At 36.3% G+C, this 144,179-nt stretch overlaps 3 protein-coding genes across 5 annotated transcripts; 1 reads left to right on the top strand and 2 right to left on the bottom strand.

Moving 5' to 3' along the window:
* Positions 1 to 33,922: 33,922 nt before the first annotated feature.
* On the bottom strand, positions 33,923 to 71,352 carry SEC23IP (SEC23 interacting protein). Of its 3 annotated transcripts, none has more exons than XM_034440272.2 (19): positions 71,125 to 71,352; positions 68,298 to 68,836; positions 67,406 to 67,592; positions 64,753 to 64,946; positions 63,906 to 63,995; positions 61,935 to 62,055; positions 61,018 to 61,107; positions 60,241 to 60,382; positions 58,322 to 58,530; positions 57,929 to 58,041; positions 55,756 to 55,926; positions 53,383 to 53,478; positions 52,180 to 52,371; positions 51,621 to 51,776; positions 49,681 to 49,783; positions 48,354 to 48,539; positions 47,065 to 47,224; positions 41,721 to 41,829; positions 33,923 to 36,951 (listed from the first exon to the last, which is right to left on the bottom strand). In XM_034440272.2, the coding sequence occupies exons 1-18, from the start codon at positions 71,288 to 71,290 to the stop codon at positions 41,748 to 41,750; spliced, it is 2,997 nt and encodes a 998-aa protein (XP_034296163.1). In that variant the 5' UTR covers positions 71,291 to 71,352; the 3' UTR covers positions 33,923 to 36,951; positions 41,721 to 41,747. The 3 variants fall into 3 exon arrangements, with proteins under 3 accessions (XP_034296163.1, XP_034296165.1, XP_034296164.1); XM_034440274.2 differs by having other exon boundaries at positions 33,923 to 34,583; XM_034440273.2 differs by having other exon boundaries at positions 33,923 to 36,948; positions 71,125 to 71,351.
* MCMBP (minichromosome maintenance complex binding protein) lies at positions 71,346 to 96,057 on the top strand. The gene is made up of 16 exons (XM_034440275.3): positions 71,346 to 71,684; positions 74,990 to 75,075; positions 76,199 to 76,339; positions 77,068 to 77,109; positions 78,829 to 78,930; positions 80,590 to 80,719; positions 81,661 to 81,812; positions 82,566 to 82,666; positions 83,593 to 83,768; positions 86,057 to 86,180; positions 86,904 to 87,021; positions 88,502 to 88,667; positions 91,441 to 91,574; positions 92,049 to 92,213; positions 93,258 to 93,346; positions 95,686 to 96,057. The coding sequence occupies exons 1-16, from the start codon at positions 71,627 to 71,629 to the stop codon at positions 95,810 to 95,812; spliced, it is 1,911 nt and encodes a 636-aa protein (XP_034296166.1). The 5' UTR covers positions 71,346 to 71,626; the 3' UTR covers positions 95,813 to 96,057.
* A 1,255-nt stretch (positions 96,058 to 97,312) lies between these two features.
* INPP5F (inositol polyphosphate-5-phosphatase F) lies at positions 97,313 to 134,806 on the bottom strand. The gene is made up of 20 exons (XM_034440271.2): positions 134,444 to 134,806; positions 125,916 to 125,996; positions 119,629 to 119,765; positions 118,644 to 118,772; positions 115,223 to 115,390; positions 114,961 to 115,017; positions 112,547 to 112,745; positions 111,782 to 111,961; positions 109,185 to 109,252; positions 107,886 to 108,010; positions 107,241 to 107,318; positions 106,525 to 106,645; positions 105,758 to 105,886; positions 104,559 to 104,676; positions 103,812 to 104,010; positions 102,524 to 102,595; positions 102,341 to 102,414; positions 101,623 to 101,751; positions 100,908 to 100,995; positions 97,313 to 99,867 (listed from the first exon to the last, which is right to left on the bottom strand). The coding sequence occupies exons 1-20, from the start codon at positions 134,538 to 134,540 to the stop codon at positions 98,715 to 98,717; spliced, it is 3,402 nt and encodes a 1,133-aa protein (XP_034296162.2). The 5' UTR covers positions 134,541 to 134,806; the 3' UTR covers positions 97,313 to 98,714.
* Positions 134,807 to 144,179: the final 9,373 nt, after the last annotated feature.

The raw sequence follows: 144,179 nt of genomic DNA, 5'->3' as shown, positions 1-144,179 counted from the left end.
TCTCTCATCTGCACAAATGTCTGTTAACATTATTGGATGTTAGGAGATAAGTAAAGTTCACTCCGACTTCACTCAGTTATATGAATTTTCATATTTGCCAGTCTAATAGCAAATATTCAGTCTTGTTTTTCTTTGCGTTGTGAATACACATAAGCTTCCCAAATGTATTGACTTCTCTTTGCAACTTATCCTGGCACTGTTGGGAGATTTAAAAGTGATAACTAACAGTGGAGGATATTTGCTTTTCTATATCAATATTTGAAAATGTTCTCTATATTTAAAAACTATAACGTAAAACTTCTGATTTCAATGAAAGAATCAGAAATAACTCTGCATTCTGTATTGCTTTTAACATTTAGGGGGTTACTTGTTCATTGTATATGACTGCTAACAAACAAATAACTCTGTGCAGGCTAACAATACATAAAAACTTTATTATAAAATCAATATAAAACAAATCAAAAGTACAATAAGCTTTTAAAAATGATTATTTATGCATGTATTTATTTTACATAAGTTTACTTAGATGGATGCCTAATTCTAAAGTGACTCTAGATGTCTTGCTGTACTTAATTAAAAAGAGAAAAATAAATTAACATAAACCCAGACACAGCACGAATACAACACCTTTTATAAATCCTTGTAGCGTGGGAGCCAGGCAAATCTCTGGGGAGAATGCAGTTGCAGAGAAGAAGCACCACAAACATGAAGATGCACTTTGGGGATCCCACTAGTTGATGTTAATTAATTGGATGACTTCAGGGCATCCCCATTCTGCCCAATCTTACAGGGTTGACAAAATCTATTGGAAACAGACATTTTCTCCAATAACTAAGCTTATGCCATGAGGGAATTTATAAGTGACAACTGCATCTTGAATTATACTTGAAAGGCAACGGCAACCAATGCAGCATGATAGCAAGTTGGCATATCAAGATACAGTCACTAATCAAGAAACTGCCAAAAACACTCCCACCAATACTCCCACCAACACTGACAGGGCAAGCCTCTGATATATAAACAGAGAGCAAACTCCTTTCCCTTCTAGCACCGATGATGTTACCTATTTGGCTAATGAAATTTCTGCAAGAAAATAAAATAACCAAGCTCAGAGAGTACCTAGGAAGCTACTGCTCTTTCAATCACCTGTAGTTTTTTGGTGCACCAATTCAAGGGCACCACCATGTCAAATGTGTTACTGTAATCCGTTCATTAGCTAACTGGGGCATGAGTAGTCAGCTGAAGGGTCTTCATTTCCAGGAATGGGCATACCTGGCAATAACAGAAACCTGTGCAAAGGCGCTCCTTGTCATAGCTACCACCTGTTCTTCAAGCATAGCCATGAGTCCAGAACGCTGCTGATCAGTGTTGGAATTCAAACTTTTTTACTACCGGTTCTGTGGCTTGGTGGGCGTGGCAGGGGAAGGACACTGCAAAATCTCCATTCCCACTCCACTCCAGGGGAAGAATACTGCAAAATCCCCATTCCCTCCCCAGCCAGAGGTGGTATTTGCTGGTTCTCCAAATTACACAAAATTTCCGCTACCGATTATCCAGAATCTGTCAGAACCTGCTGAATAGCACCCCCACTGCTGACCTCTCGCTTGGTGAAAGAACTGATGTCAAATCAATATGTTGAATCATTAATCCTTAGCTGTACATGGTGTATATAGTCTTGATCAAAGCTTTTTAAAAACATCTTTACTCAGACATAATAAACAGTATATGGACCACCATCACCCCAAAAACAGAAACAAGAGAAATTACCGTAGGTCTACATATGACTCTATCTGTGAGTCTCTATCAAAAATGCATGTGTGTGCTGTCTCTCCAAATGTTTATAAAGGAATCAATGCATTTGTTAATCTTATTTTATGCATAAAAGTTGGTGATCATCACAAGTAGAATAAAATGGAAACAAACTATTCTTATATGTCCATAAAATGGTGAAGTAGATTGATTTTCCCCTAGAACCGTGATGGTGAACCTATGGCATGTGTGCCACAGGTGGCACACAGAGCCCTCTCTGCGGGTACGTGAGCTGTTGCTCAGCTCAGCTCCACCGCGTATGTGTACGCACCTCCTGCCGGCCAGCTGGTTTTCAGGTCTCTGGTGTGGGGGCGGGCACATGTGGGAGGCACACACGCATGCACCTGGGAGGTCATGCATGCATGGGTGGGGGCGGGGGAGCAGAGGGGTTGTGAGCTCATGTGCGGAGTGGCATTATATTATGGGTGTGGACACGCACACACGTGATCCCCACACATTCCCCACGCTTTTGGCACTCAACTGCAAAAAGATTAGCCAGCACTGCCCTAGAATATTGCACTTTAATTCTTTTTTTAAAAAAATAATAATCCTGGACTGTTTTTGGACAAGAATATCCAGACGAGGGTTCATCACAGAATTATAAAATTCCACCTCCCATTTATAATCATTCCATTATTGCTACTGGTCATTATCTCACTGCTGATATCCAAACCCACCTCTTAAAAAAGTTTTAAAAAGCCAAAACCACCAAAGATAATGTTTAGCATATCTGCTTGAATGGAGATTATGTTATTCTGTGTCAGTAAGAAGACAAGCTTAACGAGCTGTAGTATATCCTTTTTTTTTTCTTTCAAGAGGTAGGGCAGTGAGATAATGATCAGATTAAACTTTCTGCATTACTGAGACAGCAACCATTCATTATTAACTTTGTGACTGATATAATGCTAATCAGTCAATAATTTCTCCTTTAAGCTTAGCTCCTAATAACTTCAAAGACACATCTGTGTAGTTTCCTTGGCAATTACAATTTTCCACTGCCTTTTTCCAGGATATTTTTCAATTTCCCAATCTAGCCTTGAGCTGAGATTTCCTAGTGATTCGTATATTGGCTACTCAAAAACATTTAACAGGAACAAAGTGAGTTTTAATGATTCATCCAACTGAGTCCATCATTTGCAAGATCATCTTTTTCCCCAAGCTAGAACCTTAATCTACAACTCCACCACAATCAAGGCTCTGTTTTAGGGCCAGATTCAGTATGGACTCAGCACTCCTATATGGAAAATCTAATAAACTTCCAATTGCTAGTCAAACTTGCCCTTGTGGTCATCTATCCTTCACCTGCTGTTACTATTCTGAGTATGTTGCCTTTCTTCTATCAGATAAGAAAAATTCTGTCACTTATAACATATCCAAGTTTTGCAAAACATCAGATTAGACTCAGACTTCTGTTACCAATTATTCCTCCATTTCTTTGTTAGAAATTATATTTGGGATCTATAATTAGATATTTTGCTTACATTTTATAGGATCGTTTATATTTACATTATCAAATTATTTTAATTTTACAATAAAATCACATAATCACATTATTTTATTTTTACCCTTTTAAATTTAGCTAGAAATTGTCCAAGAACTTTAGTTCTAATATGTGCAATGCTGTAAGCCAGTCGGCCATTTGATGAATGAAAGCAAGATATAACTGCTGCTTGCTCTACTCTAGGTCTACTCTAGTTTTGTTTTTTTTTAATTTGATTTATATGCTGCCCTTCTCCGGAGATTCAGGGCGGCTTACAGTGCGTTAAGCAATAGCCTTCATACTTTTGTATATTTTATACAAAGTCAGCTTATTGCCCCCACAAACTGGGTCCTCAATTTACCTACCTTAGAAACGATGGAAGGCTGAGTCAACCTTGAGCCTGGCAAGATTCGAACTTACTCTAATTGCAGACAGCTGGTGTTAAATTACAGTGCTTTTGTCTGCAGAGCTATCCAGGCTCTGAGTATTGAGCCAAAATCTTATATAGTAAATTAGAACAATGTAGAAATAAGGTTATTTTTAAAACCATTATAGCATTTAAGATTCGGTGACTGTACATTGGAACTTGGAACCCCCATAAGCATCTGAGAACATCTGCTGGTGATTGGAAAATAGATTAGCACAAGGTTTTTCTCAAATTTCATTCATTACTTTTAAAAAAATTACTCAAGCATGAAAAAAGCCTTAACTAAGTCTAAGCAAGAGTTATTTCAATCAGCTTCTCAATTCAAATGAAAATCAAGAAAAGCCGTTAGCCTTTACAGAGTTAAGGCTAACTCTGGTTACCATTATAACTCTGCATCCTTAGTCCATGTTTTGTAATGTGTTTGCTTGATTTAATTTATGTGATTACCAATTTCAAATTCACAACTCTGCGTGGCTAATAGCAATATTCCTCTTGAGATCAGATGTCACCAGCCCTGTTGGAAGTTTAAGAAACTTTGGGGACTGGCATGATTGAATTCCTTCCCACTGTAACTTTATAGAGTGTTTGGCTTGTTCTTTGGCACAGTATGATGTAGGGAAATTGTTATTATGATGATAATTTATTAGGATATCTTTCTAGCTTTTTCACTATAAGAATGGGAATAAGTTACAATTCATAAGGGAGGAAATAAAATAAATACAGTTCCACAACATCCTATCAACGTTCAGAAATGGTATCCTCAAGTTGGGAACAATATGGAATTTCCACCTGAAGAAAATTGAAGCAACACCTTGAGAACAAAATTCAGGTAAGGACTCTCTGCTAATCTTATATTGGGCTTTAATGTATGAACAGTTTCCATCTGTACTAGGACTCTGTGTCCTGTTCCTCACTTACACATACCCCCCACAAAACACTGAGGGAAGGAAAATGGGTTGCTACATCCTGGTTGGCCATCAATAGTCTGGCCTGGCCCATTCCGTATTTCCAGTCCCATATCAAGCTACTTCCATCTGCCCAGTGATTTTCCTAAACTGCCTATTAAGCAACCTTTGTAGGGAGAATTACCAATCTGCCTGGGATTCTTTGACAAGGCATCCAAAGCAGTCACAACTGCTAGCAATTAGGCTCTCAACGCTCACAATTTCGTGATGTAAATATGAGTTAAGAGAAAGAAAGATAATCTTTCCGGATTCCATTCAAATTCTAATATGCTTCCTAGAGTGAAAAAAATGTAAAACAAATTATTACATGAAGGGCGCACTTTTTTTGTCTAGTCTATCCTTTAGAGTTATTTCTCAAGCAATTTATCTTTGGGATTTTAATTCGTAGTAAAGAAACAAACCATTCCAAAGACATACAAAGCAACGTTAAGCTTAAGGGAAAGCAAAACATCAGCCATGTTTATAAAAACTGCAAAATAGTTGTTGTCAGCAGCTACAATAAACAAGACTTCTGATTCATGTTGATGGGTTGTTGTTGTTTTTTCACATCCCGATCACATTAAATTGATGCTTTAATTTTCAAAGTCATGAAGTCTAAAAAATGTAATTAGTGAGGCTTCTAGCATTGAGCTGATAATAAAAGGTGGCTTTTATCCGACACAAGCTATCCTAATTGTAGTAAAAATAAAAAGTGATAGGATAGATCAATGCGAGGCAATCCATGGCCCAGGTGTCACCCATAGTCATAATATTCTTTTTTTTAATGGCCCTGAAATTCTCTAATCATGATTACTGAAAATTTAAAGCAGTTTCATGCATTTTTATAATAACACAGGAAAACTATAAATGTGAAAGTCCTAAAAATAAGGATTATCAGTTTATTTTTTAATTGACCAAACCTTTTCACCAATTTTAGTTTCACCAACATCAGAACTCCTCCAGACCTATGTGATGTATACTCACTTTGCAAGACAGAATGTTGGCTAATACAGGTACCATAATCCTCAATTTAACAACATTTCATTTAGTGACCATTCAAAGTTACAATGGCACTGAAAAAAGTGACTTGACCATTTTTCAAACTTATGACCGTTGCAGTATCCCCATGATCATGTGATCAAAATTCAGATGCTTGGAACTGACTCATATTTATGACGGTTGCAAGTCCTGGTGTCATGTGATCACTTTTTGCAAACGTTTGACAAGTGAAGTCAACAGGAAAGCCAGATTCACTTAACAACTGTTGCAAGAACAGTGACTGAGTGATTTTACAATGTTATCTGTTTTGGGGAGATGAGTCAATAAATTTGTAGCTTTGCTCTGATTTATTGTAAACCATAACAAAGCTAATATTTTCCTTTAAATGCCAATGGTTCTGCTTACATTTGGAACATTCTCTTCTTTTTCATCCTCACCTTCCTGAATGAAGTTCAATATTCTATGGCTGAATTGCCTCTTTCCTTAATTTCTTGAATTGCCTTTGTCCTGTTGACAATTTAGCTAGTTATGGGCCATGGGGAAAATATAGAACTTTATTGAACCTATTTTTTATTCCAAACACAGAGAAATTGTCTCCCCTAGAGGACTGACAAGAATTTATTAAGACAATTAAAATATTCGCCTCAAAATATGACATAGTACTATGTTATATTCTCTCTCTCTCTCTCCCTCCCTCCTTCCCTCCCTCTCCTCCCCTCTCTCCACATATTTTAACTGATTGTGACTGCACAAAATATCCCATGGTAAGAGATGGAAACATCCTTTCTATTGGCAAACTCTGAAATATTTATGTCTCTTTCTTTTACAGTTTCATGCTTAGAAACAAATTCTGTTCTGCCATTATTGTTTACATGCCTAAGAGAATATAACATTGTGTCTCTAATGGTTATTCAAATTGCCAAGGCAAGTTTATATTACTGTTGCAGATATTTTGCATTTTCCAGGGTTTTACTCTGGGGTGAAATGCTACCGGTTCACACCGGTTCGGGTAAACCAATAGTAATAAAAGCTACTAGTTTGTCCGAACCAATATTTCCGATGATCAGCTGTGCCGCGCGATTTATATTCGCTAGAAAGCAGGAAATCCTGCTTTCTAGCGAATCTATATAGCGCGGCACAGCTATTCCTCCCCTCACTGTTCTACTTATCTTCTTAAGCCTCCTTTTTCCATGCGTTTGGCACGTTTGGCGCGCACTGCACATGTGTGCATGCGCATGTGTTTCGTGTGCGCTGTGCATGTGCACGCAGCGTGCACTTGGCGCGCACGGCGCATGCAAGTGGAGCGAACTGGTGGCAAACTTCAGAAGATTTCACCACTGGTTTTACTGTTATCTTTTCTCACAATTTAGAGATGGTTGTCTGTTTGCACTCCCCTGTATTTTTGCCGGTCAGCTGATCTTACAGTTGTTTCTGATCAGGTTTTTGTTTTGTTTGGTTTTTGCTCCTGACTAATTTCCTTTGTTGGTCCACAACTTGTTCCACACTTTACCTTAATGAGGTATTTGTCTCTGTAGGCCTTAGATGTTGACATTCCAGAGTGTTAGACTTAGAAAACTTTATTGTCATTTTGAATGTACACCAATCGGCATATTTTAAAATGAAATTTTGTGGCATACAGCTCTCAAAGGGTCACCACCTCTAATATACACTACATAAACATGACTAAATACATACATACATACATACATACATACATACATAATTATGCATATACCCACATATTTTATATGACACAGAGAAATAACGCAGTCTAGTTCGGATGTATACATGTACATGGTGAGAACTCACAGAATCTGGTAGTCCTGCTAGAAATACTTCGAAACCTCCTCCTAGAGGGGAGCAACAGAATCAGACTGTGAAGCAGGTAACTGGGATCTCTAACAATGCTTCAGGCTTTAAGCACATAGATCTTATAAGCAGTATCCTTAATAACTGCTTAATAACAGGAAGTGAGCATCCTGTAAACTTCTTGACTGTCTTTACCACTCTCTGTATGGACTTTCTATCTGAGGCACTGCTGCAACCAAACCAAACAGTGATGCAATTTTTTAAAACGTTCTCAATTGTGCCTCTGTAGAAATTGTGTCTCTGTTACTTTCTCAGACCTCCATACCTATCCTTGACGCAGATGGTTGGAGCCAATAGGATGCAAAATTGAAAGTCTCAGCCTTCTCACCCTGGACTCACCTTCTTGCCCTAGGTAAGTGACTTGGTAGTCACTGTTACCCCCCACCCTGAACATGCACGCACACACCTATTGTCTATTGGAATGCCATTATCTCGTGTCTCCTCTTTTAATCTCTGTATGTCTGTGAAAAAGGATCCCATAGCCTTAAAATTCAAACATTTTAAAGTTCCAAGATTTCCCTAATGAATTTTTCAATAAATGTGTACAGGATTTGACAAAATAAATGTAACTGTTGCTCCAATTTGTCAATATTGAGATATAATGGTCCTAAATTTCAGCACTTTGTTTAAAGCACCTGAGGGGTTTCTTTGACTCCTGAAAACCACCTGGACAAGTCCTTGTAGTTTTCTTGGCAAGATTTCCAAAGTGGTTGCCATGATCTGCTTCCTAGACCTGAAAGAAAGTGAGTGGCCCAAGGTCACCTAGCTGGCTTTGTGCCTAATGTGGATCTAGAATTTACAATCTCCCAGTTTCTAGCCCTGGTGTCTTTAAACACTACTGTCCACCAAATTGCCTCTCTGGAGGGATATATAATATGGTAAATGACTGATAAAATTCCAGTTCTCCATAATGATTTATAAGGGTCTAATGTTATTGTTACAGGAGTCGCTTCTTTTCCTTTTTAATCTGCTAATGACTCTGCTGCCTGTATCCAGAGAATACATAATGAAACTTACAACTGGAACCAATTATATCCTAGTACGCTGAACAATTTGATTCTTCAAGTAGGAACTGAAGTAGAACTGTCTGCATTTTGGCTCTCAAGTGCCACTGAGCTCAATCATCTGTTCAAAGCTGGCATAAATAGTACAGGATCTTATTAATTACAGCTGAAAGATAAAAACTGAAGAGCAAAATGCATCTGATATTCTAACCTGTTGTTCTTGGTAATGTAACAATGAGTTCTTGCTCCTAACAAATATTTGCAGTGAAAATCTTCATTTATTGTGTTCAAGGGGACTATTAGATCTCCCTGCAGATAGTAATGTTTAATCTCTCCTTGATGTGATGCCTTTGTCTGAGATTGTATTAGAATTAAAACACTGAATATAGCAATGCACTGATCTGATGCAAACTAATGCAAAGAGGGAGTCAGGAGAGTAGATAAAATAACCTGTTCTCCAGCAGCGCGCCGAGAAAGGACGTTCAGGTAAGACAACGTCTGCTTTCCTTTATTGAGCATGCTGCTGCTATTCCAATATGGATATGTCATGAATCTAAAAAGTGAAACACTAAAGAAGGATCTTTTTTGTTACCAGATTACTTAACTGTGTTTTCAAGAGTGATTCCAAGACTTTTCTTGCATGTAGCTCATTTTTAAATAATCAAAAACTTTTGAGCACCACCCATAAACCAAAGGATGATAATCCAGTGCGCTATGTTTACATGTCTCTCAAAAACAACATCTGCAGGGTTACAAAATGAATTGTAAATTAAGAAAATATGTAAAATAACTGATAAGATCTCCCAATGCCCTGAGATCAGGGGTGAAATCCAGCAGGTTCCGACAGGTTCTGGAGAACCGGTAGCAGAAATTTTGAGCAATTCAGAGAACCAGTAAGAGAAATTTTGAGTAGTTCGGAGAACCAGCAAATACCCCCTCTGGCTAGCCCCAGAATGGGGTGGGAATGGAGATTTTGCAATATCCTTCCCCTGGAGTGGAGTGGGAATGGAGATTTTGCAGTATCCTTCCCCTGCCATGTCCACCAAGCCACACCATGCCTACCAAGCCACGCCCACAGAACCGGTAGTAAAAAAAATTGGATTTCATCACTGCTTGAGATGTTGGTGTTTCTACCTAAAAATATGGAGGAAGAGTACCCACTTCTTTTGAGAGTTTGACCAATTAAAAAAATATTTGTGCAAAAACATGGAATGACCTGCCCAATAGATAATCAGTGGTCTCCAGATCATAAATTGGGAATTATTGGTGCATATGCTGTCATTGACAGTTATGCTTATCCCTTCTCTCCTATATAGATGTGAACCCTAGACATTCTACTGATGACACATCAAACAACTGGAGGAATTTCCTATGTTGTTTCTGCCCCACTCTTGGCATTCATTGGCAAGATCATTTCTACAACCAGGAGATCTTGGATCCTACGGAGTTCACCAGCACTGATACTCTGATTATCACAGCCCAGATGCATGAAATCATTAGAATGGATGACCACTGTCTGCCATTTGTTTTATGTGAAATGATGACCCAAAAGAGATCTCAAGGCCATCCATACAAATGCTGTGAAGGAAAGCCTATGACACTTCGACTTAGAGAACTTGAAGCTACAACTATTGACAGAGAACTAGAAGCTAGAGCTATTGACAGAACCTGCTGGCAAGCCTTGTGCTATGAAGTCTACACCATAGCAGGTGCCACCGAAAACTGATGGGAAGTCATGAATGGCATCATAGAATAACACCCACAGTTATTATAACAATGGACTTCCAGTTCCCCCATTGTGCTAGACTTTGAACTTAGTTGTTCCAGAGCCACCCCTGTGTCAAACAATGAACTGCACAATGGTGTGTCTTCTTTGACCCAAAGGACCATGAAGTTATCATTCATTTTTCTATACCAACAGAGAGATAGATCAAGGATGAGACCAGCGGTGAAATCCACTTACCTTCGCTACCGGTTCGGGAATGGGAGCATGTGCGTGCTACGTGCACATGCACTTCTGTGCATGCGCAAAGCATTCTGTGCATGCGCAGAGTGTCAAAAATGGGACGTAATGATGTCTCGGTGGGTGGACAGAGCCTCCTGCCGTCGGCGCTACTGGTTCGCGCAAGCCAGATATATCCGGCCAGATTTCACTGGGGGATAAAACTTTAAAAATTTGTGATCAGATCTCTTAGTCCTTGTTTAGGTGAAAGAGAATTGCTTTGTCTATTTCCCTGACATCCTTCTGTAACACATGAAGCAGGAAATTAGTGCATGATTTTAGCTGAATCCATAACTGGTATAAAAGCTATATTCCGATATGGACTTTGAATAAAAGGACAGAGATAGAGTTAGAGATAGTCAGAGACAGAGATAGATTTGTGTATATAACAAAACATGGAAAGAAAAACAATATCTCCAGTATTATAAGGCATCAACCGATAACTGTATTCATTCACCAGAAACTCTGACATGCTCTTTAGCATCTGTTCTTTCATTTCATTTGACAGGAGGTTACTGTGAGGAAAGGATATGTTGCTATTGTTTGTGAAGTGAAAGCCTGTGCTCTTTAAGCAACATGCCATGATTGATTCTCCTCTAACAAAAATTCCATGTTAAATGCATGTTGTTTATGATAATGACAGTATCAATATGAATATTTTGCATTGCTTAACAAAAAACTTGGACAGTTTAAACAGGTTGTTCTGATGATTTATGTCTACCATAATTCTACTGAAGTGGACAGCTATTGTGTGTGAGAGAGAGGGGGGGGAGAGCAGGGGTGAAATGCTCTCGGTTCAGACCGAATTGCCCGATCCGATAGCAATGGTGGTGGGTGGTTTGGAGAACCGGTAGCAAAAATCCCTGCCCCCCACCATGCCCAGCTAAGCCATGCGATCATCAGAGGCTTTTTTTTTAACTTTTAAAAGCATTTTTTCTAAAACCTCTTCGGCCAAAGAGGTTGTAGAAAAAATGCTTTTAAAAGATTAAAAAAAGCCTCTGATGATCGTGTGGCTCAGCTGGGATCGTCAGAGCCTTTTAAAAGCATTTTTTCTACAACCCCTTTGGCTGAAGAGATTGTAAAAAAAATGCTTTTAAAAGGCTCTGACGATCCCAGCTGAGTTGCCTGATCGTCAGAGGCATTTTTTTCCTTTTAAAAGCAAAAAAAATGCTTTTAAAAGAAAACAAAAGCCTCTGACGATCAGGCAACTGAGCTGGGATCGTCAGAGCCTTTTAAAAGCATTTTTTTTACAATCTCTTCAGCTGAAAAAATGCTTTTAAAAGTAAAAAAAAAAAAAGTTGGCCACTCAGTCACATTACCCCCACCACCAAGCCACGCCCACAGAACCGGTAGTAACAAATTTTACATTTCACCACTGGGGGAGAGGGAGAGAAGTATAGTCTACAAGAACTCATCAGTCCTCTCAGTTTCATGCCAAAATATAAATCCCTTTAACCTCTATATCAATATTTAAAAACAGATATTTTGAGTGCTTGTTAGGGCAGCAGATTGACCTTATCCCAGTAGTGGGTTGCCCCCGGTTCGGACCGGTTCACAAGAACCGGTAGTAAAACTGGCGGGAGGTCTGCCCACTGACCTGGACGTCATCAGGAAGCTTCTGCGCGTGCACTGTGAACCGGTAGTAAAGGTAAATAGAACCCACCCCTGCCCCATCCTGTATTCTTTGCTTAAATGGAAGTTTTCCATTTGATAGAAATCTCATTACTATAGCTAGAAGAAGCTATACCACATAATACAGTATTATACATTATCTATATATTACTATACCTAGAAGATGATGGGAAAAGTGTGATGATAAATGCCCACTGACTGCATCAAGTGAATCAATTGGTGTGAATCTTTATTTGCTGCAATAATATTGGAACTGCACATCCATCTAGAAGACCATTTCTCTGGCTTATTCAGTTCAGTTCTTACAAGCATCTTTGAAACTATCTTAGTTGTCTGTTATATATTCGCTTTATGAATTCTCAACAGAGCAAAGTACCTTGTACAAACACAGGGAACATTTATTCAGTACAATTTGTTACCGTCATGGTGATAAAGCAAGTTATGAACTGCCCCAAGAAATTACCTTTTTTAGTGTAGCGGTTAAGGCACCAGGTTAGAAAGCAAGTGAAAGTGAGTTCAAGTCCTGCCTTAGCCATGAAAACCAGCTGGGTGACTTTGGACCAGTCAGTCCCTCAGTCCAACCCACCTCATAGGAGTGTTTTTGTGGGGAAAATAGGAGGGGGAAGTTGTGTTAGATATGTTCGATGCTGTTGTAAAACTAATAAAGGTTCAAATAAATAAATAAATAAATAAATAAACAAACAAACAAACAAACAAACAAACAAACTACTTTCCCAAAATGCCCTACAGAGTCTATCATTGTTAATTTAGAATGAATACATATAATTTAAATTAAAATATACTTGATCATATTGGAAGAAACTATGGTCATATACAGAATGTATGTTCTATTCAATAAATACACTTCTTTTCACCGGAATGGCAATCTCTGTCTCCTGCGCCCACAAAATCCTCATACTTCTCAGCCTATTTGGAATGAGAACAGAGAATTATTCTAGTGCTATCAAAAAGCACATCAGGCAAGAACCATGTTGAAATTCAATGCAATCCTCCTGTTATCGTTATCGTTTAAGTATCAGGAAGAGATATGAATCCCACCTAATCTCTGGAATGAAAAAGGTGATGAACCAAAAATAGATTAATCATGAACAAGAGCATACAATCCTTGAACAAACAACAAATGCAATGGTGACCTTGCCAGCAGATTTTGAACTGTTAAGCATTTTTACAGTTTTGAACTATAAAATATTCTTGTTTGTTGTTTTTTATGATTTACTTTTTAAAGCCTCTAATGGGGCTCTAATAAATACCAGGAAATCCTGCTTTTAAATGATGAGTAGAAAAAGCTAAAAAATAAAAATTTATCACTTTACTTCACCTATGGAGCACAATCTGTACGCTGATGATACTCAGCTGTACATCTCCACCCCAGACCACCCCAATGATGCCCTTGCAGTGATGTCCCAGTGCCTCGAAGCCGTGCGGATCTGGATGGGGAAAAACAAGCTCCAACTCAACCCTTCCAAGACTGAGTGGCTGTGGATGCCGGCATCCCGATATAGCCAGCTGATACCATCGCTGACTATTGGGGGCAAGTCATTGGCCCCCACGGAGAGGGCTCGCAACTTGGGTGTCCTCCTGGACACGCAGCTGTCTTTAGAAGAACATATGACAGCCGTGGCCAGGGGAGCTTTCTATCAGGTTCACCTAATTCGCCAGTTGCAACCCTTTCTAGATCAGGACTCCTTACGCACAATCACTCATGCCCTCATCACTTCCCATCTGGACTACTGTAATGCTCTCTACATGGGGCTCCCCTTGAAGAGCACTCGGAGGCTCCAACTGGTCCAGAATGTGGCCGCGCGGGTGATATTGGGAGAGACATGGCGCTCACATATAACACCCCTCCTACGCAAGCTGCACTGGCTCCCGGTGGTCTTCCGGGTGCGCTTCAAGGTGTTGGTTCTTATCTTTAAAGTGCTCCATGGCTTAGGACCTGGATACCTACGAGACCACCTTCTGCAACCAATAACCTCCCACCAACCAGCACGCTCCCACAGGGTGGGCCTCCTCAGGGTGCCATCATTAAAACAATGTCGACTGGTGGTTCCCAGAGAAAGAGCCTTTTCTGTGGGAGCACCTACCCTTTGGAACAGGTTACCCCCAGGATACGAATGATCCCAGATCTTCGTACTTTCCGTCGCGCACTTAAGACCTTTCTCTTTCACCAAGCTGGGCTGGCATAAATCTCTTATTGTTCTAAATCTTTATGCTGAAAATTCTTAACCAATGAGCCAAATTGGCTTAATCATCTTATATTCATATTTTATATGTATGTTATGTTAACTGTTCACCGCCCTGAGTCCCTCAGGAGAAGGGCAGTATAAAAGATAGATAAATAAATAAATAAATAAATAAATAAATAAATAAATAAATAAATAAATAAATAAATAAATTGAGAGTGAGAGTTAAAATAATTCTATTCAGAAAAAAAAAAGGTTCTGAATGCCAAATTAATTTAACTTTCAGATTCCTTGCTTACCTGTTAAAAAATACAATGTGCCAAAGACATTATGAAACCAGCTCAGCATTACGCTCTTTAAAGTATTCTGTTGAGATAATCAAATTAGTAAATAGTTATTTGGAAATGGTTAAAATAAGCAAAACGTGATTTGTTTAACTTTTTAAGAACAGGCAGAAAAATATGCACATCATATCAAACATGTTCTAAAAAACTCCGGTTGAGTCTGGGCATCACAAACTATGCCTTATTTTGTCTTAGTGCTTTTCCTCATTAGTGATTTACAACATCACTGGAATATCTTAGCAAGTCCAATTTTACCTCATGTCCCCACAACACAGACTTTATTTATCCCCGAGCTATGATTGACACTGTATCCCATTGTTTAATGTACCAGAAAATACCTGACAGCAGCAAAAAAAAACCACAAAGGAAAGGGAAGAGAGCAGAAATAATGCATCATTATGTCAGCAGCGCTTCCTAACACCACAGCAAGGGACAGCTTTTACTAAGGATCACCAGTGATGAAAGATCTTCAGAAAGCTTTCAGCCTGAACACTTTCTACAGTCCTTTCTCCTTTATTGTCATGACTACCAAGACATTGCATGTTTTTTTTCATCTTTTGTTTCCTGTTAATCTAGTATAATATGAAACCCTAAGACTTAGTTCATGGTAAATGTTATTTGGTGAAAGAGTCAGCTTCAGACTCCAAGATTTGAAGTGGATGAGTTGCAAATAAAACATCATCAGTATTAACCACACTCTGATGGATGTGGATGATGTGTCCAGCTCGCTGAGATTAATGAGAAACAGTTCTACTTTGGGAAGAGCACACCATCTGAAGTTCACAATGGTTTATGCCCATTTTGATTACTTTTTCTGTACTGCAACACTTTAAAATCTGACTCCTATGGAGACATAATTGAGACATAATTGACATAAAAGACACAACAGAGCCTCAGTTTGAAGAATGAAGACAAATGCAATTAAAGGCAACTTATGAGTGGGGCAGTAGATTTCTTTCAGTTTCACCAATGATTCCTCCTTCCCTGGTGTTGTCCTTCCTCTTGTCCATGTCAGTACAAACTGTCTATATTAGATTTATTACCCAATCCTATAAATAATTGTGCTCTTCATCTGCTGAGGGCAAGGAAAATGCACTCACAAAATCGTCTCCAAGTAAAAGAAAGATTGTCTAATGCCTTCTCTTGTTCATACGACATAATGTGGTGGTGGTTGAAGTGAACCTGACCCAATTATTTTGAAAGAAAAGAAAAGGAAAGAAGCATGCCTACAAACCAAGAAGCTTGGTCAATTCAGCTAGCTGCTATGTATTTCCTGCAGTTGAATTCCAAAGCCACACTCTGCCTGCTGCCAGTTGCCCCAGCAACACTCCTAGGTCTGACATGTGCTATACAGCAGCGGTCCCCAACCAGGGACTGCTTTCATGGAAGACAATTTTCCCATGTACCAGAGGGGCGATGGTGGTTTCAGTTTTGCTCGGTTGCCCGCCACTCACCTTCAGCTGCCCAACCCAGTTCCTAACAGACTGCAGACCAATACCAGTCCCTGGCCTGGGGGGTTGTAAGACCCCAGTTCTAGTGCCAACTCTAGTGCTTCACTTGGGGACCTTCTCAGAGGGAAGCATCAGGTTGCCATGTTATGTACCCTGAAATTTTCAGATTATTTAAAAGACTGTTCAGATCAAGCTATCAGAAAGAGCAGCAGCTGTGCTAGTAGCTCATCCACCACAAAGGAAGGCACTGGGATTGTCAACAGTTCTTTGATGTAGCTCCTAGCCTATATATGGTTAAAGAAAAGGGTAGGAGTAAGTTATTGTGAAAATGCAAAGGCATGGCTAAATACAGTACTCAAATGGTATGGAGAATATGGGTTAGACCTGCTTTTTCTGAGATGCTCCCTTGGTAAAGTAGAAGCATGAGTGGACAGGAAAAAATACAAGATCTGGTCATCATTATAAGTCTTACTCAAAGTAGTTGCTTTGAAATCTCATTTCATAGTTCCAACAGATAGTGAAAATTCTATCTTAATACATTTAGTCTTATCCATCTGTCATTCTTTCTTTATTTTTCTGTTCACTATTCTTATTTATTACAAAATATTGTATAAGAGTTTCATTTATAATTGACATAAAACAAGAAGAATGTAACATTGCTGTTACTTTAAATGTTTTAAACTCAGTTTTTGCAACATATGTAAAAATATAACTATCGATCCAAGCATCAGCTGAAAAACTATCTGGAGATCTAGTTAGTTTTAAAATGTCAGATATTTGTGAGACATTTAGAAAAAATTTTTTGTGATGTTTGGTCAATGTTACTTTTAACTGGTTAAAACAAAATATTTGCGATTCTAAATTGAAATCCCATACTTATTGCCTACAAGCATTCTTTACATACTGTGCTATATAAATATAATAAATAAATCAATATTTGTGTCTCTGTGTTCAATGCAATGTGCTTTGTATTTAGGGTGACAGGCTAGACACGCAGTTTAGAATGAACTCAGAAAGATGATCAAGGTTATTTTGCCAGAAAATGCCACCAGAAAATTCCAATGATTTGTAGGCTAGACTGGAAAGTAGGGAAAACATGCAACTTTATAAGTATCAAGAATCAACAGGAGTTGAGCTTGATTTCTTTCTCCACCATTATTTTATATTATAATATTTTGCTCCATATGATGGTAATCTGCTATTTTTAAAAGCCCATTAATGCTTTTTAAACTAACAAATGATATTAAAAATTGCAATTACTTTCAAACCAAGCATGCTAAGGGTACATGAGTATTTATGCATGTACACAAATGAAGCAGCTGAGTGGTTTTTAGTTATTTCAAAACTACCAACTATGTCATCTTATTACTTTATTAATTTATCAAACAAATTATAAGATTTATTTTAAAATTTATTAATATAAAATACAAAGTAAAATAAAGACCATAGGAAAAATAGGTAAAGGAAAAAGGGGAAGGGAAAAGATTTGAGGGAAAGAGAAAGGAAAAGAAGGTAGTGACTTCCAACTATTTTTCACTGCAATAAATTTCATAGCGAAATAATAATATCAACTTTTTACATATATAAGAATACTAGTCATTTCTGTAACAACAACAACCTATTTAATCATCCCAAAATAAACTCACTCAAAATTTAATTTTTATCTCTTTGGAGCAAAAAACCAGAACTGGTTTCCAGGTGCTCATTATGTTCTTTTCCTTAATTAAAAAAGTTAACTTTGCCATCTCTTCCAAATCCATCACTTTTTCAATCCACTCTTCTATTGTGGAAGTTGATGCTCCTTTTCATCTTTGCACATATAAATTCTCACTGTAGTCAACATATATATAATAACAAAGTTCTGAAAGTTTTGTCCACTTTTTTATCCAAGAATCTTAAAAGAAAACTTCCTGATTTCTATTGTATATTTATTTTGAGAATCTTCTGAATTAAAGAATCCGGCAATGCTTTTCATGAAATTAATCATAGTGAGAAGGGAAATTACTTGTCAGATACAAAACCCTGCCTTTTATTTATAAATTCACTTTAAGAAGGTGAATTTTAGATAAATGGATTTAGGATGGTAGGCGAACAACTGGAAGTGCTTGCTTTAATGTCTAGGAAAAGTGCAGCACAGAGGTGTATTTTTCATGGGCTTAAAGATGCATTTATTCTTTCAATTCTCTATCAAGGGCCAGTTTCCCAGAAACAGCGTGTTTAGCCATCGCAAAAATAAATGTCATTCCTGTTCATTTTAATTTAATTGTAATTATGTAATCATTGTGATTGAATAACTACATAATGGTTGTAGATTTAATCATTTTCCTCTTAGCATCAACAAAAATTATGATTTGAATGAAAAATTGGGGTAGTTCTGGGATCATAATCAAGGGTTAGAAAAAGTCTAGATAGCTTTGGAACCTCAAATTTTATAATTTTGGTCCATGTGATTATTAAAAACCTTTTTTTCCTGAAGGGTACCTTCACCATAAATGTTAATAGTTACTAAACTCTTTTCTTTCAAAAGATACATTTCTTCTTTAAATTTCTTCTCAAAAGACTCTAAAGTACCTATCGATTTTATATCATTGACTCAGTTTGCTATTCTTGAGCTATGTTACATCAGCCTTGTATTACAGCAAAGTGATTTTAATTTTTATCTAGTTCTATTGGCAGAAAAGTGGAAAAAAGTCAATGGGCAAACAGTCTCAGCAGCAATATAAGATTATGTCAATTTGTGCAATTGCCATTTGGCAACCAAATCAACAGATATGTAGGCATAGCTGTACTTTACATGATAAACCATTACCATGGAAAGACTGGTCTTATGTAAGTCATACTAGTCTTATGTAAGATGCTCTAGTAAGTTGATTTTCTTCCCTAAGGGGGAAAACACTATTCTGTGACAAAACTAATATTTTATTTGTTTTGATTTCTCTCAACTTCGAAAACTAGCCTACTACTTCTAAAGACCAACTCCCATTGGGAATAAAATGATAATAATTTTATATATTCTCTAAGTATGAGAGTAGTCTTACTGATATAACCATTTGTTACATGGTATAGTAACATAGATTTCTTTCAGTATAATTTTCCTTATCAGCTGAATGCTGAGCAGATGGAGAGAAGCTGAGGTCAAGTCTTTTATGAATGTATAAGCTGAAATGTTCAAATAATAACTAGATCGCCTCAGTTTTTTTCATATGAAGTCCATCTGTCTCAATAGTTTTTCTTAACACAGCAACTTGTTTGATATTCACATTAGAAGCAATCTAATACTATATGTCATGAAATTTTATGGTCTTGTTTACTTCACCTCAGAAATCAGCAGCTGAACCAGTATGGGATGGGGGGGATATTTTTTAAAAAATTAAAAAGCTACACAGAATAATTCTAATGCTTGAATGACAAAGAAAATAGGCGATAGGAAGTTGTAGAAGAAAATCCTACAGCTGGGTCCTTACACTGATGGCAATGTTTACAATAATTTAAGAAAAAGAGTTCTGCAAATATTCCCCACATTTATAGAAATTTGGAACCCATCAATAATCATGGAGGACCTGTTAATATTCAAAATTATCGATATTTTGTATGCTGCACTGTGGTCACTTATAGCAAAATAATATATTAAGAAAATGATAAAAATGCACATTTTTTATACTTCTACGTATATATTTCTATACATTTGGAAATTTTAAAAAATGCTTTAAAAAGGAGGTTTCACACTTATTTAAATTTAACTAAAAATGAAGGCACACATCTGGAAGCTTCTGTCTACCTGTGGCTCTTAGAAATCTTTGGTTTTGTATCACAGACAAAAGACCTCCCTCAATATGTACCGTAAATTAAAAAGGAAATACAGGTGATCCTTTTTTAATGATCAGTTGTTCAGTGACCATTCAAACTCATGATGGTACTGATTAAGTGGTACAATCCTCATACTTACAAAAGTTGCATTATCCTGCAGTCACAGGATTGCCATTTGTGACCTTCTGTGCTGGCTTCCTACAAGGAAAGTTAATGGAGAAGCCAGCAGGAAGTTGCAAATGATGATCAGGTGATGTAACGTTTATCTATGTTGTAGGATTTGCTTAACAATGGCATTTGGAAGTGCCAGAATTTGCATTGTTAAGTGAAACAGTCATGTTTCAGTCAGCCTTGAAGTGGCGGTGGTGAGGCCTCTCCTCAAGAAGCCGTCCCTGGATCCGGCAATATTGGCCAACTACAATCCTGTCTCCAACCTTCGCTTTATGGCGAAGGTTGTTGAGAGTGTGGTCGCGCGACAGTTTCCACAATTCCTGGAGGAAACATCTTTTTTTTTTTTTTTTAATTTGATTTATATGCCGCCCTTCTCCGGAGACTCAGGGCGGCTTACAGTGCATTCAGCAATAGCCTTCATACTTTTGTATATTTATACAAAGTCAGCTTATTGCCCCCACAAACTGGGTCCTCATTTAACCTACCTTAGAAAGGATGGAAGGCTGAGTCAACCTTGAGCCTTGGAGAGATTCGAACCAGCAGTAAATTGCAGGCAGCTGTGTTAATAACAGGGTGCTTTAAACCACTGTAGTACCAAGGATCTTATCTAGATCCGTTCCAGTCGGGTTTCAGGTCTGGGCACAGCATGGAAACGGCATTGGTCGCGTTGGTTGATGATCTCTGGAGGGCTCGGGACAGGGGTTGCTCCTCTGTTCTGGTCCTGTTAGACCTCTCAGCGGCTTTTGATACCATCGACCATGGTATCATGCTGCACCGGCTGGAAGAGTTGGGGGTGGGAGGCACCGTGTTACAGTGGTTCTCCTCCTTTCTCTCCGACCGGTCGCAGTTTGTGTTGGCAGGGGGGCAGAGGTCGACCTCAAGGCCTCTCATTTGTGGAGTGCTGCAGGGATCGGTCCTCTCGCCCCTTCTGTTCAACATTTATGTGAAGCCGCTGGGTGAGATAATCCGTGGCTTTGGGATGAGATACCACCAGTACGCTGATGACACCCAGTTGTACATCTCCACCCCAGGCCACCCCAACGATGCCCCTGAAGTGATGTCCCAGTGCCTGGAGGCTGTGCGGATCTGGATGGGGAGGAACAGGCTCAAGCTCAACCCTTCCAAGACTGAGTGGCTGTGGCTCCCAGCATCCCAATATAGTCAGTTGACTCCATCACTGACTATTGGGGGCAAGTCATTGGCCCCCACAGAGAGGGCTCGCAATCTGGGAGTCCTCCTGGATATGCAGCTGTCTTTGGAGGAACATCTGACGGCTGTAACCAGGGGGACCTTTTGTCAGGTTCGCCTGATTCGCCAGTTGCGGCCCTTTCTTGATCAGGATTCCCTGTGCACAGTCACTCATGCCCTCATCACCTCTCGCCTTGACTACTGCAATGCTCTCTACATGGGGCTCCCCTTGAGGAGCACCCGGAGGCTCCAGCTGGTCCAGAACACAGCAGCGCGGCTAGTGACGGGAGCAGCATGGCGCTCCCATGTAACACCGCTCCTGCGCGAGCTGCACTGGCTCCCGGTGGTCTTCCGGGTGCGCTTCAAGGTGCTGGTTATCACCTTTAAAGCGCTCCATGGCATAGGGCCTAGCTATCTTCGAGACCGCCTGCTGCTACCGACGACCTCCCATCGACCCGTGCGCTCCCACAGAGAGGGCCTCCTCGGGGTGCCATCAGCCAAACAGTGCAGGCTGGTGACCCCCAGGGGGAGGGCCTTCTCTGTGGGGGCACCTACCCTCTGGAATCAGCTGCCCCCAGAGATAAGGAGAATCCAAGACCTCAGTGCCTTCCATCGTGCCCTTAAAACCCATTTTTTTCAAGCAAGCCGGGCTGGCTTAAGAAGAAATTTTTAAATGTTTTAAATGTTTTAATTGGTAGTGAGTTTTAATTGGGCCAAATTTATATATCTTTTAATTGTTTTTTAATATTTGTACTGCATGTTTTTTAATTCTGGCTGTACACCGCCCTGAGTCCTCAGGGAGAAGGGCGGTATAGAAATTCAATAATAAATAAATAAATAAATAAATAAATAAATAAATAAATAAATAAATAAATAAATGTCACGTCAAATTTTATGACTGCATTACTTCAGCAATAATAATTCCAGGCCCAACTACCACTGTTTAAGTAAGGACTACACTGTGGGGAATAATATAAAATATATCAAATTACATACACTAAGGCAAATTAAAGCAAACTTTCTTTTTTGTGCAGGCAATTACTTTGGAATTTTTTCTCTCTAGCATTTTATTGTGAATTTTGCCCTGACACTTAAGCCAAACTGCAATTCTCACTCTGAAGAAAAAGTTGACATTTTAATTATATTCAGCTATAATGGTCAGTAATTATTTTCCATAGTCACAGTGATGAAGACCAGTAATAGTGTAATTGCAAGATTTTATTTCAGAAGAAGGAATCACATCCTGATGGTACAATTCTGTACAATAGTGAATTAATATATCAGTGAAAGTGTGAGTTTTCTAACTAGGGAGGTTTTTAAGAAGGGGTTGAACAGCTAATCTTTCTGGGTGTTGTAATTTGTTTTCTTACATATTACAGGCAGTGGGAGTAGATGATCCTTATGGACCCTTCCAATATTACAACTCCATGATTCTATTATGCCTAAAATGCAAAAGAATCCAACCCTCCCACCACCCAAAACAAAGCATAAGAACGTCACAAGGGAAAAACAATGTATAATATAAAGTTTAGACAGTAAAAGTCTTTGCTTGATGCAAAATGACATCAATGTACGTGCTAAGCAAACATCCCTAGGGGGGGATAATTATATCATCAGCCTCATTATATCACTGAAATATAATCCTGTATGATTAGATTATCAAAAAAGATTTGTTATTTCTGCTATTCATGGCATAGAGGAAGTAGCTTTTATAGTGTCCCCTCCCTCATCTTCTTCACCCTCAAGCTATATAGGCAGGTAAGAAATTAAATATTATGAACAGATTTGATATTTGGTAGCCAGCAGAAGTAGTTTCATATGAAATACCTATCTTTATCACATTGGCATAAAATGAACAACTCAGGGATGAGAGGAGAAAATACAATAAGATTAACTTTGTCACCAGCAAATTAAGGTCTGGTTCTGAATTCTGAATTTGTTTATTGCATTCTGCAGTACTTTCGAGGGTATGTTTTCTTCTGCCCCCCCAAAATATTCTATAAAATAAACAGTCTTTACATTTTTATATTGCACTTTTAAAAATTATACTTTTTTGAGAAAATCAATTGTCTAAATAAGCTTTAATTGGATTCTTTAATTATATATACTTTACATATATAAGAACTGTGGTAGAGCAGTGGTTAAAATACAGTATTTCAGGCTGACTTTGCCCATAGCCAGGAGTTCAATTCTCACCCGCTCAAGGTTGACTCAGCCTTCCATCTTTCTGAGGTCGGTAAAATGAGGACCCAGATTTTTGGGGGCCATATGATGACATTGACCCATGCCACACCCATTTGCACTATTCAGGTGGCCCTATTCAGGTGAACTGAATAAGCTTCTTGGATGAGAAGCAAAACCTGTTAAAGGAAAAACAAAGAAAGACTAGCTGCCTCTTGAAAAATACAGTAGAATTAGTTCATCTAGTTGTTTTCTGTCTAGTTCACTTGGGAAAGATGACACCACCCTTACTATCACAAGGTAGTCCTTAATAGTGTCTATAAATCTGTGTTCAGTTGAGTTCATCCCTGGTTGAGTGCCGGCAACACTTTAGATATCTCATCTCCCACTTTATCTCTGTCAGTTCCTCCATAAATTACGGGGAGGATCCCCAAGAGGGAAAAAGTTGCATTTTATCCAACACCTCAGCTGCCCCCTTATTTCCAGTGACAACCAAAGCTTCAGATGAACAGTGCAGCAGACTAGTAGGAACAACTCCCAGCTTCTTCTGAAACCCATCCAAGTCTATCAGTCACCAGTCTAATTTAATAGGTCAACATTCCCTATAGTGCATAATGACACTAGAGAATCTCATAGAAATCAAGGCATGATCTGACCATGACAAGAGAGACACCAAAAGTTCCCCCAAGTTCATACCACATAGCCACTGCTCCAACATGAATACTGGATTCAGAGCGTGACCATCACCCTAAGCCAGGTTCTGGATAATGTGGGATGGCTATCATGGTGGCCATGAACTCCCTAGGAATGGGTTACCTCCAATCTCATTCCTAGGAAAGACAGATTGAAGTCTCCCAGAACCATAAGTCTGGGGAACTCCACTGCCAACCCAGATGTGGATTCAAGGTGCTGAGGGAAGTTGCTCCCCTTTTAAGCCCAGCCAGGTCTCGCTAATACATGGCACATCAGCCCTCTCATCAACAATGAAATCATAAATGAGGGAGACTTTATTGCACACCAGCCATGGATTGCAATAGATTTATCTTTCACAATAAGGGAGTTTGTTTTCAGTCACTGAGTGAGTTTGAAACCAGAGCTCCAAACTAGTAAAACATACAATAAATGAGCATGCAAATATACAGTCAGGTCCAGAAATATTGGGACATCGACACAATTCTAACATCTTTGGCTCTATACACCACCACAATGGAGTTGGAATGAAACAAACACAATGTGCTTTAACTGCAGACTGTCAGCTTTAATTTAAGGGTATGTACATCCAACTCAGGTGAACGGTGTAGGACTTACAGCAGTTTGCATATGTGCCTCCCACTTGTTAAGGGACCAAAAGTAATGGGACAGAATAATAATCATAAATCAAACTTTCCTTTCTTAATACTTGGTTGCAAATCCTTTGCAGTCAATCACAGCCTGATGTCTGGAACGCATAGACATCACCAGATGCTGGGTTTCATCCCTGGTGATGCTCTGCCAAGCCTCTACTGCAACTGTCTTCAGTTCCTGCTTGTTCTTGGGGCATTTTCCCTTCAGTTTTGTCTTCAGCAAGTGAAATGCATGCTCAATGGGATTCAGGTCAGGTAATAGACTTGGCCATTGCATAACATTCCACTTCTGTCCCTTCAAAAACTCTTTGGTTGCTTTTGCAGTATGCTTTGGGTCATTGTCCATCTGCACTGTGAAGCACTGTCCAATGAGTTCTGCAGCATTTGGCTGAATGTGAGCAGATAATATTGCCCAAAACACTTCAGATTTCTTCCTGCTGCTTTTGTCAGCAGTCACATCATCAATAAATACAAGAGAACCAGTTCCATTGGCAGCCATAAATGCCCACGCCATGACACTGCCACCACCATGCTTCACTGATGAGGTGGTATGCTTAGGATCATGAGCAGTTCCTTTCCTTCTCCATACTCTTCTCTTCCCATCACTCTGGTACAAGTTGATCTTGGTCTCATCTGTCCATAGGATCTTGTTCCAGAACTGTGAAGGCTTTGTTAGATGTTGTTTGGCAAACTCTAATCTGGCCTTCCTGTTTTTGAGGCTCACCAATGGTTTACATCTTGTGGTGAACCCTCTGTATTCACTCTGGTGAAGTCTTCTCTTGATTGTTGACTTTGACACACATACACCTACATCCTGGAGAGTGTTCTTGATCTGGCCAACTGTTGTGAAGGGTGTTTTCTTCACCAAGGAAAGAATTCTTCAGTCATCCACCACACTTGTTTTCCGTGGTCTCCCGGGTCTTTTGGTGTTGCTGACCTCACCGGTGCATTCCTTCTTTTTGAGAATGTTTCAAACAGTTGTTTTGGCCACGCCTAATGTTCTTGCTATCTCTCTGATGGGTTTGTTTTGTGTCTTCAGCCTAATGATGGCTTGCTTCACTGATAGTGACAGCTCTTTGGATCTTATCTTGAGAGTTGACAGCAACAGATTCCAAATGCAAATAGCACACTTGAAATGAACTCTGGGCCTTTTATCTGCACATTGTAATTGGGGTAATGAGGGAATATCACACACCTGGCCATGGAACAGCTGAGAAGCCAATTGTCCCATTACTTTTGGTCCCTTAACAAGTGGGAGGCACATATACAAACTGCTGTAAGTCCTACACCATTCACCTGAGTTGGATGTACATACCCTCAAATTAAAGCTGACAGTCTGCAGTTAACGCACATTGTGTTTGTTTCATTCCAACTCCATTGTGGTGGTGTATAGAGCCAAAGATGTTAGAATTGTGTCGATGTCCCAATATTTCTGCACCTGACTGTAAATGACTGTCTACCCAACATTTTTTGCACAGTGGAAAATGCTTGATTTCTTTGGGAAAATAGCAAGCATTAGGCAATTAGCTGATCTTGTTAGATGAACTAAATATTATATTTTCCATTCCTTTCCATTTCTTCCAAGGTTGATTTGGCTATCAATCCTATCTCATGTTTGAAAAAGACAAAGAAGGACATAAAAAATTGTTGAAAAGAACATTGTTTTATTATGTATAATCAAAACACATTTCTAGGGTTGCCCAATTCTAGAGCCATTTTGGGTAGCTTTCAAATTAAAAAGAAGAAACATTATCAAAGAACAATACTTGCCCAGTTTCTACTGGGGAGGGAGTGTGCAGAAGAACAGGCATTGGGACAGAGAAGGGTCCTGCTAGAAGACATGTCTTCGGAGATGGAATCTGGAATGTACCAACTCTGTCTGATCATATAGGACAGGGGTGTAAAACTCAAGGCCCTGAGCTGGATCCGGCCCATGGGTGGTTAGATCTGGCCCGCGGGGCCACCCTGGAAACAATGAAGGACTAGCCCACGGTGCCTCTGCCAGTGAAAATGAAGGTTGGGAGGGCCTCCCGCAGCCCTCCCAAGCTCCATTTTCACTGGCAGAGGATTGCAGAAGGCCGTTGCAGCCAAAAATGGAGCTCAGGAACCCATTTTCACTGGTAGAGTGCTTGGGCTACCACAGGTGCCCCTGACATGAGTGACATTGAGCTGGCCATGCTCACCTTGGCCACGGCCCTCTCCGGCCCCTCCAAAGTCAAACACAACCCTGATGCGGCCCTCAATGAAATCGAGTTTGACACCCCTGATATAGGATGTGCAGAAATCATGGATCTAGAAGTGTATTGGTAATAAGCAGATATCACACAGCGGAAATGTTATAGGAGCATTATGAGATTTATCTATAGCTATTAACAGTCTGCATAATGTGTTCTGCATTAATTGTAGCTTCTGAGTGATCTACAAGGACAATACCATATATAGCTCATTGAATAGTCCAGACACAAGGTGACCAGTGATTGTAATTCCAGGAATGGGTACCATTAGCACACAAGATGGATCTGGCCAAAAGCCTTTCTGGCGATCTGCCACTTGTTCCTTGGGCAGGAGGTGAAGTTCAGGAAGGCCTCCCAGATTGCTTAACAGTGCCAAATTGGGAAGTGTAGCACATTCAAACCCAAAGGTAGGAAGTCACTCAAACTGGTGGTCCAGGAACTCACAGTCACTATTATTGAATATATATCCTGCCTTTCTCTAAATTATGCTCAGAGTGACTAAACAAATGGAACAGGGGCCAATAAATAATCAAGGTTTTATCTGATGATACTTTTCTCTTTAAAACAGTGCCTTTTTCATTTAAATGCTGTTTCCTCATAAATAATCAAGAGAAAAATCTTCTCTGCACAGAATTGCATGAAAGTATTTGCTTGTTTAAAAAACAATATTCTTATAACTCTTATTGGTAACAGTGGGAAAATATCATCTCATTTGGTTTTGCTCTGTTTGGTACTGTATGCAGTCAAGATTCAATTACTGTATTAATATAACTTTCTTATCAATTTATGAGCACAAAAATTATCTGATGCCACGTAACCTGAAAAGATTTAAATTATTGAGTAGCAAAGGTTCTTTTAGGCTAAATTCAATAAGTTATTCCATTTATTTTAAGAGACAATGTTGATGACTGTAGATCTTGTCAATAGTTTTGCATAGTTAAAAATGTTATCTAGAAAGAAATCATGAAAATCTTCACTTTCTCTTTATTTACATTGAAAAGCAGCAGAGCTTGGATTGTGATGTCACACCCAACATCTTACATATTTTGACATATGCACACCCTTATGTTCTTGCACTCCTTTATGTTTACTAGTATCTGAAAGATAAACAGATACTCTTGCATCCCTGTATGTTTACTAATATCAGTTAAGACAGACAAACATGTTGAGACTTAACCCTGAGCATATCACACACAAGATATATTCCTAGTCTCCTCTCCATCACTTTTACTTAGGATATAGGTATTCCTTTGGGTTCAAAGAAGACATACTGTTGTGAAGTTCATCTGTGGAGCCAGAAGTATCTCTGCAGTCCCAATGTAGAAGTACAGAATCTAGCATAATGGAGGTAGTGGAACACCATAGTTGAAATAACTGTGGGCATCATTCTGATGCCACTCATGGTTTTCTATCAATTTTTGGCAGCACCGGTTTTCAGAACTGGTGTAATCTTTGTAGCACAGGTCTTATCAGAGGGTTCTGTCTACAGCTGAAACTTCTAGTTCCCTTGGTGGATGTCATAGTGGCATAAGGTATCGCCATTGTAAAGGATCTATCCTAAAATTCAATTATTTAACAGTAGAATCAATTTCATGAATTTCTTTGGGCATCCATAATGTCTCAGGATGGTCCAGAGTCTCCCTGTTCTCCCCCTTCCCCCTACTTATGTTATCCCACTTTTTCATTTCATTAAAATACACATTTTTAGAAACTTCACAACGGAATGGGAGAAAGACAGGCAGATTTATTTTTTGTTTGTTTGTCTATACAACTTTATCATGAACAATGGCTTCTTGTTATATGATGCTCTCAGAAATTTGGTCATATTTTGTTTTATATACTCCAGAAATAAATTATCAAAACCATCTAGGAAGGCCTAAGAAAAATAAGTTTTGTGCCAATTAAGTGTCCACTGCTGCTATTTTCAGTTGGCTTCTTTTTGTCTCTTGGATATTCTATTGATTCCCTTGTAAAATTTACTGCAGAGGTTAGTACATTTAAAACCATAACTTTCAAATTGTCTTAATAAATTGTCAGAATTACAACAGTTCTTTAAAACATAAACAAGAAATGGATATCAGATAAGCTGCTGTTTTTACAGGGCCAGTTATGTTTGTTCTATTCAAAAATTTGTTCCCATTCACTTTAAGCAAGCCTAAAAACTCAGTATAAGGCTTGATGTAGAGCCTGGATGTTTTAAAAACATAGTCCTTTTGAAGTGCAGTTGACCCAGAGAGAATGGGGCCAAAAATACATCCTGTTTTATTTTTGTTTTTCGAAGTAGTTTGGAGTGAAATGGATGTGTAAAGCTTTTCTGAAACTAAAGTCTAAAACTCAAAAAGTGAGGTCCAGACTTCATCATCTTTTAGCATGCAGCCTTCAGCATGCTTCCAAAACTAATGTAATTCTCATTGAGGTTTGCTTTGCTGGTGTAGAACCTCAGTTCATACTTTATGTTCTCTGGACGTTTTTCCCTGCAACTCAACTAAGTTGCTGCATTCAGAGGCCACTGGATGTATAATCTAAAATATATGATAGTACAGGTTGCCTAACATTCCTACAGAACTACCAAATTGTCCATTGGATACGAAAAACATGCTTTGAAATTAGAAACACTTTGTCTCTACTTGGTGCTAAGGTATAAATAGTATCCAGATCTTTGGTCCAATTCAGATCAAATTCAAGCTCATCTTATTATATTTTTAATAAACCTTTCAAAAAAAAACACTTTCAGAGGAATCTGATCTAATTATGGCTTATAAAACAAGATCTAAACAACTAAGCTTATATATTAAATGTAAAAGCATATAACTATTAAATGTTCCTAAACTATATGTTCCAATTAAAAACAAGCAAATAAATAATGTTCTATAAATACTTGACCACAAGATTAAATTTATAAGTGCATTGTTGTTTCATTTCAACCATCTGGAATACAAGTTGTATTTGGGCCATGTAGTAGGTTTCCTATTGATTCCATATTACAGTATTAAGAGATTGCTTAACAACTGGCAAATAATTGGATGAGAAGACTTCAGTCAACTCAAAATAATAATCACAATTCGTATTGAATGAGTCCTTTAAGTGTAATGACTCTTCAATTGTCTAACTAAACTTTACAATCTCCTTTTCCAGACTTGTGATTTTTCAGATACATGCAAGGATACATATTCCATGCAACCACAAACACCAAAATTTTAACCCTTCCCTTTCTATACAATTTCCCTAAAGTACTACAGAAGTGGCAATCAGCAATATAATACTAAAACAGAATTTAATTTTGTAAAACTGTGCTTGTGTAAACTTTGATCTTATGTGTTCCCTCTTCCTAACAGGACTATGAGATCAGAGGCTCCTTCTTCCATGTTCAATTAACTATCTTCAAGTATATCATCTGAAACATAAAGTGTGTTAAACTTAAATGTGAATGGTTAAAACAAGCTTGTAGCTGTTAAATTCACATTCTGTTCTTCCCCAGCCCTCATTTCTTTCCATTTCAGCAAAACTACAGGACTTACAACAGTTCATTTAGTAACTAAAGTTACTTCACTGAAAAAAGTGATTTACGACTGTTTTTCACACTTACAACAATCGCAGTATCTCCATGGTCAAAATTCAGATGTTTGACAACTGACTCATATTTATGATAGTTGCATTGTCCAAGGATCATGTGATCCCCTTTTGCGACCTTCTGACAAGCAAAGTCAATGGGGAAGCCAGATCCACTTAAAAGAGTTATTAATTTACCAACTGTAGTGATTCACTTAAAAACTCACATTCAAATCTTTGTCAGCGCACAACGTATGTATAATGAGATTGGTTGAGCTCCCTCAGTATACCTCCCCAACACAATACAACTCACAGTGAAGATAGAAAATACCTAACCCAATAAATCATATTAAAAAACCACTAGTCCTATTGTACCAGTGTGAACATGTTACACGTTGCACCGGCCCTGCAAGTCCATCGTATTACGTAGTTATGTTATTTCGCATTCAGGAGTCTGACAGCCCATGGATAAAAACTGTTCTTCAGCCTGTTTGTGTGGCTGGCTGTGCTTCTATATCTCCTTTCCGATAGTAGGAAGATAAAGAAGTGGTGACCAGGATGTGAGTCATCCCTGAGGATTTTCCTCACTCTTCTAAGGCAGCGAGCTCTAGCAATCTCATCTAGTGGTATCAGGGGACAGCCCACGATGTTTTGTGCTGTGCTCACCACCTTCTGTAATGTTTTTCTATCCGCGGCTGTCAAACCAGCATGCCATACCATGATGCAATAAGTGAGGACGCTTTCTATTGTGGACCAGTAAAAGGAGGTCATCAGTTGTTGTTCCACCCTGTTTTTATACAAGACCCTAAGGAAATGGAGTCTCTGTTGGGCTTTCTTGGCCACCTGGATTGTGCTGTTTTTCCAGGTGAGGTCTTCGCTGAGTTGGGAGTCCCAGGAATTTAAAGGAGGAAACTCTCTACACAGCCCCCCTTGATGTAAAGTGGGGCAGGTTCGTCTCTCTTCCACCAGAAGTCCTTGGTCTTGCTGATGTTCAGGTGCAGGTTGTTTTTTAAGCACCATGTGGATAGTTTTTGAACCTCCCCCCTGTACGCTATTTCATCTCCACCTTCATCTCCAACTGTGGCAGGAAAAGTTGTAAAATAGGGCAAAACACATTTAACAAATGTTTCATTTAGCAGCAGAAATTCTGGGCTCAATTGTGGTCATAAATTGAAGACTACTTGTACTTACCCATTGCTATTTCAGTTTTTGCACAAATTTGGGTGTTGCTTTCTTTCTGCAGGTATTTTTTTTGCAGATATTATGTACTTGCTAGAACATATACTTCATGGTTACACCCATTTTCCATTTCCTATGTCTGCTACTTTTAAATCTTAGCGCAATCAAAATGTCCCTATGTATCCATAACATTTTCCTAAGTGCCCATTTTTTTCTTCTCATCAAAATGGTATATAACTGGTTATTTTTGAGAGATTCTCAAAATTACTTACTTTCACCAGAGGATTTCAGTCCATTAGTTTCTATCTAATATTTCTCCAAGATCTTTGAAATTGGATCTTTTGAGAGACATGTAAGATGAAGCTCCCAATTTCTCTTTCTGTAGCAACTTGAACTTCAAGATGATGTGGGTATTTTTTTTCCTGCTATTTTTAACTTTCCAATCTTCTTCTTGTATCTGGTAGCATCGAATATAAATTTTAGCATTTTATATCTCCTCTGCCTTGTATTGAGTTTTGTTATATTTGCGCTTAAGTCTCAGCAATGTCTCATCTGCTAAATGGATGTTATTGAAAAATTTTGCAACCCTATTACTTGTATTTGTAGGAAAGCTCTGTTTCTTTCAAATCCCTATCATATGTTTACCATTTGGATTATTTTTTTTTAAAAAAAAGTTGACTTCACTTACCATGGTAATCATTTTGTGAGAGTGCTCTAAAAATTCTGACTTCAATAAATGGCCCAAAAATGCCTGTTATAATTTCTCTACATACTTCATGAGACAAAAATATTTTTGTAAATACAGTATAACAGTATATGCCAACAATATTTTTTTGAAGGCAGAATATATCCCCAAATTTCAGTAAGATCAGAATATTTTCCAATGTCAGTACCTGATCACATAAATTGGAACAGCAACTTTTCCCCAAAGTATCATAGGTTCCTTGTCAGACTGGCAATTTTGTGGTCAATTTTAATTTAATTTTAGCATATAAAGCTAAAAAAATAAAATGATAAAAATGTCTGTTCCTATTTCAGAGGGTAAATAGAAGAGGGTAATTAGCACTGTGCTGAGGAAATTTTTAAAAATTACTAGTCAATAAATGGTTAAAACTTCAACACACAGCAGAGGTTTTTGCTGCATTTTAAAAATATTTATTTTCTAGGAAACTGAAAGATACCTTAACGCAGGTTGGGGAACATTCAGAATCCAATAAAATCATCAAAACTAGATAGCTATATTGGCTCACTACAAAAATATCCTAAAAGCAGCAGTAGACATGCTGCAACTAAATGTTAAAGCAATAAGCAAAACATGAATTCAGCAAATTCTTCTCCAAGCTGATAATTAAGCAAAAGAAGGCACAATTAAAAAAAAAACTTTTCTATTTTTAAATCTTCAAAAATGCTAGCTCAGATTCTTCCAATTGACCAGGTTGAAAGACAACCTGTTCTTTCAATATAATGTGTTATGGTGTTGGTTCAGTTTTTGTGTTGGTATAATAACGACAATTTTGTTGACAATTTGTGCATTAAATCTTCTTTCATGTTGAAATGCTGATCTCCAGGCAGGATCAATGATTATAGAAGTTTCTTGCATGTCTTGAATTTGTACTTTTGCAAGTTGAAGGGATGCATTGCACAAGTTTCATTATAGTTTCTGCAATGATTCAACTATCTCATCTCAACTATTCCATCATTGTGGAGCATACTCATTCTCAATTTGATGTTGTCTTGAGGATCCATGAAGTAATTCAGTGCCTTGGGAGTCATGGGTCCCAGATTTTGGATAGATTCTGTAAATTAACCCATCTGAGGTACCTGGGTTCAAAAACTATTTTCCTGTGGCACCATTTTACCCAGATAAAGATTCATGATAACAATATGAACAGGTAACTCTACGCCAAACCTAACTCATGAGGTTGTTGTTATGGAGAAAATAGGAAACAGGAACATTAGGTATGTTTATCATCTTATGTTATATAAAAATGTGGGGGGAGAAGGAGGGGGAGAACCTCCTTCTATAAAAACCCTATAAAAGGGTTATGTAGGATCCCTGGTAAATTGTGCCAATTTCAGAAAAAGAGAAGATGAAGAAAAAAGGCTTAAGTGAACAGGCCAGAAATTTTAATCTCAATACTAAAATTTCAAAAAATAACAAGAAACACTCATCATAAGCCACTGATATAGTCATTAAAGAATTAATTTGGTACAGTGATAGAAACCCTTGCCAAAATGTAAATCATCTGGCTGTTTTACAAAGCACATAAAAATAGCATAGACAGTGAAAGCAAAATTAAGTTTAAAAAATACGTAAAGAGGGAATGAAATTATAAATCGGGTTCTTCATAACCTCAAGAACTTGACTTATGGTTTCATTATGTCTTATATTTACATTAACTAGAAATATGATTACAAAACTGAATGTGAAGGATTGAAGTTTGTTGACAGTATGGTTAACAAACTCCACAAAAGTAAAACTGTACATAATTCAAAAGAAAACAAAAATAAAACATCATTGCAGATACATTTGAGAAAATGACAGGTCTGCTTTCAGCTCTGAGAGCCCAATCAGGGAATAGTTTCGCTTCAGGCTTATCTAACCACAGCAGCAACCATCGTAATTTCCAAAAATGCTCCCAGTATAAAGGTGCTACAAGGATTTGTGGAAAATAAGACTCCATTGCTATGGCTACAATACCAATAACAGGCAGATGCTGGTTTGGCCATTCCTGATTCTTTGTTTTTTCTATCTATTCCTCTTTTCTGCAAGAAAACACATAAAACAGCATAAACCAATAGTCACAGCACTGCTGTCAATGTTAGCAAGCTGTGGAAAGAAAATGCTCACAGCTGTTACTTCCACATTTTTCTCTGACTGGTGAAATGCAGCAGAGATTTTGCTGATGGTTAAATTATAAACTTACAATTGGGTTCTAATTTTGAAAACCAAAAATCTTAGTTTGAATGCATGTTGTTCATAAATTATTGAAACTTCTGACAGAGAATAAAACCCAGTTATTAATTAAAATATATAAGCAACGATAGCAGTGACAGATAATGTGCACTGCAGGTAGTTAATTAATGTGAAGTATAACAGTATTGTTTTTATACTTCAGATATTTTATACTTTATATATTTACACCCGCATCCCCAAACTAAATGTATAATTTGTAACAAACTAAACTTTATCCATATATTGAAATGAATAAAGCTTATGGCATAGTTTCAGAAATTGAAATATTTTGATGAATTTAAAATATTCAAAACCAAACTTAAATTCTACGCAAACATCCAAAAACAGTTTATCAGGTTTGCACTATTTATTTCCATGGCAATAAACAATGTTCAACCAAAAACAAAATGAACTTCTTTAAATTAAGCTTGATAATAAAACACTTCTGCATTTTTCATAGTGGCAATCAATACATTTATTTTACCTCACTTTACATTTTCACTTCAGCATACTCTATATACTGTTGCTGATTCTTGAAAACCTTTGCATGTCTTTTTCCTTTATATGTGACCAGAATGACTGGGAATACCAAACTTATAATTTTGAAACCTGTTTAGAGCAGTGTTTCTCAACCTCCCAACTTTTAAGTGGACTCCAATCCACATAATTCCCCAGCCAGCATGTTGGGAGATGAAATCCACACACCTCAAAGCTGCTAAGGTTGAGAAACATTGGTTCAGAGATAAATTTAATCTGAGTAATATGGAAGGACTTCTCCAGTTATTCTATGATAAGAAGCTGCTTCATTCACTATTTCTATGCTGGAATTTTCTCAGGTTTAACAGAAACATGTTCAATTTCATTATGACAAGAAGCATAGCAAATACTTACAATAAGGGGGGGGGGGGGAATGCTGCTTTCGAAAAATATCAGAATTACCAAAAGAACCATAAAACCTTCCCAAAAGGCCCACTAATATTACAGTATTTAAAGGTATATAAAATAGTTATGTGATAATATACTGCAATGAATTTACGTCTGTTAATTTAAAAATATACATTTTTTTAATTGCATAGATCATACAACAGGCAGAAGATGATTAAATTACAAATCTTATCTCTTGTTTCTTCTTTTCAGGAACCATATAATGTCTGCTTCAGGATAAATATTACCACCTCCTGCACCCAGCAAAATCATATTTTTGAAAAAAAAATCTAAATTAACTCATAGCAAGTAGCCATTGCAATATCACTTTAATGAAACCATCGCTTAATATTCAGGGGGGGAATTAAAAGTGATGAAAGAAAATAAGCTTCAGAAGTCCAGTGTTGATAAATTTATTTATGAAACTCTCAGATATTTTGCTATGAAAACTAGGCAATGTCAAAGGACTAACTAAATTTGATTTTTAAAGCATTCCTCCACCCTCAGGACCATAAATGCAGATATTTTTCTAGGTCTAGTCCTCAAATCACATATAAAGTCATGTATCCAACAGGTTCATCAATGTCAAACCAAATTTAGCTCATTGTTCTCTACTCAATAAGCAGAAAATAAACAAGAAGTACAAATGCTGAATTTACAACAATTCTCTATATAATTTAGAATAAAGGTTCGTGTCACAGAAATAAAAATGCATCTCTTTCAGAGGCTCAGAAGTTTTTTTATAAAAATGTTATGGTATGTCTGATGTTGCATGAAATTGATTCTAATTATTTTGCAAATATAATGACTTGAGGTAAAGATACATTAAATTAATTTGATGTTAAGTTTACATTTTAAAAGAAATTGGACCAAATGGATTTATTAAATAAAAGTATTATTGCTATTTACTATGAAGATATTATTTTAAAAAATAGAATCCTGATCAAAAACACAGGCCTGATAAGGTTATGAACCAAGAGATTAGAAATTATTAATTTGCGTGTATCTTTTTTTAAAGATGACTCAAGTTTGGCAAAAATGCCACAAGTGATTCAAGGCTATGAAAACAGTATATACGCTCTATTAAAAAAACTTTTTTTTTTCTACACCCGATGTTTTCTTTTCTAAATGATCCAAAAAGGTGGCTTAGAAACAGAGTGCTGCAGACTGAAACAACTTCTGTCATCTATGGATAGGGAATTGCTGTCTTTTTCTTCAAAGGCTGTTAGCAAGCCAAAACAAAGATGAGAACTGCTGAAAAAACAAAAATAGACAGGAGGGTAAGCTATAGAAAACTTCGTTAACTGCAAATACGATTGCCAAGAAATGTAAAAATATCACTGAAAATATATAGGAATGTCTCTATCCATTTAACTTCTACTAAGACATTTTCTGCCCATACCAGTGCTAATGGAGAAAGGAGTGTGAGAGAAAAAAAAAAGGTCTGTGTAAGACATAACCCTGTCATACAACTTCTTTAGCAGTAATTATCGTAATCTTTCTGTTGTTTTTTAATGTTATTACCATAAGATTTTCTAAAAGATATATAATCTGAAGCCATCTCATCAAATAACTTCTTTTTAGCATTTTTTTCATTTACACAATGGCCACACACAAAAATATTTTCAGTCAGATTTAGATGCTACAAAGGTTTACAACTCAATGCAAATTTGAACTAAGCATAGAACATAGCTATTTGTGCAAATGTATTTATTTTTTAATAATTGTATTTTCAGTCCATTGTGGGCAGCAAACAAATTTAAAAACATAAAAACAGTAATCCTACTCCTAATTATGGTCAAATTATGACAAAGCAAACATCCAGGGAATAATACTTCCCGCTTACCCCAAAATATCAAAAGATTCTAAAATGCTCTTCTGACAGAATTCTACACCTAACTTCACAGAAATAGTTTATTCAAGAATTCAATAAGTTTAGCTCGGTGACTACAGAAAGGACCTATTTGATTTTTGCTTCTATTAAAATCAAACACTTAAAGTTGGATTAAGTCATTTATAGAATGTATTAAAACAGATCTGGAGGCAATGACAGTCTTATTCCTATTTTGGTATGGAAGACAGTAAAAATTCAACCTAATTTTCCCTCTGGAACTTCAATTTTCTTACATGTGAAAAGTCCCAGGGGTTCATATCAGTTAGTAACTGACTGCAGAAAAGTTTTCTAGGAAATCTGCATATTTGTCTCAAAAATAGGACTTTTCATACATAAGTAAGTAGGTTTCTCCTCAAAGTAATGTTAGTGGATGCAATAAATGCAATAGTTGAATGATAGATATGCTATATTGAGGCAAAGAAGGAAAACTGTATTGGGAAGTGGAAAATGTGCACAAACCCTATCTTTCAAATGGCCAACTGAATTGCCTTTGGAAACAGAGCTTCAAGGATTGTTCACAGACTGTTCTAGTAGATTGCATCATGCCCCAGGTATAAATTCTAATCTGATGTACTGCTAGAGTAATGTACCATATTAGAAAGGGAAGTTAATATATATTATTTTTCAAGTAGAAGCTACTGCATAACAAACATACAGAGTATATCTGTATCATTGAAATAATGCAATAAAATCGCAGAATTTGAATGTTCCCTTCATAGTTTGGCAAATATGTTTCTATAAACATTTTAGACAATGGTTCAAGTGGCAACTGCAGGAGTATTGTCCTCCACTTGTTATTTCTGCAGATGGCTCATTTGGGAAGTTTACATTTAAATTACAATCTCTATAAGTGCTGAAGATTAGAGGCATTTATCTGTATATTTTAAACAAAACTTCTCTCAACAAGCAAAGCATGAATATGTCATGAAGCAGCATGATATGAGCAAATTATTTACTAAACTCTGGGAGTAATTAAAATAATTTCTACTGCTATGTATTATTTACTATAATTGCAATAGGATGTCTGTGTATGCATAAGAAAAATTGCTAACAGTGATAAATATTTCACATATATTGAACCCAAAATATGTTAAATGGTCAGAAGTACCTACCAGTAATTCAGAAGCATATAACAAATTCTTCATGCAAGTTAAAATGATTTAAGACAAAGAAAACGCATTCATTGCTCAACTAAACTCTGCAATACATATTTTTCTAATCAAAATTGAATGTATATCAGCTGAAAATGTTGTCAATTCATTGAACAGATTAAACAGACATCAGTGTTTCAGAATTTGATCCCATAAAGATAGCTACATATTTATTATTTCTTTCCTTTTTTATTTCCTGCATATAGTTATTTAAAAAGAGAAAAATATTATTTATTTCTTTTCTAACATGTACATATATTTGCTAACAGAAGGATGTTTGCAAACTGCTGAAAGATGAGGAACATAAAATTAGCCCTAACCATTATATGCTATATTATATGTTATATATTTTATATTAATAAGCAGAATTGTTTCATTTGCTCAGAGTTTCATCAAAAGAATCATGGGCCTATTAGGCAAAAAGTATTTCAAAATGTAAATTTTTTGATAACATACTTTTTATAAGCAGAAGAGGGATTACATCATTAGTACTAAAAAATATTCTTAACATGACATATCTTTAATGAAGCTAACCTTAGAAAGGAAACATAAAAGTTCCAACTTCAATGTTATCAAAGTGACTGGAAAGAGAAAGTAACTATGCTCGCCAGGTAGCTGATGTTATTTTTTTGTGCCATAATTGGAAAAAATGACAAAAAATACTTACATTATCACACTCATCAAATTTACTGATGAGATATGGGGGAGAAAATTAAATTAGGGCTTTTCTAACATCTAAGCTCACAAAAATTACCATAAAATAATTCATTCCACAGATGAATGTTTTAAAATGGAACACAGAGTTAGTCTTTGAATTGCAACTTCATTTGGGATCAGAACTTACAGTCATGGCCGTAAATGTTGGCACTCCTGAAATTTTTCCAGAAAATGAAGTATTTCTCACAGAAAAGTATTGCAGTAACACATGTTTTGCTATACACATGTTTATTCCCTTTGTGTGTATTGGAACAAAACCAAAAAAGGGAGGAAAAAAAGCAAATTGGACATAATGTCACACAAAACTCCAAAAATGGGCTGGACAAAATCATTGGCACCCTTTCAAAATTGTGGATAAATAAGATTGTTTCAAGCATGTGATGTTCCTTTATACTCACCTGGGGCAAGTAACAGGTGTGGGCAATATAAAACTCACACCTGAAAGCAGATAAAAAGGAGAGAAGTTCACTTAGTCTTTGCATTGTGTGTCTGTGTGTGCCACACTAAGCATGGACAACAGAAAGAGAAGAGAACTGTCTGAGGACTTGAGAACCAAAATTGTGGAAAAATATCACCAATCTCAAGGTTACAAGTCCATCTCCAGAGATCTAGATTTGCCTTTGTCCACAGTGTGCAACATTATCAAGAAGTTTGCAATCCATGGCACTGTAGCTAATCTCCCTGGGCGTGGACGGAAGAGAAAAATTGATGAAAGGTGCCAACGCAGGATAGTCCGGATGGTGGATAAGCAGCCCCAAACAAGTTCCAGAGTAATTCAAACTGTCCTGCAGGCTCAGGGAGCATCAGTGTCAGCATGAACTATCCGTCGACATTTAAATGAAATGAAACGCTATGGCAGGAGACCCAGGAGGACCCCACTGCTGACACAGAGACATAAAAAAGCAAGACTACAGTTTGCCAACATGTACTTGAGTAAGCCAAAATCCTTCTGGGCAAACATCTTGTGGACAGATGAGACCAAGATAGAGATTTTTGGTAAAGCACATCATTCTACTGTTTACCACAAACGGAATGAGGCCTACAAAGAAAAGAACACAGTACCTACAATGAAATATGGTGGAGGTTCACTGACGTTTTGGGGTTGTTTTGCTGCCTCTGGCACTGGGTGCCTTGAATGTGTGCAAGGCATCATGAAATCTGAGGGTTACCAACGGATTTTGGGTCGCACTGTAGAGCCCAGTGTCAGAAAGCTGGGTTTGCGTCGGAGATCTTGGGTCTTCCAGCAGGACAATAACCCCAAACATACGTCAAAAAGCACCCAGAAATGGATGGCAACAAAGCGCTGGAGAGTTCTGAAGTGGCCAGCAATGAGTCCAGATCTCAATCCCATTGAACACCTGTGGAGAGATCTTAACATTGCTGTTGGGAAGAGGCGCCCTTCCAATAAGAGAGTCCTGGAGCAATTTGCAAAGGAAGAGTGGTCCAAAATTCCGGGTGAGAGGTGTAAGAAGCTTATTGATGGTTATCGGAAGCGACTGATTTCAGTTATTTATTCCAAAGGGTGTGCAACCAAATATTAAGTAAAGGGTGCCAATGATTTTGTCCAGCCCATTTTTGGAGTTTTGTGTGACATTATGTCCAATTTGCTTTTTTCCCTCCCTTTTTTGGTTTTGTTCCAATACACACAAAGGTAATAAACATGTGTATAGCAAAACATGTGTTACTGCAATACTTTTCTGTGAGAAATACTTCATTTTCTGGAAAAATTTCAGGGGTGCCAACATTTACGGCCATGATTGTATGTTGCTAAACAATGTGGTCATACATCATATGCTTTGCGATGGTATTACCAGCAATAGCAATAGCACTTAGATTTATATATTGCTTCACGGTGCTTTAAAGCCCTCTCTAAATGGTTTACAGAGTCAGCACATTACCCCCAACAATCTGGGTTCTCATTTTACCGACATCGGAAGGATGGAAGGCTGAGTCAACTTTGAGCCGGTGAGACCCAAACTGCCAAATTGCTGGCAGCCAGTGATCAGCAGAAGTTGCCTGCAGTACTGCATTCTAACCACTGCGTCACCGCAGCAAATCCAGTTGTCTTCATAACATGATAACCCCTTATTCAGTGCCATCATACCTTTGAATGGTTGCTGAAGGAGTAGTTGTAACCCAAGAACTACCTGTTCACAACATGATACAAATATATTTCAAGCATTGTCACACCTTTCTATTCCAGGGATTCTGAAGTTTTTAGGAAATAATATTCTGTTCTATTTATATTAGGTATTACTTACACATTTTATATTACAGGTGTTCTGATATCAATGTTGTGGTTGTTCAGGATAAACATTCATAGTTCTATAGATTTCTTTTAGAAGAAGTAAAGACGTATCTTCTGATTCCCTGCAGATTAAAAAAACATGCTAATTTCCAGTGAATTGCCTAATTTGAACAAGCTTATTCTATTCTGTAATGCAGAGGAGGCAAATACCTAGCTATGCAGATTTGAAAAATTGCTATCCTGGTGCTTTTCTTTGATTGCTTTTCAAATTAATTTCTTCAACTTGTCTCAAACGTATGTGTCTCTGCAACATGATAATAGTTTACTTAGCTCATTTAAGTCTTCAGCTATGTTTTTAACATCAATATGCAAAACACAGCATATCAATCATTTTGACACATAATTAATTGCCCTTCATTTACTCTCTAAGATTTACATCTATATTTGTTCCAATTCTTATATCACACTTCATTGCCCATTTTCTTCATTCGTTAAGACAACTTCTGATTTTAGACTTTATTTCTATCATGATTTCAGGTTCAGTTTTAATGTCCACTGAATTGACCATGATTTCACTAATCTTGTCTCCTTTCCACCAATTGGTCTACAAGCATTCTATTGCTGGCAGCTCAAATTCCTCAGCAAATTAAATATATTTTAAATCCCATAACATCACATTAGCAGTTTCTAAGCTCTGCTACAATTAGGGAAAAAAACAGTTGCTCGGATGTATTCTGTAACTTTTATTAATAAAATTCATCTTTTTCACTTATTTTACATTTTTGATCAGGTGACATTTATAGATTCAAGTTTATTGTAATTCTAATTAATGTGTATTAAGATTGTCCTAAACAATATTACAAAAATGAATCCATTGCTAATGAAACTGGGAACAGATTGTTATTGCTGTTATATTATTAAAATTTATGTTCTATCTTTCTAGTTCTTGGATCATATATTCAGGTAGAATCTCCCCGCCCAACATGCTCAAGCTTGGAGGAAGCTGTAAGAGATTGAGTGGATGGGTCTGCAGAATAGCCTTCTTAGTAGCAACCTCCGTACTCTGAAACACTGAATCCCCAAATCAGGAGAGCCTCCATCATGCTAAAATTTAGAAGATTGTAAAAATGGCACTCTTTCACATAGGCATGTGGTGCATGAAAATGTAGTGGTAGAAAGCACTACTGAGATTTTAGTTGTGTTTTTCTTATTGTTTTTTATAATTGTAAGTTACCCATAATTTTTTATGTAACATACAAATGATTGTATGACTAAAATGCATTTGTAAGCAATGGTACATAGATCCTTTTGCTCACAGTATCAAACAAAGAATCAAAATTTGATTCTATTCATAGAGTAGAACTATGTTTATTTTGTTTATTAATGCACTATTGTAAAAATAATATACTAACAAAATGTTTTTACTTTTTTATAATACAGTTTGCAGCAGTCCAATTTAATGTTTGTGCAAGTTCAGGGAGCCAGGCTCTGTATTAATGTATTGCTATTTCTAATTATTTGTTGGTGGTTGGGCTTTATCTTATACCAAATTATGTAATGAGTATATTAATACCAAAAAAAACCCAAGACTAATTTTTATTTGTAATCCAGCACACCATCCTACAATATCAGTCTATATAAGCTACAGTAGAAACTAACAGATATATTACAAAATGCAACAATTCTCCTATTTTTATAAATAATTAAATAACCTTCAAGTTGTCCAAATAGATTTCAGGCAAGGATATAATGGTGAGCTAATCCCAGAAGAATTTTTGTATAATTTATTTGAGCACACTAAGCCATCATACTGAAATAGAACAGCATATAGACCAAAAAATCATTTATTATATTAATTCTATTTCTTATTAATAGAAAAAATATTGTTTGTCTACTACCTCAAGGTTTTATTAATCAGCAATATATGATGTATTTGGCTTCAGCCTACTATGAAAGAACTTAACAATTTTATCACTTATTAGTCAACAGAATTTTCTTTAATGCAAGAGTGCCACCTTATGGAAATTTTATCTAACAACCTTCCAGCACAGACCAAGCAAAGGAAATTGGAACATTTCTGAAGCAAAATATAAGCAGGCAAACTGGGGCATAAATTCTAAGCCTCCCTACTTCAAAAAAAAAAAAAAAGCCACGTAAAATGAATAAATTACTATTATTTACAATCTCAGGATATAGTGACGGTAATCAACATAGAAATTTATAAAGTGTGGGAAACTAAATTCATTGAGAGTAATTTTTTGGGGAAAGTAGAGGAAAGAAGACCACTAATTTCATGTTTTCTCCTGGTAGATATCAAGCTAGCAAATGCTGTGGCAGAATATTTGATAAGAAATAGCAGGATGGTATATTTTACTAAAGTACATCCAATACAATACATTTCCATATTATGCCAGATGTAATACTCCCACATCAAAGTTTTTAGCAAAGTAATAGCCCTCATTTTATCTTTTAAACCAAAGTACTATAAAGTCAATATTATAGGAATATATCAAAGGCTACTTTAGTTGTATAAGAATTTGCCCACTCCTGTGGTCTGAAACAAAGCTCTTGGTTTTGTGTAGCATTACTTCAGTAAACAGGTCCTTTGTTCTTAAACTGATGCAGCAGTGTAACCTGAGTATCTCATATCCTGTTTATATACAGTAGTTTGCCCTACCACTACAGGCGGGGGAGTGGTTTTCACCTTAGTAGTTGTTTTTGTTTTGTTTGGGCTTGATTGTTTTTCTAATATTTCCCATCAGGATTATCGGTGGAAAAATTTTATGGGACTCCTCATTTTCAGAGACTTTGCCCTTGTGGATCCAGGGAAGTAGAAACTCTTTCTTATGTCCTCAGTGTCCTTTTTATGATGCCCCAAATGTACCATATTTCCGGCATATAAAACAATTTTTTAACACATGAAAATCTTCTCAAAAGTCGGGGGTCATTTTATACGCCGGGTGTCGTCTTATAAGCCGGTATACGGCGTTCAGAGAACGGGTAGCAAAAATCCCTGCCCCCGCCCCCCATGCCCAGCTGAGCTGCACGATCATCAGAGCCTTTTTTTTCTTTTAAATGGCTCTGACGAGCCAAGCTCTGACGATCCCAACTGAGTTGCCTGCTAACTGGTAGCAAAAATCCCCCCCCCCAGCCTCCAGCTTGTTTACCTTAGCTGCTGGTCGCAACGCCTGCCTTGCTTTGTTTGCTGTAATACCTACAATCCATTGCATCAGCAAGCAACTGAATCTCCCTGCCTGCAATCAAGCTCAACGGTGAGCAGCTCTATCTGCCTGCCTGCCTTGGCAACTTTAAGACTTGTGGACTTCAACTCCCAGCAAAACTGGCTGAGGAATTCTGGGAGTTGAAGTCCACAAGTCTTAAAGTTGCCAAGGTTGGAGACCCCTATTCTATTGGGTAAGTTTTTTTCCCTTTTGGGAGCTTTAAAAAAAATAGTTAATTGTGGGGTTTTTTATTGTTCTTTTTTTAGACCTAGCCATTTAAAGTTTTGGAAGTTTTAAATTTAGCTGCTTTTATATTAAAATAAAAATAAATTAAAATAATATTTGTCCAGCTTTCTGAGATTTAGTGTATTTCTGTAGTGTTTCACTCTAACTGCACAAACACACAAAATCTCACAAAGCTGTATGTGGAATTTTGTGTGTGTGAAGTGTGAAAGTTGTTTTTTTGGGCTTTTTATGGCTGTGTGAGGTTCCTGCTTGTTGCAGGGGCCATTTTGGGTCTAGCACAGCTGCTTTTACATTGTGGGTGAGCCAGTTGTGTTGTGTTGTATTTTGTAGGTTAAAAAAGGGCAAAGAAGTGACATTGACTTGGCCATGCCAAGTCAATTATATGTTTATAAGTGACAGTTTTCCTGCTAAGTACCTGCATGTCATAAGCATTTGAATTAAAATTACCATATTGAAATCAAATCTGATGTTTTTTAATTTTTATTTGGTGTGCATTGGAAGAGGGATAGTCTTATACGGCGAGTATAGCCCAAACCCTATATTTTAACAGGAAAAGTAGGGGGTCGTCTTATACGCCCAGTCGTCTTATACACCGGAAAATACGGTACACTGATTTGTCCAATCATCTCCAAATTTGAGGGTCAAACTGATAGTTTTTCTGTTTATTACTTTTTGAGAGATGATAACTCTACGCTCACATACCAGATGTCCAAATACTTTTATCAAGTGATAATTGTAAAAACGTTTTAATTAGATATGTTGTTTTATTGTTTTACTGATTTTCTTTTCCCCGACGAGTTGTTGTATTACAACAATACTTTCTTTTTTTATTGTACAGATCAAAGATCATAATAAAAATCTTTGATTTGATTTCTGGTATTAATTCCTGCTTATCTGGATGTTGGTTACTAAAAAGGATGTGTTCTGGTCTTTTTTTGTTTCCTCCTTAGCTTTTTACTCTCACTTTTTAATAGCGTGTAAATGTTGTTTATATCTATATGCCTATTGATGGCTGATTAAATGACAAGCTTCCAAGAATTCCCTAACGTTTTGGATGAAGTTTAGTTTAGGATGCTTATAGATTTTAGCTGAAACTATAGATGGCTCTATCCCTATGTCATGAGATTAATTTTGCTTTTTGCTTCATACTCCCCTCAATAGACACATAGAAATAAACCACATTAACATGCCATTCAAAAGAGATAATAACAAGCTAAGAAAGAAACAAACAGTCAGAATACATCCTCTCCAGCAACCAACATTCAGATAAGCAGGGATTAACACCAGAAAAACAATCAAGCAGAAAACCATACCCTAATCAGGGAATTATGAAGGAGAAAATCATACCCCAATTAACAATGGCAGGGAGCAGAGCCCATACTCATCAATACTGATCTGTTACCTAGTTGGGTAATAAAATATCTGCAAGCAAACACCCAAACTCAGAAAGTATCAAGACTCCACATGCAAAAAGGTGCTAGTAATATATAGCAATAGTATTTAGACTTATATACTGCTCCATAGTCCTTTACAGTACTTTCTGGGCCATTTATAATGTTAGCATATTTCCCCCAACAATCTGGCTCCTCATCTTACCAACCTCAGAAAGATGGAAGGCTGAGTCAACCTTGAGCAGATCAGGATCGAACTCCTGGCAGTGGGCAGAATAAGACTGTAATTCTAAAATTTGCGTTCTAAAATTTGTGCCACCATGGCTCCTATATATGAAATTTATATACGCATTGATTGTTTACTTGCTGAACTATGATGTAGTATACACCTTTGCTGCGAATGCTAAATGTAGAAGATAAAATACAGCTGAAAAAGAGGGATATCTAAAGAAACAAAATTTTGTGGCACTGTTTGTTATAAAAATAAATAAATTCTTACCAGTAGCACAAGTGACTCTGTAGAGCGAAAAGATACTCATTAAAACTTTCTATAGGTTTTTCTTGAAGAACATAATCAATACGACGGCCTCCATTTAGCAAACCAATTTTTATACTTAAGTCTTCATCCTTTGAAAGTTCTGGGCTTTCCACTATCTTTTCTGCTCCAGGGAAAAGAAATTGAGTATGAAAAATACAATACAAGTTGAATTCTCCTTTTGCCATTCTCTCTTTCTTTACCACAATATTTGACTATTAGGCCTATTTATAACACAGTTACAATTTTTCTCTTGATATATTTACACTTCTGTGAATATGAATATGTTTTAGTTAGTCCATAATACAATAGGAATACTCATTTTATCTTGAAATTCACTGGAATTTAAAACTAACAGCAGATGATGATAAGGCAGATAAAGAGATGAGCGCTTCAAAGATAATCTCAAATTATGTTTCATTGCAACAATAACTTCAGATTCTTTTTTCAATAAAAGTATTTCAGTTTTAATCATTTAAGAAAAATTAAGTAAAAAAATTCAATAGATAGAATAAAAGACAAACTTTTTCTGTCTAGAAAATATTTGATTACCTCCAGGCAATTATAATGTTTTTATTTAGAGAATTTTGTTTGTCATGGCGTTTTTGTCATGGCGTTTGATTAAACAAATGCATTTATTATGTGCAACGTAAGGTTTTTACTAGAAGTAACAGGTAGCCCTTGACTTATATCCACATTTGGGACTTGGTTTACAAACATTTCTACTGTGATCATCAAGTGCATTACTATGATTGTTAAATGAATCACATAGTCATTAAGCAAAGCTGGTTTTCCCAACTGACTTTATCAGAAGCAGGTTGGGAAGGTCACAACTTGTGTTCATTGAACAAAAGATGCTGCAACTGTCATAAATGTGAGTCACTTCCAAGCACCAAAATTGCAGTCATGTGCTTGCAGAGATATTGTGACAGTCACAACTTCAACATGGGTCATAAGTAACTTTCCGAAATCATCGTAACATAATAAACTGTCATTAAACAAATGGATGTAAGTTGAGGACTACCTATAACTATTTCCCTAAGAAAACTTGTAACTTTTATTCTTTCCAGGATAAAAATGAAAGTCTGCATATTGGAGAAAACTATCTCAAACTTTATCAAGTTTCATGGTATGAGACGCGAGTTCCTAACATGAGATTCTACACTTCAATCCTACAAGCAAAGAGATAGAAACACATTTCAGTTTTATCACATTGAGCAGTTACTGAAAAGGATATGCTTGTATCAACTAACCTTCTGCCTCATCTTTTTCCTCTTCTGCTTTAATCTGGTGGGCCACTTTCTCCAATTCTGCTTGGAGTTGGGAAGAAGAGGTATGGGCACGTGCAAATTCATTAAGGGTTTGCCAAGCACTTTTCAAAGAGCTGAGAAAGCCTTGTTTCAAGTCTGATCCCATCCGAGAGAGAGAATCTTTCAATTCTAATAAAAAAGAAAGATAGAAAAAATAAATTTGAACCAACCACTGCAAGTTTAAAAAGCAATCACTTTGTTAAATACACATTAAATAGTTACCTAGAAATAAATACAGAATACAGCTTCAATTAAACAACAACAATCAATCTAAGCAGGCTCCTTAAAGATTGGCGTATGAAACTTTAAAATCACCATATTTATTTATCAATCACATTTATGTGGCTGTCCATATCACTTAGCAACCAAAACTCTGTATCCAGTCATTATTAACCAAGGACTACCTGTAGCTGCATTATACTAAACATATAATTGTAACCATGTGTAGTGACCACTTATTTTGCTGAGAGTCAGGAAAAAGTAACCAACAATATTTTTATAAGATTCTTAATTTCAGATGAGGTTGATTCTTAATTTCAGATGAGGTTGATTCTTAATTTCAGATGAGGTCCAACTAGTACAGTAACTGTCCTAAAGTGGTCCTTAAAAATCTGTGATATGTAGATATGGATCATTTTCCCTAATTAATTAATGAAAAATTGTATTTTTATTCATTTTTGAGTCATTGTTTATTTAGGTTCCTTTACTTTCCTTTACTTTTAGGACTTGCAGATCACAGTTTAGGTCATATTTATGCAGAAATATTGAAAATTCAAAAAGATTCACAAACTGTTAAGCATCACTGTATTTCAGCTCTGCCTATTTCATTTTATACTTAGGCACCTATTCATTGCTACATAGATAAATATGTATTTTACTACTGTTGCAATAAACTATTTATATAACCACTTTAATTCTGTCCTATTTATTTTTTTGTTCATTCTCTACTTCAACAACTCATTTCCTGCCTTTACACATTGTGATGTCAGGTTAAAGACACAGACTAAATGGCAGACACTGTTAGAAATAGTAGCATTCCTTACCACTAGTCATTCCAAAATTACCAATGTGCAAAAAACAGCAGTTTGGAGGGAAAGCTTTATAAAATATTTTTCTCATACAATGTCCAATCAATTGATAATGAATATTTTATATCTTGGTATGTTGCTGCTTTCTCTCTTTGCAAGCTTCTTCTTTTTGCTTTATAACATACATACTAGGTTTATCTTCAAGTCAGATATTGGAAAATATTTTAATTTGCTTTATTTACCAAGGTGGAGTCTTTTTCTGCCTTTGTGGTGTGGAATGAGGACTGGTTTCACATCAAAATCAGAAATAATCATAGGTTCTAGCCTGTATGCCACTGGATCAAGCTAAATAATAAAAAATACAACATAAGCTTTCAGGTTTAAACACAGAACTGCACAACTATTTTCACACAAAAAGATTGGACTGATTTCCCAATAGCAGCCAGAGGTCCAACATAGAATACATAGTTGGGAAAGAAAGTACATGAAAATGGTTGCAGATGCAATATCTAAAATAAAGTATTATCCTTAACAAAGCTTTTCTATTTCTATTTGTTCACATGTTATTTATTTGTAGATTTAATTTATTTGCAAACACATTATCATGCATGAGGTCATGTATAATTAGTATATTGATAAACAATGAAACATCAGGTTTTAAACATTCAATACTCAATTATGCTACAGAATATCACATTCAATTTACAAAGAAATTACACATACAAGGTTTCTAGTGTACAAATAGAATCCTACACAAATTGAGTACACCACCTTTTTTCAGTTAAGAAATGCTTCTGTAATAATTAAGACAGTAAATCCTAATAATACGTATGTTGTTAAATGAAACACAGAAATACATCCTCTGTTCATGCTTACAAGAAGCCTAAAGTTTTGATCTGTAATTTCAGAGAACTAGAATAGGAAGATAAATATACTGCTCAAAAAAACAAAGGGAATGCAAGCAGAAGACATCCGAGATCTGAATGAATGAAATAGCCCTATTAAATACTTTGTTCTTTACATACAGTAGTTTATACACTGCTCAAACAACTAAAGGGAACACAAAACTACTGTATGTAACGAACAAAGTATTTAATAAGATCTCGGATGTCTTTTGCTTGTGTTCCCTTTATTTTTTTGAGCAGTGTAGATCTTGGTCATTTGAAAAACAGAAGGTAGCTCCTCTTTAGGAACAAATAGAGAACAATTATAAAATATTCTGAGATATTAATAGCACTTAAGACTCATATACCGTTTCATAATGCTTTACAGCCCTCTCTAAGCGGTTTACAGAGTCAGCATATTGGTCCCAACAATCTGGGTCCTCATTTTACTGACCTTGGAAGGATGGAAAGCTGAGTCAACCTTGAACTAGTCAGGATCAAACTGCTGGTAGTTGGCAGAATTAGTCTGCAATGCTGCATTCTAACCACTGCACCACCATGGCTCTTTTCACCCCAAACTAACACAAACAGAAACTTATTCACCCCAAAATATTTAATAAATCAAAAAGTAGACAATCCAGGGTAGAAATACATGTAGTCCTCGACTTACAACCACAATTGGGATCTGTTGTTAAGCAAGGTGGTTGTTAAATGAGTCACATCCAGTTCTACAACTTTTTGCAATGGTGGTTAAGCAAATCATTGCCATTGTTAAATGATACAGGCGGTTGTTCAGTAAATTTGCTTTCCCCCATTGACTTTTCCTTGCTGGAAAATGCCTGGGAAGGTCGCAAATGGCAGTCACATGACCCTGGGACACTGCAACCTTCATAAATACATATTAGTTGCCAAGCACAGTTTTTATCAAGTGACTATGTGGATGCTATGAAGGTTGAAGGTTGAAATCAGAATCAGAATCGTAAGTCATTTTCTTCAGTGCCACTATAACTCTGAATGGTAATTAAACAAATGGTTGTAAGTCAACAACTACCCGTATAAAATTCTAAACTTCCTCTGATTTGCATGATAACTCAGGATTTCAAATATTCAATTTTCTCTCTAACCCTAAATAAACAATGCAATCTTTTAAAACTATAAAATACGATAAAAATATGTCAGAAATTAATGCCATACAAATAAATTTTCTTAGTTTTAAAAAAAGTTACTTAGAATATAAATACATAAGATACAATATTACTTTCACTAAATGTAATTGAAAACCTATTCTTCTCACTAACCGGATGATATATGTTAAAAAATCCCTTGCAGGTTGGCAGCCTGTAGCTTTCATCAATTTTTTCCACTCCTCTTACAGTGAGAAATACACCAATTGGAGAACCCAAAGCAAAGAAAATATCTGGTTCAAAATCAAGCATGTTGTATACCACGGACACCTACAAGACAGAAAGTATTTTATTTTTTAAAAGAAAAGGAGTAATAATCTGTTTGTATGTCAGCTACTTCACTTTCAGCCTATTTATTACATGTATCCCCAGACTGGATATAACAAAGTTGATTTTGGAAATAGCAAATTGCAAAATGCCTTTCATTGTAAGAGTTTTATGTGAAATTGATGCTCTATGAGTAGGTTCATAACAAACCATATGCACATTATATCATCTGTACTGCAGTTTCTGAGGAATATTTTATATTTTCATTTTATTCTCTAATACACAATCCTTTATCTGTAACTGCATAGGCTAAGCAGAAAAAACTGTGGTCCAAAAGAAGACAATTATATCAGTTGCAAACAAAATGTATTCCTTTACGTTATATATATATATATATATATCATACCTGGCCTGTTCCCACTTCAAAAAATTCATAGTCTATGTGTGCAGATGAAACAGATGTTCCAAATGGGCTTTTTCGTTTGGATGTGTCCTGAGGAATGGCAGGTTCTGAAGATGCAGTAGCCGAAGAAAACTTAACCGTCTGAGCAACTTCTTCCATTGCAGCCTTTTTCTCTAGTAATGCCTTTTTTTGTTCCTATTGAAACAAAGATTTTTAAAAACTGAAGAATCAAAGAATTAATCTTAAATAAATATGTGCATTTGTATTTGTGTACACACACACACACGCACACACACTAATTTTGTTAGAGGTTCAATTAGCTTTTCTTCAGGATCTTCTGTAACTGCTCAGAATCTCAGGCAGAATTCTTTTTTTAATTTTTTCTTTCAATTCCAGGAAAGCCAAATTGTCTAAGTCCTTTTTCAACTGTTTATTATTTCTGCTTTACTTGCTAAAATTTTCACATTAAAAATGCACTTAATTTCTCTCCTAAGATGCCCTATAGAATCTTCAATTTTTTCCATTTATTCAAATGTGTGCATAATATTTCTGGCTAATTTCTTTCTCTTTCAGTTGATCTAATGAGCCTCTCCTTGCCTCATTTTGCTTTGCAACTTTTCTGATGGATTATTTATAACCCATTCTCTCTATAGCTTTAAGGGTTTAAGGGCCTTGGTACTACAGTGGTTTAAAGCACCCTGTTATTAACACAGCTGCCTGCAATTTACTGCTGGTTCGAATCTCTCCAAGGCTCAAGGTTGACTCAGCCTTCCATCCTTTCTAAGGTAGGTTAAATGAGGACCCAGTTTGTGGGGGCAATAAGCTGACTTTGTATAAAATATACAAAAGTATGAAGGCTATTGCTTAGCGCACTGTAAGCCGCCCTGAGTCTCCGGAGAAGGGCGGCATATAAATCAAATTAAAAAAAAAAAAATCACTGCCAATTTCTTGGTAAGGTTTTTCATGGCTTTCCACTTAACCATTACCCCAAACTGGCTCTCAGGGTTTCAAATACAAAAATTCTAACTAGGAGCTGACTGTTAAATATTTGTTCATAATACTTTGACAAAAGTATTGCCACATATAGGGTCAGTAAAATATGTTATGTTGCTTATTTTGTATTTTATCACATTTCTGTGATGAAATGTTAATATTCAAACAGAGATTAAATGAGATTGCTTCCCAAAGCAAAACTACTATTCCTACCTGCTTGGCTGCTTTGTCTTTTACAAAGTTTGCTATCTTCTTCCGAGGCCCAAGAGGTATTCCCATTTCCTTCAGGTCATCAATTGTACACAGCAACTTTCAAAATAAAATGAGGTAAATCAGATTTTGTATTTTTCTTTTAATATCTGGTTATACAAAAAGAAGTATAAACATTTTAGTAGTACAGGTAGTCCTTGATTTACAACAATTCGTTTAGTCACCATTCGAATTTACAACAGCACTGAAAAAAGTTAGTTATGACTGTTTTTCACGCCTATGACATTCCCTTGGTCACATGATCAAAATTCAGATGCTTGGCAACTGACTTGTATTTATGATGGTTGCAGTGGCCTGGGATCATGTGATCACCTTTTGCAACCTTCAGTCAATGGCAAAGCCAGATTCACTTAACAACCATGTTACTAACTTAACAAATGCAGTGATTCAGTGATTCACTTAACAACTGTGGCAAGGTTGCAAAATGAGGCAAAACGTGCTTAACGAATGTCTCACTTAGCAACAGAAATGTTGGGCTCAATTGTAGTTGTTAGTCAAGGACTTGCATATGCACTGGTGACAATTACCATGAATCCTGGGAGGTAAATCAAGATATTCCAGTATAACCAAGTCTGTGTAATTGAAAGAACAGCTATTTCCCCACATTTATCCTTGTTTTGTAGATTGAAAGCAGTAGGAGCCAGAGTTTATAAAAATAGATCAAAATACATGTTAAAAACAAATACTGTAAACCTAATCTATTAGTTTACAGAGCCTTGGTGGTGCAGCGGACTAAGTGCTGTTATGTAGCACTTAGCTGCCAGCTGCCTGCAATTAGTGCGAGTTCAAATCTCATCAGGCTCAAGGTTGACTCAGCCTTCCATCCTTCCGAGGTAGATAAATTGAGGACCCGGATTGTGGGGGCAATAAGCTGACTTTGTAGAAACACTGCTTATGGGGGGCCAAAAGCCCTAATAAGCAGGTATATACAAAAGAATGAAGGCTATTGCTATAGGTGCATTGTAAGCTGCCCTGAGTCTTCGGAGGAGGGCGGCATATAAATTGAACTAATAAATAAATAAATTCCCCAAATGTCATCACAGAGAAATCCTAAGTAGGTTATCGTGACCAATATATCGTACTCATTCAGCTTACCACTGTGATAGCAATGTAGTTGCAGCATCGTTATCTTATGTTTAATTTTAGTTTTTAATTCATTTTAATTTATCTCCGGAAATTAAGCTTTTATTTTTCTACATCCTCTCCACTCTGAAAGAACAGGTTATTATTTGGAAAAGACTCAATATTAAAACAAGCTCTTTCCAGTATCAAGAGTTTGTTTTGGATAATTTAGTCCCGCAGTGGCAGTGACAAAGGCATAGCCAATTAATTTCTCAGTTTCAACATGCCAGGACACTGGCCCCTAACGTACAGGAAACATCTTATGCCAATTGCAGCTCAATTCTTTCTCAAATCCCTGGCCACTGATCATGAAACTTCAATGAGTATATTGAAAGGGTCTTTCCTACTTCCTGCTCAACTCTCACCAAAGGTAAAAACTACATATTCTGTTGACCTAAATAATACCCATTCCAATGACTCCTTTATACACCAAAGAATGTACTCCAAGGTTTGTAATTCAAGCATATAGTTTCCTGGGATTAGTTCAACTTCATACATTGGCTTGTCTTTCACTCACAAGAGCTATGGCCTTCACTAGGTCAACACTAATGCCAACTCTAGCAAAATGACATTTGGCAACATATGATGCCATATGGCTGCTCTCACGGAGTACTGTTGGTTGATTGCTAAATATGAGGATCCTGCTTTCATTGGTGTTTTGGGGCAATATGAAATCCTTTTTCACAAGAAGCCAACCTCCCCCCCCCAAAAAAAAACCCAGATGAAATTGTAAAACTAAAAAATTAAGTAGCTGCTTCCTGTTAATAGCACATACTCTGAAGTGTGCTGATGCCCACTGAGAAATTTGTATACTTCTATATTTTGTGCCAGTGTTTCTTCTCTTGTCTTTTTTTATTCACTAGAACTGGCTACTGAACTGAAAATTCAGTTCAGTAATCTATGACAACTTCCGTGCAAACACTAAAATAATACTTATTCTTCTCAAGGATTTATCATCGTTGTACTATCCTAAAATTATTTTAAAGGGTGCAAATATTTCAGGCATTGAATGATCAAGAGGAAGTGGGGAGGGGTGGTAATGATCTCATGTTCACGAACGTATTACTGTATGCTTATAAATTCCTCTGGATAACCGTGATTCCTGGCTCAATAGATACTTCAAGATGTGCATAAAATGGGAATGTTGTTTTGAATTCAAACAAGCCATGATATTTTTTTAAATGTTTACTATACCAGAGATTCCATGTCAATCTTCTCCTTTTCAAAAGTACTAATATACTCTGACAAACTAAGTGTTTCCAAAGTTCTTTGCAAGGTTGGAATATCATCTTCATCGTCATGATCCCCATGTTCATCATTTAAATGAGACAGTAAGCAACCAGCAGAATTAGAATTCAATGATCCCTTGAAAGGAAAAAAAAAATCTGAATTAGATTATAAAATTTAAAACCAAAGGAAAGTCAAAATAAATCACTCACTAATGAATGTGGATAGCTCAAAAATAAATCTCATAGAGTGAGTGTATGTTTGGTGCTCACTTCAATCCACCATGTCACAAAGAGAATCCCAACCTAGATTGCAGAAGATCTAGTTTGTATCTAAATAACACTGGGATTAAGCACTAATTAGAGTTAACTCTCAAAGGCATTAAAGGATTGTAAAAACTCATACAGAAAAAAAATATATTCTGCAATAGCGACAATACAACTACCACGTTTCCCCAAAAATAAGACCGGGTCTTATATTAATTTTTGCTCCAAAAGACGCATTAGGGCTTATTTTCTGGTTAGGTCTTATTTTGGGGGAAATATGGTACTAAATGCATCCATCTGGCTGACAATCTTAACTGGGGCTTATTTTGAGGATAGGGCTTACCGCATATACTCGAGTATAAGCCGACCCGAATATAAACCGAGGCGCCTAATTTTACCACAAAAAACTTATGGGAAAACTTATTGACTCGAGTAGGAGTCAATAAGAGAAATGCAGCAGCTACTGGTAAATTTCAAAAATAAAATATAGCAGACTAAGTACTGTAAATAAACGTACTGTATATCCAAGACCAGAGATACACCGGTACTTGTATTCAGCAATGCTTGGGCGGAGCAAGGGGGCGTGACCAAGCACAGGTAAGACCGACAACATAGTGGCTGCCGATGTGCAGGAGAAAAGAAGAGCGGTGATATCAGCAGTTATCGGACCACCCACAGAGGCTGCAGGCGCCCACAGATGAGCGGGAGAGACCGAAGAACTCTCGCACTCGAGTATAAGCCGAGGGGTGCTTTTTCAGCATAAAAAATGTGCTGAAAAACTCAGTTTATACACGAGTATATATGGTATATTGTGAGCATCCTGAAAAATCATGCTAGGACTTGTTTTATGGTTGGGAATTATTTTCGGGGAAACAGGGTATTTATGACAATTCTTTTTAACAATAAAAGCTAAGATTCTAAAGAAAAATACAGAGGACCTTTTAGAAACCTGGTTAATTACCATACACCATGTATGCATACCATATTTTTCGGAGTATAAGACGCACCTTTTTTCCCCAAAAAAGAGGGTGAAAATCTGGGGCTGTCTTATACTCCAAATATAGCCCTGCCCAGCCTCGCAAACGGAGATTTCAGAGGCTGAAAGAAGCCTCTGAAAGAAGTTTCAGAAAAAAAGCCTCAGAAACGAAGCTTCAGAAAAAAAGCCTCTGAAAGGCTTTTATCTAAAATAATATGGCAAGCAACAAAAGAAGAATCAGTAAAGGTTCTAACCAAACTAAGTTAACAAATCTGGAGAATGACACAATAACCACCAGATCAGAAGAGGTTAATCTACATACCAATACCAAAGAAAGGAGATTGAACAGAGTACAATTAGCCTTCAGAATAAAAGCCTCTGAAAGAGGCTAAAAAAGCCTTTTTTTCTGAAGCTCTGCTTCGGAGGCTTTCAGAGGCAGAAAAAAAAGTTTTTCCTGAAACAGTTTTTCAGAATTTTCAGAGGCAGAAAAAAAAGCAAGGCAGAGAGCTCACAACCAACGAACCTGTTGCTAAAATTCACCTCTAGAAACAGCTGATTAGGGTTATTCCGGGAGGCCAATCCACCCACCAATCAGCTTTTTTCTTATTCTCCTCCCCAATCTAAGGTGCGTCTTATAGTCCGGTCCGAAAAATACGGTATGTTGGCATGTAGAAAATGTTTTTCCTTGATTAATGTAGTGTAACCATTCTTATGAACTGGTCATTTATGAGAGAAAGCAATATACTTGGAAGAAGACATTCAGTAAATTATGATAAGCACTACTGTGTAATTTGATTAGGTTATATATTTCTAACGTTCTGAATATTGCAGTGATCGTTTGAAGTTTTTTTTAGCAATCACACAAATATTAAGGAAGATTGTTTGGTAATACAAATACCTGCTGGTCATCTGTCACATCTTTCACAGCACCATTGGAAGCAACAGGAGTAGAATTAACTGCAGACGTCCAATCCTTCTGATTGGACAGTATGTCAAATAGAACCAAGGATCCTAGGAGATACAAACTCTATTGTTAGAAATAGAATTTTGAGGTATCTAAACAGTCTGAGTTTAAACAGTAATTACACATTGACCTCTTAAGTATAGTTTCCAAACTTCCCTTTGCCTAACAAAATAGACAGATATTCCCAATGTCAGAATACTAGAGACATTTCTAGGACAAAAATATAACTACAACTTTAAGAATTAAACCCCCCATTTAGACAACAGTTCTCAAGTGTTATACAAAATGGTACATTGAACTAATCATCATATTAAGACGTTGCATTACCCAAACTGTGGCCAGCAACAGAGATTCCGCCTTTAAAGTCAGGGTTTCTGCTCAAGAATAGTGCATAAAGATGGTTCATCTCTACTGTTACTTTCTCCACAACTGTTTGGCAGTAAGTGGGGCTATTGTAAAACAGGATATCAAGTAGTGTCTCATTGGTGAAGTGGCGGAGACGTCCAATAGTTGGCAACGTTATTTTTTTAATATTCCTTAAAAACACACAATTACACAGGTTATTAAAAAGTGATTTCAAATAAACTTTGCTAAAACTAAGAAACTTGCGAGTAAAAATTGGCAAAGCAATTTTCACAAATCATTTTTCAAATCTATAAAGCAACCGTGGTCACTGATATTATCTTCCTTGTGGCTTCTCTACTCCATTGTAACAGCCTTGTCCGAATTTAACAGACCATTTAGGAAAAAGAAGTCTGTTAATCATGATCCTCTGTTGAATTGAAAGTTACACCATCGTAGAGATTAACTTTGATGCTATCATCACTTAAATTGTCACAAATTTGGTCTGTTGTATCAAGGTTCAATAAACTGAGGTTTCACTTTGTGTGAACCTAATTAGTGATGATGTATTCAATAACCCATAGTTGGGCAAACTATGAATGCAGTATGCAATGCACCAGTTTGGTCTAGGAGCTAAGGCTCCAAGCTAGAAACTAAGATACTGTGAATTTTAGTCCCGCTTTAGGCAAGAAAGTCAGCAGGGTGACTTTGGGCCAGTCACTCTCTCTCAACCTAACCCACCTTCACAGGGTTATTGTTATGAGGGAAATAGGACAAAGGAATCATCTTCAGTTATTTATAAAAATAATAAAAGTGGAAAATGAATGAATGAATCTAATCAATGTACCAGACAGAGACAAATTTGTTCCCTTCATACACCATTTATTACATAGCCTGCAAGTTACGTTAAACATAGTGATATGAAGTATGCCACAGTGTATCACGCTGTCATACCACAATTTGCACTTCCATTATCTCAGATGAATTATTTAAAAACACTTAACTAGTGCAACAGTCATTTAGCTCTATTATCCTAGAACAGTGATGGGGAACCTTGTTGCGTGGAAACATTGCGTGCACTCATCAGGGCCGCTCTCCGGAAAAGTTGAACTTCCGGGTTCGCATGCATGCGCACCCGATGATCAGCTGGCATGCATGCACGCACCGATTCTCGACACTGCCATGCGTGTGAAGGGATCCGCTCCGGATCACACACTTCTGGTGCGCATGCTCACCCGACAATCAGATGGCCATCACACATGCGCACACCAGTTTTCAGCACTGCTGTGCGCGTGAAGGACAGCTGATTGTCGTGCGCACATGCATGCCAGAAACCCGGAAAACAAACAGGCAAGGCTGTGCATGCCGGGCAACATGGCTTCACATGACACTTTGGGCACACATGCTATAGGTTCGCCATCACGGTCCTAGAATGACTGGTTCAAATATTCAAGGAACCACACTGGTTGCATTCAAATATTACAATTAGCAAATATTTAGGATGGCAAGAACAAGAGTTATTAAATCTATTTTTCTATTTTCCCCATCCTTGTATAAGCTCTAAAGTGTGATCAGCCTTAAACACAGTTGGATCAAGCTAATTTCAAAACTATGGTATAACTTTGACTTATTTCAGACAAATCAGTTATAGTACAATAAAATACAATTATGAAAAATGGAATAAAATGCTGGGGAAAAATCACTTTTTTTTATTCTAATGAAAAAGTTAGTATTGATATAAATTCTCAGCATGTGATACTTTTTCATAGGAACATTTAGTAATTCTAAACTAAAAAGTCGCCAAAATTATACACTTAAAGACATAACTGATCAACTTTGAGATAGTAATCAATGATCAAAGAACAATTCTACTTTCTTAAAATAAGTGAGTACAGTAGACCTACCTATCCACCCCTGTTGCATCTCCATGCAAAGCATTATGCCAATGAACTGGCAGGAATTCGACTCTACTCACTTTATGTTCTTCTATCGATTTCTTAAAATGTGTTTGCAGCAATTTCAGGGATACTGTCCGAAAGTCATCAACTTTTTTAAAAAGGGAGAAAAGTATTAAGTTTATAGTAATTATGTGCATACTGACTCTAACAGAATTTCTAATTTCTGAAAATAAATATTTTCTAGTCCAAACACTGCAGGTGGACTTATAAAAACATAGCTAAAATTTTGTATACTCCACTTATTTTCATTTTTTAAAACCCCAGCAAGTTCTAGAGTGTTCACCTTCCAAGCCATTAGAAAATATATAAGCAATTGATTTGGATAAAGCATCAGAAGCAATTTACTACTTTTCTCTCTCCTGATGGGAAAGCTTGACTTTTAAATATTATCAATAATAATAGTTTATAATTCTGTTTTCTTTCACTAATAGCTTTTAAAACTAATATATCATTTATTTGAATACCTTTTAAGAGGATTATACCTTTAGAGCAGTTTATTCATTCCATTATCTTCTTAGCCACATTTAATTTGTATGTTTATATTTCTGATACAACAACTGCTGTGATTTGAAATCCAATTTAAAGACCAGCCTAAATGCTTTAGTGTATTAGACTAAGTGATTTTACAAACAACTCTAAATAAAGGTCTAAGAACATAGTAAGGTACTAGCTGAAAAAAGGAACAAGGAATGCATTCCTGTATCCATATTTAAATAATCCTACCACATTCAACAATGCTTCTGAAGCGCAGATCGCAGACTGGGCCAATTCCATGGACCATAAATACCAAATGATCAATTTGAGACACTTCACCTATAAAAATAAAAATAAATACCATCAGTTACATTCATAAATACTACAAGACATTCTTTCCAATTTAAATATTTCTATATATTTGCAATGTTTTTCTATTCAACTTTGAAGGCATTTTAAGGCATCCCTTGTGATCTCAAAATGAAGAAATAGTCTCTCAGACATCTCAAGGTAAATTTATTTATCTATCTATCTATCTATCTATCTATCTATCTATCTATCAATCATATTTGTATACCGCCCTACTCCCGAAGGACTCAGGGCGGTGAACAGCCAAGATAAAATACAAAGACATACAAAAGTTAAAAAACTATTAAAAACAGATTAAATAATTTAGGCTCAGAAAACAAATTAAAACATCCAATTTATCTAAAAAAACATTTAAAACCCAATTTAAAAGCCAATTTAAAAGGGAGAGTTAGGCCAGACCAGCCTGTTGGAATAAAAACGTTTTTAGGGCGTGGCGGAAGATGCGTAAGTCTTGGATCCTCCGTATCTCCGGGGGGAGCTCGTTCCAGATGGCAGGTGCCCCCACAGAGAAGGCTCTCCCCCTGGGGGCCGCCAGTCGACATTGTTTGGCCGATGGCACCCTGAGGAGCCCCTCTCTATGGGAGCGAACTGGTCGGTGAGAGGCTACTGGATACCAGATATCCAGAGGAAAAGTGTTTACCCAGCCTTACCCATTACCAGCATCTATACAGTCAATATTCAGAAGCTTGCTGGGAACCAATATATTATTCAACCAAAACATATTTATCATCCTGGCATGTGAGGAGAAAGCAAGAGGCTGTAAGGGAATATTTTGTATGAAATCCTGTACAACTTACCATCTGGTATATCCTCATGATCATCATCAATTCCACGTTTAACTACTCTTGGTCTGGTCTGATCATCTTGTGTGGTGCCCCATTCATCTGGTACTGAAGAAGGCTGGAACTGAACTATAACCTGAGATAAAATCAGTGTATTATATGTATACCCAATTTAACATACTGCAATATTATGCAATAAATATATGCTATAGCTTATGTGGATTAAATTCATAGTTACTACAGATTTTTTTGCCAAGAAAAAAATGGCATAAGATTGTTTAGCATATACTAGACAAAAATTAAGTTTATATTTATTTCAATTTCCAAATTGATTTAAAAGATTCACAACCCCTGAAATAATGATTTGTGACAGCACTTTATTCAAAAAGTGTTAAACTGCACTGTTGAAAAAAACATCCAATATGCCTCCTAATATAAGATTGTGTTGGACATGCTGTAAATTTATTGGGATGTCCATTTTGCTGCCTAAATTTGTGGAGACATAGCCCTAAGTGGATTGGTCCCTCAATACAGAGGAACCAATCCCTCTCAAAACAGAGCCTGAGTGGCATAGGAGGCTAATGCCTCCTATAAGGTAGCATTTAACATCCAGCTGCCTGCAATTACTGCGAGTTCAATTCTCACCAGGCTCAAGGTCGACTCAGCCTTCCATCCTTTCTAAGGTGGGTAAAATGAGGACCCGGTTTGTGGGGGCAATAAGCTGACTTTGTATAAAATATACAAAAGTATGAAGGCTATTGCTTAACGCAGTGTAAGCCGCCCTGAGTCTCCGGAGAAGGGCGGCATATAAAAAATAAATAAATAAATAGGATTTTTCCATATATTTTACAAGGAAAATAGATAATGCTGGCTTGAAAGTGCCATACTAACACACTACAAATCCATTGGCAATGTCCAAATTCATGGAGACCTAACCCTGCCCACATTCATGGAGACCTAACCCTAAGTGGATTTTCCCCCCAATGGGATTTTCCCATGCATTTTACCAGGAAATGTAGATAACAGAGGTTTCAGAATTCAGCCCCTCCTAAGCATACCAATGCACTACAAATCCATTGGAGATGTTCATTTTGATATCCGAATTCATGGACACTTAACCCTAACACTAGGTATATTTGGCCCCTCAAAGGGATTTTCCCATGTATTTTACCGGGAAAAGTAGATACTGCTGGCTCGAAAAGTTAGCCCGACCCTAAGCATACCAACAAACTACAAATCCATTGGAGATGTCCATTTTGCTGTCCAAATTCATGGAGACCTAACTCTAACCCTATATGTATTTGCCCACCAATGGCGTTTTCCCATTTATTTTACCAGGAAACATAGATAAGGTAGGCTGGAAAACTCAGCGCCCTCCCTAGGATATCAAAGCACTACAAATCTGTTAGCAGTATCATTTTGCTCTTTGAATTCATGAAGACTTAACGATAACCCTGAGTCAATTTACTCCCCATTGGGATTTTCCCATGTATTTCACCAGGAAACATACGGTAGATAAGGTGGGCTCTAAGATGAATCAGCTATCCCTTAAAGTATGGTGATTGATAGACAGATATGATTAACTGCTCTTTAAAAAGCAAAATGGCACCATTTTAGGCCCCAAATAGGAGCAACCTCCCACAACCCCAAATCATTAAAAACTAGTGGAATTTTACCAGCGTGCTTTCCAACCACTTTAAACTAATTGGGTGTTAAATATTTTTTTCCAATGTTAGTACTTTTCAGGGTTTAGAATGGAAATTGTAACAGGAGACCTCTGGCAGTAAAACCATTCCAATTCTCTTCCTTAAACCTCCATAATCTACCCTTAAAACTACCCTAAACCACCTGAAGACATTTCAACCTTCCCCTTTTGCCCAAACAGGGTCCTACTTCTGTATCCTATTATGATCATCCTCCAAAGTGATAATACCAATACATTACTGATGCTCTCCAGAGTATCTAATTAAGCAACATTCTCATTACCTTAGGATTATGCATAACGAAAGTTTCTCCACCTGGAAATTCTAATCGCCGATGCCATTGATTTGTGGTAACAGCTTTCTTATACTCAGCCTACAACAAACATAAATGATACAACTTGAATATCAAGAAACCACATCAAAGGACAATGTGACAAGAATGCAATTTAATTTCATTTGTAATATTATATTAAACCTCAAATTGTTCCCACATCCCACAAATTGTTTATAGAGACTATGCATTTCCTACCAATTAATCAAATTTCTAAAGGCAGTCACTATTTAAATATAATTAAAACTAGGAAGACAAAGATGTTTTTCCCATAGTGTTTCATGCCTAGTATGTTCTAAATGGCACTTGCCCCCAAGAAGCCACAATGAAAGTCAGATACTAACAATATGAAATTCTATTTTCAGCTAATGCAGCATAGAATGCTCGAGTTTCAAAACATATTGGCTGTAAAATGAAATAATCTAGATTGTATAGTAAGAATAATTAACATATATTTGCCATATATAATCTATTCATTATAAAGTAATTTTGCATTAAAAAAAATAATAAAAACCCAATTTTCAACATTTTTTACTTTCTACTCAAATTCTGGTTTAAAATTAATATTACAGCAACATTTTTATAACTCAAAGGCCACAAAATAATAAAATGATTTTTAAAATAGATTCATTGGGAAAAGCTTGCTGCCCTATGCGCTTCACACAAAAGGAACTGATGATAATGATAAGGATGTGGTAGCACATTATTTTATTATTCAAAAGAAATTTTACTTTTGAATTTGGGATTTAAAAAAAAATCTATAGCTAACATTGTTGCCTTCCTTTTTAAAAATACTCACCTCCAGTTTTTCACTGAAATCTTCCGTATAAGGAATAAATCTGCTGTCCTTATCTCCCTTATAAAACCAAGTACATCGTCTTACTTCAGACTGTTGTTCTTCCCAATATACAGCTTTCCTCACACGGTCATATAGATAAACATCATAACGTCCTCCATCAGTACTCAAGACTACACTCTCTGGATCAGGTTGCACTAAAGATTAAGAAGAAAGTTATTACTTTATCAATCTTTCTCCCTTTCTCATCTAAACCTGTGAATACTGGAAATGAGAAAGCTTCAAATTTTACGCTGAACAGTGATATTTTGTTTCTGAACTAAAGCTTCTATTGGAAAATGAGGGCAAGTTGGAAAGTTTTCTAGATTTACTGTTGAATCTCTTTCAACAGTTGTTCCACTTTGCTCATTGGTGATGTCAGAATCAGACAATATATAAAAAAATACACCAGCATGGATACAATAAAAAAGTTCAGTAGATACCATAGAGAAAAACAAGAAACAGGAGAAATAATCTGAAAACTAGAGGGAAATCCTCCTTGAGTAATGAAGTATTCAGTATCCAATCTTGTTATTTTGAAATGACTAGAGAGTTTTCTCTAAAGAATCGTGACAGAATTACTCCTCATTACTCAAATGTATGACTTTATGGAACCTTCTGTAGTAAACTTGCTTAAGGTTTACTTAAAAAGTAAGTAAAAAAGTGAACAAAAATCTCTCTTATAGAATTGGCCGCTTAATCTTGATTACATGAATAACTGTCATCAAGATCATTAAATATTTTATATAAATCAAATACTGTAGTATGACAGGTAAAAAATGTACATATAGTTTCCCTGAAAATAAGACCTACCCTCAAAATAAGTCTTAAAGAGCCTGTGGAGCCAGCCAGCAGCTCATTCCATTTGGTTGCTCGCTGTGTCACAGCCACGAGGCGAGGCGGGTGTAGCTGCACCACACGCCCTGCACTGGTTTACCTCAGGGCCCCCGCAGCCAGGCCACCCATGCCCCGACATCTGCCTTCATGGTGGCAGCACCAACAGCCATGTGCAGCAGGAACCCACATGGCCACTGGCCTACTTCTTCTGCTTGCTCACGGCCGCAATGGAGCAGGAGACCGAGTGGTGTGCTGGTACCGCGACTGTGAGGTGAGGCAAGTGTCGGGCATGGATGGCCTGGCTGCGGAGCCCTAAGGTAAGCCGGTGTGATGACCTGGGGCACAGCACAGAGATAACATAGGCAGCTCGCAGTTCAAATCAGCCCTTTATTGCTCCAAACTCTTTATTTCCCCAAACTCTCCCACGTTTCTGGCAACTCCCAGAGCAAAGTGATGACAAACCCCCACACACACCTCAAGCAGTTGCAAATAACCCAGTCCAGCACTGTGTACCCCAGAACTGCACAGCAATAAATTTAGCAGGGCAAATCAAGGAGTTCAGGAAGCAAGGATCCAGTTAATTAGTCCAGAAAGCTAGAAAGAATGCAAGGACTCTTGGAAAGTTCAAACATCAGCACTTAACACTTCAGGAACTTAGCATTTGTTCTCAACAAATGCACTTCCTCACAGCATCTCCTTAAGTCTCATTCCCCAGATGTGCCTTGTGAAGATGGGTGGGGAACTCTCCTCCCAAGTAGCCTGCTCAGTCTGTGCTGTTCTTGCCTTCTCTCCACTCTCTGTGCTCTCGGATCAGGAGGGCCATCCTTGCTCCTCGTCTGAGCTATGTCTCTCATGTTCATCCTGCCCGTTTCTCCCTGTCTACAAGATGTTCTAATCCTGAAATGCCCCAGCCTGACTGGTCCTGCCCTTCCCCATTTCCCTCCAAAGCCAAAGAAGCCACCACCTCAATCTCTGTCGGCTCAGGTTCCAGCTCGTCTTCGCCCACAGATTCAGACACCGATGGGGGCATGACAGCCGGTGAGGGGCATGTGGGGCAGCTCCATCCCCTCCCCTCTCATTTCATGGCCATAGGACCTGTGTTGCTTAGCCTCCTGCTCCATTGTGGCCGCAAGCAGAAGTGGGCTGGCAGCCATGCAGGGTCCTTGTGGATAGGGTTTGTGGAGCTGCAGCCGTGAGGCAAGGGAGGTATTGGGGTGTGGGTGGCCTAGCTGTGGGAGACCTGAGGTATGCCAGTGCAGGGTTACTTCCAACCGCTACCTTCCGGTGGCAGTGACACTGGTATGCCACGCGGCCTCCTGCCCTGCTGTGAGCAAGCAGAAGAAGTGGGCCTCATGTACATGGGGGGGGAAAGACACCCCCCAAAATAAGTCCTAGTGCTTATTTTGGAGCCCAAAAGAAAATAAGACCCAGTCTCATTTTCGGAGAAACACGGTGATATACCTATATTTAACAAGTTAGTATTTTCTGATAACTCTTTAAGCTATGACATCTGTGAGGAATGCTCTGTTTGATCATTTCCAGGACAGTTCTCAGAAAATAACAGGAAAAGCAAAACAGCACATAGAGTTTCTGAACAAACATTATTTGTCTCCAAACAAGGAACTATCAGATCTCATATTTTCACTAAAAAAAAGCCTTTAAATATATGCAAATCATATCTCACTGTAAAAATGATCCTTATATTAAATATTATGCTTATCTATTCTCTTTATGTCCAAAAGCACACATTATTACACAAAGGACAATTCTTAAATCTTACCAGAATTATAAACCTTCTCTAGAGTTGTAGAATCTAGATCACTGAACGGCATCCATAGCTCCTTGTTTTCCACTTCCTTACAATAAAACCAATGTGGCTGAACTGATTCATACTGGTTTTGTAATAAGAGAGGTGGTGCCTTAACAAGTGGGCCTGCTGACATTGATGTCTGAGGTAATAGGGCTGGCTAGAATGAAAAAAAGAGAAAGTTTCCTTAATATTTCAAAGTTTTACTTGATGTTTAGATACAGGTCTTAATTATGTACAATTAATTCCATTCTGAATTACGAGAATACATTATTCTTATAGATTTTGAATTAGCATAGCAAGAAAAAGCAATATGGGAGTTGTGTCTTAATTTTGTATATCTGATTGCCAATTATTATCAAACTTGATCTAGGTGGTGGACATTAGGTTTCACAACTGAATCCTAATCAAAACTCTATTCATTATAGCTTTCAAAACTTTCAAATTAAATACAAAAATTAATCAGTTTCATAATTTTGCAAATATTTTACATTCAGATATGACCAATAAACCAATAAACTCTTTACTTGATATAATTAAACAGTGTCAAAAATTCTAATATCAAAAACATTTCATTTTTGTTTTCATGCAAAATAATAATCAAGGGCTAAGATAGCAAATGCATATAACTTTATTTTAAGGGCAACAAGTGTCTCAAATGCTTTTGTTTTAATTTTGTTAAATTTTCCTTTCTCAGTTAAATCAAGTTACAAAACATATTCAGCAAATCATAAATCATTGTTATTGAGCTCCTAGAAAATGTGAGTGTGTGAAACGATAATTGTTAAGAGGAACAATAAACTACGATATTGAGTCCTTAACCTTTTTATAGTAATTGCAATATACTGAAAGGTAAACTTCCTACCGGTGGCATTGGTCCTGCAGGAGTTGGATACTTCTGGATAGATGGTACAGAAGGTGAAGGCTGCAGATTCTGGGCAGGTGCTTGTGTCGGTTGCAGCTGGGGGGGAGTGATGTAAGGATTGGCTCTACTACTTAAGGTAGTATGACGATAGGGGTTATAACCTTGTTGTGATGCTCCCTGAGGTGGTGTTGAAAAGACTGCTGATGGAGGACCACTTTGCTGAGGTGTTTGATAAGTTCCAATTCCTTGTACTGAAGTAGAAGGAGTATTAAAAGACTGTGATTTGGAAGCAGAAGCTGAAAATACATTTGGCCCATCTTGTGATGAAGGCAGAAGAGGGAAAGAAACTGGAGGTTTAGAGAAAACAGATGTTCCAGCTTGGGTTGAGGTTGCCACCCCTAAGGGTGGTTGTCCAATGCTTCCAAAGGGATCACTACTGCTAGGAATTTGAGAGAAATAACTGAACGTAGATGGAGGGTTCACATTTGTTGATGTCTGGCCTAAGAAGCTGTCTTCTTCACCAACATCTGTGTTATCATCTGCATTAAAGAATACAGTAGGATCAATAAAAATATGAAAGAATGGCACCTCCTCCATAACATCAACCAAAAATCAACAGTGCTATAGTTCACTGTTGCATTTCAGCAACAAACATCTCTACCATTTTCAAGCCTTTCTGCTCAGCTACAGTATTTGTATTACCTCAATAAGATAGTAATTTCTTTTTTTGGCAAACTTTCATTATCCCAATAAGGATGTTCACTCAATACAGTAGCCAACTTGGAATATTAACACTAATATATCAGCCAGCTTTTTAAACTATCAAGGCGCCATCAGTTAATCTATAAGCAGGTGAACTTTCCTTTGATGGCTATAGGCTACATTTAACAAAGGAATGGGGGAGAGCATTATTTCTCAAAAATGGGACAAAATGCAAGATAAACTGTGTATAATATAGACATGGATGGGCACAGAATCTTTCAGTTTTGGAAGTGATTGAGAAAGTTAATTTTTGATAGCATGAATCCTATTTTAGGGCTTAATTTAGGTAAGAATATTACTTAATCAGTTTATTAATTAATCTATTCTGTATTTGATAAAATTAACACCACCATTTTTACTGCGGCTCTGCTCATTTTCTCCTAGTGATAGGACCATTTCTTTCCTTAACTCTGCCTAATTTTTGAGGATGTTCTTCAATGGCAAAATGAGAACTAAGCTACTGCATATAAACAGGCAGCAAATCCCAAACTGATTTTGCTGAACTTCCAGAAAGATCTGAAAACATGTCTTTGCCATTTGGCCTGGGATCCAATAGTGTGTATGGGTATGGAGCCTACAAAGGGATTTATTACCAGGGAAATTGAGTGTGCCCTTCTGCAAATTTAATATTTTTAACGTTTTATAATTTTTGCCACGATTCTTTTGGTTACTTTGTTGCATCATTTTTATGGTTTTAACTTTGTATACACTGCTTAAGAGTCAAGTACGTGAGATTGGCAGGTTTATAAATTTACCAAATAAATAAATAAATAAATATGGGAATTATAGGAGAAATACGAATGTGTGAATTAGGTTAATGCTACAAAACCTCTTTTGAATGACACATTTTTCTCTCTCCCATCTGATGTCACTGATTTTCACTACCATCAGCTGGTGCCTTACACCTGTCTCCAATCAACATCCTAATAAATTGATCCCTCCAAATCTTGCCTGCTATGCTTCTACCCAAGAAAGACACCAACATTATGTTCTTCCACGTTACTACAGGTAGTCCTCAACTTACGACAACAACTGAGCTCAAAATTTATGCTACTAAATGAGAAATTTGTTAAACGAGGTTTGCCCCATTTTACGACTTTTCTTGCCACATTTGTGAAGTGCAGCTGCAGCTGCTAAATTAGTAACACCACTGTTAAGTGAATCTGGTTTCCCCATTGACTTTGCCTGTCAGAAAGTTACAAAAGGTGATCACATGACTCCGGAATACCGCAACCATCATAAATGTGAGTCAGTTGCCAAGCATCCGAACATAAATCACGTGACCATGCATATGCTGCAAGGGTCATAAGTGAGAAAAATGCTCCTAAGTCACTTTTTACAGTGCCGTTGTCACTAAGTAAACTGTTGTAAGTCAAGGACTACCTGTAGTTATCTCCATAGAACTAAACTTTCAGGAAGCTTAATTGCAAGAAAAAGAAATGCAACAGGTCACATGAACCAAGAAATCATCATTCCCACTGATTGGGCAAGTAAGTCTTGGTAGGAACTTTCTCTGCCTCGTCAGTAATAAGATTGCAGCACCAAGGCTGTGAAAACACACATTTTTTTGTGTCCTAAAGCCTTCAAGGGCATGGAGTGCTGCCCTAAACTGTCAAAAAGACCGTAAAGAGGATTGGAAAAGGGGGTGGAGGGGCAGCAAACCAGGAAATTCGGGAATCTCACCAGTAAAATAACTCAATTTCAAACCCACTCCCCCCTATAAAGAAATGCAGGCCAACGGCAACAATACATCCGTTTCCCGTTATAAATTAATAAATGTCACATCCCTGGAATATCCCACTTTCTCAAACCCCTCCATTCATCCTCCCGTCCGTCGCAGGTTCCTGGAGGTTACAAACCTCCGATCTTCAAGAGCTTGCAGGCGTCGTTATCGCAGACCTACGGCTGGGATTTTTTTTTTTTTTTGCCTAAAGCCCCCTAAAATGCGTTAGAGTCGCCCATCAAAACGAAGCGGGTGGGGGGAGGGGGCAGCGAAAATGGTTTCCAACCGGGGATTTCAACTGCCCCCCCCATTGCCCCCCCCACCCCACCCCACGACCATTACCTGCGGGAAGGAGGCCAGGTCCCGTACCGGCCACAGGGGGGTTTTGGCTGACGGGGATGAAAGGGACGGTGAAATTGAACTCGGTGGCCGAGGAGGAGAAGAGCAAGTTAGTGCCGCCGCTCGTGGAAGAGATGCCGCCCGTGGCGGAGGTTTTGGGGGCAGCCATGACTGAGGGACTTCCACGTCTCCCGACTCTCTGGAGCCCTCCCCGACAAGGCCCCGCCCTTTCCGCCCGGCTCTAAGATGGCGGCGGCGCCGCTCTCTTCCCTCTTCTCCCGCCAACCCGAGCCCGCGCTTAGAGCGAAGTGAAGTCAGGCTTGAAGTCTGCTCCGGCCTGGCTTTGCGCCGCTTTCAGCCCAGCTTGGAACGCCCGACCCGCCCGCTATCTTTAAAAGCGCTCTCCGCCCGGCGCGTAAGCCTCCGGAAAAGCAGGTCCTCTGAAGGGAGACCTCTCTCCGGCGTGTCTCTCCTGGCCTTTTAAACGCGTCGAAGAACCGAAAAGATGCCGTGTGTGGCGGACTGGCTGAACTGCCCTCTCAGTATCGTGCAGGGCATTTTCGGTGAGACCGGGCTTGGGAGGGCTGCAGTGGGGGTGGTAAAGCACGGAAACGTGAGAAGCTGTAAGGCAGGTCAAGGCGGCGGGGAAGCGGCCTGAGCAACCCCCGGGTACAACGCGGATAGGCAGAGGGGAAGCCGGCCGAGTCCCCCCACCCAAAAAAAAAAAAAAAACCACGAAAGGAAAGAGAAGACGGCTTAGCATGGCTAAGAACGAGCTCTGGGACCGGAGACGACCGGGAAAAAGAGAGAGACGGCGGCACCTCGCCACTCCTTGCGGAACGGGTTGGAGTTCGGGGGCGGGGGGGGGGTTAGGAAGTAGCGGGTCTATCCCGGGCAAAGTGGGACTGACCCCCGGCGACAAAGCTAATAACAGAGTTTGGCCTGGCAAAGTCGGGAGCCCGCTGGGCCGAGCGGAGTGAAAAGCAGCCTCGGAGTTGTGTTGTGAGGCAAACTTGGCTGCGGGAAGGGCAGTTCTTCTGCACGCCGAAAGTTGGAACCCTCGTGGGAAGAAGAAGAAGAAGAAGAGTGTTCCTGAGCATGTGCGCTGTGGTGTTTCTTTCAGCTTCTCGGGGCGGGCGGCTGAGTGAGAGAATAACAATTCTTAAAGGCATTGAAGGGGATTTTTCCTATTAAACGTCAGGCCTGGCGTCCTTCTTTTGAGTGCTTAATTACTACTTTACTGCTGTACTTTGTAATTAAAAAGAACAGGGTGAGGGCATCGTATTATTAGGCTTGGGCTCAAAACTGAACAGGAATCTTCTGGTTTTCTGTGGCTATCAATTGCTCTTGTATCTAATTGGTGTGTTTGTAATTTATGAGTGGCTTTCTAAACCCAAGTTGCTATGTTCTTTTCTGTTTTGTTTTTTAGCAAAATGGTTTGCTATATATCTTTTTTAACACAATTATTTGCAATTGAACCAACTCTTGGTTAAATGTGATCCAAAGTTAATCCTAAAATCTCTGAGCACATCTGAATAATTGTCTAATTGTTTTTGTTAACCTTACAAGCAAAATATTAATTAATTGGCAGGCTCCCAAGAGACTGTGCTTAGCTCATATAACTGAAAAACCAACATTTGGAAAATACAGCTAACAGGAAGAGCAAAATACCATAACAAAAACAGAATAAATCAAACCAGTGAAACAAAATAGGAACTTCAGAATCACTCTGTCTTAGAGGCTAATTGGAACAATAGCAATAACACTTAGACTAGTGCTTTACAGCCCCTCTCTTAAGTGGTCAGCATATTCCACACACACACACACACACACACACACAATCTAGGTGCTCATCCAATGTTTAGGAATTTCCTAAACAACAGAAGGGTGGGAACCATACATTCTCTGGTGGAACTCATTCCAGAGAATAGGAATTGTCAGAGTAGGTGTTTCTCCTGAGTCCCACCAGATGATATTTTTTAATTGAAAACCAGCTGCTTGAAAATTTCTACAACAAAGATCAATTTTTGGACAGAAGAAGTTATACTTCATAACATGGAAGAGAGTGCAATGTAAGTGAACATTGAAGGTGAAGATGTTGAGTTAGGCAGTCTACTTTCAACTATAAAAACTTACTGGGTACACCCAGAAATCTGATTCCTGACTGCTCTGGCTCTCAGCCACTTCACAGTAACAAAATAACAGAGTTGGGAGGGACTTTGGAGGTCATTTAATCCAACCCCCTGCTCAAGCAGGAGATCTATCCCATTTCAGACAAGTGGCTGTCCAGTCTTTTCTTAAAAGCTTCAGTGATGGAACATCCACAACTTCTGAAGGCAAGCCATTCCACTAGTTAATTGTTCTCATTGTTAGGAAATTTATCCTTGGTTCTTGGTTGGTTCTGTTCTTGATTAGTTTCCTTCCTTGTTTCTTGTCTTGCATTCTGGTGCCACAAAGAAGAGTGGCAACCCCTGAAATATTGGAATACTGTTATCATGTCAAACCTAATCCTTCTTTTCACTAGCCATACCCAATTCCTGCAACCGTTCTTCGTATGTTTTAGTTTCCAGGCCCTTAATCATCTTTATTGTTCTTCTCTACCCTCTTTCCAGAGTCTCAACATCTTTTTTATAATGTGGTGGATGCAGTATTCCAAGTGTGGTCTTATTGAGGTTTTAATAAAGTGGTACTAATACTTCACATGATCTTGATTCTATCCCTCTGCTTATGCAACCTAGGATTGCATTGGCTTTTTTGGCTGCTGCTGCATGCTGCTGGCTCATATTTAAAATGCTAAAGCTAGGATTGGCAAGAATAGCTACAAAGGCATTCTCTACGTACGCTACCTCTCTGAATGTAATAGCTACAGAATATTCACTACTTACATAATGGGACATCTCAGTGACAATTGAATCAAGACTGTACCCTAAAAATAATTGCCATGGTCTCCCACCACTGAGATGGAAGCTTGAGATCAGAAATTGCTGAAACAAACTGCAGTACGTTTAGCTTAATTTTTTTCATTTATAAAGTTTTAAATCTCAAAATAGCATATAAAAGAAACAAATCTTACACTATAGTTATGTCTGAAAGACGGATTTATTGTAGTGGATCTATGCCATGATTTGTGACATTGTTAATCCTGCACAGAACCTGACATTTCTATTACTACTAGGGAAGTTGTTTTTGTTAGTTGCGAAGTCATGTCCGACCCATCGCAACCCACTTTTAGCCTTCTAAAAATATGTCTGCTTTAATGCTTTAAGTAAAGGTTCCTCACTGTTAGGGCCTAGGCCCAGGCTCAGGGTTCAGAATCTGAATCTGTGGAATGTCAGCCTCAGGAGTCCTCAAGCTAAGTATCGCATGAGGCTGATCCAAAAACAAGCACTACCTGGGCAACTGGAGCAATTAGATGAGAAGGCCACCGAGCCCCTGCAATAGGCGAGTAGAAAAGGGAACAGAACAGAGCTGTTATTTGAGGCTCCTTGCCAAGCAAGGGAGTAAATCTCTTAATTAGTTACAGCTCGCTGGGGTTTGATTTAAGGAGCACCCTGACCCATGATCTGTTATTGCAAGCACCTGTCTGTGCAATCCTGACCTTTGAACTGTCTGACAACTTTGATTGGCTGTTGGAACCCAGAACTAGGTTTGGATGCTACTGTTAAAAGCGAACTATTCCAGCAAGTGTCTATTTTTTATTTCCATTTGTAGATCACTGTTATCACTTTGAGGTTCAGTAAACTTAATTACCATAATGTGTGTGTGTCTGTATTTAAAACCTAAAATGCTATTTGTTTATTAATTATTGAATAATAAATACTGTATTAGCAAAGTAAAATTTAAAATCTTGATCTTTTGTCTTGTTTAGCTCAGAATAGTCTAAATCTTGAATGGGAAAGGAAAGTAACAGAGTACTTCAAAGAGAAATTAAAAGAAAATAATGCAACTAACTGGGTAAGACTATATTTAGTTATCAAAACTTAAATTATTTAATGTTCAAAATCTTCAGGCAACTTGTATAGGATGGCTTGAATAACTTTAAGCATACAGTAGAGCTAAAAGGGATTATAAAATAAATTGAGTTTCTAGTTAAGTATATCAATAGAGAAATAAAACAGGAAATTGCTATTGGAATTGGATAGAAGATCTCTAAATATATAGTCTTTAAATTTTTGATTCTGAGTAAATTTTCTGCACATTCAAGAGTATGTGATAGTGTGATAATTTCATTAGTGTTTTTTATAATTTCTCTAACCTAAAGACAATACATATTTAATTATAGAACACATTGTCATATTTTATGATAAAATATTTTTGTTTGAATAAGAAAAAAGAATACCAAAGATGCAAGGTATATACAAACATTTACAGTACAGTTTTTAGTAATTCAGTCTTGATCCCAAGAGATGAACAAATCAAACCTACACATTCAGAAAATTGAATTCTGATTCATTAGAAATTGTATGGAATGTATATAATCATTTAGTCAGTCATTTTATTTCAGTAACTGATCAGCTGTTTGAAAAATAGAATTTTATTGATTGGCCCATTTTTAAATTTCTTGTTAAACATTTTATAGGTTTCTATAGGTACTATAACTAAATCTCAAATATGCATATCTGAATTAAATCATATTTAGTTCAATGATTATTAAGAATTTTTTTATAAAATGTAAATTCTATCAGCCTTTCTGTGTAGGTATTAGATCTTCAGACTTACTTAAATTAAAATATAAGTAGAGGATCCCGGATTTATGCACTTTCTGCCGTGCCCTCAAGATCTTTTTATTTTAACAGGCTGGCCTGGCCTAACTTCTTTTTAATTGTTAATTTTAAGTTTGTTTTTAAAACAATAGGGGTGTTTTAATCTGTATGGGCCAAAATATTTAATGTGTTTTTACATTGTTTTAAATTCTGTATTATGTGTGTTTTATCCTTTGGCTGTTCACCGCCCTGAGTCCTTTGGGAGTAGGGCGGTATATAAATCTAAAATAAAGTAAATAAAGTAAAATTGAAAATAAAGATATAAAATTCTGCTTGCCTCATGAAGCTGATAATTATTGAATTTTGTTTTACAGGTACCATCATTGAATGATGTTCCTTTACATTATCTGAAGCCAAATAGCTTAGTAAAATTTCGCTGTATGGTTCAAGATATGTTTGATCCTGAATTTTATATGAACGTTTATGAAACTATTGATACAGTTACTAAATCACGTGTAAGTTGGTTTCTTCACTATGGTTCTGATTACCTATACTCCTACCCAGCCATATTGTTCCTTTTGTGGTTCTTGTTCCTCTTGCTATGGTTGTTGAAAATTTAGAGCAATTTTTCATAAATTGTTGTTTAGAGTGATAAAAAATGCCCTGTAGTATAAAATAGGAACAACATCAAAACCAAATCATCAAACTTTTATCAAAACAATTCCAGGACTACCATATTTGTGCTGTGGCTTTAACCACTTTGTGAGCTTCTCTTCCTTCCTGAGTTTGGTCTTGCCCACTACAAGGTTGTCCATCTTTGCTAGGTCCATCATTTCCTTTTTATTCCATGTGACATAGGATTTTTGTAGGAACAGCCAGTACCTCTTAGAGTATCAGATGAAATAAAGGAAATCTTAAGGTTTTTCTATGTGTATTCTTAAGTGAAATATCAACAATCCACGTCTGATAATAGTTCCTTAGCAATTCTGTTCATGTATATTGGAGTGGAACAGATGCTTTGCCTGGAACCGATAATATATGATAAATCAACCGTTAGCTTTTTCAGAATGAAACATTAAAAAAAGAATATATTGAGTTTGGCAGAGCTCTACGTTGTTCTATGAACCAGTATGTTCATAGAAAAGATAATTTGTGAGGAAGTAAGAGTAAATATTTACAAAATCCTCACAAATCTCCCCAAAAAGAACATGGAATACAATAGTGATTTTATGTTTTTTAACAGGTTATGCATTTTGGAAAATACAGAGATGTAGCAGAATGTGGGGTAAGTCCAGCTCCTGAAATTATGGCAACACATTTAAGTTGCTATAATATTTATCTTTTTTTTTCTATTTTATCTTTCACTGATTCTATGGATATCTTTTTTGAGAACTTGAAAAACATGGCTTTTCAAAAAGGCATTTGGGGATGAATTTGTTCATGCAAGCTCAAATGGTGGTGCATTGGATTATTGGTTATAATTGTGTTAATTAATTTTTGTCTTAAAGCTTCTGAAAGTAATACTATAAGCAAGTCGTACAATCAAAAAATAGAGATGAACACAAGTTTTTGTAGTAATAAATAATCACACAACATAAATATTTGTTTTTTAATAAAGGATAGAATAGAATAGAATAGAACAGAACAGAACAGAACAGAACAGAACAGAACAGAACAGATTGTACCTCCCACACCCTTCTCTTGTGCTTTTTTTTAAAAAAATAAAGATATAATTGAGCAATCATCTGTACTGTTATCATTTAGTTTTTGTTTTTGTTTTTTTAATTTGATTTATATGCCGCCCTTCTCCGAAGACTCAGGGCGGCTTACAATGTGCTCAGCAATAGCCTTCATCCTTTTGTATATTTATACAAAGTCAGCTTATTGCCTCCACAAACTGGGTCCTCATTTCACCTACCTTAGAAAGGATGGAAGGCTGAGTCAACCTTGAGCCTTGGCGAGATTCGAACCCTGCAGTAATTGCAGGCAGCTGGTCTTAATAACCAGCTTAATAACAGGGTGCCTTAAACCCCTGTACTACCAAGTTTATGGAATCAATGACAAAAACTAGTCCTCCTTAAACCTATTTCTGCAGAATCTGTGCCTCTATTCTATTTTAAATATAGAAGGCAGCAATGCCAGTGTCAGTGGGTTTTACTAATCCCTCACACATTGTAATATTTTATCAGGGAAGAAAAACCCACCCTTATCAGATACATGGACTTACGTTAAGGCTATATGAATGTGTATTTTTAGCATTGCCATTTTAATATTTAACAATAAATATTATAAAATACTGTAAGTCTAAGACGGAAGCATACAGGTTGTAGTAAAAAAAATTAGATTTTACAGTGTACTGTATTTCTGTGCAGGAGATCTGTATGCTAATTATTACCCTTTTTGTGGGATGTTCTGTTCCTCTGCTTTCCAAACATATATTCTACATCTGTTGCTAGGAGTGTTCTGGGATCTCTTCCAGATAGTTTTCTTGTAAGACTTGTTTTGGGGTCACACCTACCAATTTATATGCTTATGTCACTTACTTATAGATATTTGGTGCTGTATTGATGACATTAAAAACACTTAGAAATGCATTGATCGATAGCATACATTAATATATGTTGTGTAGACATGGATTTAATTTAAATTTGGCTCCATACATTTCACTAGTGCTTCTACTTGAATACTATATTGCTAACAAGGAAATGTCTTGCTTCGACTGGTACAGTTCAAACTAGCACTGTGCTATTGTTGATATAAAAAACCAGAATCAGCATTTCATTATTTTAGATATGTCAAAAAAGTGGTTACTGGAACTTTTAATCCACAGAGATTAGTCATTCCTTGTAATTCCTTAGGATAGATATTATTTTCTAGCACACTAATTATAAATTTATTTTAAGATTGCTTCCCTTTTTAAAAAATCAAATGTATTTCATTTTTATAACTACAATATTTTTTCTTTTTATCGTATGCTAGTGATGTATAATATTTCTTCTTCTAGCCTCATCAAGAAATAGATTTAAATCCTAAACAAATCGTAACTGCAGATAGACAGACTTTTTATTGTGTTCCAGTGCCAGGAGAATCAGCGTGGGTAAAAGAAATATCCTTTGTAGCTTATTATATTGTGGACTGGTATATAAAAAAATAGAAAAATAGTAGTGGTAATACTGATAATGCAAGCTCTTTAACACTTGATAGAAAAGTATTGATTGGTTGCTTGATTCTATGCCATCAAATTGTGTCAACTCTTAATGACCACCGAGATGGATTTCCTCTACAGTCTGTTCCAAACCAGGTCTTCCAATATTGCAACTATTGCTGCTGTAATTAAATCCAACCACCTTGCTTCTGGTTAGACTCTTCTCCAGATTTACCAGCCTAAGAAGTCTTAGGTCAGTTAAGTCTTTGCATCATATATCCAAAATATGATAATTTGATATCATCTCCAGTGAAAATTCTGGATTGATTTGTTCTATTATCCATTCATTTATTTCCTTGGTTATCTATGGTATACTTCAACAGCAAGCAGAGTACTTTTTCTATCCTGCTTCTTCAAAGTCCAGTGTTTGCTTTCAGAGTATTACAGGGAAAATAATTTCTTGCAGAACTCTAATACTTGTAGATATAGATCAGGAGTGTCAAACTCAAGGTGTCATAGCGGCGTCACGTGACGTATCAAGACTTTTTTTCTCCTTTGCTAAACTGGGTGTGGGCGTGGCCAGCACATGACACTGGCCGGGAGTTTGACAGCCCTGATATAGATAGATTAGAGTTTGAACTTCAGAATTTACCTTTTGACTCCACCAAAAAAGCTGCAGATGTTGAACAAAATGGTTAACATAAAATAAAAGTAACCTTTTAAAGAGCTTTTCTTAACTATAATAGTAGAATCAGGATTTTCTGAATCCTTGGCAAGGAAGCACATTTGGGACAAACACATTTGTTTTTGTTTGGATCATGTGCATGAGTTGAGATTAAAAACATCTCTTCCGAGCTGATTGTGATAGTGAGATATTTCTCTATGTCAAATGATAAATAATTGTAATGAGAAAAGGAGATAATTTATAGCGAAATAGCATGTATTAAGCAATTTAGCCATTTTAATTGCTTTTCTAATATGGATTTTTTATGGTGCGGCATTTCTAAACTGCTATCAGTATGGTACCTTGTTTATGGTATTATATTTTAACTGTTGTACTTTTTGATACAGATTGCATTGTTTTCTGCATTTCTTTTTGCCCCGGGTTAGATATTAAGATAGGCAGCCATACCCCGATTTAAGGGTTTACAGCAGGGGTCTTCAAACTTGGCAGCTTTAAGAATTCTGGGAGTTGAAGTCCACAAGTCTTAAAGCTGCCAAGTTTGAAGACCTCTGGTTTACAGGGTTGTAAAAAAGGCATTAGAAATTTCTGAAACAAATAAATACATACATATATACAATAACATTTACAGATGAATGACCTGCTGTTGTAAGCCAAATCACGCTCTTTCCTTATTGCCACAGTCTGCTAGCACATGTGGTATTCTTTTTTTAATTCGTTTATGTTCATTCTTCAATATTTTTACAGAACTATTTTTAAAATGCTATAGAATATGAAACATATGATGTAATCATATGTTAAACTTACAAAATGCTATTATCTTTTCCCTCATCTTTGGAAATGAGAGCATTGCTTTAATTTTAAATTAAATGTTTAATTAAATTTCCAGATGTTTATTCATCCTATCAGAATGATTCTGTCCTTAACTTAAAACTTACGCTTATAATAGTGCAAGTCAAGCTCGGGTTTGTCCATCAACATCATACACACCAAGTCGCCATAAGAGGAGTTATGAGGATGATGAAGACATGGAGTTGCATCCATCAAAACAAAGAGAACAGCACCTCGGTATTAGTTGAGATAATGTCTTTCTCCTGAAAATCACTTATTTTTTAGAATTAATATTGTGGTGTATCCATTTGCACTGAAGTGATTTATGCCTTGTTGGCTTAGAATAGATTTAGAATATGATTTTATATATAATTATCTGGTTTTTGAAATAATTAGATGAGTTCAGGTATAGTTGCAAAAAGAGCAAGTTTCTGAATGTACCATTGGTCTGATGTGTTATCCATGGGTCAGTTTGTAGCTAAAGATATATGAATATCTGTATATGAATACTATATGAATACTACAAACTAGTATTTGCAAACACTAAATTCTTGAAAATCAAGGATGATTTTGATTTATAGAAAAAGAAAGAGAAAACTCATGGCGAAATGATACATTGTTAGCCATTAAAATAAATAGGACAATATACCGGTATAACTGAATGCCAGATGCAGCAGAAAAATAATGAAGTGGATTATGAACTTCCTGGTTCTCTTTATTTGGCTCACATTTATTGAAAAAAAATATGCTGAGTTAAATCAGAGGTGCGCCATTTGCAGAGTCATCTATATTTTTGTTCTTCTAACATAATTTTAAAAACACTATATATAGTGTCCAGAAATAAGCACTTTATTCCAGTCCACTAATGCCAGATGTTGAGGTCAGGGAGAAAAGAAAGTGTACAAAACAAATAAAATAACAGCTTACCCCTTTTGTTTCTAGTCATTTCCACTTCTTTTCCTACCCTTCATAGTATTCTGAAGAGTACTCATTTGCTTGGTTTCATCTAGGACTTAAAATACTTTTGGGGAATTACTATTCTGAAAAGCTCCAGTGTTTGCAACATGCACTTGTGACTCAGCATGATGTTGTTGTTTTTTCAAAAAGCAGCAATAAATATTAATCTCAAATGAGTTTTAAGGTAGTGGAAACTGTTGTTGTTGTTGTTTTAATTCTAGGAAATGTGCCCGATATCCAGGGGAGTGGAGAGCCAAAGCGATTAGAAACAGAAGCTTCTGCAAGGCATCAGATGATTTCCTTAAACTGTTCATCTCCACTAGATCTGAATTTTCCACTCCCAGGAGAAAAGGGCCCTGCATGTCTTGTGAAGGTAATAATATCTTAAGCAGTATCTGAAACAGGATCGCTTTTACACGTGTTAGAGGTGTAGAGATTTGTTGTAATTTACATTTAGAACTGGTACATAAAGCCGTGAATCATATACAGGTAGTCTTCGACTTACAACAGTTCATTTAGTGACCATTCAAAGATACAATGGCGCTGAAAAAAAAGTGACTTATGATCATTTTTCACACATCCAACTCATATTTATGACGATTGCAGTAGTCCGGTGTCATGTAATCACCTTTTGTGATCTTTTGACAAGCAAAGTCAAAGGAAGCCAGATTCACCTAACAACCATGTTACTAACTGAATAGCTGCAGTGACTGAATAGCTGCATTTAACTGTGGCAAGAAAGATTGTAAAATGGGGCTAAATTCACTTAACTTTTTCACACGGCAATGGAAATTCTGGGCTCAATTGTGGTTGTAAGTCAAGGACTACCTGTGTTTAATTATATATCACACTGCTTCATGTAAATATAGTCTGACAGTTGCACAAAGCCTGTCTGTCACTGAAGGATATATTAAGTGACTGTATATTGTTAGAATTTAGAACACTAATTCTGCACAGATACAATTTTTTATTGAAGTAGAAAGTTATGAAGGACAGTTATGATACAAATCTTCTCCCATAATACCAAACCATAATTTATTAGTATGTTCAAGTAGCTATTGCTTTTATAGTACTTCATATTGTCTTACTGCAATTTCTCCTCTTAAACATGTTCTGTTTGTGGCAGATATATGAAAATGGGGACAATTTCAAAGTCAATGATATTCTTGAGGTGTATGGGATTTTGTCTGTCGATCCTGTCCTGAACATGCTGAACAATGAAGAAAGGTAACATTTTAGTGATAATAAAATGCAAGTTTGCCATCATTGTGACTCAAGAAATTCACATATTTGGTCCACAAATAATAGGTAATTTGTAAAGTTTCTATAAAAGATTAGCAGCAATATTAAGTTTTCTTCTTTGTCAGTGTGTTTCAGAAAAACTGAACAATAATACCCAAAAAGTTTGGAAGATTAATGCTAACCCACAAATTGCTACTTAACAGTGTTGAATTTATAACTAAATTTTAGAGATCTGAATTTGTCCCAATTCTAAATAAATAATAAATAAATAAATAGTTCATTGTACCCATATAAAAAATAAAAAGGTGATGTCAGTTCTTTATATTCAGGAGCATTTTTAAAAGATATAACTGAGGACTTTACTTTGATTGCTGCAAAAGTATGAAACAAATTAAAGAACTTAATTTATTTTGTTAATGATACAGGTAGTCCTTGATTTACAACAGTTCATTTAGTGAACATTCAAAGTTAGTGGCACTGAAAAAAGTGAGTCATGATTGTTTTCCACACTTACGACCTTTGTATCATCGGCATGATGTGATAAAAATTCAGATGCTTGGCAACTGGTTCATACTTATAACCATTGCTCTGTCCCAAGGTCATGTGATCATGTTTTGCAGCCTTTTGACAAGCAAAATCAATAGGGAAGCAAGATTCACTTAACTATGTTACTAATTTATAAACTGCAGTGATTCAGTTAACTATGGCCAGAAAAGTCATAAAATGGGGCAAAACTTAACAAATGTCTCACTTAACAAGAGAAAAGTTGGGCTGAATTGTGGTCGTAAGTCGAGGACTATCTGTGCTGACATTTCATGTTTCAATAAAATACCTTTTTCTTTAGCAGGAAATAATGTTGCATGTAATTTTGAAATTAAGTGTGCCTAAATACAGGTACTTTTATGTTTTAGGGAGAATTCCTCCTCTCCAGTGGAGTCTATGGATTGTATGGATACTGTGGAAGAACAGAGAGTTCATAGTCCTCCAGCATCATTAGTTCCCAGAATCCATGTAATTCTGGCACAGAAACTTCAGCACATAAATCCATTGTTGCCTGCTTGCCTTAATGAAGAAGAAAGCAAGAGCTGTAAGTATTTCAACTATTTAGGGAAGATTACCTTGTTACTATCAGATGCCTGAAGTGGATTTTATTGTTTCTACTTCTTTGTACACAAAAAGGTCAGTTTGTCCTTAGTATTTAAAGCATAAAGGACATTAGTAAATGTTGTATAAGTCATTTTGCTCCCCCATTGTGACACAGCAAGTTTGACACCCGTGTCTTATGGCAGCCATGTAATAATCAAAAGTGTCCAGCTTGCTTGATAAAGATTCTAAATAGCACAGGAAATTGTTCAATATAAGGCACCACCCTTCCTTCCCTCATAGTAGTAATACTCTTGCCAAATACATCTCTGTGTACTGTATATACAAATATGTTCCTGAAAATCCTGTAGACTACATGTACAGTATGTGACAACAATAGTGTTCATTTTAGCTTGTAAAATTATTTTTGCTTTTGAAGTCCAGATTATCTATAAAATGATTTATAGAAAAATTCTGAATATTGTAACAATTGCTCTAATGGTATCTTTTAAAGAGAAGAGATAAAGAGTAAATTATATGCACCTATAATAGATTAAATATGGCTTCCAATTTTTAATTGCCTACTGACAGAGTTGGTGTGACTTCAAGCCAATTTTCAGCAATTTTCAATCTTGCTGATTAGTTTTTCTTATTTGATAGAAACATTGAGCTAATCTTTAACAAAATCGGCTTCTTTCAAATGGACACCTGGCAGCTATACTGACCCCTAAAATTAGCTAGCATTTGAAGCTACAATAAAATATTACTTCTAGAATTCTCATATTTTAGGGAAACAATTCTTTTTGAAGATAATACATGGCCAAAACAATCATGATGCTATGAAGAAAGAAAATATCTGACTTTTAAGCTAATCATGCAAGCAAGTTAAATTTCCTCCACACCATAAAGTCAAATCATAGGTCATACCCCTCCATATTCTGCATCATTAGTGTCAACATTCCTTCAGAACTTGTCCAGGCCCTTAGACTCCTAAAAGAAGAATTTCCTCAGTTTCATGGTAATTATAAGAGTTCCTTTGATTTAAAGATGAAATTTAATGAATTAATAACATAGTCGATAACTAATGTGGGATACATTCCTTAGCTATTTAAATTATTTATTTTGTGTGTCACTTGTCATTTTTAAATACAGCATTAAAATCTGTTGTCAATACGACACTCAGCTAAAAAAGTTAAAATATATGTATGGTTGGTGCAAAGTTGTATATCATTAACTGTCTTCTGCAAATGATAATTAAGTGTAGAGGTAATCCTCAATTTATGACCATAATTGAGTTCAGAATTACAATCAAATCATTGCATTTATAAGTTGAGGCATTTTGTGACCTCATGCAAAGTTATGACCATTTTTTTAACAACAGTCGTTAAGCAAATTCATTTTTTGTTGGGACACCAAAAATAAACCACAGAAACCAACAAAAAAAACACAATCATGTGTTGCCAAATACAGCAAATGGCCATAAAAGTGAACCAGTTGTCAAGTGCCAAACAAATGTGATCTCATGATTGCAGAGGGGGAAACCAACAGAATAGTATAGTATAGTATAGTATAGTATAGTATAGTATAGTATAGTATAGTATAGTATAGAATAGAATAGAATAGAATAGAATAGAATAGAATAGAATAGAATAGAATAGAATAGAATAGAAATGTTCATCAAGAATCATAAGGTACAACATTTAATGATAGTCATAGGTTACAAATAAGCAATCAGAAAAGAATATCAATATAAATTGTAAGGATACCAAAATAGGTTGTAAATAGTTTTGGGGAGGTCCATTGTCATTTGGAATGGTCATTAAGCAACCAGGCATAAGTTGAGGACTACCTGCACAGTACAGGTAGACTTACAACCACAATGGAGCATCAAATTTCTGTTGCTAAGCAAGACAGCTGTTAAGTGAGTTGTGTCCCATTTTATGACCTATTTTCCCACAGTTGTTGAATGAATCACTGCAGTTGTTAAGTGAGTCATATGGTTGTTAAGTGAATCTTAAGTAATTTTATTGAATGCCAGCTGGGAAGGGTACAAACTATGATCACATATCCCCAAGGCAGTGCAACTGTCAAATACACACCAGTTGCCAAGCACCTGAATTTTGATCATGTGACCGTGGGGATTTTGCAAGTGTGAAAACCAATCATAAGACACACTTTTCAGTGCTGTTGTAACTTTGAACAATTACTAAACAAATGGCTATAAATTGAAGATTACCTGTATAGAAAAATGCATGTGTTATTTCTGATTCTTGCCTATGCTGTCTATTTTAGTTGTCTCTAGTTTTATGTCTGAACTATCACCAGTTAGAGCAGAGCTTCTTGGCTTCCTCAGTCATGCCTTTTTGGGAGACAGCTTGGCTGCTGAATACGTTATATTACACCTCATTTCCACAGTGTAAGTAACAAATTCACCTGTTTAACGTATCTGATCCTCTGGGAGAAGAGGTAAAGGGCAGAAAGTATCTAATTAAGACATACAGTATTATTCTGCCACCTAAAATTGTTCTAATTTTTATCCTGCAAGTAAAGTAAAATAATTTGTTTTTTTCAATATGTGGTGATTTTGATGTAATCTCAATTGCTTGCATATTTATTTAGATACCTTCCTTGACGATCTTTCACAGTTTGAATCACTCTCTTACCATAAAATTGCTAAACTTAGTCACTGGGTTGAAGGTAAAAAAAGCAGTCTAGAAGGAATAATATAACAATTGTTAATATAAAAATGTTTAACTCCTTCTAGCTAGCTTTTCTTTATCTTCAGTTTCCTACTCCTAGCCTTTCCTAAATTAAAAGGGAGGAGGGGAAGAAAGAAAAATAATTTCCTGCAACAAGAAATTCCTGCAAATCGCAACAGACCAAACCAGGAAACTGGTTTTCTTAGTGGGCTCCTTAATATTTCCAAAATGATATTCCTATCACAGTTTTAAACTATCTTCAAATACTATATCTTCATTGGTGCTTGTTCATAATTGTTCTACTAATTTCACTGTATACATCCTTTCAAAGTCAATATTGCTCTTTAGCCAAAAACATTCCTAGCATAAAATGGTTTATAAAGTTCAGCAATGGAAGTTCTTGCTCATAGCCTTATATTTCTATCCTTTGTGTTATCTAGCTATGCGAGAAGAGATGTCCTTCCTCTAGGAAAATTCACCCTGAATTTAAGTGGCTGTCCAAGAAACAGTGTCTTCACAGAGCATGTATACCGTATTATTCAGCAGCTTGTTCCTGCAGTAAGAATTACATTTATAAGCTGTGTACCTTAACTGCTCCTTCATGTCAGTATCTGGGTTCACCTGTCACATTAAGTTGTAATGAATGTGGCTTTCAATACTATCAATGCAGCCATTTGTAAACCACAGTTTATGTCTTAATGCAATGTGTAAAATTGCTTAATCAATTTACCATACTTCTGATTGGGTATTTAAAGGGACAGTTGAGAAGTGTGTGTGCGTATGTGTGAGAGAGAGAGTTCTTTGTATATAGGTAGTCCTCTGTAGGGTTGATAGTCCTCAATTTATGATGGTTTGTTCTGCCCATCCTAGCACCCTTGCCCTTTGGGTGCTGGCAACTGTCTCAAGAGTTAAAAGTGGTTGCAGTACCCCGCAATCACATAATCACCATTTGTGACCTTTCCTGTCAGCTTTCCCAGAAAGTCATTGAGAAGACAGCAGGGTCTCAAGTTTCTGGGATGAGTCTTCCCCATGTACATATCCTCTCCCAGTGCTTGCACTGCACCAATCACTCACACATCCCCGCATACCCTCCCAAGCTTCTCTTACTGCTTGTGTATTCTCCCCAAGCTTTACTGTTCCGTCTCACACTCTTGCATCCTCATCACACCTTTCTGACACCCTCCCCAACTCTCACTACACCTTTGCACACCACGCCTTGCCTCTCTTGCACCTCCTCATGCCCTTTCCCATCTGGCAGCAGTCACTTATTGCCTGCTGTCCTGCCTGGGAGCCTCCTGGTACTTTCACCTTCTTGCCAGCCTCCCCACTGACTTAAGGGAAGCCAGAAGAAAGCTGCCTGGGATTTAATTAACGGTGGCAACCAAGACTGCTGGGATTGCCATCACTATGTAGTACAGTCTCACTTTATATAGGTTTGCAATGGAAATTCTGGTCCCGATTGCTGTCATAAGCCTACCTATATGTCATCAATGCGCGACTGCTTGCATGACATATCCAGAATGATGGATCTGTACCCAATAAGACAGTTTATCTTTAATTCCTCTATGGCTCAAGGAAATACAGATGCCATAATTTTAACAATATGGTTTCTGCCCTTGCTTATGCCTGCCAGTATGCTTAATTATAACGACAAAAGAAAAAAATAAAGTGTAATTAAACATTTCTTCATATGTATATAATACATTTTTTTCAAGCAATGTTATGTAAGTTTGATGCTTTAAAGGATAATGGAATATTTTTAAGATTCTGTCTTTTAAAACCAATTTGTATCAATTTTATTACACATCTGATTTTTGAAAATATTTACTAACTTATGAAAGAAAGAGTATATTTCTTGTACTGTGGAAGAATTGGGTGTCTTTAGCCAGAATTTCTGCAATTACATGATTCCTTAATTTTTATTAAACCGTTAACCCCTTACGTCAGTTTTAGTGAAATGTAGTAGCTTAATTCTTTATTAGGTACATGTTCCGTATGACAATTCATTATAGTGATTTCTTTTTCTTTTTTTTGACAGACGTATCGCTTACAGATGACCATAGAGAATATGAACAGCTTAAAGTTTAACCCACACAAGGACTACACAGCTAATCGCTTAGTCAGTGGAATACTACAGCTGGCCAACAGTACCTCTTTTGTCATAGATGAAACCTTGCTAGAGCAAGGACAGCTTGACACAAAAGGTTAGTATTCATGGATACAGTTTCGGTTCAAATATATTGATAAATAAATGTTAAAAAAACATGATTGAAGCAAAAAGACAGTTGCCTCTCTGATTCTTTTATCTTACATTATATAAGCATATACATACTTATTTTGTCATCTGAGATCATCAGTTATAAATGTTAAAATTTTAAATGCATTATAAACAATAAATCAAGCAACTAAGTAAAGAAAGATATAAGATCAGAAGGATGCTTAGTATATTTGCTTAGTTACTATAACAGGTATTGTGTGAGTTTGGGGAAAATAAATTAATCTAACTGAAAATAAACTAATCCCAATTTAAAACACAGATAAAATTTCCTTTAACTTTGCAGATTTAACATCAAATTCATCTTCTGAAATGTAAGTTATCTTACATCCAGAGAAAGGCAGAAACTATGCAGTTTTTGATTTGGATTACCTTCTTCACAGGAATAATAGTATAGGCATATAAAGCCTGCCCCCCTTTTTAGGTCCATTTAGTTCAATTAACTCACCAGAAGTTACTCTTTTTTATTCAAAAAAGTGGGATTTTCATCCATCTATTGTTGAAGGATGTTACCTCAGTCATGCTGCTTCCCAGTTGTCTTCTGCTGTCAATGGACCTAAATCTTTCTTAGGCTGTTTTTCTGCTTTTCCGCCCATGTCTTAATTCTGATGATTCACCATACTTATAATTCACAACAGTGGAGAACATCAAATCAATAAATATTTGATTATGTAAAAATCATCATAAACAATTAATAGAAGAGAAAATCCAACATCCCAAAACCAAGATAGAGACTCTCCAAAGAATGCTGAAATAAAACAGAATTATTGAATTTTAATAAGTAGTTACTTCTTGGTGCGAGTACATCTTGAAATGTGGGGTTTCTGCAGAGATGACCTTCTAACTTCAGTTTCTGGATCATCTTCAAAAGCAACATCATGAAATTTGTGCAGGGATTATCCAACTGAGTGGTGATTGTGGCATGAGTCACCCATCAGTCAGGACATTCTGATCCCTATTCATGTTCATAAGAATTAAAAGTTTGATATTTAAATAGGGCTTTTGCTTATTTTTTTATATTTCCATTCCAATTGAATGTTGGACAGAAGTTACATAGTCTTGTAACACTGTCTATCTTTCTCTGTCATTCACAAGGATCTATGAAAACAGGGCAGAGCAAGATAAAACTTGGTATAGGAAAGAAAATTGGCAAAAATTCAAAAATGGACTACATTACATCATGGCAGAGAAAAATATTCCAGAAGAAAAATCCCTGTTACAGCTCTATGAATTGGGTAGAAATACTGGCAATTGTTCCATTCTAAGCTCTCTCCTAGTCATATCCACCCAGACCTGACTGCATAGAAGTTTCCCAGTCTTTCCCATTTGACTATACTATATTAAAGATAATAGGAAAAACTCCAGAAACTAGTTTTGGCATGCTTTCCCTAGCTTATTAATTATTAACTTACATTCTGGCAAGCATACAGACATGTTCTTGAAACAATTAATTTGTTAAATACAGTGAACCAAAAAATAAACTGAATGGTGTATTTTTAGAAGAATTTATTTTAAGAAAAACTAAAGTTATTTCTGATGCATTACAAGCCATGATTAATGTTTTGGTTTGATTTTACTATCTTTTTAGTAAAGATAAGTATAGTATAGATAAGCATACTAAATCTTAAGAAAGAAATTAATGATGTAACAACACATCATTAACAACACATGTAACAACACATTCTTGTGATCTAACTAGGACAGTGAATGGGATACAAGCAATTTTTAAAAAGTTAAAAGATATAAAAACAAAAATTGCACAAGGTAGATAAGTACTTTAAATAAATGCAGGGGAGCATAAAAGCTAATATATAGCTAATTAAATCTATCACAGTCCAATTGTGGTAGAAACTAGTGCAGAAGCTAGCAATATATGTTGTAGAAGTATTAATGTCCGTCAGCAGCTGGATTGTATAGAAGTGTTCTGTGTGGCCTGGGTAATGGTGAGATAAAGCTAGTGCAAAAGCTATTGATTGTCACATAGGGTAGTATTGCTACAACCTGCAGGCCTCCTTCCACTCTTCCATGTTTTATACCTGCTTCTGTCTCAAGAATGAGCAAAATCCATTTAATATCAGTTTGTCCATGATTCCTGAGTCACTATGTAGTCATGGGAAAGGAAATAAGTGAAACAGGATTTCTTCTGAATGCAAACCACGTAGCCATATTCCTGGTTAGAGGAATGACTGTATATTAGTCACGTAGATATCAAATTACTCTGGAAGCTAGTTAAGAAAAGCAAACATCAATTTACTAATGTTGCTGCAAAGATAATGTCTTCTTTAAATTATAGTTACCCCAGGTCGCTGTTTCCCTTTCAGAACAACTACCCTAGGACTAACAATGAGGTTTACTTTTTAGGGGGAGGGAAGCTCTTTTTAATTTTTTAACTTCTAAAACATATTAAAGGTATTGCATTGTAATACTTGTTGTAATAATTTATAATTTCTCTTTGATTTATATTAGATTTACATACTTTATTGTGCAAGAAAAAATATTTTTCCAGAATTTCTTCTAGTTCCCAATGATCATTTGCTCAACTTCTTAACTCCTAAAGGAATTTTACCTAGGAACTAGGTTTACATATTAATTCATAGGACAGAATTCTTGAAACTAAAAATTAAAATACTATATTTTATTTTATATCTGAATCTTTGATAATAAACCATATTTTTTTTCTTTTTTCATTATTGTGTTTGTAGGTGTACACAATGTAAAAGCCCTGGGCCACTTGATAACTTGGCAGAAAGTGGATTATGACTTCAGTTACCATCAGATGGAATTCCCATGCAACATTAATGTTCTTATCACTTCAGAGGGCAGATCACTCCTACCGGTATAGCAAAGCTTCCCTGACCTTCCTTCTTTGTAATTTCTTAAAGAAGAATGAAAGGATACAAAGATAACTAACTGTGCTGTACATCTGTGGTTCATACTGGATGCTGTACTTGAGCAATACATTGCTTTTCTGTGAAAATTTGGCAGTATAAACTTTGGAAGGAACAAAAATAGTGTCGGGTAAACAACATTCATACATATAGATCAATAAATCTTTTAAGTGTATGATTTTGGATGTTATTTTTAAAATCCGCAATCATTAGGATACAATTGCATTTGTAGGTAAGTAAACGGATTGGATTAAAAAGACTTTTCAGCTAATTCTTGTTATCTAATTTGTCAGAGAGAACTCTATATAGCATGTAGACACTTTCAGAGCCAATATGAAAAAAATTGCCTTAATGAAGACTGCTACCTTTCTTTGTATTAATAACTGAAATGTGAAATAATGATTTAAACTTTTTTCCCACAGTCAGATTGCCAAGTCCATCTACAGCCGGAGCTCCTTCCCCCTAATATGGAGGAGCACATGAACAGCCTTCTCACAGCTGTGCTGCCATCAATCCTCAACAAGTTCCGCATCTATCTAAGTTTGTTGAGACTGCTGGATTATAGCATATCGGATGAAGTCACAAAGGTATAGAAATCATCATTTATTGTTAAGTGTTCAGATTGGGACAAAATTCTATTAGCATTACGACAGGGGTGTCAAACTCGATTTCATTGAGGGACACATCAGGGTTGTGTTTGACCTGGAAGGGCGAAGTGGGCCAGCTTGATGTTACTCGTGTCGGGGGTGGCTGTGGTGGGCCGAGTGCTCTGCCAGCAAGAACGGGCTCCTGAGCTCCGTTTTTGGCTGCCATGGCTTCCTCCAACCCTCTGCTAGTGAAAATGGAGGTTGCAGGAGGCCGTGGCAGCTGAAAACGGAGCTAGGGAACCTGTTTTCACTGGCAGAAGCACCGCAGGCTGGTCTTTCACTGTTTCTAGGGCGGTCCTGCAGGCCAGATCTCAGTACCCCGTGTCAGATCCGGCCACCAGGCCTTGAGTTTGATACCCCTGCATTAGGATGTATGCTAAGGAAGCACTCAACCTCCTCTCTCACCTAAAATGAAACTTCTGGGAGGAAGAGGCTTGTTTTGAATTTCTATTACTATCAGTATGGTGGAACATTAAAACATTAGAAGCTTTGTTCCATTGAAATATTTTAAAAGTGCCAATTTGAAATACTTAAATGTTTAAAAAGTGCCAAATTTGAGATAGAAAAGGCACACCATCTGAAAAAACTAATTGTCATTGACAATGAAATTTTTTTTAAAAAACTTGAGACTAAATTCAGCATTTTAATTATTATCAAGGAATCTTTCTTGTATGGTCTTGCATTGCAATGGAAATTTATTGTATGGTTCTTCCCTGGCCATTGTGAAATCACAGCTAGATCTTGGCACTATATAGATTGGTAAACTCTATTTCTTTTAATGGAAATGTAGGATGTGAAAATATTTTATGCCTGAAGAGTATATGTTCATATGGTAGAAAATTTCTTTAACATGGCACTATCACATGCAAAAACACTGGCTAAAATTTAGCATTTCATGGGAGAAAATTATAGTCCAATCTTCTTCTGGACTTTGGGAGGCAAATCTAAGTTAAATGATGAAGCTTTAATCAATTTCTTCAACAGGCAGTAGAAGATGATTTTGTAGAAATGCGTAAAAATGATCCTGAGAGTATAACAGCAGATGATCTTCACAGAACTCTACTGGTAGCAAGGTAAGGGCACAAATGTTAAATAGTTTACTTAAGTTATCACTTACAATCAAAAACAAGGACATGTGTCAATGCTGATGTGACATATGACAGCTCAGGCTTTGATTTTCAGTGAAAGAAAATGCATAATAATGCACAAGAAGTCAGGACTTATGGACCAAGCTGCATAGAAAATGGCTCCAGCCGTACAAACAAAGTGTGGTTGAAACAGTAGAAAAATAGTAATAGGGCAATTTGTCCCGGTTGTTGCTAGATCAGACAGGTCTTGCATGTAGGAGCATCATCCCAAATTCAGAAACTAATTTATCTTTGGCTAATGAAAATGCATCCCAGGAATCATGAAAAAAAAGACTAGAACAGCAGGAAGAAGGTAGAAAAACAAATAATCCTCCTCCAACAGTGCTTTAATTTTTTTTTTAAGTAAGAGCTGTATTAAATAATGATTGCATAGAAAACTATGCAAGGTTTGGAAAGGGTGCAATTTTTTTGTTTTGTTTTGTTTTGGTTTTTTGTATCCCAACTGTTGTTTTTACAAATAACTCAAGATGGTGATCAGGCCCTGGTGGCTCAGCAGACTGATAGCATTGTGATTAACACCAGCTGTCTGCAATTACTGTAAGTTCAAATCTCACCAGGCTCAAGGTTCTCAGCCTTCCATCCTTTCTAAGGTAGGTAAATTGATGACCCAGTTTGTGGGGGCAATAAGCTGACTTTGTATAAATATACAAAAGTATGAAGGCTATTGCTTAACGTATTGTAAGCTGCCCTGAATCTCCGGAGAAGGGCAGCATATAAATCAATTTAAAAAAAAAAAAACATATCCAACACACCTTCCTCTTCCTATTTTCCCACAACAATCCTGAGAGGTAGGTTGGATAGAGCAACTGGCCCAAGATTACCCAGAAGCTTTTGTAGCTAAGACCATGAATTTTTCTCATTCATGTCACAGGAAGAGTAAGAGAATAGACGTTATTTTCCACCTCCTCCGGTTGTTTTTCTGGAAATAGGCCTGGAGATTTTAAAAGCAAGTCCTTTCCTCCTCCTTTCTCTTTCCATAAGATCTGCTCTCTCATTTAGATAAAGGGCTCTGCGACCTTGATTAGATTAGAACTCTCCCACCTGCTTGGAAGTCTGCCTGAAACTCATCAGACTTTAATAAGTTTCACCTTGAAGGCTTTTGGCAGGTGCAAAAAATTGTCTAAATGTGTGTATTGGCAAGAAAATGAACTTTGGGAGCCACTAAACAAGGAATGGCTATATTATTTTTCTTTCATTATTTCATACTCTTTACCATATATCCCTGTAACATTCTATGTTGCAGTCATTTAGATGCTATGGTTGAGATCAAATGAGATTAATTCATCAGGTTGCTTTCAGGGCTCCATTAAGTATCTGATTCCACAAATTAAGCTTATTTGCAAAGCTCAAAGGAGCTTTGTCTCAACCAACGGCAGCATCTAAACATTTTCAGGCCTGGTTAGTATTTGGAAGGATTACCAGAGAATTCCAGGGCATTGGCTAGACAGGAAATCATGACCCAATCCCAGAAATAAACAAGCCCCTTGCTGTTGCCAAGACAAGTGCAGAGAAATATTCCTGTAATCACCAACAGTTGAGCTGGACTTGAAGGGAATTCTTAAATCTATTGCTTAGCGCATTGTAAGCCGCCCTGAGTCTCCGGAGAAGGGCGGCATATAAATCAATTTTTTTTAAAAAAAAAATGAGCTTCAGGGTATGACTTTCTCTGTACGCATGGTTTCATTATTTATATCGGGGATGTCAAACTCCCGACATGTCGTCACAACGTATTGCAACTTTTTCCCCTTCACTAAACGGGGGATAGGCATGACCAGTGTGTGACGCATTCGGGCCGCAGATCGCAAGTTTGACACCCCTTGGCTTCCTATATTTGCCTCATTTTGATTATAGTAAAGGTTTTTGTTTGCACCACATCCTGTTCCTCATTGGTCATTTCAGAGATACTTCCTTACCAGGTTCCTCCATGTCTAACAATGACAGACTTTCTAATATATCGCCTTCAGCAGAAAAGCTGGGATACATTCAGAGATGTATCTGCCTTGAAAATAGCTCAAGTTGAACTATACAGCATAGTCAAACAATAGCCCAGGAAGCCTTTTATAAAATTTTGCCAAATTTCAATTCCACAGGAATCATAGCTCCTAGATTTTGAATGAGTTCTATAAGTTAACTCATTAGAAGAACCTTGGTTCAAAATGTTTTGTCCTATGATGCACCATTTTGACCCAGTTAAAGGTTACAGGAATCAGAGTTTTAGTACTATATGGATTCTAAAGAGGTTTATCTCGGTTTCTTGTCCACAGGTTCCTTTCTCTCAGTGCTGGGCAGACAACACTATCAAGAGAGAGGTGGCTAAGAGCAAAGCAATTGGAGGCATTACGTAAAGCCAGATTACAGCCGCAAAAATCTGTAAATGGAAATGAACTTTAGGACAACAGTACCCATGTTCATTAAGACTGTAAACATGCCTAATATTTGTAGAACAGATATGAACAGAGCTTATGTTTATACCGGGTTTTGTAGATAATTTATATCAAAAGTTATGGTTCTTTTCTCAAATGAACCCAATTTATGGTGTTCAGATTAACACTGATAAATTTTGGAGCTCGTTTTGTAACCAAATTAGCAACTATGGAAAATCTGTTTGATATTAAAGATTTACTATAAAAATGTCACACTTCTACTAAGAATTATTATAACAGATAAACACTTTATGGCATTAGAACACATACCAGATTTTAATGGGATTGGCCTGAAAGTCATAGTAGAAAGTACAATTTGTTGAAAATGGCTCTCCACTTACAATTGGTTCCATAAATGATTACTTTTCATCAAGTTTAGCTGTGTGAATATATCCTAAATAGTTATAAATTTACTACCGGTAATTACTATTTACCCAGAATGTAAAAGTGTAAAATCAGTATAGTTATCTATATCTTTGTCATCTTTATTTAAGCCCATCAAAATGGAGATTGTATTTAATGTATGTGTCATAACTACTTATGTTAGCATTGCTAGTTAACTCTTTAACGTGCCAGGATAATAATTAAGTTCCTCAGTGGTTATTTTGAATTATTATTTTGTCCCACCATTATTTTTATTTTTGTGTGTGTATGTGTGTATGTGTGTATCCAAAACTCAGAACAGCAAACAATATTCCTGCCTCCTATATTCCAAGGCAGACAGCTCTGCAGATTATGTCCTTGCACTATCTATTAAAATTAAGAGTTTTATATCAAAAATACAACCTAAGTTAAGTGACAATGCTGAGTTTTGTTAAACATACTTTTGTGGAAACCCACAGTTTTATTCACTATGAGTTTACAATGTATCCAGGGTAGCATTTCATGAGTATACACAGGCCATACTTTCTGAACTTTAGAATAAGTACAGATAACATACAGCAAGGAAAGACACTACAGAATAAGATTTGTAAGAAATGTGTGTCCCATTACTGATTTGAATCCTCAGAAAGATGAATTTGACCAACTGGTATTTTCAGAATATGTAACTCTGGAACATTCAGCAGGGAAAAAAAAGGATAAACTCTCTTCTGTAAAAATAACAGTCTAATGTTACCAGAGAAGCAAACTTTTAAATATGACTTATATCAGCTTTTATGGCTGATCAGCTAGCAGTCTGATATCTCCAATTCCCTCTACCTTGAGGAAAAGTAGTAGCCAAGTGTTTATGGTAATTATTTAGACATCCCTTCAATCTGTTACCAAATACATTAACATCCTATTTCTCATGGCCCCAGATAGATCTGTGCAGTTGCTCCTCTGATATAATCACTGTATCAAAACAGCATCCTCAGAACTTTTTTTACTAAACTATGTTGCTACCCAAAAAATAAAGATGTCTAAGGAGGAAAAAATGAGCGGAGAAGCAGTTTTAGTCTTGTAAATGAATCGACAAAGATCTTTAGTATCTTGAACCATATAAGCCAAAATGCATAGTATTTTATTTTTTTATTAAAATAGCTCGTCTCCCACATTAAAACAATACAATTTTATTCTAAATATACTTAAATGTATAGGTACTCTCAAAAGAACACACATTAAAGTATTAATAAATAACAAAATACAAACAGTACAAAAGTATCACGCAAAAGACAGCTTAAGTAAGTTATCACTTCTGATATAATAGAGACACTCAGACATATTATAATTGACTCAACTGTTCAGAACACTACATGCAATCTAGCTATAGTACACATGTACTAACAGAAACCCAACTTCTAGAATAAGGACAGGTTATGAAGGAACAAGATTGCATTCAGTGTTGTTTCTGCTGCTACATTCTTGTAGTTCATCACAAGACTTCTGGCAACAGCATGCTTCTAAGAAATGAGCTAGTATTTAAACATAAATTCATTTCTCTGATGTTAAGATTATAGCTACAGTAACTTCTGAAACACGTTGCACTGATCACATTTTAGACAGGAGAGTAAGGTAAGGTATTATGGAGGAATATGTTGTCAGTTATATTACTGAAGATGATCCCTTGCATATGTTTAGGTAATAACTTCTCATATGGATACATTTTTAATCAGAATTTGATATCAAGCTTAAGAATTTTGCTTTGTTCCAGAAAAGACTACGCTCTAAGAATATGCAACTAGTTTCTTGGAAAATAATGCATTATGGTTTCCAGACACATTGATTTTATTTTTAAAAGGGGATTATTTTTTTTCAGCTAGAAAAGCCCTTTCAGCAGCTGCCCTGAAAGCTTTAACAAACATACTTCTAGACACCATAACTACTAAACCAACAGAGGTAGAAAGAAGCAAGGAACTGGTGAAGGAAAGGGAGAATAAATGCCTAAGCATTTTTTTTAATACTCCCTCTGCAGTGACCATTTCCTTAGGAATGAAACCTGTTCAAGGAACACAAATGTTTAAAAAATTAAATTAAAAAAATCTGGAAAAAAATAAATAGAATGCCATCTATGAGTAAAATATTCACTGGTACAGTGCAAGATTAATAAGGTAACAGGTGTTTAGTACCAGACCCTTAATATAAATATTCTACACAAATCTGAAGAGTTATAAAAAACTTGCCCCAAAAGATATAATTGTGCATCCGATCACCTAAACAAATAGCATGCACTTCAACAATTGCTGTGCGAGTTACCTGTTTAGTATAATTTACTGTCGCTCACTTGCTACAAAACAGTTCTGAAACCTGTTCAAAACCTAACTAATTTCTCTCATCGGTTTCTGTAAACATTGTTACTGGTATTCTTAATAACAATACTCAGTTTGCCCTTCTCTAGAATTTATGTTACACACAATATTTGTTCAATAGTATATACAATGGGATCTTGAGCTCTAAATCTGAATTATTCGTGTTTGACACTGGGTAAACATTTCTTTCAATTCATTTTGCTGACTTTCATTAATAGTTTCTGGTTCAGCTGGGCTCTTCTGGACTTTAGCCACAGCAAAGTTGATTCCTTGGGTTAAGCCAGCTTGTGTAATGTTAGCTACCTGTGCCATTGAATTGCGTATTTTTGCAAAGGGAGAGACGGCCCTGCTACCATTATTCTCTGCTGGTGAAGGAGTCGCATGAAACCCTGGCTCAGCTTCAAGAACAATAGAGGAGCCTGGGCTTTTATGAGACTCATATAAATTCATCTGTTCAACCACTAAATATTGTGGTCCTGTCTCTGAAAACGATACATCCAGTTTAGATGGTCTAGAAGGAGCCTTATTAGTTCCCAGACAATCAGCTGCTTTAGGAGCATTATTGCTAATATTATGCGCCACTTCTGGGAGTTCTTCAGAACCCCTCTCACATTCTGAAACACTGTTGTTCATCTTAATTTTAGCATCCTGGACAAATCTGTGACAGTAAACATCAATCTGTTTAGTGACATCTAGTGTTGTATTTTCAGCAGAAAGAGCTTCTTGAAAAGTTTTGCCTTCACGTTCATTGTTCATTTGGTATCCAGACTGTGTAACATGGATGTCTGATGGAACAGGAATGCTAATATTGACATCAGTGCTACTCACAGATTGGGACCGACTATTTAACCGAGGAGCAGATGCAATGATACCACAACTAGGTAAGACATAATCTATCTGTCCGTTCTCTAAAGAGTCCAGGAATTGCTGGTCATCGTCAGATCTGGAATTTGTCAGGAAATCATCTGAATGGAACGAGTCATTATCAGATGAGATCTCAATATCCGATTCTATATTGGCATTAGTATCAGTCATGGCATTTTCCATGGTTTCAAGACTACTATCAGATTTCCAAAGATTTACTTTCAGATTGGGCTTTAAGAAATTGACTTTCATTTCAGGCTTTGTAAAGTTTCCTAGTTTTCTAAGATTGCTGATATTTACATTGGATTTGGTTTGTTTCACTTTCTGATTAAGAGATGAAAACTTGTTCATTAAGTAATTCTTTCCCAGGGCCAAAGAACCTCTATTCTGGGATCTGATTCCAATGATGTCCTCATGTGGTTTGCTGCTCTTCCTGAAAAAGTGAGAAAACTAATAACATCCTTTGTTACTTGTACAATAAAAACAGAGCAGCTTTTGATCCCTTCTTTTATTACACAGGGTGTACCAAAAATCAGGCTTCACAATTTATTACATAAATTACATTAAATGTTTGAATTCGTTACTATTTTCTTTTAAATACACCTTACTCATTTGATGTATGACCTTTAAGCATTCCAAGGTACAGTCACATTTTCTATGGCAAAAAAAAAAAGATATCAATAAAGCATTCTGATTGGTTTAGAGGGTCTGACTTTTGGTGCACCCTGGATATATATAATAATTCCTTTTTTTATTGGGGTTTATTTGTACCGAGGCACTCAGCATCCTCAGTATTGCAAGGCAAAATCTTGAGGTAATATAAAAATTTAACTTTTTGGAGTCCTTGATGCCCTCTGAACTTGGAATGTTTTCTTGCGAATGTTTCAGTATCCAGCTAGGTAACTACTCGGTGCTACTCAACCCCAAAAGCAAAGCATCCAAATTGACATATTTTATTTACATAAAAGCAGATAATGAATCGTTAATAACAATAGATGGCTGGTATATAGGTAGTCATTGACTTACAACTATTCCTTTAGCGACCATTAGAAGCTACAACAGCACTGAAAAAAGGGACTTACAGCCAGTCCTCACGTTTACAACTGTCGCAGCATTCCCACAATCATGTGAAAATTCAGGTGGCAACTGGCATCTATTTACAATGGTTGCTGGATCCCTAAGGTTACGACCTTCCCAGCTGGCTTCCGAAAAGCAAAGTTAAAGGGAAAGCTGGATTTGTTTAACAATCACGTGGTTCACTTAACTGCAGTGATTCGCTCAACCAATATGCCCAAAAAAAATATATGGTAAAATCAGGCGCATTAGCAACTGCCTTGCTTAGCAAAGGAAGTACTGGTTTCAATTGGGGTTATAAATTGAGGACTGACTATCTGTAATACATACCAAAAGTGTTGTAGCTTAAAGTGGATTAGGTATCGGGGAATTTATGAACATAAAAAAATTAAAATTCACCTCTCCAGTTTTTTCTCAATAATGGTGACATCTAATCCTATGGCTTGCTTGGTGATTCGCAGCATTTCTGCAATGCACTGAAGAGTGTCTGAAATACAAAGAATTAATCCAGAATTCCTGAAAAGATCATATTTTTCATTAGATGCTAATGACAGTTTATTTATAGATTTGCCTTCCAAAATAATGTATGTCTTATGTACTAACATGAAAGGTTCACCTTCATTTTACATCAAATGAATATATTAATAAAGAGAAGTACTTAAGCAAAAAGCAAAGAATTAAGCCATTTTCAGTTACAAAGATTCATTTTTATCCTTGAGATAAAATAAAAATGATTTGTACTAGACACTATGTTGTACTACTCATTGGAGTGGTACATCTATAGTCTGAGACATACTGCAAATGCATGGTATAATTAGTGAAGTATAATTGGAAGGACATAAATGTACCAAATTCTCTTGAAAGTGTATGCTGCCCCTCCAGAGACCTGCTCAAAAACCAGTACAAGGACTGATTTTGGTAAAAATGGGCAGAGTTCTGGTGTCAGTAATTCAGTAATTAAATTGACTAATTAATTTAAGATACAGTTTATTTTCAAGCAAGTTATTTTCTTATTCAACTATTTAAATGTCCCATTTAATTTTCATAGCTAAATTGTAATTGCTCAGAAACATCTAAACTGATTCTATTCATTCCAAAAAAAGTAGATACTTACCTTTTCCATCCTCTTCAGGGCTGCGCACCACAGCTCTAAGTGTATGGAAGTACCCACTTGTATCTTTGTATTTATGATGAAGCCTCATGCACGAGAACTTGGGTTTTCCAAAAAATGTTGGTTCGGGTCCTTGTTTAAAAAAAGCAGTAATAATTCAGGAATGCTGAGTCTACTTTTTAAACAACACACTTCATTATATCCACCAGGAACAAAGACTTTCCAAGTTCAACTGGGATGAACTACTATTGGGTTCCACTTATCCCTGAACTCTATGCTGTGAATTCTGTTCTAGAGCTTCAGTTATATACCATTAAAAGATTAATCCCATGGTTTTTGTGATCTATGGACAAATTAGTTCACAGGTGACACAGAGGGGGAGCAGAGAGAAAAAGAGAAAAATGCACCATCTTTGCTTACTCACCTGATTAAGGTTCTCCAGAATTTACCTAGGTCACAAGCTGGAACAACTAAGATGTTCCTGGATTGACTTCAGCTAATTGCAACCTGCTCAGAACAGTTTGGCTAAACTTCAGAGCCACTATTCATGAGTTTGTTTTCTCAAATTGGAAACAAAGTATTTGTTCATTTGTTTCATGACAAAGAATTACAATCATTATACAAAAGAGAAAGATTTTTCAAGCTTTTTTTCCCAATTAGCGATATGCCAATTGCCAATTGCCTTGGCAAGAAATAGGGATATAGAATGCAAAATACATACCTATTTCTATCTTTTCCAAATTTTCAAGGCTCAGCCTTTGATACTGATTGACTTTATCTATTTCATCATCATAGCTGCAAGGGGGGGGAAAGTGCCTAGAATTAAATCTTCACTCATAGTCAAACCCTGAATAATGCAGTTCTACAACTTTCTCTACAATGTGAAATAAAAATTATTACTTACTAGGCTACGTAGTATGCAGTGTTAGAAAGTAGAAGAAGAACATCCACATCTCTATGAGTAGCATCAATAAGGCTAAAATAAAAAGACAGTAATAACAAAAATATTGAAGCAGAAATCTCATAAACACTTTTTGAAGATTTTTCTATTTCTTAGTTAGGATGAAAACATTTATTAATAAATCATAAATACAGTTCCTGATTCCTGAGCCAAACAAGAGGAGGCTTGGCCTCCTGCCCCACATTGTGAGATTCCTGTTCTGAGCACATTCATTCCACTGGATTCACCTCCCACAACTTCTCCTTTATCTGCTGAAGAACTACTTTCCTAATGTTGATGTCCGTTAGAGAGTAAATGCCCATAATTATATCATCCTTCATTAACTAAATGCAATACAAGTTATTGTTATGCTAGCATCAGCTAAATGCAAGGAGTTGCAATCATGATATAGCAGTCTCATGTAAATAATTACAAGGGCTGTAAGCATTATAATGATTTTATTTCATTCTTGAAACAAACATTCATGAATGCTAAAGCACACAATGAAAAACAAAAGTGATTAAAGAACTGCTTAAAAATCACTAACAGCAGAACCAAAAACAAAATAAAACCTGAAGCTCAGAAAATATGATGGAAAAAGTACTTTCTCTAGCACCAAACATGGACCATAAAGTAAACACAAAAAAAACTTTCTAGCCAAAACTTTCTATAGCTGTTATTGAAAATATACTTTCCCTAATACCATTTACTAAGCCTAAAGATATTGAATACCCCCCCAACCAAAGAATTAATCCTTTGAATATTTTATGCTAAGCAACCAGAATAAGCAACAAATAAATAAATCTCAGCAGGATAAGCAGTCCATCATATAAAGATTCCAAACTTTAAAGTTCTTTAAAGGTCAAAAACATTAACTGATTATCCTATTTTGAATCCACTTGAGATTTCAAAATTAGTAATGGATATTACTAAAATTTCTATGAGTGAAACCAGTATACATAAAAGTACCAACCATACTGAAAAAATAATTATTAAAAATTCTATCTGCCTAACACTGAAAGTAATAAGTTTTTGATTTTACAAAAAGTTCTTACTTTAATCTGATTTTGTTTGTCAACAGTATTCGTATTATCAACTTTCTTACTCTACTCACTTAGAATTCGTAATAAACTAATAAGAGTTGCATAAAAGAATGATTACAATTCAAATATTTTATTCTCACTGTACTGTCTTAGGACAAACTGCAGAAAAATGTAGCATTTTATAATCAAATATTTTAGACTCTGCATACCTGGGGTCACAGTCAATCAGTGCCCAACCACCATGAAATTTTTCATCGTCTGGTAAAAGCAATTTCATGTAACTCTGCAATAATTGGCTAATCAATTCCTGATGAGTCCTCAAATTTTCCTTGTGCAAGGCTTCATGCTCTTTTTCTTTGGTAAATATGGAATAGAGATCTTCTGTCACAGGAATACCCTGCATTAAATCTAGACAAACACAGAGTGCATATGATTAAATGAGGGTTAGGCACAGAAAACAGTTGCACCATGAAAATTCTGTTTTAAATATTCAATGTATTAAAAATAATACTTAATTGTTGATGGAGGAAGATAGGCTGCTTCCTTAAGCATTTGTCGTGCTTTTCTAACCTCCAAATCATAACTGGAGAAAATCTGGAGTACAGTTATACCCTCCTTTTAGCCATATTTGAAAAAAATATCATCAATGCAACTTAAAAATAAATATGCTAATATTAGAAGGGATTTGTTTTAATATTTCAAGAAGAATCAGCTCACAATGAACCTCAAAACTATATTTAAATAACATATGATACATGCATATACATGCATATCAAGATCACTGATTTACTGCTTTCTGTAGGAAGTGAAATGAAGAAAAAAGATTTGCTCAGTCATTTCTACAAGCATGAATTGCCAATTAGGAATGATGAGGAATACATCCCAGTGCTTTGTTCATTTATAAATAACACAAATACTTTATCTATTTGGTGTAAAAATGGAGGCAACTGTCTTACCTATGACTGCTTGTCTATAAGCATCTCTGAAGCGGTTTAAGTAGTATCTATTTGCAGAGTTAACACCATCTTTCATAACTCCTGCCAGCTTCCTTTCACCAGTCCTTGTGAAGTCACCCTATTATATAAAATGTATCTCTGAATATTCAGTTTACATATCATTTAGAAAAAGTTCTCCTTTCAATATTGGAATATTGCAATACTACAGCTTCACGTTTTGGCCTCCAAAACATTCCTCAAATTGTGTTGCCTTGTTAACAAAAATTAGGGCTGGAAAGGAATGTTTTAAAGTTCTTCAACCTTAAATATATTCCCATCTACCCTGAAAACAGCCCCCCCGCCCCCAGTTCTCCAAATAATAAATGTAAATCATAAATGCACAGTGGCTATATTCACACAACATACTTAAGCAGGCCAATTTAAGAACAAGACATTGCAAATGTAAACCCTAGAACGAACAACTATGATTTCTTTACATATATAGTTATCAGAACATATTCCATGTTCAATATATTATGCAAATAAGGAAAAATGAGTAAATCTGGTAAATAGGTTATGTCTGGTATATAAGCAGTGTCAATATAAAAATGAAGACTTCTTTGCTAGATTCACATAGAATGCTAAATCAGATTGTGGTTTGTTTGATTTTGGTTTAGTATCTTAGGAAACCAAGCCAATGGAATTAATAAATCATAATTTCTGCTTTTATGTAATGTATAAACACAGCCCTTCTATATTTCTATTGACTTTGGTATGACTCATTTTACTTTTATGTAATAAAATGAACAAAACAACCTTTAGCAAAAGAAAATAACAAAAATTATAAACACTGAACTGAAATTGTGCAGAACAATTTGTCTAATGTACCGTACAATGCAGGCAAGGCTGAGTCTTTTATCCATACAAGCATGAAACATTATACAACAGTTTCAATAAAGGAAGGGCATTATTTTATTGTAATAATCCACAATCAATGTCTATAAGTAACTCATTTATAAATCACAATTTCAATCCACTATAAGGGCCATATATTTATTTTTCTAATTTTGAAAAACTACCTTTTTAGCATTAAGGACATCCACAGGATCTCAATTATTTTATTCAAAAGTGATGCTATGGACAGTGACTTCAAAATATAAGACAATTCACGTTTATTCCTGAAGAATCTTCTTTCCTTATCAAAAAAATAAATAAATTACCTTTAGAGCTGCTGTTCCAGCATACTGTCTGCTTATGGCATCACCGTTGTTAGCCCATATGATCTGATAAATTCTATTGCACTTCACTGGCAATGCTTGTTCTGGGGGCATCACACCTAATTTCTTTAGCTAAAATTTAATGCATTTATTATTAATAGTCATTTGTTTTACTGAAAACTATAAAATGAAAAATAAAATAATGAAAACTTCCAACCAGTCTTCTCTTATCCAATTACCTCAAAATGTATCAAATAACAATTCTCTTTATATAATAAAAGTTATAGTTTAATACATACAGAGAGCACCAAACTGGGGAAAGCTTTCTGTGTTCTTGTAACAATTTTTAGATGAAATCTCCCAAATAATCCAAATTATACTACCGGTACTTTCTAGAAATAATAAAATCCTGCTACTGAAAATGTGTATTCACTGCTGCAAGTTCCTTATTCGTTTTCCTCTTTAACAGGGAACTTATGACTTTGTACTTAATTTGCATGACCAAGCTAAAATCAAAAAAGGCATTTTAAATCATTTTACTGAAAAGCATCAGTATAAAAGGTATATTTAAATTTTGAATTTTAGCATTATCTATACAACTTTTAGAAAACAAATTCCTGAAAATAGCTATTACTATAGCTATTTTTCTTCAGTAAGTTCAGCTCTTCTATATGAATTATTCAGAAGCAACTTAAAGATAAGCAGACTTTTCCAAATCCCTATACTAGTGTTTTCTTTAAGGGCAATCACTATAGTTTACACTATTATACCTGCTGTTCCATAATGGCACGAGCAATTGCTGCTTGAACAACATTGGTTCGATCCAGACAATCCATACAGTTAACACGGAAAATTCCTTCCTGTTTACAAATAACACCAGCTTGGTCCACCCTTCCAAAAAAGCAACATAAAATAATTGAAAAACTTTTTTTATTAAATGGCTATTCTCTACATGCATATTTTTCTTGCTAAATGGCTTGGGGCTCCTGCTTTTATTATCGGTGGAACCCTGACATAGACACACACACACACACACACACACACACACACTGGTACTCAACTGCTTTGAAAACTCATTGAGTTTGGTACTCAACCCATTTTGGCTCAGTACTCATTGATTGTTTGGTACTCAACACACAAGTTAGAACTTGTCAATGTCAGCTGCTTTGCGACTCACTACATTATTTCTTATGAGATAAATCTGTTTGGTACTCATTGTTTTTGGTTTTCATCACACCTCCCAGAACCAATCAATGATGAGTACCGAGGTACCACTGTATATATTCATACTCTTATTGTATAAAATAAAAAGTTTTTGGTGCTTATATACAGAATGAGTTACTGTTAATCATATCAATGCCCAACGTATCTCTGCAGAATCTCTCATGGAAAACAGAAAACTCTGAATGAAAATTGTTTTGGATTCATTTTGCCTTTTACTTGCCAAGTTTTCCCCTCATTCCTGATCCAAACAAAGGATACCTACCAGCACCACTTTACATCAGTGATTATGTCAGAAATGGCATCCGTAAGGGTTTGAACATTTTCAAACTTCATTCCACGGCTAAAAAGTAGAAAGAAGGCAGTTTGCTGTAATTTTTTTATTGTACTAAAAGAATATGCTACTTATTACACAGAATCTGAAAAAATCCCCAAGTTTTTTCCTCCTTTTTATACAATCTGCAACCAAATAACCCAGATTAATCAAGACAGACATTTTTAATATATACATACATCAGAGCCTTTTGAAAGCATTTTTTTACAACCTCTTCGCCGAAGAGGTTGTAGAAAAAATGGTTTTAAAAGTTAAAAAAAAATTGGCCACACCCACCCAGTCACATTACCCCCCACCCACCAAGCCATGCCCACAGAACTGGTAGTAACAAATTTTAGATTTCACCACTGACATACATGCACACACATACAGGAATACATTTTTTATTAAGGCCCTTTTTGAAAAAAATGAAAGTTTACAAAAAACTTATAATACTTCACCCATGAAAACTCACGTGGTAAACCCCCAAATCTTAGCTATGAAGAATTTCTGTCATCATGTATCATATAATATCAAATATAGCAATAGACTGTACATTCCAATATTTGTTAGGTTAAGATTCTTTCATAGTCTTACCAATGTTCATGGAAATCAAATGAAACATAAGTAAGGCTTGGATTATTATACAATAAAACTTGTTTAAGATAAGCATCACCAATAATTTTTTCTCGTCCAGTCTGATCCACTAGGTTAATGATAATCTGTTTAAAGATAGGAAAATATAAAACATGTTTTAAAATATGAATGTACATGTCTTAATTCCACTTGGAACTACAGAAGCGGTTCTTATTTTAATTTTTAAGGGCTTGTTTTCTAAATGACTGCTAGGAAGCATTCAGTCAATGAATATTAAAAGCTTCACTAGTTTCTTAAAAATCATTCTACAGTATTTACTCCCCCATTTTTTATCAGTCAGAAGAAATGCAGTAAATGGACAGTTATGTTCACTAAATGCTTCACTCTAAACCAGTGTTTCTCAATCTTGGCAATTTTAAGATGGGTGAACCCATCCACCCTGGCTGAGGAATTATGGGAGTTGAAGTCCACCCATCTTAAAGTGACAGAGTTGAGAAACACTGCCTTAAAGGATACATTTTTGCTTATGTAACATGAGGCACTCAGCTGCCTTTTCAGTTTCTAGAAATTTTTCCTCACCCCAAAAGATTGCCCCAGAAAACTCCTATTGCACATAAGACAGTAAATGCAGGAAAAACGGGAATATTCAGCAATGTTTGCTGCCTCAGTAAACATAAATCAAAATGCTTTCCACTAACACAAAACCACCATTAGAGAAAATCCAGAATTACATGATAAGCAAATTTTTATAATTCACAAAGTATTAGATATTGCCAAAATCTTATTTGCTTTTTTTCAAAACATTAAAGCACAGTATAGGTAGTCCTTAACTTATAACCTCATTTGGGACTGAAATTTTGGTTACTTAAGTGATGTGGTCATTAAGCGAGTTATCATGTGACCCTACCTGATTTTACAATCAATTTTACTGAGGTTTTTAAGTAAATCACTGCTATTATTACCTTAATCACACTGTCATTAAGTGAATTCATCTTCCCCAATTGACTGTGCTTATTGGAAGCCAACTCAGAAGGCTGCAAATCACAATCATGAGATTGGAAGACTGGGAAACTATCATAAATGTTAGCTGGTTGCCAAGCGCCCAAACTACGATTATGTAAGTATGGCGGTGGTGCAATAGTTGTAACTTGGACGGCAGGTCATAAAGTCACTTTTTGAGACTACTGGAACATTGAATCGTTGTTAACTGAACAGATGTAAATTAAGGACTATCTGTACTGTATAAAATTGCCAAACTGTCAATAATTTAACATGGTCTTATAAGATGGTGAAACCTACCTGCTTTTTATAAATGTTTAATTGTTCTTCAAAATGTGCACAGAAGTAAGTAACAGTTTCCTTCTCACCTACAAAAGAAAGATATATTGGTTGACCGCTCCATGAAAAGCAGCAGTATTAGATTGGAACAGCATATCACTGGATTGAATTAAGAGATGTAATTAAAATGTTTTAAAGAATTATTATAGATTCTAGAATTCAATGCAATAACATTTACAAATAATCATTAAGCAATGTATGTCAGCAAATAAATAATGGGAGATCTTTTTGTAGCTACACATTTTTAACTGCAGTTTTTTAAATGCTGATCTGTGTGTATAAGTCTTCATGAGACTATGGAGCAGCATGCCATTTGAATACATCAATTACAACTGCCAAATCACTTGACAACAATTACATTCTGCCAAAATTCAGCAAAATAACTATATTATAGTAAAGCAATTTTTTCTTTAAAAAAAATAGTAGCAGAAAGAGACATCAGCAGCATCCCAGCAGGCTGGAAGTTGATGTGGTCCTCTGACCCAATACAATACTGTTGCACAAATATCATCTTTTCAAGAGGTTTTCAGGCACAGTTATATCAACAGCCACAATTCAAACACTGGACAAGACTAAGACACATTTGAGGTGGCACTTTCATAGTTTAAGGAGTTAAATGATTGCCTTAAACATTTGAAAAGCTTAAAGCAGCCATTTTGGCTCTTAACTTCACCTACCTCCCCAAAAGTAAAATTTCCAAATGTTTAAGATCATTCAATCTTTAGGATCACCCAAAAAATGACACTGAAGGGACTGTGTTTGATTTCATACCATTAATGTTAGAGATAGAGTAAAGAAAACATTTGGAGGAGCGTCTTTTTCTTCGGAGAGCACAAAGAATGTGCTGCTATCATTGAAGAACCATGGAAGGTCTTATATTACTACGTTGGTCCCTTTCAAACCCTTAATAAAATCCAACTTCACGACCCGTTGGTTAGTAAAAACCAGATGCATTAAATCACTATATCTAATCCTCTAAGACAAATCTGCAATTTCATCTTTCCAATACACAAGAACCTTTTTAAAAAATGAATCTCAGCAAGGTCTTATATATTTTAACATTTATTAAAACCTGTTGGCCTTTCCCAAGGTCCTGAAGAAATGGCTGGGTTCCCAGATTTGGAATTATATTAATTTTATTGAAATATTTGTACTATATGTCTACTTATAATTGATTTTGTTATTATTGTTTTTATTTTGGCTGCCAATTATCAATTTTGGGGGGGGAGATTTGACTGTATTTCTATCCATCCAAAATTACTTGAGATTAAAACAAATAAATAAATAAGATCTTCAAATGACCTTCATGTAAGAATTTAGTAATTATTCTAAAGGTTGTAATTTATAGAAAAGAGGGTGGTAATGCAATATTCAATGAGAGGATGTAATTCAGATTCAGTCTTTCAACACATCTCAAAATAGCAAGTTATAAACTGACATATCTTAACAAGCAACCATAAAATTTCAATTCCAGATTTGACTGTACTAAGATATACTGTATGGAGTCACACTAATACCCTATTTAAAGTGACTCTTTATAACATTTCAAGAATAGTACATCAAATAAAGTCAAGACAACAGGCATACGTTTTCTTGTAGTTCAGATTAACCCAATAACCCAACTGTAGTATAGAAGCTGAAATGTTAGACTAGGACTAGAGAGACACAAATCCAAGTCCACCCTAAGTCATGTGAGGTCATTGGTGACTTTTGGCTGCCCAATGTATTTCACAGGTTGTTATTGTGGAGAAAAAAAAATCCCCTCTTTCTAGCCTGTTGTCTTTACCACTATACCAAATTGGCTGTTGAATAAGATTGAAGAAATGAATATAGCATGGTGGGGTTGGGAACAGAAGAGAGGTATTCGAAAAGAAGAAACAGTGAAAAGAGGACGAAAGTCTGATAATCCGAATAAGCAGGTTTTCTGTAAATCAGGGCTTAAGGAACTACCATTTTTTCTTTCCTTTCCTTTCCATTCTCACTGCCACTTGTTTGAGGAATGAGGAAGGGACAGGTCATATCCAGTAAATTGCTCAATAGCTATTTTCTGGCAAAAGTGGGTGAAGACAATGTAGTACCAAAATAGTGCCTTTTAACCCTATTCATATCTTGTCAGAAAGGAAAGCAAACTACTAGAAGTTATGTCTAGGTTAAGTAGTTGTTAAGGTTACTTCTCTAGAAAAACATGAAGGCTACAAATATATACACCAACATAAATAGATGTACATTTACTTGGAATATCATGTCATTCTAAGAATTTGCTAGAGAAAATAAAGTTAAATATTTGTAAAACATTCAACTAAATTCAAATTCAGGTTATAGTATTTCTATCAAATACAGTTGGGTTTTTTAATAAAAAACCAAGAAAATCTTTATTTATCATGTAACTACATTGATATAAAAATAACCATGAACATGACAATGACGGCCTAGATACATTAGGGAAACATAAGCAGAAAATATTTTTTAAAAATCACTTTGTGATAAAAGTTACCACACTAATTTGAAAGATGATTGAATAATGTTGTAACTGCATTATATATCATATGAATACTTACACTTATCAAGACGTGGCCGTGGGTTGTATCTATAACCAACCTGACTCCAAAAAACAGGCACAGAGCCTCTTGTCTGAACAAAAGATAGTGTGTGATTATGAACATGGATCAACTGTTCAGTCTCTACATAATTTGCTACATTCCCATTTTTATCCACTCCTCTTCGTTTGTAACGCATCCCTAGGGAGAAAAAAGCAAAGAATTTCAGAAAAGAAATTGAATTTGCATGTTCAAAAGCTCACATCACAACTGTAGAACCAATATGATCATGGGATTCAAATATCTTCCATATGACAAAAGGCTTAGAATATTTGGGACTCTTGAGTTTGATAAAAATGTCTAAGGATGGATTGTAATAGAAGCATGGAAAATATGGACAAGGAGAAATTTAGTGCTTATCTTTCTCTTATAGGACAAATCTGATTTATAGATGTAGAACAGGAAATAATTGCTTCAATACATACACTTATAAATAACTGGTGAAATTCATTACAACATAGGCAAGCATATAATATCCTTAGCATGAACATTCCCTTCATTCTATCCTCATCCCACAAAGAAAGAAGTAAATCCTGCTCTCTGAATATATGGGATGGAAGGGATATTGTCTGAAAGAAGTCAAGTTTTGTCCAATTTTTCAAGTGCTTCTTATGGTCTTAAGTGAGTATTTTAATTTCTGTATAGAAATGCAAATAGGAAGTACTTGTTTCCATAAAAATAATCACTAAAGCTTTTTGGTCTCTAGACTATACTGAATAAACTTACCCGCTCTGTGACGGCTCCTCCGTGAGATAAGTGCCACAAGAAAACTTGGATGAATGTAATCTACACAAACAGGCTCCTGAGATGGTGTTTCAGGGCTGCTTTTCTCCTCATCTGATGTTTCATTATAATTAACTACAAGTTCTTCAATTTGTACAAATCCCTGGATGACTGGGATAATCCAAAAGTCCACCTCAGATTGCTGCAGGACATTAAAAGACATATACATGCCATTTATAGAACCCAAAAATTAAATAAATGAAAATAGCTGCAGCAGTAGTATACAAAGTTCTTATTTTAAATTTTGCATTTGTCAAATTAATAAATATCTTACTATAGATTACAATAAAATAGCTAAGCAATTTTTTGCTCCTTAATTTAATATATTTATTTAATTTATATGACACCCATCTTATTGTTGCAGCAATTCTGGGCAGTTTCATTTATTACTATATTTAATATATTATGAAATTATATTGCATAATAATAATTTTACTACATAGCTAAACTTAAAATAACAATTAAAAATTAAGAAAACAAATTTAATAGACAATTCAAAATAACCCAGGGATACTTGGATTGCTGACAATTTGAAGCTTACCAATATGAGTTAATAAAATTAGATGGAAAACACCAAGCAACCGCTTAGTGGGAATTATAAATGCTTATAAGGGATTACAGGGTCATAAAAAGGAGTTATTTGGAATTTTCTCTTCCTCAGTCTAAAGGAAACTGTGAATAACTGTGAAGATTAATAATGAATCTTCAATATCCCTTTTCCAACCAAGTTGTACAACAAATGATGGCCACAGAGTGACAGAATGAAACTTGCATATAGTTTTATAAATTGTACTTTAGATGGACTGTGGAAATATTTTTGTTCTACACAATTCTAAACAAAGTAATTTTAAGTGTTACCAACTTTGTTTTTTTTTTTAATCTACTTTTTCCTGCTTGAGGTGAATGATGTTTTCATTCACCACAAATTAAGAGAATGGGATAAAAGGAGAAAATCATCAAGAAGTGGAATTTTTGGGAGACCAAGAGAAAATGGTTAAAGAAGGGAAGATTAGTGGAAAGGAGGAAGGATAATAAGGTATATATTAGTAGATTTAAGGGAATTGTATTCATATTATTAACTGTGGATAGTCAACCAAGTTAAAGGGTTTTTATGCAAGATTTGAATATGATCATGTATATTGCTCACAGTAAAACAGAACAGCAGATGGAATGTGAAATGGCAATTTGGTTTAATTTTGAAGACAATTTAAAGTGAGAGATGAAGTTGAAATGTTAAAAAGTGGGATGGGGAATTTGAGAAATAAATCTAGTAATGGAGAAATAAGATAATTGATGTTAGTGTAAGAGATTAGGAATTAAGGGCAATTAGTAATATTTATGTATTAAGAAGAAAATAAGATAAGATAAAGAAAATATGGAAAGAATATTACGGCTGAAATTGGAAACAGAAATATGATGTAAAATGGATTTGAAAAGAGAACAACATGGCAGAAGCTGAAATAATAAGATATGGTGAAAAATGATTAATTTGTGATAAAGGATTATATAAAAGAGATGAATATGGAAAAAATGGGAAGATTAGAATAGATTATAAAGATTATTATGTATAAGATGTATAAGATGTGGCCCGGTTAACACTCTGTTCATAAAATATGTATGATGAAAGAAAAATTCTAATAAAACTTGTTTACAAAAAAAAAATAACATGTGGTAATGCTTATTGCTAATCCAGGTATCATAACTTCATGGATGATGACAAGCCCAAGAAAAAAAACCAGACCAACTCTTCAGATTTTTTTTTTAATTTAATAAATTTTTATAAAAAATATACTGTGTTTCACGATAAAAACTATATGATTGTTAGATTCTTTATTTCTATAGGCTTATATAGCTGGAAGATATTCCCAATCTTAGACACTGTACAATTTCTCTATTTGATGCTTTATTGCAATATTTTCTTTTTTGCTCAGACTTTGGCCTATATAATTCTACTAGACAACCTGTGTGCCATTGAGTCATTGTTTCAAAGGTATTTCCTTACTTAAGCAAAGAAACACAATGAACATGGGCGGGCAAAAAAACAGTTGGAGCAAGAGCAACTTCCAACTTCCTGCCAGCCTGCCCATTGAGTTTCCTTGTGGAAAGCTAGCAGGGAACATCAGAAATCACGTATCTTAAGAAAGCTGAAATCATGGAGGAATGTCTTTGAAAGTCAGTAACAGTTCCACTTGTGACTTAAATGGAAGCAATAGTAGAACCCTAAATGTTTGTGTCACAGAAAATTAGGATAAGTTACATGAAACAATAATGATCTCTTGAGACTAAATGGTATCAAGAAAACACCACTAATTCATTGAAATTCTCAAGGAACCATAAGTATATGGAATATTACTTACTCCAAGGTTTATCAGATCTTCAATCATATGCTTATTCCAAAAGAATCTATCATCAACCTGAAACATATAAAAGTAAACCTTTTGTATCCAAATATTACAGAAAACTCTGAAATTTCGAAGACTACAGAAAAATCTATATTGATCAGAACAGTTCAGGAACAAGAACTTCAATTGTGAAAGATAAGAAAACACTAATATTTCTTTCCTTAAAATAGATGCCCATATGTACCTATGGCTGATCTTTCAAGAGACATATTATTACCTTTTTCCAGAGGGGCAAGTTAGTCTTCTCACATGCACTTTGCCTTTGTACAGAGTTTGTTAAATCATAAGTCAAACTATAATAAAAAGAATCAGCATCCATAAACATTTTGAACAGTTCTTCCAATAGACGTCTCTCTAGTCTTTCTTTCTCTTTACTTTCTTTAACCTACAAAAGGGTAGAATGTTCTATTTCAGTACAGTGAGTTGGATATCTGTCAAAACCTAAACATGATTTTTCATAATGTACCATCAACCATTTGCTTTTGTTTAAATAAAAGTAATATAAATCTTTCATAAATTAGGTCTTTTCAAACAAACACAGCGAGAATTACAAATTTGCAGATACGTTTTCCAGATAAAATATGCTGTTATTATTATATTCTACAATGCTGAGAAATAACACTTCAAGTAAAGTTACCTACCAAATTTATGACCAAGAATAGAATGAAGAAACATCTAGAGTTACAGGAGGAAAGACCACATGCTGCACAGAATCTTCATTAGATATAGGATTGTACTAGTTCTACATATTACATAATGTAACTCAAACATATTCCAACAGTGTCCTAAATAATAAAAAAATGTAAAAGGTACTATTTTTATTTAATGAAAGAAAGGGCATCACATCTCCTATTTTTTTTTAAAGTACCGCTCATAATAAGCTTTAAATCCTTTGTATACACAACTTTAAAAGACAAATCTCTAGATGCTTACTGCAAATGGCCATTCATAAATAAAGCACTTCAAAAGTTGCCAACTGTAAATATAATTTCTTCTCCTGAACCACAAAATCTATTGCTTCAAAATACAGCAATTAATATTTAATTGATGACTTTATAAGTGAAGACATGATCTATTAAGATCACTTGTGAGGTTGGTATTTAATTATTTACTTATTTGTTAAATTTACATCTTGCCATGGGACTACTCTGGATAGTTTACAACAATAAAATGGGGGGAAAAATAAAAAATGTAAACAATAGCAAAGGAATAAAACAGTAAATAATGGAAGTACAATAACATGAAATTAAAAAGATGGGCGGGGGAGAACAAGAAGTGCAGGGGAGAGGTGGGTCAGGTCTTCAGGCCCTTGCGGAAAAATAGGAGGGTGAGGGCAAACCTCATCCCAGAGGGCAGAATGTTCCAGAAGGCTACAGCAGAGATCCCATTTTCCTGGTTCCCATCAGTTGGAGTTTCTTGACCAACGGGTTTGTCTTAGAAGGACAAGATGGTTCATCAAGTAATCCGGATCTATCCTATGTAGGGTTTTAAAAATCATAACCAACATCTTGAACTGCACCCAGAAACAAACTGGCAGCCTGCGAAACAGTGGTGCAACTTGGGTCACTCTATGGGTCATAAAGACTAATTGTGCTGCTGCACTTGTACCAGTTGAAGCTTCTGAATACATTTCAAGGAAAGTCCCATATAAATGTAAGATGTATGCTAATATTGCATTAAAAACATTTTCTACATCAGCATTACTGGAAAGTATTCAAAGCAACTACAGCTTATAAATTTATGTTGAGAACTGTATTTATGGAGGAACTATAATAATGGAGGCAATACAACTTTGATTTAAACCCATTTGTGTTTCAAAATAACATTTTAGTCTACATTCTTATATGCTCTATAGACCATGGCTATTAATGTGGTTTCGTATGTAATATTTATTGATGTGCATATCAAAGCATTTGTATCATGAGTTGTATTTTTTTTCTTCAGTAGTCAACATTTTGTTTTTGTTATATGCTTTAATAGGGAAGATGTTGAATGAGAATTGATGTTATAAGAATTGATGCTACTAATTACTATGCAGTATGCAGTAATAGTTTTAGTATTTGATTTTCACCCTTTCCCTTACTACGTTTTCAATATTTCTTTTGGTTTCACATCATCAGCAAAGTATCAGCATCTTATATTGCACAAGGGCCTCCAGATAATTGTAGGATGTCCTTTATTGCCCTTGCTGTTCATCATCTAGAAACTAGTATCCTGAAATTCTGTATATATTTTTTTTCATAACAAGGAGGTTTAATGTATGAAACACTAGTTCATAGACAAAATTAGTGCAGAATCAGACTAATTGTCATTTGAAACATAAAGTAGTAAATGTTATCATATTCTGTACTGCACAATATTTGCACTATATTTCAGTTCCTAAACACAATCAGGAGGGAATTATTTTTTTAATTTCTTTTTCATGTGGACTGACCTCCTTTAAGTTAAAAAAACAACAACAGAGAATCACCCGGGCATTCTGACAGCAAACCACGTACAGCTAATTTAAAAAGACAAAATAATATAGCCACTTATGAGAAAAGCATGATTGAGTTGCAAAGCTGGAAATTTGTGGGTTAAAATCATATAAAACCTATGGCAATTAAGGATAATAAATTTAATCTGTATTTTAAAACACAGGGGGGAAACAATACTGAGATTACTGTTGATACCAGCATGAATGACCATATGAATATCAGCATACAATTGTAGCCAGACACAAGAAGACAAAAATATGACTATAGAAAACCAAATAGAAAGCTGAAATTCTGAGAATGGGGGGGGCGGGGGGGACTAAACATTTGTTGCAAAGTTCAATAGTAACATAGGGGAGTCAATCACAAACTGAATGTAGGAAACAAAAAAGGCAAATGAATCCAAGGTTTTGCAACTGATAAAAACAATACATTATTTAAAGTGTTCCTAGAGATTCTTTCATGGGGAAAACAGATGCAGGCAGACAGGGGCATATTTGGAGAAGAATTTTATAAGAGAGATTAGAAGCAGTATTGAACATATTGATTGAAATGGTGATAACATGTCCAAGTAGTAATATGAAAGATATCTTTAGAGCTATACAATTGTCCAGTTAGAAATTATGAGGAATAGAGCAGAGTTTCAAACTCACATGAAATTCTAAAAGACAGTGCACACAAAATTCCAAGTGAGAATAGTAAACACATATATTTGGCGGCCCAAGGAGAAAGAAAGAAAAAGGTAAAGACTCTATTAGAACTGAATCTGACAAATGGGGATGGAACCAGTCAAATCATATAAAGGCATAAAGGGCTTCAAGTAGTAAAGTTTGGTAGATTGTATCTAAGGGTGAAAATAGGAGATTAAAAAGTGATCTGGCAGATAAAGTAAAGTGCCCTTGATTATGCTTGTGGGAATTTTAGCAAAGTTCAGAAGTATAACAGGAAAAAAAAAGGCATCAGAAATAAACAGTGGAAGACAACGTGAAAGGGACAATTTAATCAAGAAATATTTCCAAAACAAGTGAAATAAAAATATGCTTAAATATTTGTGACTATATTAATCAACTCACTGGAGCAAAGTACAAAATTAAATAAATAGGTGAATAGTGTTTACCGTGTCTACCATCATAAATTCTTAAAAATCTAATAAATAATTCTCACCTTCTTTTTATTAGAAGAGGAAACATTTGTTTTTATCTGAGTGAAGGTTCTCAGCAGAAATTTAGAATCATCTGGAGACTGTGTAATTTTCTCTGTTTTATATATTCCAAAATGATGTTTTTTACAGGGCTGAAAAGCAATATATTTTGTTAAAAAGACGCTTAATGAATTTAGTTATATAAAATATGAATTCACTGATTAATATTCTTCTAAGAACATTAAATAAAAGCTAACTGTTCTTCGTATTCTATATACTTACAATAAAACAAGGATAATAAATAGCAAAAAAAAAAAAAAACCTGGAAAAGTTGTATAGAATTCATTCTAGCTATCACTGAAGTATTATCTAGTATCTGCTAAAAATTATAAGGTTCCACATTTTAAAAAGCTTTTTCTACCCCATCTACTGTCTAACCTTGAGAAAGGTCACAAAGATTTAATTAACTAGTCAGCTGGAGTAAGAGTTTTGGCAAAACTAATTGTCATTTGTATATCTAATCACAGCAGAGACATCTCATTAAAAAGATATCTGGTACAATGCAAATGTCTGTAGAGAAGAAACAAGATATAAATGCAGTAAATAAACCGCACAGTAAAAGAGAGCAATTGAGAGATGGAAAGAAAGAATTTTTCCAAATGTTTGATAAGAAATGTTTACATCCACTTACTATCCAGTTATCCATTGGGTCAAATAATAGCAATAGCACTTAGATTTATATACCGCTTTACAGCCTTCTCTAAGCGGTTTACATAGTCAGCATATTGCCCCCAACAATCTGGGTCCTCATTTTACCGACCTCGGAAGGATGGAAAGCTGAGTCAACCCTGATGTTAATGATCACATGATAAATGTTTACCTAAAAATTGTTATTCAGCATGACTACCTGATTTGATCATGTAACTTGCATTTCCACTTAAATATCATTCCAATCATATTAAGTTGGCTGGAACACTCCTTTTATGAATTGCTGGGATTCCATCTTACCTCCAAGTCCAGATCCTGAGGTTCTGCTTCAGAAAGTGGTATTGCGACAATTTTCGTAATTTTACATACATCATGATCTCCTGGAAGCTTGCCAACAACTACTTTTTGGCGAATTAGAAGCAACCACCAAGGCAAATCTGTAAGAAATACAAATCTAAGTTTGGAAAGAGAAGTTTCAATTGTAATTTTAACCACATGAATAGCAACCTTTCAATTTATATATTCTCTTCATCAGGCTGACAAAATTACAGCCTAACACTTAAGAGGAAAAGCCTCTTCTCAGTAGGGAATTAGGGTTACAGAACCCCCGAGATGGAAAAATTGGGAAAGGGGGGGAACATTTTTCTTTCACTAGAACAATCCAGTATCTGTCCCTTCCTAAGACAGATTTGATTTTTGGTATTTTTCTAATAATGAACATGGTGGTTAAAATAAAAAATAAAACATTTTATTTGCAGAAAGAGAGAGGAATATTTTTCTTTCACTAGAACAAACCAGTATCTGTCCCTTCCTAAAACAGATTTGATTTTTGGTATTTTTCTAATAATGAACATGGTGGTTAAAATAAAAAATAAAACATTTTATTTGCAGAAAGAGTACACTACCATAACCAAATAATAGGCTTTTTTAAAAAAAATGTTTATGTTTTTCAATTTTAATTTAAGTTCATCCTAATTATTCTTCTTGTGCCCTGACACTTGCCTAACCATGCTAACACTGCATATAGAATCTGGTTTACAATGCTATTAGATAACTTATTAATCAGGTTAATATGTTAGACTGTGAATCCTATGGAGCCATGTTGCTTATTGGGGAGCTTTGGACCAATCATTCTTAACCCAGGCTATGATAAAATGGGGAAAGAGACCATATATAGCACTGATTTGAGCTCCCCCAAAAATGGGATTTAAATCCAATAAATAGCAACCTATTCACCAGGTAGGGGGATTTTTTAAATTGAAATGTAAAATCAGAGTTACTGCATAATATCCAGGCCACAGCATACACTCTCAAGAGAGCCACATCTGACTAACATTATCTATAGCCCTTTTGCTATATCTGTTATTGCCGATTCCAGTTATGTTTTAGTGTATGGTCTGCATCTTAATCACTGTTACTTATCTTGAATATTCCACTGAATCAAAGGATACAATAACAAAAACATATTTTGATGATTTTTGTAGAAAAAGGCAACATGTTTTTCAGTCCTTATGAAGACTATATAACATTCAATGACAATGCATGCCAATAAGCATTAAACTTGTTCTGAAGATTCAAAATTAAATACTTCCAGTTTACTTTTTTTCAAATATTTTAAAAGGGAGTGATACTGTAGCATACAGGGCCGGATTTAGATGAAAAGAGGCCCTAGGCTATTCCACTTATGAGGCCCTTTCACCTATAGTGAAAGTGTAATTTTAATTTTGCTAACAATTTGAATGTAGGCCCCTCTTGATCTTGAGGCCCCCTCTTGATCTTGAGGCCCTAGGCTGAAGCCTAGTTAGCCTATAGGAAAATCCGGCCCTGGTAGCATACTATCATTGTAATACAGCCCAAAACCAGAATCAGAATCAGAATAGATAACTCGTGTAATTACAACTTCATTCATTGAACAGTAAAATACACTGTTACTAAAAGATAATTTTTATGCTAATATTAGTTTGTCATGGTCAGCATCAATAGTGGCTTTATTTTAGTAGCTGAATGTATTTGTTTGTTTCAATGCTGAGTTAAATAAGATTTAAAAATCTCAAACAGCGTATATCCATAGTTACAGTTGTACAACTCCATTTAAGAGATGCTCTAACAGCAAAAGAAAAAAAATCTACAGGAAGAGTAATTCCCCCTTGCCCTTTAAGCTTCTTATAGCCTGTGACAAGCTGTTTCAAAAAAAAAAATGGAAAATGGCAGGGGGCTGAATAGGGAATTGGTGAAAAATAGTTCCATCACATCTTTCAAAAGGAAGCAACTTAATCTCAGGGTCTTCCACAAATGAAAAGAACCCTTCCATCCACAAAAGAAATAGATTCCCCAAGTGTTGCATTTACAAATGCCTTATGACATCACAATCTATCAACCAGCCTATATGTTCTCAAATTTGCTGTTGGGATTGGGAGAAGAATATTCTTTGCAGTTCCTGTGAGGTGAAGAAAATGCAATCATGCAAACAGACTTCCATTTATGTAATGTTGTTTCATAACTAATTTCAGCTGAAGAAGAAAAGATGAGGTGTTTCTATACATGTTTTCCTTTATGACAGTGGTTTGTATGAGAGAAATGTTATATTTGGCAAGAGGAAGAAAGATCAATGACTTTTATCATTTCATTTTTATAGGCAATATTTTGATGAGTAAATATCCATTCCAGTTTGCTGTTGTTCTGGCCCTGTTTTCTTCTGGAGTAGGGTTTCAGGTCATGTGTGTTTGTGTCTACACCTACATGGCCATACACAGAGATTTATTGGAATGGTAAAATCTCCAAGTTTTCATTTGGAGACAGAAAACCAGATTTATACATAGGTATTTCAAAGGATTTTTGGTCCTTTTTTTATTATTTACTTGCCTATTTTGAGAAGTCCATGTTAAATTATTTTTTCTTGAGGATAAAGAAAATATCTAATTTTCTACTGGGCAACTCTGCTTATCTGATTAAAAACATATTACAAAGCATAAGCAAGATTTTTTTTAACAAAAATAGGTCATTGCACAAATAAAAGAAAGATCCAGCTGAATGGCATAAGTTACATTAAAACAAGTCTACTAATCTATCTGCTGTATCCCATTGAGCACTTTGTTCAGGCCTTCCCTCAAGTATCTGAAGATCTTAAAAGAACAATGGAACCATTTATGAGATCTTCTTCAAGCATTCCTCCTGTTTCTTCTGTTTTAGACCTTGTTTTATTGCATTCATTCAAATGTAAGTGAAGGTATTCCTCATAATCATGGATGATGCTGGGTCTGGGAGAAAGTAGTATTTACAACCAGGAAGAAACAAGCAAAAAAAATTACGGCTCCACCCACCTCAAAACATAGTGGATATTTCTCTTGTTTTGACTAATAGCCAGAATACATGCCCATCTTTCAAAGATAGGAGCAAACCCCATAACAGGCAAGATGAAGCAAGCTGTTACTAATGCTACAATTGTTTATATACACAGTTCAACGACAGTGTTGACAATTGGTTTTTGTATTTTATCTGCAGCATCTAGAAAACAATTTTGCTGCCAAAAAAAAAATGAAAACCCTTTTTATCTCTAATGTTCCTACTAAATACTCTTTGTATCCAATCACAATGCAGTCCCTTCTACTAATCTGCTTCCAGAAAGGAAGGGAAAAACAGATATGAATATATTTTCAGAAGTAATTTGTTCAAACAGATTTCGAATACGATAGTACTCAGATTATTATTTATTCATTATAAATAAATTTACTATATTTAAAATATTCAAAACTTCATATATTCAAAAATATGTGACTATGTTACTGTACTTGTAAAGTATTTAATTTTTATTTGATTTTGAAGGTAAATTATTTGAAAAACAGTCTCTCTTTCAGTTGAATACTTGCTTTTACAGCAAAACATGCTGTAAACTGAAATTTCTGAGGAACTGTTCAAAACCATATACACATAATGACTTTACAAAATTCCATTTCTGCTGCTAGAAAGAGCTTCAAACTCTCAATTACATTTCCTTAATAAATCTTTAAAATATCAAGGAATATTTTAGATTATCCCATAGAATTCTCATATACTTCCTATAAAATAGTGTGTAACACCATTCTTCCTTTGCAAAGTACCCAATGCTATCCTCAACTACAGTCCTACTTTTCCATTGGCAGGAATTCCTGGGGATTCTGACTGATCCTTACGCAACAAACTTCTTTGCTACAATAAACATACTTATCTAAAAATAAAGTTTCCTTTCTTCCTTTAATTTTTTTCTTATGAACGAGAACTTATAAAAAAAATAGCAGCAGCAATTCTTTGCTTTTCTAAAATTCTAAAGGAAGTAACACTATCCTCTTAGTTTTTTTCAGAAAGAGGATGAAGAAACAACTGGGATAGATTTTCCACCCATAACTGGCAGAGGAAACGTTCACAAAGTACAGCTTGCTCAGTTTAAGGCCACAGAGAACTAAGCTATCTCTGCAAAATAGACTTACAAAAACAGTCAATAGTAGCTCCCTGTTGCATTTTCTGAAACAGGCTCTATTATCTCTAAAAAGAGTTACATTCCCATTAGGTTTTTGCAGGATACAGCAGAAAAATTGGACTAGATTGTGAGGGGCGGGGAGAAATTGCCTCACACAAACACTCCCAAAAGGGGGGGGGGAGTATCTTAAAATTCTGTATTGCTTCTCTAGGTACACTCCACTATACTTACTTTCCTTATAGCTGTCTAACAGGAAAAAGGAGGTACTGAAGCCAATTATCAATGAAAGCTTGTTCACAAGTTCATACCTTTGTAAAATGCTACACATGAGACATCAACATTCAGATTTCATTTAAACTTATTTCCACATAGCATCAATATTAGTAATCAGTACTTTATGGATATAAAATGCAAACTATAAAACCTATATACAGGTTTCAGGTTCTAGAATAAAATCTAGCTTGCTGATGCTAAAAAAATAAACTTTAAGGAGTATATTATGACAAATATAGCATATTGTAGTTTCTCATAACTATCTTTCTTTCAAAATACTGGAACAAGCCAGACAAATGAAAGTAAAATGTGTAGACCATTTTTTATTTGAGATTAGCTTGAATTTTATGCCTCAATTTGGTTTGTGAGAAATAATTGTATTAACCCATCTGTAATAATCATCACAAACCGATTCACAAAAGATATTGCTTGTCTAAGTATTATTTAAAAACGAAGTAAAGAAAGCCAGAGGACAAGCCAAGAGAATCTAAAACAAGCTGATTTTACTTTTGAAATATTTAAATTGTGCATACAGTACTATTATCTCTCTTTTTCAGCAGTACGTCCAACGTTATTTCCTTAGTGAAGAACAAACTTGCCTAGCTCCCAAAGATACTCCCACCACCACCAAGGCAACTGGACTTTCTTTTCAGTTGCCTTTTGAGTAAAAATAAGCATCTTTGGGACATGATGTGAATGATTGAGAATCTCCTCAGACCAGGGGTCCCAAACCCTCGGTTCGTAGACTGGCCCTGGTCCACGGAATGCCAGAGACCCGGTCGCACAAACAAGTGAAGCCCCATCCGTGGGATGCAGGCAGCATGCGAAACCACATACCCTCCAGTCAGCAGGAAAACCTCATTCCACGGAACCAGTCCCTGGTGCCAAAAGGTTAGGGGCCACTACCATAGACATCTCATTTAGCTTTTACAGTAACATAAAACACATGAAACCACTTAAGAGAAGGAAATCTTTAATAAATTGTAGTAACTAAGATTGTGCAAACCATTTGGAGGAAAAAGTGATACATAAAGCATGCTAGCACAAATGAAGCACCTTTCTTCAGAGCATAAAAGCAATTGTTATCCTTTGGAGTATCATACAAGAGTTTCAAAAGTTGTCCCCAAAGCACCTCTGCATGTATGTGCATACCTAGGCACTTCTGATGTGATTACTAGCAAGGAATGTGTATGTAAACACAGAGCAGAAATCCAGAAACACCCTTCAAAGCTATAAAGCTCTCAAGAAAATTATACTATACTCACACTTTGTAAGGCAGTACTATACTCACACTTTGTAAGGCATCTCTTTTAAATGCTTTATAGAGCCTCGGCTCTTCGAAAAGCTGCCTTTTCATATAATATTGGTGATATTCCCATGTTTCTTCCAGAATTTTCAATTCAGCAGTTTTATTTATAATTCCAAACTAAATTTACAGTTATAAGAATTCTCATTAATATTTTACAGCCACATATTACTAATACATTACACATAAATTACTAATGGCTGAACTTAAACCATTTCAATCTTCCATAGTACTTTTGTGAATGTGTATATATTTCATTCATATATGTATATTTTTCTTTCCTAATGTCATTTGATAAATCACAAAAACACAATTCATCAAGAACTATGATTTTTCATAGTTTTTCATATGATATGAAAGCCATTTGCTTTCCAATTCTTTATTAATTCAACAAAAAAGTGACACATTACATTGATAGAAGCATTGGCAAAGATCAGATATATTTTGTCAGTCATAGGTAATTTTAGAGTGGAGGTTCCTAACCCAATAGGCGTAACAAACTGAGCATTATTTTAACTATTTCTTCAGGATATAGAAAGATTTTATTGTCCATACCTGTATGAAGCTGAATTTTGCCAATAATTCCTTCAATCAAACCCAGACAAATTGGATTCCAAGCCAAAAGAAGATCAGTAGCTGCAGAGGAAGAGGAGGTGAGTTAGACACGTAAAGATAAACTGTTTTATCCATATAATTCAAATACATATTTCTTGTTTTATTATTTATCTGGAAAAACTGGGTTTCTACTAGGCAAGATGATCGTGTAAACATGCAAGGTACATATTACTCCATCTAGTTAAGAACAATTCCTTTTAAGAAAATATATATTTCTTGATCTACCGGAAATACTCTGACTAAAATTAAGTTTGATTTTTTTTCCCCAGCCAAAACCTTAGGAAGACCAATTCAAAAGCTTCCAAATCCCTTTATCAACAAGATAGTGGTTCTTAATCAAAGTAGGATTAACTCCTTGGAAAGTTCAATTTCATAATAAGAAAATATATTCATTATTTCCTAATTCTGTTATGAGGAAATGTACATAGTACTGTTTCGTGGCTGGGCCGCCTTCTTCAGAATAAAGAAAATGGAACTCAACAATTTCTACAAAATATTAAACAAAATAAGATACCTGGAGAACCAACAAGTTTTAGATTGTCTATAAAAGTTCTGCCAATGTTTTTATTGCCTGTTCTTACCACCTAACATGTTTAATATTGCTAGCAGAAATCATATAAGTGGGTGATTCTGAGTTCTGAATTCTTCCTTCAGGTGGCTCCAAGGAACTCAATACATGATGAAACAATACTCAATTCGCAAAGTTTCCCCTAATTTTTATCACTATACTTTTTTAGTTTTAATTAAATATTCTTTAAAACCATTGATGCCCAAACTCTAGAAATAAAAGTGCATTTTATTGGGAACCAAGAAAAACAGCACTTCAGAGAACTAAATAAAATCAATAGTTATTACCAGCTGCTCTTGAGAATTACTGAATTATAGAGATGAATGATGCCATCAAATTTAACATCCTGCCCACTACAGAAATCCAACATCACAGACAGATGTCTATAAAACTCTTTAACCTCTGCTTGAACCCCTCCAGTGACAGGGAGCCAACTACCTCTCCAGGTAATTGGCTCTACTGTCAAACTTCTCTTACCTACATTCAATGCCTTTTCATAATTTAAATCCATTTTTCCATGTTATTCAAATACCCGAGGAGTGCTATCTTTCCATCGTTCCTTTGTTTCAAAGCTAAACATTCTTCCATTTCATTCTATAGGACCTAATTACTAATCCCCTGATCATCTTCATTGTCTTTTTCTGAACTTGTTTCAAGTTCTCCTAATTTTTCAAGTATGCTCCCCACAACTGAACACAGTGCTCATGATGAGGTCTGTCCAAATTGGAATAAAATTGAGCTGTTTGGAAATAGTGCTCCTGTTGATAAAGCAAGGGCCTTGGTACTACAGTGGTTTAAAGCACCCTGTTATTAACACAGCTGCCTGCAATTTACTGCTGGTTCGAATCTCTCCAAGGCTCAAGGTTGACTCAGCCTTCCATCCTTTCTAAGGTAGGTTAAATGAGGACCCAGTTTGTGGGGGCAATAAGCTGACTTTGTATAAATATACAAAAGTATGAAGGCTATTGCTGAATGCACTGTAAGCCGCCCTGAGTCTCCGGAGAAGGGCGGCATATAAATCAAATTTAAAAAAAAAAAAAAAGCCAAAAAGTGCACTTGATTATTTTATAGCCACATCATCCTGCTGACACATATTCAGTTTGTAATCAACTAATATTCCCATTTTTTCACAAGCAGTATTAATGAACCACATATTTCCAAACCCTTTCTTATGCATAATTTCCTAAGTGAAGAACTTTGGTTGCCTCTGTTATTTTTATTCTGTTGTTTATACCATTTCTCTAACTTCTCAAAAGTATTTTGAATTTGTTTTCCATCCAAAGTTTTGTGAAACTTGAAAACGCATTCCCTTCCCTTAAAAATATTAATAAAAATATTAAAGACTGGGGATAGCAAGCTAAACCCTGTGGTATCTCAATATTTTGCTCCAGTTTAAAGAAATCTTTCTTTGAGCATAATTTTCATCTCAGTTATATATCCTCTTAATTCTCATATCATGCAGTCCATCTTTAACTAACTTGCTAATCGAAACATATGATGCACATTATCAAATGCTTTAAAATCAATTCTTACAACTAACTAAGGAAATTATCAGAAAGCAAAAAAATTGTCAAGAATTATTATTTTCCTATCCATGCTGACTTCTAGTAATTAACAGAATGTTTTCACGGTGCGTGTGTGGCAAAATGTCAGTATTTCTCCACTCTTATTGCATCTGCTGATAACCCAGTCCTACTGGGTAAGGAGGGCCCCATCCAGAACATCTGAAGCATTTTTTTTTAGATTATTCTGCTGGCTGTAAGATAAAATCACTCAGATTCACTCAGCCTTGGACTCTGATTGTGTCAGGCCAGAGTGCCTGAAGTACAGTCTAGTAGTGTGATCTGGGATAGGTTTATGATGGTAACTCCTGAGAAAATGGACATGGCTCCCTATACTGTCATTTGTTCACTGATCCAGCTGCTTTCTGGGTCATGATAGCAGCCTCTCTGACAGAAGGGGCAGTGCCCTAGTCTTAAAAGAGGTGGTGGTATATTTCTCAAGAGCCCACCATTAAATCCAATAAATTAGTCTTCAATATCTATTAACCAGTGTCCAACCTTCCCTTTTCTTTTAATGGTTTAAATGTGACACCTGCTTTGGTTGCCACTTTGCTTCTATGTGAATTCAAGGAGCTGGTCATTCCTCTAAAGCCTAACATGGCAAAGAACTTGGTTACTTGAGGGACCATCAATCTTCCATATATCTGCTTGGCAAGTTCAATCCAGCAGGGCTGGCACATTTTGGGTTCCAACAATTAAACAATACCATCTTTTGGGACCCAGGAAGACATTCTCTGCAGCAGCACCTGCCTTCTGGAAGGAGGTTCACCTCAGGATTCAAAAATCCCCCACCCAGTGATATTTTGAAGACAAGGCTCTTCACCCAGCTATTGGTAAGGATAATTTATGCTTCCTTTCATCCTTTCCCTTGTTCCCATCCAGGTTAATTTTCTTTGCCGTCTTGTTTGTATTTTTGTACTCTTATTTTTTAAAAAATATTTTAAACTATTTGTAAATCTCTTAGAGTTGCTGGGAGTCAGAAGGCATATAAATGACTGAAATACAAATGTTGAACAACAAAGAAAAGAACCCTAAGCACCTATTCATTGCTATTCAGCTAATGCAGAACCGTTTATAAGAACTGTCATTCAGCCAATTCTGAGGCCATCAAAGAGTTGTAGGTCAAACACAAATTTTATCATTATACTATGAGGACAGGATGAAAGATTTTGTTGAGTTCCTTGCTGATCTTTAATTCTGTTGAAGTGTGTCCACAAAACCCGTGGGGAGATACAACAGAGACAAGAAATTTTTAGGAAGAGGAAAATGGGTACCTAATATTCACTACTTTGAAATGTGAATCATAAAAAAGGATTCCCTTTATGTTCAGATTTTAAGATTCCTTATAAGAAATTTCTACAAGTTGCTCTTTTGACACATATGACTAAAGTTGACTAAGATTAACAAAGATATTTTTACTTAATTCAAAGCCCAGGAGTAAACTACATGATAAAAGAAGTATAATTGTTCAATCTAGAAAAAGAATTTCCAACAAAAGTAAATGCACAAAAATAGCTCTGAAAATTCATTTAAACAATCCACTTAACACAGACTTAAACTTAAACTTAATTACAAAGGTAGCCTTACACAGTTACAGAGCACTGTACCTTCTTTCTTTACAGCTTTTACCATACACAGTTCAAATAAACTACCATAGCTTATTTTAAGGTAAAACCAAAAGAACCATCGGAAGGACAAGGTACAAATGTCAATATGTTTCAGACCAAACTACGTGTAACATAAAAATTGTTGATTGGATATAGTCTTAGACATTTGGCAAAGAAATGATTGATAGAGAACACAGAAGTTACAGTTGTATGTGATAAATGGGAATCACAGCAAGAGAACTCATAATCATCTAGTTTTAAATGTTTCACTTCATGAATATAAAATAAACTGGCCACAGCATGATACCCTATGGCAGGAATACACATTTTTTTTCAAATTATGGGTCACGGTCAATAGTCAAAGAGACACATTCCAAAAGTAGGGAGAAATGGAATCTGATTTAATTTCAACCACTAGCAAATTGAAAGCTACTTTGAAGTTAAGGTTAAAGACATAGAGCTAGAAACTGGAAGACTATGAGTTCTAGTCTTGCCTAGGCACTAAGCCAACTGGACGAAGACTACGACCTAGGCACTAAGCCAACTGGACAATTTCAGGTCAGTTACCACCTCTGAAAAGATTGCTGAAAAAAGTGTCCATATATGGATTTGTCCATATAGTTCTCAGTAGTCAAGACTGACTTGAAAGCAGAAACACAAAAGGCAAGTAATTACAGAAATTATCTGTTTCAATGTAAATAGCTTTCCACATTTTCAAACACCTCTTAAAAATGACAATCCAAGGGATTCCAAATGAAACCAAGGGGAAAGAGGATCCCTATGCAATTTGAAATTCTTTAGGTTTTTACTCCAAAAGCATTTTATTAAAATAAACTTGATAAAAATAAAAAAAATCCAATTTAAATTTTAAAAATCTGATTTTTTTTATTTTTTAAAAAAAATCATTGATTTTTATCCACACTGGAAAGAATACATCAGAAGGTTCTGCTGCTTTTCAAGTATCTCCAAAATCAGTATAGTATCAAGGAAAATCCTTCCAGGCATCAGAGAAGACCAACGAAACTTCCTAATGCTGTATTTTCTTCAAAGAAAATGGCAATGTAGTTCTTAAATTTCAAAACTCAATCTTCAAAGTATGTTTAAAATTCTAGCAAATGCATTAATTTGACCGTGATTTTCCAATATTTACCTTCAAGAAATACTTTTTCCAATAACTTATTACCAAGGAATGTTTGAGTATCTACAGTATTAGGAATTCTTTCTTTAGTCACAAATTTAATTAGACAAACCTGGAAAAAAAGAATAAAAATATACACCCCAAATACATCAAATTAAAATTGTTGTGGATAAATTACAGTAAGCCTTGACTTGCCACCACAACTGAGCCCAAAATTTATGTTGCTGAGACAATTTTAAGTGAGTTTTGCCCCATTTTATGACCTTTCTTGCCACAGTTGTTAAATGAATCATTGTAGTTGTTAAATTACTAACACGGTTAAGTGAATGGCTTCACCATTGACTTTGCTTGTCAGAAGGTCGCAAAAGCTGATCTCAGGAGACTGCAACTGTCATAAATATGAACCAGTTGTCAAGCATCCAAATTTTGATTACATGACCATGGGGATGCTGCAACGGTCATGAAAGTCTAGGATTACTTGTATATAACTGGCAAATTTGGCCATAGTTGTTAAACTGCTTACACAGTTTGAAAAAGCCAAGAAAGCAAACTTTGCTACATAATGCCACAAATAAACAAACCAACCATTTTAGCTTTCATTCTGGTTACTTCATTAACACAAACTCTAAACTCAAAAATAGAAAATGTGAACAGATTGTCATTCAGATTGTCATTGAATCAAAAAATATCTTCAGACAAGGATAATAAAAAACGAGCATATTGTCATTTCAATATGTGTTTCACTCTCTTACTCATGACTCTGCTCAATCAGCAGGAATTCAATGCTTAGTCAAATCTCCTGTCACAGACAATATAGCTATGATTCTTCTTAAAATGTTCAGAAACCAGCTTGGAACAATGTCAGAAAAAGAGCAGCAAAGCTACTGTCAAGAGCTCTTTGTATGGCATATCAGCAATCCATTATTGGCACTTCTTCAAATCATGAGACTGGTAGGTCTCACCTATCTGAATTATAACAGAGATAAAAGGTTAAAAAAACACAACTGTATACTTGTATGTTGAGAACCTTTAAAAAAACCATGAAAAATGAAATAATCCATTCAAGGCTTATCTGAAGACTTTATCTTGCCATTTTACTATGTGTCAAGTACCCCAATTTCTTTATCAACCTTCTCTAACCAACTTCATCCCTAAAGTAGAATAATAAACTATGTGGCTACATCATTTTCCAGGAGCATACTTTCCTCTTATTCTACAAAGGATCTTGCTATTAATATACTAAAATCACCATAATTCTCCTAAATGAACATATTTTTAGAACTTCATACTCCTCACCAACACTTAATTTTATTCTCTGTATGACTGTAAGTAGGCTAACTCTTCTGGCTTTGTCAGCTTACCAATGGCTGAGCACTAAATCTGTTGTGTAAAGAAGTCTGCAAAAGAGCTGATCAAAACAATGAAGGAAGTGCAGTGGGGCACCCTCTCCCATTTTATACGGTAATACCCCAATCTGGCCAGTGGGCGGGGAGAACCACAGCTGATCAACCACAGCTGATGTCAGCCTTACCAGTAGACCACAAAGAAAACATGATCAGATGAGCTAATTCTACTTTATTATGCAATTCTGCCACTCTCCTTTACAACCCAAGAAATTAGGGAGGGATTCTTCTCAGTTTCTCACCCTGCCCATTATACATCTATAGACTATGCTGTCTCTTATCTAACCATTCCCTAGGCAGCATATCTTGGCTCTGCCTCCCAAAGTCATCCCCATATATCATTATACAGAGAAGATGTGTGATAAAGTGAGAGAGACACCTATTTAAAAATCCAGTAGGTTCCCTCACCCACCAGCCTGCCAATAGCTGATCAGCAGTGGGGGAAGTTGGGAAGCAAATGAAAAGTGATTACTCTTTCAAAAACCCCAGGCCTTCAAAAAGCTGGGCAGCTCTAACTAAAGCAGCAGAGCTGATCATCACAGGAGAGAGCTGCTGGATTTTGAGAGAACTGGTTCTTCTGTTTTACTAGGCATCTCCCCCAGGTTTCACTCCTGCTTTGACCTACATAGGAAGAAAACGTGGATCAGCCATCTTTCAAAACTCATTTTCACATCAGTCTGATTGATAGATGGATTCCCATCTGCTGATGATGTCAAGAAAAAGAGGATTTTACTTACATTGCTTACAGTGACACACTACAGTTACACAAACAGCACGCTACCATATGGCAATAAAAGGAAGTATGCAGAATTAGCAATTTAGCAGTGGAAACTAATTCTATGATGGTACAGCATACTATCATCCCAAAGACAGGTGGATAGCACTTTATCACTGCTACAAGCATAGCCCCCACCCCCAGATCTTTTTCAAATGGCGTGCAAAATCTCTTACGCATATATCGAACTGATTATCGCTAAGCCAAACCATTTGATGTAACATTACATCCATTAAACCAGGTCTCAACTTTAATCCCGTTGCTGAAATAACCTGTTACAATTCAAGCACTAAAACAGGAAGAAGAAGAAGAAAAAGGCCATATACCAATATTTCGAACAGGCCGTTGGATATATCCACAGTAAACCCCAGAACCCACTTCCTTTAACTCTCTTAAATGTCAAATTCAACAAGCGCAGAGATATTTGCACAGGAAATCCACAGCCCACAGTAGAAAAAGGCAGGATAGGATGGGACAAATGTTACCATCCTGAAAGAAGGTATTAGGGAAGGATTAAACTGCCACAGCTTCCGCAAGATCCAATGTATCCCAAGGCCCTTTACTGGTTTACTCTGTAAAGTACAGGTAGTCCTCGATTTACAACAGTTCGTTTAGTGACCGTTCAAAGTTACAATGGCACTGAAAAAAGTAACCTACGACCATTTTTCGCACTTATGACCATTGCAGCATCCCCATGGTCATCTGAACGCTTGACAACTGACTCATAATTATGACCGTTGCAGTGTCCCGGGATCATGTGACCACCTTCTGCGACCTTCTAACAAGCCAAGTCAATGGGGAAAACCAGACTCACTTAACAAACTGGGTTACAAATTCAACAACTGCAGCAATCCGTTTAACAAATGTGGCAAGAAAGGTCATAAAATGGGGTAAAAACTCACCTAACAAATGTCTTACTCGGCAACATAAATTTTGGGCTCAACTGTGATCGTAAATTGAGGACTACCTGGACTTCAGGAATTAAAAAAAAAAAAAACCTTCGGACCGAACATGGCCTCCCCTGAACATCCCTGTATGTGGTCATTTCTCCACTTCAGGAGAAGCAGAGAGGACTTTCCCCCTCCTCTATTTGCAGGTGTTGCACTTGTCACCAGGCTCCCCGCTCCCTCTCCTCCCTCAGGTAACACGGGACACTTCCAGGTGAGTCACCCTGCACTCCTTCGCCCAGTGGATCAACCGCCCTCCCTCCCTCCGGACGCCCCTCAACAGATGCCCTTCCTCCTCCCAGCTATCCCGTAGCCACCCCGACCTCTCTTCCCCTTGTTCGAGCCGGCAAAGTCCCGCCGATGCCAGGTTTGCCTCCCGGTAAAGAGTTCTTGTTGCCGCTGCCACTCCCCGCCCCTTTCGCCCAGCGGGGTGGCTCGGTCCGGGCCCCCGTCTGCCCACGGACTCACCGGCTCGGAGCTGAAGGCTGCCGTCGACGCGGCTACACCAGAGCGACCGGTTCTCCTGTTGCAAGATGTAGTGATCCTTGGCTTGGAAAAGCTCCATGGCGGGGCAGCCAATGGAAGGCAGGAAGCAAAGGCAAGGCAAGACAACGACCGCCGCGCTCAGGCAAGCCGCTGCCGGAGAAACGGCAGCCAAACCCAACCAGACCTCCCCCGCCGCCGAAACCGGGCACGACCCAGCCCTCTTTAAAGGGCGGCTATTCCGGGAAGAGCCGCGGAGACGCGCGCGACACCCACCGCCGCCGCCGCCGCCGCCGAGCTTGTTGGTTCTCCTCCGGCCGGACGGGTTCCGGCGCGCGCATACCGGTGGACACGTGACCTTCCCTTTCCCTCCCCCCTCCTTTTTTTTTCCGTTTAAAGAGAGAGCGCCGTCTTACTCGCCGAGCGGCTTCACGTGAAGAGAATTCGGACGGAGAGGGGAGGCGGGGGACAAAATAAATCGATCTTTTTCCGTGTCTTGGTTGATTGGTTAGGCGGGGCTTAAGGGTAGTTCTCTGCTTGCAACAGTTCATTTAGTGACCATTCAAAGTTACAAGGGGGGGGGTTAAGTGATGGATAACCGTTTTTCACACTTACGACCGTTGCTCCATCCCCATGGGCACCTGATCAAAATTCAGACGTTTGGCAGCTGACTCATATTTATGTCCGTTGTGGCGTTCGGGAGTCATGTGATCCCCTTCCGCAACCTTCTGACAAGCAAAAGTCAATGGGGAAATCAGATTCGCTTAACAACTGTGTTGCTAATTTAAGAACTGCAGGGATTCACTTAACAAATGCGATGAGGAAAGTCGTGAAATAGAGCGAACTCACTTAACAAATGTCTCACTTAACAACATAAATTTTGGGCTCGATTGTGGTAAGTTGAGGACTATCTGTATCCCTCTTCCCTTGGGGAGCTTAAGGCCGCGTAGGTAGAGCTCCATTGCTTTTATTTTTCCTCAGAATATCAGCTCCGTGAGGTAGGTGGGCTGACTTGGGTGAGGTCGGAAAAGTCAATCCAGCGACTACTGCAGGTAGTCATCGACTTTATTATAATTGAGCCCAAAATTTATGTTGTTAAGTGAGGCATAAGTAAGCTTTGCCCCATTTTACGACCTTTCTTGTCACAGTAGCTAAATTGGTAAATTGATAAGCTGGTTGTTAAGTGAATCTGGCTTCCCCATTGACTTTGCTCATCAGAAGGTCGCAAAAGCTGATCACATGAGCCCAGGACATTGCAACCATCACAAATATGAACCAGTTGCCAAGCATCTAGATTTTGATCATGTGACTGCTGCAACAATCATAAGTGAAAACCAATCATAACTCACTTTTTTCAGTGCCGTTGTAACTTTGAACGTCACTAAATGAACTGTTGTAAGTTGAAGACTACCTGTTATACCTTGCGATTGAAGCACCATCCTGCCCCTCAGACTCTGCTTGGAATAACAATGAATCAGCACCCTTTTGATTTCTATTTTCCTTATCCCAAACCAACTGCTTTTGCCAATTAAAAACAAAATTTCCAGTTACTGATTTTCAAATAGAAACCATATAAAACACAAATTTTGCTATCTAGTCATGGTTAGAGTTTATATTCTCAGAAGGTCTAAAATGCAGTTTTTCTCGGAAAACTTTTTCTTTTTGCCACAACTGAACGTGTTCCTATAAACTTGAATTATGCATGTTTAAGTCAATTTATATATCTGCAGAATACATATATTAGCAAGGCTATTGAACGTGAATTAGTTGCTACAATAGTGAAATTGATTCATATCAACAACATAGGTATCTGTGAAAAATACATAAAGATTGAGCATTTTCATTATTCTTCTCAGAGGTTTTTTTCATTTAATAAGACCTTTTTCTCCATTCTCCCTACTCCATTTTACTTTCAGTCTGAGTCATATGTTCCTTACTGGAAATAATCTCTTTAATCTTTTTCTTCTCAGCAAGCAAAGCAAAGTAAAGGATAGTTTGTTTATTTCAGCTGGAATAGAGGAGAGATCTGAAGATTAAAATCTTTTTCTATTGCCTGAAATAAATGATGCTTATTCTCAGAGAATTCTTGAGGAATTGTATCCCACTGGAAACAATGACACTAGAAACTAAAACCAAATGTACAGCACATTCTGCATATTCATATATATAATATTAATTTATTCAAAAACATATGTATTCCAATTGGATATTTCCTTTATACAGCACTTCTTTGCTCTTTCAAATTTTACGTAGCATTGTCCTTGAATATTTGGTCCTCTCAACAACAACAAATGTTACTTCCTGGTCCAAAGATCAGGGCAAACAATAATATAAAATTTAAGAGCATGAACACAAGAGCTAAAGTGTAAAGGTAATATATTAAGAAATGAACCAGGTGTACTCTATTGCTTTCCAGCTCTGAGAGCACCTTGGCCATACATATTTATAATCATATAATCTGTAATATTATAGTCATATAATCTGTAATATTATAAGCATTATAATAATGCTTCCCTGAACATTCCTGTTCAGCTATTTTTACATACTTATTTTTAATTCCTTCAAGAAGTTTGTTTATTATAAGTGTGGGAAGACCCCCCCCCCACTCCTAGAGAATGAAATATTTTGGGGAATATTAAAAGAGATAGAATATTATATTTCCCCAAAGGAAATTAGAGAAACATGTTCTTAGAGGCAGAAAGCAGCCCCCAGTCTTTCTTATTAAGCAGATGTCCATTAAGAAATCCTGGGTCAAGCCTATTCACAAATAAAACACTTTCACCTCCAGTAATGGGATAAAGGACAGGACATGACTTTAACCCCATTGATTGAGAAAGGTGGAAACAGGTGGAAAGGTGGAAATTAAGAAAGGCAGGCTAGAGGCAATAGATAACAGGATAAAATCCAATTACACATGCCTGACTGGGTTTGGACAGGAAGCTGAAGCTGATAATTAAGACACATCATGAGCTTTTGCTAAACAAGTAAAACCAATCAAATAATAAAAGCACACAAAACAAATCTCAAAATTACAAAATATTGTAAACTGTATAAGAATCCTTGCACTCATCAAGCTAATTTGTCAGCTACCCCAGAACTGCACGCTGTGGTTCTGCTCATCAATAAACTTTTTTTCCAGTCAGCCTCCCTTTTATTTCCGGTGCCTTTCTCCCAGCTTGGAACTGAACAAGATGGATTTTTCTTCCAACATAAGAGAAGGAATGGCAGAACCTGGGAGCGGAGTTAAAATATCAGCCTAGAGTCTCTACTTAGCACAAGTGAACTAACCCCCCCCTCCCTTGAATTCCATTGACCCTTATCTAACTTAAAGCAGAGGCTGTTAGTTGACAATATTCCTGCGTGTAAGACTTTTAGCAATAAATCAATTCAATTGGACCTTCATGTGTGGACCAGGCTTTTTGCAACTGACACTTATCTTTAGCTGTGAGATTTCAACATCATTCCTTGTTTTCAATACACCGAGTTAGGAAATTCCACAATCTTCAGGCACAAATGGAAACTTCCTTATATTATCAGCAGTTCCCAGCTTATGATGCTTTCTAATCCTTCTCTTCATTAATTAGCAGTACCAACCCATTAATAATGTCTAGTATCTGTATAGAATATGATGAAATTGCCTAATCATGCAAACATGAATTTGTCTCCAGCCAAAAATAGACATGATTATGACAGCTATTCTATGTTTTCCCACTTTTGCTAAAAATACTATCCTTACTAACATGAGTTGCGATTCAATGTAAAAATCTTTCAATTTTGTTTATGCAGTCAGATTTAATATTTCAAGTGCTGGAAAGTTAAACCTTGATATTTAAAGGAAAGGATCTTATAATTTGAAATGCATAACAAAAATAATAACATTTGATTACTTTGAAAAGGCTAATAGCTAATTGCATTCTCTAATTAACTTCTCAGTAGAATAATACTGTGAAAAAAGAGATTGGTGTTCAAATGAATCAAGATTTAGGAACAGGTCAAAGTTACAGATGTTCCCAAAGGCTCACCAAGCTTCAGGCAATGTTAGTAGTCAGTTCAAAGATGATATGCACGCCAGACTGTCTTTGTAGGCACCTGGTACATTTAATGAATATTTGCCAATAGGTTATTGCAGGAGCCTGGAAATAAATATATGCAAACTCTGAGCTCCAACATTTGATTCTCTGTTGACAAAAATAAAAATAAAGGTATTGAATGTGAGGCAATTTTCCTCCATATCGAGAGAGTAAAACCTTTGCTATTTGATAATACTGTTGGAAAAAATGTCCATCTGGGTTCATTTCCAAGTGGGAAGGAAGACGCTGGAAACATGGAGACTGCTTGGAAAGATGGTTTAATGGTGGACAGGACCACATGGTTTGAGGTCCTGGGCAAAAGAGCACCTGGGTGAGAGAGGGAGAGAGATTTATATCCTCTGTTGGGTTTTGAACTTGCTTTCTGTTTCTGTAGCAAGAAATGTATCCTGATTGGTTGTCAGAATCCCATGGAACCATGCAGGGGTAACTTTGTAGGTTGTCTTGAGTTCCAGGCTTGGTTGAATCTTGCTGGGTGATGTAATCTTCTCAGGTGTCATGTGGTGAGATGGGTAGAGGGTTATTCCTATTATGTCCTGAAGGTGAAGGTCTTTTTTTTTTTTTTTTTTTTAATTTGATTTATATGCCGCCCTTCTCCGAAGACTCAGGGCGGCTTACAATGTGCTCAGCAATAGCCTTCATCCTTTTGTATATTTATACAAAGTCAGCTTATTGCCCCCACAAACTGGGTCCTCATTTCACCTACCTTAGAAAGGATGGAAGGCTGAGTCAACCTTGAGCCTTGGCGAGATTCGAACCCTGCAGTAATTGCAGGCAGCTGGTCTTAAGCAGCTTAATAACAGGGTGCCTTAAACCCTAGTACTACCAAGGCTCTTGGTAGTTTTGTGTTGTAGATAAGCTGGCCCAGCCTTTCTGGGGTTATTAGCAAAGCTTTCCAAGAGCATGTTTCTCCTTTTTTCATCCAAGGAAGTAAAATATTCTGCCTTTTTAATATTTCCTAGAATATTTCATTCTTCTAGGAGAGGGGTGGGTGCTAATTTCCTACAATACAAAGAACAGTAGCTGAAGATAGATTTATAAGATAAGTAATAAAATGCCAACCAAAGCTCAGATCTTAGATTTTCATTAAGAAATGCAGGATAGTAATACCATTACAATCTGTAGTAATCACAGTACCATTATGGAAACAGTGAGAAAGTATTACTAAATATGGCCGACTTCCCTGTAGCAGCCCTTTATACAGTATTGGGCAGTTGACCTATTTAGTTCCAGGCCTAGGGCTGACTATTATTATTTGTCTAAGACCCAAACTGCTTTTGTTGTTTATTAAATCATTTTAGACTTGGTTGTCTGATTTAATATTTTAGCTGTTTTATGTATTTTTCTATGCCACCCAGAGTTCATTGGAGTTGCACTTGTAATAAATGTAAATAAATATTAATTAATATGGACAACTTAAATGGCAGTAAAGGGTGGGCTGTTTTAGTATCTTCTCGCTACCACTGAGAAAAGGTTCCTGCAGCCAACTACAGTATGATTGCCCTAGAATGCGTGCTAATGTCCTTTGTCCTCCAAAACATATGCTACAAATATGCAGAGCAATCTCAGCTGGCATCCTCTTCCTTTTAAAGAAATTCAAAACCACTAGTAATCTTAGAGGCTGGGTCACTTTGTTTGGTAATGCCCTTCGCTAGGAGCCTGTTATAACCTGTGTCCTTACCGAAACTTGCATGATAATACACAATAGAAAGCTACAAAGAATTTACTTCTGTAAATATTGAATTGTTAAAACATTAACTAAAATGTGCCTCTAGTACACTCCAGCACACATGAACAATACATCTTGTAGTTTATAGAAGTGGTGTGAAAGTCTCAGCCATATTGCAATATAATAGAATAAAGCCCCCTCCTCTAGCCATGAGTATTTCAATAGGCAAGGGGAGAAACAAATGCATATTTATTGAAGTATATTTCCTTAAGGGGTACACATTCAACACATCAGCTAAGCAACTCTGCTACTCTTATCAGAAATAGAATGATATTTTGGCAATGCAAATCACTGCTTGAGCAGCTGCAGCTAAAACCAATGTATAGAACTAAATGCAGAAAGGGCAAAGTCCTCATCAAATCACTCAATTAAAAATAATTTTGAGGGTGTGTATAGCAATGGCAGAGGAAGCATAGCATTCCAAACGGAATGCTATGAGCAGATTATTTTAATTTTGCACTTTTTCTCTCAAATCACCTAAGCAGTGGCAGGTGTTGGAAGAAATATCCAGCTCCAGGTCCAAGCTGGGAATAAAATGGAGGCTAATTGAAAAGAAAGATTCTGTTTATTGGTGAATAGAATCAACACACCCACACAGTGTGCAGTTCTGGGGCAGCTGGCAAAATGAAATTAAGAGTGGGTGGGTTTCTATACCGTCTGTGGACTTTGTATTTGAGATTCCTGTTCCTGTGCAAGAACATGTCCTTTAATATTCTAATGGCTGTTGTCAGATTCCTATGGAGTCATGGCTGGCTCTATAGCAGGAGTGTCAAACTCGTGGCCCAGTTTAGTGAAGGGGGGAAGTCGCAATAAGTCAGGTGACGATGCCCTGAGGACACGTGTTTGACACCCCTGCTCTAAAGGCAGAAGGGAAAATGCAAATCCTAGGTGTTTGTCTGAGCTAATCTTGTCAATATTTAGCTTGCCTAATTGTATTGCTTATCTGGAGTATCTGTCCAGTCTTTCTGAATGGATTACCAAAACTGCATTTCTAAAAGCTGGCCTCCTCAGTTTCTGCTTCGGGTAGAGAGACTGAGGCTGGTTTCTGCCTTAAGATTTTTTCCATTTCTGCTTTAAGGGAAATATTCTATCTTGCCTTTTTAATATTCCCCAATATATTTCATTCTCTAGGAGGGTGGGTGGCTGCTGACATTCTACATAGGGGAGGGCTGGAAAGGGGTGGGGGGATATCTGAAATCCTTTTGACTTGCTAGTTCCAGTCAAGCTAAGGTACAAGTGTTGATGAGATTAATATAAGAAGGTAATGCTGTTTCCTATTTCTTCAAGGTACATTTGCACTTTAGCATTTACTAACACAAGTTTTGGCATATAAAGCAATAAATCTTTGCAGGAGAGCTCCAGGATCAGACACCAGACCATAAATAATGGGCTCTAAGCTTTTTCTTTCTTGACTGAAAAAAAGAAAGATTAATTGCTGCAAGATCTGGCACTACAGTCTTCATAAAGATGAGCAAGAGCTACTAAAAGCTGGAGCAGAACTGCCTGTTATTTATTAGATATATATATACACTCATAGACTGCTGGCAGGCAACAAGATTGATAGTCTAATCAGTGTAAAGAATTTATGACTTAACATACTTTTCCCAATTTCTCTTATCTTTAACTCAAAATTTGTATTGTTTTTACTCTACGGACAAACTATAATAAAAATTGTGTGTGTGTGTGTGTGTGTGTGTGTGTGTGTGTTTCATTGAACCCACCAGTGCCAAAATTTTCTAAATTACCATTCCTACCATTCCATTTCCTTGAAAACCTCTTTGGTTGCATTCTTTATTCTTGTCATTTTAAGAATGACATCATTTCTAATTTATGATCTATCTGGAAAGGTGCCAAATACCTTCATTTCATTAACCCTAGAGGCTATAGGGAGAGCAACAGTTATTTACAATATATAAAAATGTGATATGCTAGAAGTAGTCAATGAACACATGTTTTTAAGCAAGAACAACCCCCAAAAAAGATATACAAGTGTAATGGCTTTGAAAAAAAAATCCAATGTTACTTCCATTGTGCTGTAGTATGCAACAGCATGTAATTACTTATGGCAATTCCCATACTACGGTAGTTTTCATGCCAGTATGGGACTTAAATCTATGGTAAAACCTAGTAAAGTCACTGGAACTAATGGAAGGGAGTTGGAGAGTATCTTTTTCTAATACTTTGTAAGATGATTGAAGTCCCAAGTAGGAGCAAAATGAAGTAAAAATTTCCCATGGTTAACAATAAATCTAAGATACAAGTATTGGCACTTCAGGAAAAATAATTGGTTGCTGTCTCAAAATTTCCACAGTTTTAGATTCCCTAAATAACTCTTATTTTGGGGAAAACATATTACATTTCAGTGGCAGCAGCAGCAGGCAATTAAGTCTCTCTGGTAAATCAACTCGTTCAAAGATCAGGGATTATAGAGTAAGCCATTACTACTCAAGGGCTTGAGCAGATGTATTAATTAGGCAATGATGCCATATATTATATTTTAACACAGTTCATTTGGAATACACTTGCAGATGGGTCATGATCAAGATTAATTGTGTAGCATCTGCCCTATAAATAATAATACATAATTTTCTCTTGACAATTAGATCAAATTATAGTTTGAATATTTAAAATCCAGTTATTTTCCTTTTCATCTGGTTAAAGTTACAGTGAAGGCCAGCAGAAACAGATGAAAAGGATTTGGGACAACACACAGGGATGACAATGTGAATTATGTCTGAATCAGGGGTGGCTTCTACTTACCTTTACTACCGGTTCACATCCCACCCGTTTCTACGCATGCGCAGATCACCTATGATGATGTCTGGTTCAGTGGGCGGAGCCTCTCGCTGGTTTTACTACCGGTTCTTGCGAACTGGTCCAAACCGGGGGCAACCCACCACTGGTCTGAACGGGTAGTACCCTGTTCATATATTAGTATCTCCATTTTAGAACAAATGCACACAACAGAAGCCAACAGAACAAGGAAACAGGCTATCATGATATAATCCGACTGTGGACTACAAATTCCACAGTTTTAATAAACTGGAGGAAAACTTCTGGGAATGATAAGAACTGTAATCCAAGTTATTTTAAGTTACTTTATCAGTATTTAAAATGTATTAATGCTGTCTTAGTTTAAGATATGTATTTTTAATGTGGCAAGCCGCTTTGATGGTCAGATATAGTGATAATAAATAATACATCCAATAATAATATATTTAGAGAGTGCCAGCTAGAGAAGAACATGAGAAAATCCAGAATGGATAAAAGATAAAGAATAAACATGGTTGCCACAATCTGGATGACCATGAGATAACCTTAGTTTTCTACTCCTTTCCTGTCATCTAGTGGTTGTCCAGATTTTTGCATCCCTAGAACTGGTGGTGTTATATATATTTTGTAGTATTGAATCTAAATATTCGTTTGTAGGCCTTTTTTGAGAAAACATGTTTTAGAAAGGGGGCATAGCACTAATGTGAATGTGATAAAAGCAGTCCTCTAGGACTGAATTGCAAAGATGCGCAATTTCCATTAGCCAGAGGGATGCAGCTGGCTTTGTGTGGCACGCTGAGGAGCAAATTTAAAACAGGCTGGTTCAGTACCCATTTTGGAAGGAAGGTTAGGAAGTTAAAGGGATGAAAGAACTGCATTAAGCATCTGCAAATCTAAAGGTACCAAAAACAGCTAATATTTTTAACACCATTCTTCTGGGGCTACAAAAGGAATGCTTGGAGGCTGCATTTTTTTGTACTGCATATCAGATATAATGAAACCAGAACATGCCAACACTTCCATTTATTTGCTTGTTAAGTAATTCCCACCAGGTTTCCTTTTAACTAGATGGTACATAAAGCGGAGATGAGTCAAACTGTAGAACTTTTATGTGCTGAAGTAAAATGTGTGC

Source organism: Pantherophis guttatus, chromosome 6, assembly GCF_059756535.1.
Source record: "Pantherophis guttatus breed Tessera chromosome 6, ASM5975653v1, whole genome shotgun sequence".
NCBI lineage: Eukaryota > Metazoa > Chordata > Lepidosauria > Squamata > Colubridae > Pantherophis > Pantherophis guttatus.
Note: the sequence above shows the minus strand (reverse complement) of the source record. Positions and strands in the feature narration are given on the sequence as shown.

What these genes read in the sequence shown, in the direction of transcription:
- SEC23IP (XM_034440272.2), bottom strand. Translation starts at nt 71,290, where the DNA reads ATGGCTGCCCCCAAAACCTCCGCCACGGGCGGCATCTCTTCCACGAGC. An exon ending in ATGTGACAGATGACCAGCAG is followed by an intron (nt 55,927 to 57,928) that starts GTATTTGTATTA and finishes TTTCCTTTCAAG; the next exon opens with GGATCATTGAATTCTAATTC. An exon ending in GGAAAAAGATGAGGCAGAAG is followed by an intron (nt 47,225 to 48,353) that starts GTTAGTTGATAC and finishes TCCCTGGAGCAG; the next exon opens with AAAAGATAGTGGAAAGCCCA.
- INPP5F (XM_034440271.2), bottom strand. Translation starts at nt 134,540, where the DNA reads ATGGAGCTTTTCCAAGCCAAGGATCACTACATCTTGCAACAGGAGAAC. An exon ending in TTTGATTTCCATGAACATTG is followed by an intron (nt 107,319 to 107,885) that starts GTAAGACTATGA and finishes TCTACTTTTTAG; the next exon opens with CCGTGGAATGAAGTTTGAAA. An exon ending in CTGATTGACTGTGACCCCAG is followed by an intron (nt 102,596 to 103,811) that starts GTATGCAGAGTC and finishes TTTTTATTTTAG; the next exon opens with CCTTATTGATGCTACTCATA.
- MCMBP (XM_034440275.3), top strand. Translation starts at nt 71,627, where the DNA reads ATGCCGTGTGTGGCGGACTGGCTGAACTGCCCTCTCAGTATCGTGCAG. An exon ending in TATCGTGCAGGGCATTTTCG is followed by an intron (nt 71,685 to 74,989) that starts GTGAGACCGGGC and finishes TGTCTTGTTTAG; the next exon opens with CTCAGAATAGTCTAAATCTT. An exon ending in TGAAGAAGAAAGCAAGAGCT is followed by an intron (nt 83,769 to 86,056) that starts GTAAGTATTTCA and finishes TGTCTATTTTAG; the next exon opens with TTGTCTCTAGTTTTATGTCT.